We start from the raw sequence: 140,230 nt of genomic DNA on the forward strand, positions 1-140,230 counted from the left end.
TTGTGTTATCTTTGCCCTGCTGGGGCCCCTGAACATTAAACTGCCCTGCCAGGGAACAGGGGATGTTTCCTGGGATGTGTTATCTCCTGCAGAAATGTAAATAATCCCTTTCCAAGAAACAACTGCAGAGGTTCTGTTCAGCTTTTTTGTCCTCGGGCGCTTCTGCTGTGTTTTGCCATCTCAGCAGTGGCACCACTTCTGGGCTTGTCTCCTTTTCCTTGTTTTCCCCTTAAAAAAGATGATGGTTTGCAGTAAATACATTTCAAGTGAAGCTGAACCAGCAGCCATCCAAAAATGCTGTCAGAACCCCCATGTGAAGGTAAGGGAAAGCATCTCTCTTAACCTGGCACCTTTACCTGCCTCACTTCCTTTTTTTTAAAAAAAATAAAAATTGTGATCTAAGTCATGGGGAGCAGTGGGTGCAGCCATGGCTAAGCCAGGCTGCCCCATGACCTCAGAGGCTTCCAGAAGCCAAATAATCACAAATATATTTGCAAACCTTAAAGCAAACCAAGCCCCTTTGTGCAGTGCAGTTAAATCTGTTCCCAGGAAAACTGGAGGTGGCAGCCTGTCCTGTAAAACAGAAGGGATGCACTCACACAGCAGCACAAACTTCAGTTTGCTGCATTTTCCTGTTGAAAATGCCTGGATAACAATCCCAGACACAGGAAATTCCATGGGTTTTGCTCACTTCAGGCTAGAAAACAGCAAATGCCCCTCCTGCATTTCCTTATGGCTGGAGCTTGTTGGCACTGCTCTGTTTGTCACCTGCCTGCAGCGTGGCATAGATGGATGTTTAATTGCTCACACACCATGCCAGGAATAAAAACTTTGGATTTCATGCTCTGGGAAGCAGAGGGGGCTGTGTCAGTGCAGGCAGGGTCCTGTCCCCACCTGCCTTGTCCAAAACCATCTGTGCAGCCCAGGATGGAGCTGAGCATGGGCTGAGTTTATAGTGGCAATAAAGAGCAAGCCCTGAAGATGCTTTTGGAAACAAACTGTTTCAGCTGTGCTGACCTTGCACAGGGAGGGCAGCACAGCCCTGGGTGCCTCAAGGTCACCTGGAGTTCCCTGGTGGGTTTCTTTTTTTTTGTGATGCTTTCCCCATAGAAAACATGAAACTTTTGTATTTTCTGCCCTTGCCTCACCTCATGCAGGAAAAGGAATTCCAGAGATGTGCACAGTGTCACCTAGGGTGTCCTCACAGCCCCTCTGCTGGGATGGAGGACATGGAGTGGCCTGTCCTCAGTGCCCACAGCTGGAATTTCCAGCACAGAGAACCAGCTGGGACAAGGAGCTTGAGAGCTGCAAGAAGTATGGAATATCTTAAAGTATGGAATGTATTGAAATAGACATTTATTATTGGAGTGTACAAAAGCAACTGGGAATTTGAGCACAAGAAAGTGGAGAAAAAAGTTCTAGGGGAGGATGGCAGGGAAGGCTTGGAGGTGGAAATCTTGGGGAGGGGGAAGAGCAGGGCTCTGTCAGGGCTTCCCAAGATTGATCAGGGCATAAAGGAAATCTCAACAGATAAAAGAGCTCCAGAGTATAGAAATGAAGATGGAACTGGGAGGGAAAAGCAGCAGCAGCAGGCTGGAGGTAACCTAAATCCTGCCACACATTGAAAAAGTGCTTCACCCCATTCTTGTGGTGCTCAGGGCAGAGATCCAGAGCTGGAACTTCCTAAATAAGATCAAACCCAAAGATGGATTGTGCTCAGCTGTGTTTCATCCCAGGGAACAATCAGACTTAAAAGTCCAGCCTGGCCAGCTCTTCAATGGCTGACTCATCACTTCTTCAGTGAATTTCAGGATGAAGGATTCATGGAGAAAATAGAAATTCGGGTCATTTGCTGGAGAAGAAGATGGAAAAAGAAAATGAAGAGTAGAGACCACATCATCCAGGCCAAGGCACAAAATGAGCTGTAAGTAGGAACAGTTACAAAGTGCCTGAAAGGAAAGATAGAGTCTGTTACTGAGAGCAGGGGAAGGGAAGGGGAACTCTCAATGTTGCACCTGAAAATACATGAGCTGTGGAGGAAAGGCAGAGGGAAAAAAAAGAATTGATATAAATAGATAAAAAGATTGAGCAGCTGCCTCCCTACCATGTGCTCTCATTTTCTCCTGCTGCCAGAGAACACGGATGTTCCTTATTTATTTACTCCTAATTACTGAGATCCAGACTTCCCCTGATGAGATAAATGCAGCTCAGGACGCTGGTTTCCCCCTTCTCTTCCCTCAGGGTGTCTCCCCAGCATCTGCATCCAAACCCTGTGGAATTCCACCTCTCCATCCCCTGTCCCCTCTCCAAGGTGCCTGCCTGGCAGGAATTGATCCAGCTGCACAGGGCATGGCACATCCAGCAAAATCTGGACTGGGCCAGTGGGAAAGAGATGGAAAAGAAGGGGGCAGAACAGGGGGAGTGTGTGCTCAGAGGGCTGCTGGAGGTTGTTGGCACAGCTGACAAGGGCAGAGCAGTTCCAGCTGGTATTTATGAGGCTGCTCTTTCCATCCAGGGTGATGAACAATCCTCTTTTCCTGGCTGCTGCTGCAATTGCTCACCTTTACCCACCAAATAATACAACCCTGCTCTTTTCCCAGTTGTGTTTCTGCACAGCAAAGCCCCTTGGTATGTGTGCCAAAAGGCTCTGCAAGATGTGAATTGTGCAGATGGGACTCATCCAAAGTTCTGCTGTCTCCCTGAAATAACCTGTGTCACCACAGCTCTGCTCTCTGCTTTGCAGAACCTCCGTGGAGGAAAAACTACCAGGAAAGGAAAGGCATTCTGGAATGAGCTTTGCTTCTTGGTTTTTGGCACAAAAGCTTGTCCAGAATAGCTGAAACCCTGAGCAGAGGAGCCCAGTGGGACCTGAGCTCGCTGGGTTCAGAGAGGGGCAGAGCAGGGAGGTTTCTTTCCATCGCTGCCCTTGTTTAGCAAACACTTCTCCAGATCCAAGCAATCCTCTTATCAGGCAGGAGCACTTCTCTAAGCCCCCTCAATCATTCTTGGTGTCCAGAACAAGTTGTCAGCCAAAATACTCTCTGGGAATGGTGTTTGTTTTCCAAACACAGCTCTGCTTGGCGGCTGCAGCGTTTCCAGCGCCTGCACAGAGATAAAAGAGACATGGCTTGGCTCAGCAGCTCAGATCCCAAGGGAGGTGCCACCTGGGCCAGCTTTTCCTCTGCCCAGGGGTGCTGCCAGGTGGAGACAGCTCTGTGCCCAGGGGAGAAGCTCCAGGTGCTGAGGAAACACCCAGTTTGCAGCCACAGGTAAGATTTGGTGATGTGTGCAGGGCAGGGAATGGGATTTCTCCTCATCCCAGTTCGGTTCCAAACCACAGCCACTCTGGGTCTCCCCTCAGGGGTGTTTTTCTCTCTGTCTGTGGTTCAGTTGTCACAAAAAGGTGTTTTGGTGCAGCTGCATTTTGACTGAAAAAACTTGGAGTGGCTCTGGAAGGTGTCTCTGTAACTTAACCAGCCTGAAAAAGCGGGCTGGTTTCATTCTGCAGATGGGAGCCCCTGTTTGATGGAAGCCACTTATGCAATTTGAAACTATGTAATGTTGAAGGAAACATTAATTGGCAAATTATTTCTCTTACCCACATCTTGGTTCCTAAAATATCCCTTAGAATATCTTAACATTTCCAAAAGAAGGTTTTGCCTAAGTAGCAGTGTCTTGACAGCAAGTCAGAGTTCTTGAAGGAGTTTTAGTTTGAGTGAAATTCAGGGAAATGTCACTGAGATTCAGTGAAGTTCCTGTTTCAAAACAAGAGGGATGGGGAAGGAGTATGGGGGGGGCCTCTGTGTCTGTGCCCCTTATTTGGAGGTTGTGGTTAATCAGCTCCAGAAGTGACAACAAACGAATCAACCTTGGGAAAAAGCTTTTGTTGGATTTGTATGAGATAATTTCCCTTTATTTATTTATTTATTTATTTATTTATTTATTTATATATCTATCTATCTATTTATCTATCTTTTCTTTTTCATTTATTTATATTTTAATAATTAGGTTATTTATATTTATAATTTAATTTATTTAGTTGTTTATTTATATTTCAGTGATTAGTTTATATTTTATTGGTTAGTTAGTTAGTTAGTTCATGTATTTGTTTGTCTGTATTTCAGTAACTGGTTTATTTCTATTTATTGGTCGTTTACATATATTAGTAATTAGTTTATTTATTTATTTATTTATTTATTTATTTACTTATCTGCCCATGCCACGAGCCCTGGAGCTAATTAAAGCCCCCGTGCTCGTGCCTGCAGCCCCTCACTCCTGCGTGCTCTCCCTCCTTAGCCCCCCTGTGCCCATGGAGGACACGTCCAGCCAGGAGCCAGCACCCAGCAAAGCCCCCCTGGGCTCCCTCGGGCGGCAGGAGGCTCCTGCCACCTTCATCAGCCTGGAGGAGCAGGAGCCCCCAGGCTGCAGCAGCAGCAGGCGCTGATCCTGGAGAAGGCCAGAGCCGCCTGCAGGTGCAGCCCCGGGGCCCTGGGCCGGGCCCTGCGCCGGCTGTTCCCCGTGCTCGAGTGGCTGCCCCGGTACGAACCCCGCTCCCAGCTGCTCGGGGACGTGGTCTCGGGGCTCCTGGTGGGCGTGGTGGCCATCCCTCAGTCCATCTCCTACTCGCTGCTGGCCAACCAGGACCCCGTCTACGGCATCTACACCAACTTCTTCTGCAACATCATCTACGCGGCCACGGCCACGTCGCGCCACGCCAGCGTGGGCTCCTTCGGCGTGCTGTGCCTCATGGTGGGGCAGTCGGTGACACGCCACCTGCAGCTGGCAGGCTATGGGGACAGCAGTGCCGCCCTCGGGGACAACTCCAGCTCCCCCAGGAACGGGACAGAGCTCTGTGACAGGAGCTGCTACGCCATCACCGTGGCCCTTTCCTTGAGCTTCCTGGTGGGCCTTTACCAGGTACAAACGTTCACCCTGGCGCTGTTTCCTCCGAGGAATGTCTCTGAGTTGGAGATCTCTAAGTGTTGGGTCAGATTTAAGAGTCCTGAGAAAGGTTTCTAGGCCCTGACACCCTTGAATATTTATGAATGCAGTGATTTTTAAAGTGCAAATACAGCTGAATGGGGGCTGTTTTCCTCCATGGGATAACCTTGGATGTGTCTGAAACATCCTCAGCAAGAGAAGGATCTGTGAACCTCCTTCCCACCGCTTCAGTCCTGCAGCTGGGCAGCTCAGAGCAGGTTTGGGGCTGGCAAGGACCACCCTCAAGGACCCTGCTGTTCTCCCTGGCAGCGTCCCCACTGCCTAGGCTGAGCTGCCACAGCAATTCCAGGCTTTTCCACTGGGACAGCTGAAATTCAGGGCATCCCAAGTGAGTGCTACCCAGAGCTGCTCTGATGGGGCTGCTTGTGAGGAGGCAGCAGCAGGGACCTCGTAGGGGATTTTCTGTGTGGCATCCCCAGCCACAGAGAAGTGTTAAAGGTAGGTCTCTCTAGTTTTCCATACCCCAGATTAACTCCTGAAGGTAAATTCCTGCCATGGAATGCTCAGCACATCCCCAGACAGAGTAGCCAGAGCTGCTAAAGTGGCAGCAAAGTGACATAAGTTGCCAGCCACCCCTTCCAGCCCTTCTCACCCATGCTGAGGCTGTGGCTGCTTTGCTTTCCAGATCCTGCTGGGGGTTTTACAGATGGGCTTCGTGGCTGTCTACCTGTCAGAGCCCCTGCTGGGTGGCTTCGTGACAGGCTCCAGCCTCACCATCATCACCTCCCAGATGAAATATCTGCTGGGCCTGAAGATCCCCCGGCACGAGGGGGTGGGCTCCTTCATCCTCACCTGGGTGGACCTCTTCAGGCACATCCACAACACCAACATCTGCGACCTGCTCACCAGCCTGGTGGCCTTGGCCATCATAGTGCCCGTCAAGGAGCTCAACGAGCATTACAAGGAGAGGCTGAAGGCCCCGTTCCCCATCGAGCTGCTGGTGGTCATCGCAGCCACCCTCATCTCCCACTACTTTGACTTTGAGCAGCGCTACAAGGCCGCCGTGTGTGGGGACATCCCCACGGGCTTCAGGAAGCCCACTGTCCCAGACTTCAGCCTGTTTCCCAGCCTGGCACTGGATGCTCTGCCCATCGCCGTCATTGGCTTTGCCATGACCGTGTCCCTGGCAGAAATCTTTGGCAAGAAGCACGGCTACGCCGTCAGCGCCAACCAGGAGATGATCGCCATCGGCATGTGCAACCTCATCCCCTCCTTCTTCTACTGCTTCGCCAGCTCTGCTGCCCTCACCAAGACCCTGCTGAAGGAGTCCACGGGGAGCCAGACCCAGGTGTCCGGGCTGGTCACGTCCCTGGTGCTGCTGCTGGTGCTGCTGTGGATCTCCCCGCTCTTCTACTCACTGCAGACCTCCATCCTCGGCGTGGTCACCATCGTCAACCTGCGGGGCGGCCTCAGGAGGTTCAGGGACACGCCCAGGATGTGGCAGCTCAGCAAGCTGGACACGGCGGTGTGGTGGGCGACCATGCTGTGCTCCACGCTGGTCACCACGGAGATCGGGCTCCTGGTGGGCGTTTGCTTCGCCCTGCTCTGCATCATCTTCCGCACGCAGCGGCCGCGCGCCACGCTGCTGGGCAGGGTCAGCGACAGGGAGGTCTACGAGGACCAGGCCGCCTACAAACAGCTCAGCAGCATTGCCCACGTCAAAATCTTCCGCTTCGAGTGCTCCCTGTACTACGCCAACAAGGATTACTTCAAGGCTGTGCTGTACCAGAAAACCGGGCTCAACCCCGTGCTGCTGGCTGCCAGCCTGGGGAACCGGGCACGGCCAGAGCCAGGCAGCACCAGGGGCTGCTGGAGCACCGGCTGTGGCTGCCTGAGACAGGGCAGGAGCAGGGCTGAGAGCCCTCCAGGAGATGCCCGTCCCCCCTCCACGGACATGCACACCCTGATCCTGGACTGCGGGGCCATGCAGTTCATAGACACCGTGGGTCTCTCTGCGCTCAAGGAGACGCACCACGACTACAGGGAGGTCGGTGTGCAGGTGCTCCTGGCCAACTGCAACCCCTCCATCCGCCAGCGGCTGCGGGAGGGAGGCTGGGCCGGCCAGGCAGGCGGCGCTGGGGGCCAGCTGGCCTTCCACAGCATCCACGATGCCGTGCAGTTCGCTGAGCGCTGGCACCGGGGGGACAGCAGGGACAAGCAGGCTGCTCTCCCGGAGTCCGAGGAACAGAACTTCCAGGTGTCTCTGTAGCCCTGGGTGCGAGCAGAGGTTTCTAAAGGGGAACAGGTTCGGTGTTTGTGCTGTCAGAGCGAGCAGGAGGGGCTGGGATGCTCTGCCAGAGGGGCAGAAAGTGGGGGGAAGGGTTTGGGGAGGGCTGAGCCCGAAGGATGCTCGGGATGGGGCGGGGGTTCGGGAAGGGTTTGGGGAGGGCTGAGCCCGAAGGATGCTCGGGATGGGGCCGGGAATTCGGGAAGGGTTTGGGGAGGGCTGAGCTCGGCACGCGGGGCCGGAGCTGCGCCTGCCCCGCGTGGCCGCTGGAGGGCGCGAGTGAGCCACGAGCGGGGCCGGGACCGGCCGGGAATTCGGGAAGGAACCCCAGAAACTCATCCAGTGATCCCAACACATCCCTGCTGTGACAGGGACCCCAAAAACTCATCCCAACCCATCCTTGCTGTGACAGGGACCCCAAAACTCATCCCAACCCATCCCTGCTGTGACAGGGACCCCAAAACTCATCCCACTCCACCCCCTGCCATGACAGAACCATGAGCAGCATCCCATTCCCACCCCAAAAGAAATCCTGCTGGAGGGAGCTGTGGCTTGGAAGCCCAGAGATGGGAGACTGCTGTAAATAAAGTGTGTGGAAAAGGAATCCTGTGGCTGTGCTCAGGAAAACGCCTTTTTGTGCTTAAAAATCGATTTTAAATGGATTTTAAAATGATTTTAAATGGTGTGCCTGGCTGCTTGCAGTGCTGGGGCAAGGCTGTGCCAGGGGGGCTGAACTGACCAAAGGTCTCCTTGCAGGGAGGGATGGATGTTTGTGCTCCAGGTGCTCCAGGTGTGGGTGGGATGCAGCTCCCAGGAGCTCTTTCCAAGGATCATCTCAGGCCATCCCAGTGTGGGTTTAGATTGGTTAGTGAGAATTAGAATATTCAACACAGAAGATGATTTATTGTATTGTAACGGGAACTTCGCTCTCTTAGCTCTCACCTCTTATCTCTTAGCTCTTACCTTTTACTCTCTTACCCCTTTTACTCTCTTACGCTTTTGCTCTCTTACCCTCTCATCCTCTCTGCCCCTCTCTTCTCGGCCTCTCTGAGCGTCCTGGCGCTCGCAGGCCTGCACTGGCTGTGCAAACCCAAATCCCAGCAGGGCCCTGCACCAGGCCCTTTGCCATAAACCCCAAATCCCAGCAGGGCCCTGCACTTGGCCCTGCAAACTGGGGCTGCACCCAGGCTCTGTGCAATGAACCCCAAATCCCAGCAGGGCCCTGCACCCAGGCCCTGTGCAATGAACCCCAAATCCCAGCAGGGCCCTGCCCCAGGCCCTTGCATACCCAATCACCCAGGCCTGTGCAATGAACCCCAAATCCCAGCAGGGGCCCTGCACCCAGGCCCTGTGCAATGAAACCCAAAAAAACAACAGGGCCCTGCACCCAGGCCCTGCCCTTTGCAATAAACCCCAAATCCCAGCAGGGCCCTGCCCCAGGCCCTGTGCAATAAACCCCAAATCCCAGCAGGGCCCTGCCCCAGGCCCTGTGCAATGAACCCCAAATCCCAGCAGGGCCCTGCACTTGGCCCTGTGCAATAAACCCCAAATCCCAAAAGGCCCCTGCACCCAGGCCCTTTGCAATGAACCCCAAGTTCCTGGCCTGGCTGCAGAGATCTCTGCTCTCCGTCCGTCCCACCCGTGCTACCCCCATCAATCCTACAGTGGGGGCTCCTGCTGAGGACAGCAGCCCAAATCCCGCATGTCCCACTGGGGACTGGCCCCAGGAGCTGCCCCAGTGTCCCAGAGCCAGGGGCTGGGTCGCTGCTGGAGCTCCCCAGGCAGCTGAAGGCAAATGTTCCCCCTGGCGAGCAGCTCCCTTCTCCTGCTGCCCCTGCCCCCTGCCTGCCCGGCCTCTATAAATCCTCCAGCAGGGGCACCAGCAGAGGATTTGCTGCTGAGCCTTTGTCAGCCCCAGTGGGAGCTGACTGTGCAACTGGTAATTATGGCTCAGCAGCAGCTGGACAGGTTTAAATCCTTCTGATGCTTTGAAATGTTCCCTCTGGGGAGCTTTGAGGAGTAAAGGTTGTGGCTGGCGCTGATTGCTTCCCCTCTGGAGACGCTGATTGCTGCACCAGTGGCTGCTCTCCTCTCTCCCAGTGCCTGTTCCTGGAAAAAACAGCCCCGGGAATGGCAAGGAGTTGCTTCTGCAGCTCTCTAACTGCTCTGAAGCAATGAATGTGCTGCCAGCATGTGCTGATGTGCCCATGGGCACTTCCCCAGCAGGGAAAACTGAGCAGGAGAGGGCGAGCAGGGAGCTGCAGGTGGTGCTGGCTCTGGGTTTCCTGGGGTAAGAGCAAGGCTGGGGACATTAATGCATCCCTGGAGACACAGGAGCCAGCAGAGAGGGACCTGGGAGAGCTGAGGGACAGAGAAAGGGGAAGGACAGGATGAGAGGATCTGAGGAGGAAAATGACTCTGGGTAGAATTCCTGCAGTGGCTGAGGTCCCTGGGATCCCCCCCAGGGGCTGGGAAAGCTTCCTGTGATTTCTTTCCTGTGATTGCTGCTCTGCCCCTGAGCTGCCTCTGCCCTTTGCCCCTGCTTCACCCTGGCTGGAGAGGAGCTGCATGGAGCCCCTTTGTCCCACTTGGTGTCACTTTTCTGCCCTTCAGTCAGGGAGAGGAGGCAGATCAAGCCCCCCTGCTCCCTTTAGTGACAAATCCTGCAGTCCCCTGTCCCTGCAATGAAAGCCTCTGGCATTCCCAGGAGAGCCAGAAAAGGCTCAGAGAGGGCAGGGAGAAGGAAGAGGTAAATGGCAAGGCAGGAATGGAACTAAAACCCCTGAATCAGGAGAGGTGAGCTGAGAGCACCAGCATTAAACTGGACTCCAGTTCCAGCTGCACTGGAGCAGCTCTGGTCACCTGCTGCCCTTGCATTTATTAAAAATCCTGCAGTTTGGTTTCATGTTCCACAGCTTTAGGGTTTTCAGGTAGGTGCCTGAACTCCTGGGAGTCACACCAGTTCATGGAGATGGCTGTTGCACCTTTAAAATAAAAAAAAAGTGCATAACCCACATAGTTTAGAAAAGGAGCTACAGAAAAGGTGCTCTTTTGAGTTTAAAAGCTGAAAAAAGAGCACAACACGAAGAAAATGTCTCTTTTGTTTTCTTTCTTTGGTGGCTGGGGAGTGTTTCAGCAGGTACAATTGTGGTTTTATATAAAGATGAAATGTCTTGTAAAACACCTGCAGCAGCTGAGGCTCCCAGGCTGGCAGTGCAGAGCAGATCCCAGAGCTCACCAGAGCAGAGCAGAAACAAAAGTGCTGAACGCTGACATCTCAGAGCTGGTTCTATTCCAGACCATCCTCACCAAGGAATCTGTGTTTTCTACCTCACATTAACTTATTCTGTTTAAAGAAAAAAGGCATTTAATTGGATTATCAAGCTTCCAGCCAGTGCTTGGCCTTCTCTTGCAGATATTCCTGTGGATGTGGCAGCTGGCAGGGGGGGGTCCCTGCCACCCCTGCCATGCTGGGGACAGATGGCACAGGGATGGGCAGCTCTGCTCTATCCCATGAGGAAAAAGGAGGAAATGAGGAAACCCCAAGGGCAGGGTATGCTGGGGTTTTCCACAATCAGGACAGGACTGCTGGGGTTTGTTCCTGGAGCTTTACTGCAGCATCAGCCTCATCACACGGTTCAGACAATTGGAAGGTGGCAAAGCTCGGGTCCTGCCAGCAGCAGCCAAAGATTTCTTTGCTCCAGAGCATTTTAAAAACTTCCTGGCCAACAGCACATTGCTAAACTCACACATAATTATTTAGGCAATCACTAAAAGCACATCTACACCTGCTGCACACAAAGCTTGTCTGCTTTCTATTAACAATATACAACACACCATTATTCAGCTTTAAACCTTCCACTGTCTTGCTTGGCTTCTTTTTCTGCACTCTTAAGATCTATCTCAGCCAAGCCTAAAACTCAAACTATTGCTTCATGTCCTTGCTTGCTGTACCATTGCAACTTCTCCACTTTCACGCCTTGCAGCTGCAGCTAGCTCCAATTTCTCTGCCCTGTTTTTAAAGCCTCCTTTCCCAGCTTGCTGAAAGTCTTTTTGCCTTTGCTGTTTCCCACAGCAGGGCAGGTGAGGGCTCTTGGTGACCCGAGTGTCCCCTGCCACAGGATGGCCCCGTTGTGTCACTCTGCTGTCCCCGCCCTGGAGCTGTGGCTGGACGGCAACCAACCAATTATTTCTATTTTTTATATATTTTATATTTTCTATTTTTTATATATTTTTATATTTCCTCTTTTTCATCACCCCAGAAGCTGCATTAGTGCAGATAGCCGTGTGTGGCCCCAGCAGCTGCTGCTGGTGAGAGGTGATTTCCTCCTGCTGAGCCTCCCCACCCTGTGCCCAGCCCATCCCCGGTGCCCTTTCAGCTCAAAGCCCCTGCTGTGCCTCGGCAGCTGCAGAATGGCCTTCCCTCCAAGGCTTTGCCATGAATTTTGCCCAAACCAGGGTGGAAACTGCCGAAAGGAGATGTGAAAATGGCTGAGGTTAACCGTGGCACAAGAGGTGAGTTGAATTGGGGTGGGGAACTCCTGGTGTTTGTTTCCTGGAGGGGCAAATACTGAATTTCCTCCTGCATTTATTGGACCCAGGGCTGGTTGTGCAAATCCCAGCTGAGCCTTTGAGCCCCAGCCAGAGAAGCCCCCCAGAGAAGGGAAAAGCCCTGTGTCCATCTCAGCAAAGCCTGGCCTAAACCTGTGGGTAGCACAGCTCTGGCTTAGCTCCTGTGCTGCAGATCCCTGGATATCAGCCTGGAAACGTGAGGGGAACATGACGAAAAACCAAAAACCATCCTGGGAACAGGAGCCCTGGCAGGAGCTGAGCTCAGGACCCACTGCCCTGGGCACAGGTTGGTTTTACCTCTGGGGGCTGGCAGGGAGGGTTTGCAAACCCCCTGCAGGCTCCTCTCATCTCTTTGAACAGCTCTGAATAAAGAATTCTCCTTTTTCCGTTTATTTTTTTGATAGGGGTTTAATAATCAGAAATGATGTCGCCTCACCGAGCAGGTAAAGGATTTGGGAAGTTGGTTTTGCATGCACAGAAGCCCCAGACAGCACAGGCACTGCTGACAGCAGCCCAGGCAGCTCAGGGGACAAAGGCACAGCAGCAGGGAGGAGCAGAGGGTGCCCAGGGCCAGGGCTGGGCAGGGGGAAATCTCCCTGCAGGTTTATTTTGGTTTTGTGCTTAGTCTGAGTGGAATTGGCTCTGTGCTGCCATGGAAACAGCAGCAGGGCCCCAGCAGGGTTTGCAGCCATCTCCAGGGAGCAATCCTTGGGGAAAATCACCCCAAACCATCCCTGTGGTGCTGGGGGCCAGGGGAGCCGCGCTCAGACCGGGCAGGACCTTTGTCACACCAGGGAGGGGACACAGAAACAGCACCCACAGAGCTGGGAATGTCCTGCCTGGAGACAGGGCAGGATTTTGTCACACTCAGTGAGGGGACACAGAAACAGCACACACAGAAATGGAGAGGTCCTGTCAGGAGCAGAGCTGATGTTAAAAATCCCAGTGTGAACCCAAGGGGTGTGATAGCAGCAGGGAAGACACTCTGGGGGAGTCTGCAAGGGTTAACCTGACAGCAAACATCTCATTCAGCCCAGCAAAGAGCAGGAAAATTACTCGGTTTTAATCTACTTTGTGTCCAGAAATATTCCATTAAAGAGGGGGAAAATAAATTCAGGGGGGGCTCGTGGGCATCCTGAGAGCAGAGAAAGAGGTAAAATTAATCCTATCAATAATCCATGATGAATGATTCACTCAGCTCTCTTATTCACAGCCCCATCAGTTATCTGTATTCACAGGGAATTACACTCACATGGAATTACACACAGCCTCATCTGCATGGAAATGAGCAGCCCAGGAGGGCTCCACATCCCAGAACTCATCCCTGTGCTTGCCAGGGAAGGCAAGGAGCTCTGCAGGGCAGAAGGACAAACAGCCACCCACCCCTCAGCCCTGGGGGGTGGCAGGAGATGGATTTCTGCTTCCCTTTTCTTTTTCCTCCAAAACTTCCTTGCTGGAGCAGAGAACCAAGTGCAAATTGCTCATTAGAAATGGGATTTTGGGAAAAACCAGTTGAAATGATGGAAAGTTCTGTCGCACTTGTGTGGCCTAGAGAGAGAGACTGAGATGGGCCAGAGAGCTCTCCCAGGGGGAGACTCATCCTCACATTTCTGAGGGATTGTTCAGTGGTTTCCAGCCCATTACTGTAAATGTGGAATTTGTCTCCAGCTCTGACCCTCCAGGTGATGCTGACATGGTTGCCCCTTGCTTTGGTTCCACCTTTGGTCCTGAGATAACAAATTTCTCCAAGGGTTACTCTGAGAGGGTCTTCCAAAATAATTCTGTGCCCTTCCAATGACAGCTGAGCCAACAATGTCTGTGTTGTGAGCAGTGATAGTTACTGGTAAAAAGGACCCACACATTCTGCTTTAAAGCTAACATGTAACTATTTAACATTTGGCTGCCTTAGAGTGGGATTTAGGTTTGTGTCTGCAGGTAGAGCTGTAAATAACCCGTGGGGAGTGGATCAGAGTGCTCTGCAGGCAGGGAGGGCTCCTACCACAGATGGCAGAGTTGGATTATTTAAAAACCTGTCCGTTTGGGAACCACCAAGGTGACCTCCTTCTTCCTGACCCTTTCAGTTTTGTGCTGTCCCCCCCTGGGCTTGGCTGGGCACTTTCAGCAGGAGTCTGGGAATGTGGATCCCTGGCAATCCCCAGAGCTCTGGGTGTGAGTGATGTGAGGAGAGGAGGTGGTGACAGCAGAGAGACAGAATTCTGTGTAAGGACAAGCACCAACCCAGCTGATGCTGTAAATCAGCTGCAGAGCAGGATTCTTCTCCTGCCTCTCCTGTGATGTCCCTCAGAAAATCCAAATCCTGGGAAATCCCAGGAATTCAGCTGCTGCATCCCCACTTTCCAGCCCAGCTCTGGGTACCAATTGCTGCTGCATCCCAGCACTAGTGGGGGATCTCAGAGAGAGGGGGAAAGCTTGCATCTCAAAGGGAACAGAAGGAAAGTTCTTCCCCGGGGGAGTGGGAGGCGGCGTGATCCAGCCGTGGGTAAAACCCTCAGAAAATCAGTGTATTCCAGCTCCCTTTGGATAAAATCCCTCCCACGTGGGCAAAGGAGAGCAGGGCTGCTCAGAGGGGGCTCACCCCGAGCTGCTTTCTCTGTTTTTGTGGGTTCCTGTCCCTCTCTGCTCCTGGAGGGGCAGCAGGGAGGGATCCTGGGCAGGGATGGAGCTGCACCTGCAGCAGCAGCAGTGAATTCCTCTGCAGAGTGACTGTGATTCAGTCCCCATGAATCACTCAGCCACTCTCCCTCTCAACCAGATCTTGGGATTCATCATTGTTACAGCAGGAGGAAAAGGAGGAGGGGAACAAAAACAGGAAAAAAACCCCAAACTCCAGTGCTTTATCTCCCTCTCTGATACTTTCCAATTTTCCTGTTTAAAAATTTAATTCCATTTTTTTTTCAGGCATCCCATGCAGGTGGAATAAACTTTTGCCAGTCCTGGAGAGGAAGCTGCATTGAGGGGAGCTGGGATGGACCATGGGGACAGCACTGGGGCCGGCATTTGTTAAAAAACAAACATGCACAGGTTCAGAACAGCCAGGGGTGGAAGGGGCTTGGGCTCTGCCTTCTCCAGGCTCCAAATCCTCCCCCTGAGAGCTTTAACCCTGCCCAGAGCACTGCTGGCCCTCAGCCCACCCACGCATTGAGAGGAGAGCACAGAAACCCACCCAACCTCATCCTCCCCCTCCTGCAGACTCGGGGAGGGCTTGGCTCAGGGCTGCACACTCTGATTTTTCCCTTTTGTGCCATTTTTCCCCTTTAGGAGGTGCTGCTGGAGATCCTGGCTGGGAACACCTTGGGAGGCAGGTGAGGAGCTGCTCTGAGCACTCATCTCTTGCTAGGAAGAGCTACAATTGTTTTCTCCATGAAGAATTTATATGTAAATTCAGCATTAAAGCTAAAGGCTACGCTAGTGAATAGCTACCACTAGTGTCTACTGTTAGTAAATACTAATAATGTCCAGAAAGCTCACATCAGTACCATGGAGAAGAAAATGCAGGCAAACCAAAATCGTTTCAGGAACTCTTTAACAGCTCCACCCAGACCAGCTTCATTCACTTTGGTTTGGGTCCTCTGAGTCTGAGAAAATCCACTCTGTGACAAAGTGTTTCTCCATGGATGGATGGGGTTTACTTTTGTTAATGTTATTCTTTCCCTGAGTTTCTATAGTGATGGACAAACACATGCAGACTGGGTGCTGTTTGCCTCTCTGCCTGAAAACACCGCCAAATTTTTGAGAGATCCATTGAAAAATCTTTGCCAAAACCCCCCAGGTCTTAAAACCACGAGTCCTATCAAACAAGTTGATAATGTGTTTAATATCAATTTACTTTTTGGATGTATTTTGTGAGCAAGCAGCGGGGATTGCACTCCTGTGGGTGCTCTGGTTTCTCCTGCTTCCACACACAACGGAGATGTCCCTTTTCCAGGGACAAGGACCTCAGCTGTGGTAAAGGGCACGGAAATGCTCCAAACCAAATTACATCTGTGCCCCTGAGCGTGCTCTGCATCTCCCTGTGAACCCAGAGATCTCTGAGAGATCCCAGCCCTGCAGTGACTGTACAGCTGGAAAGCCCCAAGCCCCAAAGTGCAGCTCCAGAAGCAAAAGGTGAAGGTGAGCACACCTGGAGAAGGAGCTGCTCGGGTCCTGGGTTTACGCTGGGTTTATTTCAATGGGTATTTTAAAAGTTCAGCTGATGAGCTGCTTGTGGTGTCATGCTCTGCCAAGACCGAGCTTTGTTAAGGGTGTCAGGACCAGATTTCAGCTGCCAAAGCCTCAATAATGTCAGAGGAGCTGGACTGATGCTGCAACTGAAAAAGCCTTTGCAGCGGGCTTGGAAATACCGCAAATTTTGTGTTTGTTTTGAGAAATCCATTGAAAGATCTTTGCCAAAACCCCTCAGATCTTTAAAAAGCGGCTCCAATCCAGCAAGTTATAGTAAGATGGGCTTGCTACGCTTCCCTTCTGCACACAAGCAACCAAACCAAACCACCGATCCCTGAATCGCTCCGAAAGGGAGGGAGAAGCATCGGCGAGAATTCGCTGGATAAAGGGAGAGCTGCGCTGCCCACAGCGCCCGCACGGCTCCCGGGGCGAGCTCGGGGCTGGTCTCGGGGGGGGGACGGCCCCGGCTTTCCCCGGGCGGGGCGGGGACAGCGCCGGGCACCCCCGCGCTCCGTGCGGGGCGGGCCGGGGGAGGCGCTGCCCGCGGAGCCTCGGCGGGAGCGCACCCCGCACCCGCACCTGGGCGGGCAGGACAGACAGAATTGCCGGCAGGACAGACCGCACCCGCACCTGGGCGGGCAGCACAGACCGCATCCTCACCTGGGCGGGCAGGACAGACAGACCGCATCCCGGGCAGGACAGACCGCTTCCTCACCTGGGCGGGCAGGACAGACCGCACCTGCACCTGGGCGGGCAGGAGGCACCGCATCCGCAGCTGGGCAGCGCCGGCAGCCGCCCTGCCCCATCCCGCCAGCATGAGCGGCCGCACCGCGGGAGCCGCGCCGGGCACCGCGGGGCTCTGCCCCGGCCACGGTGAGCAGGGGCGGCGGAGGGAGCGGGCGGACGGGGCTCCGCTGGGGATGGGGCAAACCCGCTCCTGGGGCGGCTGCTCGCCGGCATCGCCCGGGAGCGCCCTTCGGCAGCGTGGGGGGGATGCGGGTGGGGATGCGGGTGCGGTGCTGGACAGCCCCGGGTGCGGTGCCCGGTATCCACCATGTGCGATGCCCGGTGTCCCACCCCGTGCACGGTGCCCGGTGTCCCGCGGGTTCGCGGCAGAGCCCCGGACGCTCGGAAGGAGCACAGGGAAGGAAGGCAGGCCGGCTGGCTGCTCCGGTCGCGGTCGCACAGGTGAAGGGGCAGCGAGCAGCACCCGGCGGCTCCGCTGGCATGACCGGCTCCGGTGCCCAGCGGAGCCCCGGGATGGGGAGCACTGAGGAACGGGACTGGGTGGGCACGGAGCCCCTGGCACGGGGGAAGTCACCGGGAGGGGAGGCTCGGCTCGGCGGGCTCTGCGCGAGTGGGAAACTTGGCTGAAGCGAGGTTGGGTGGCTGTGCCTGCAGGAGCTCAGGGCACGGGCAGGTTGTGGCGCTTGGGGACAGGGTCAGTGGTGGGGGAACGGCTGCACTCGAGGATCTCAGAGGGGTTTTCCAGCCTTAACAATTGTGCAGTTCTGTGGTGAAGAAGGTGTTTTCCAGCACTGGGCAGCTCTGTGCTGTGCCAGGGTCCAGAGTGCAAAGGCTCTGCTCGCACTGGGGCTCCCCCAAGCTCTGTGTCTGTTCCAAGCTCGTGTCACTGAGGTTGGAGCATTTCAGTGCTGCTGAAGCTTGCTCAGAATGACTCCAGGGTGAGGGAGGCTCGCAGGAGTCCTGCCCAAGCCCGGGTGCTTTGATTTGGGTGCTGGGAGTGCAGCCAGTGTGCGGCTCCCACTTGGGGACAGACAGAGCTGTGCCTGCCAGTGACAGAGCAGGGTCACTCCCTCCAGCCCTGGGGCATCTCCCCTGCTCCTAAACAAACTTCACCCTCGGAAACTTGATAGAAGGGTGAGAAATTAAAATATTATCCAGCTGCAAGTTTGTGCTGTTTGAGGGCACTGAGGAAGGAGCCAAGTCCTGGTGTGCCAGCTTCAGAGTCTGGAGTGTGCTTTGAGATGTGTGATGTCATTATGACTTCATTTCTCCTTAAACGCAAAATACTTTCCTTTGGGTGGGAATATTGCCCAGTGTTCCTTGAAGGAGGATGACTTTTCTCTGTCCTCTGTTACTGCAGTTGGCTGGTTTTGCTTGGCAAAGGCAGGGTGGCAATTTTAGGAGATTATTTGGATTTTGTCAGTGTAGCAGAGGGTGGTGGATGGCCTGGCTGAGGTCACCCTCTGGGGAAGGCACCCAGGGATGTGCAGCAGGTGTGCAGTGCCACTCCATGTGGGGAGAGCCCCAGGAAACAGGGAGCCAGGGATGGGAGCATTCCCAGCAGGAATGGGGACTGCTGTCATGGGCAGGGAGCAGCAGCACCTTCCTCTCCTCTGAGATCTTCTCTCTGCCTCTTCCCTTGCAGCCTGACCTTGGCTCTGTCAGTGCTGTCCAATAACGCCGTTAAAAAACAAACATGAGTCAGGCTGAGTTTGCTTAAATAATAACTCCTTCTACACCAAGGTGTGTTTGTCTCATTTCCTCAAGCAGGCTCTGACGTGACAGACAGAAATGGTTGAGTTTGCCCAGGACTTTGTAAACACCGATTTAAGAGTGCTCTGACTGAGCCTGTTGGCTCCTTCTAGGAAGTCTCCAAATTGTACATTCAGCTCCCCTGTGCCAGCTGTGCCCCTGCAAGTGCCAGCAGTGCCTCTCCTCCTCCTCCTCCTCATCCCCATCCTCTGGAGCCAGCTGGCAAGCCTCGAGTTTTCCCCTTTTCCAGGTATCCCAGGAAGCCCGAGGCAGGACAAAGAGCAAGGGACAGATGCCAGCCAGAACAGGCTGAGCCCTTGGGGCTGGAGATACCTGGAACCTGTGGAAGGAGTTCCCAGGTGAATTCGGGGGAGATGCAGCTGGAGGTGGGATGGAGGATGCAGGAGCCTGTGTTGGGAGTGGGGCTGAAGAGAAGCTGGGAATTGCCCAGGTCTCTCCTGCTTTCCACTCTCCTCTGCTCCTGCAGCCAAGGGAGGGACAAGGTGAGGGCCCCAGTGTCCTCTGTGGCTGCAGGAGCAGTGGGAGGGGGTGGCAGGAGAGCCAGGAGGGTGTGAGGAGGCAGCAGCTTGCCCTGCACGTCCCACAGTCACACTGCACGCTGTGGGGATACTCCCTGTGTGTGTTTGTGTTTGAAAGCAGAGCTGCTGTTTGAGGGAAAAGTAGGAGAGAGCATCCCCCAGCACCTGCTGCAGGATTGCCCCTGGGTGGGTTTGTTCACAGAGGCAAAATGGAAATAATCTGAGCCATTGCACTGAGGAGCCCCTCTGGCTTCAGCTGCCTGGGGATCCAAAGGGCTCAGGCTGGATCAGGTGGGCACAGCAGGAATTTCCCCATGGAACGGGAGCTCAGGCACTGGGACTGCCAAGGGAGGGTTGGATCCCCATCCCTGGAGGTGGCACCTGGATGTGACACTCAGTGCTCTGGGCTGGGGACAAGGTGGGGACAGGGCACAGCCTGGACTGGATGGGCTGGGAGGGTTTTTCCAAATGATTCTGGGATTCGGGACTGCAGTGAATGTTGGTGTAAATCCTGAGAGCCCTGTGGTTAAAATCTGGGGTGACAGTGCCAAGTTCTGGGGGTTAAAGGAAATCTCTCATGGAACACTACTAATTAATATCCACTTAGGGCTTCCCTGCCCATCTGCAGAGCAACACACTGATGAGTGTCAGGTTGGAGACTGTCCCCTCTTCTGACCTTGTCATTCCTGTCCCCCATTCCTTAGGGGGTCTCTGAAAAAACCTCTCTGAAAAGAGCAATACACCCAATTAAATGGTGCCAATGTTCCTTCCTGAGGAAGCAGAGTGTGAGGAACATCATTGTGGTGCACTTTATGGGAAAGGGGGAAAGTGCTTCGTGGCTTTTGCATTTCACCCCTTGCAGTTCTGTTTGCTGGCATTCCCTGCTGCACTGTTTGTGGGACTACCTTTATTATATTATAATTTGTCAGGGAGATGTTACCTTTGCCTCAGCTGGGGCAGAGGGTGGGAGAGGGATGATCCATGTGCTTGTTCCCTCAGCTAACACCAACCCAAGCCCAGGATTTGCAAAGCAGCTGCCTTTAATCTGCTCTCGTTGTGTAATTCCATTAGAATTATTTTTATTGGAGCCCATAATGTGATTCAGGGCCCCCTCAGCCCCGAGGAGTGGCTGCAGTGTGGGGCTGCAGGGAGAGACACGGCCAGCAGGGCCTGGGGGAAAGGAAATTACTCGGCGGGAACACAAATGGAGCTCGGGCAATTTGATGTGATTAGGGGAACAATTAGAGAAAATCGCTGGAGGTGCAGCGGCCCCAGGCTGAGGGGGAGATGCTGCTGGGGAGGCAGCTGCTCGCAGGGTCCTGCACGGGGAGATGAGGGGGAAAAGCCACTCTGAGCCCCTCCCTGTGGGTGGTGTTGGGTGTTTCTGCCCTGCCCCGGTGCAGCCTGGAGGGTTTGCTTATCCCCAGGTGGGTTTGCAGAGCCGTGCCTGGGTTTGGCTGGTGCAGCAGGGGCTGGAGCTGCTCCTGCACCGGGCTGAGCAGGGAGATCATTCTCCTTTGCTGGGTTCTGGGTCTGTTTCCCTGAGCTGAGGCAGCAGTTCAGAGCCCTGCCTTCAGTGAATCTCATGCCCAGATCTCCCCCCTGCCCTCATCCCCAAAGGTTCTCAGCCCCCAAACCACCTCTCCTCTCCTCTCTTTGTGCCCGCAGTGTCTGGCTGTGCCCACACCTGCCTGAGGCCCCCTCCTCTGTGCTTGGGAGTCCTCAAAAGCTCTCGAATTCCACATTAGCCCTGCCAGCAGCTGAGCAGCCACTCGCACCACCTTCCCCAGGGGCAGAAGGGTTAATCTGGCCCCATGAATCTCCTATTTTGTGGTGTACCCATGGAAAGCTCACACCACCTTCCCCAGGGGCAGAAGGGTTAATGTGGCCCCATGAATCCCCCATGAATCCCCCATTTTGGGTGTACCAGGGCTGCTGCACCATCAGGAAGGTCACAATTCAACCTTTCTCAGAGGTCTCCCTGAGAGGACTCGAGGGATGCAGCTGAAGCTCTGGATACAGCAAAGGAACTCTCCCTGCTCATCCCCCAGAAGTTGTTCTGAGGGGTCCTGCCTCTCCTGGGGCTCCTCAGCTCGACCAGGGGGTGCTGGGCTGGGCCCTGGCAGGGAAATGATGGTGAGGTGGGAGCCAGGCTGGTTCCACATGGAGCAGAAGAGCTTGAGGAGGATGTTTGGGGTGATGTGGCTCTTCATGACTGCTTTGACATCCCTGAAGCCAAGGCTGCTCCCATTAAAGCCGCTCTCAGAGCTCTGCCTGACAGAACTGCAGCTGATTTTAGATGAGCCAAGGCAGTGGAACGTGTTTCTTCTTCATGGGCCCTCCATGGGATTGTTACAAAAACATGTTTTCGCTACCAGGAAAAACTGCCAAGCAGAATTTTTATCATTCAGCAGAGAAGGGAAAAGGGAAATAAAATAGAAACCCAAACCCAGTCAACACTGTCCCCAGAAAAATAAGGGAAAGTTGCAGCAATGAATATAAATTAGGAATTAGAACATGTAGGTGTCTGATAAGGCAGGCTAAAGGAATCTGTGAAATAGTAATGAGCAGGGGGTTAAGGATGAAGGGAAAACATCTTCCATGAGCAGTAAGAACCACCAGAATGTTGTGTTCAGGAATTGCTCTGCTGGGTTCAAATGGTAGAACCAAAACAGGAGAGGACAGAGTTAGATTGAACCCCCCAAGAAACGAAATCTGCTGAGCTATCACCAAGCTCCAGGTGAGAGAAGGCACTGGGCAGGCAGGGGGCAGAAATGGGAATTTGAGAGCAGAACAGTCCTGTGGTAGAGGCAAACAGCACCCAGGAGCCTGGGCTGCTGTGGAAAATGAAGGGAATGGAGTTCCCTTTTCGTTCTGCTGTGGAAAATGAAGGGAATGGAGTTCCCCTCCCCTCCTGCTGTGGAAAATGAAGTTCCCTTTCCCTCCTCCTCCTCTCTGCCTCCATCCCCTCCCTGCCCTGGGCTCTGACTCCAGGCTGTGCTGCACATGGGCCCTCTGTGACAGGCACAGGAGGTTCAGCCCTGCAGCCCCCAGAATCTCTCACGGTGAGCCAGCCTGAGCAGCCCAGCCTGCTCTGAGCCCAGGGGCAGCAGGGAAGGGCAGAGCAAGCATCTCCTTGCTGGTCTGAGTTTAGGAGCCTCCCTGGTCAGCAGAAAATCACGGAGCTGATAAAAGCTAATTGCAAAGATGCCTTTTATGAGTGCCTCCTTTTCCATGGGCTCTGCTTGGCTGAGTTGTTTTATTGATCAGATCCCTTCTATTGCAGCTCAGGGAGGAAAACAAGCAGCCCTTCTGCACTCGTGTTTGCTTTTAATAAAATACAGCAAGCAGAACTTGCTGGGCGATGATTAAAACACAACCAGGGAATTGGGAGCTGGAGGAAGAAGGGATTTCCTTCAGCTCATTCAGCTTAGGATTTCCCTGCTCATGGAAGAGCCATTTACCAAGTAAATGCTAAAAGGCAGGAGAAATCTGGGTTGTTCACCTGTGGGGACAGTCTGGGATGAGGTCAGGGCAGTGTGAGCACAGATATCTGGAAGCTGGGAAATTGTGAGCTCAGAGAAGAAAAGCTGGAGCAGAGGAAGGGTTTCCAGCAGGCAGGAGATCCTGCTGCATGGAATTGTGTCAATGGGGAAGGGCTGTGAGCCCACCCCACTGTTTGTTATTAGCAATAATGCCAGGGGTGGCAGCAGATTAATTCTGGATTAACGTTCCTCTCTGGCTCATCCCTGTGTGTTTGCATCCCAAGGGCTCCCTGCCCTCCCTGACACAGGAGCTGAGAGCTCCTCTGGCTCTGCAGAGCTTCCCAGGCAATTCCTTCCTTCTGCACATCCCTCCTTTCAGCACTCATCCCTCACTGCTCTCTGGCTGCCCAGACATTTATTGTTCCAGCTTTTGTTTGTTTAAAAACAAACGCAAACAAAAAAAAAAAGAATCAGCAACGAGGGCCCAGATCAAGGATCCAAAAATAGGCAACCCAGGAGAGACTGGAAGCTCCAGTCTTGGCTCATGGGAACATTTCTGGGTGATGAGCACTTAACAAAACCCAGCTAAAAGGAGCAGGAAGAGCAGCACGGAGAAAGGTGAGAGGTGGCTGTGGGGTGGCCCCTGCAGCAGGAATTCCCCTGGGATTCCCCATCAGCCATGGAAACCTGCAGGAGGTCACTGTGCCATGGAGCTGTGGCATCAGATGTTTGCTGAAAGGAGGGATGTGCAGAAGGAAGGAATTGCCTGGGAAGCTCTGCAGAGCCAGAGGAGCTCTCAGCTCCTGTGTCAGGGAGGGCAGGGAGCCCTTGGGATGCAAACACACAGGGATGAGCAGGAGAGGAACGTTAATCCAGAATTAATCTGCTGCCACGCCTGGCATTATTGCTAATAACAAACAGTGGGGTGTGCTCACAGCCCTTCCCCATTGCCAGAATTCCATGCAGCAGGAATTCCTGCCTGCTGGAAATCTGGGGAGAAGTTTGCATCCCCCAGGTGCAGGTGTCCCATGTCAGGAGCTGGGAATTTGCTTTCTCTTAGCCTTGGCTGGGGCCAGCCTTATCCCCCCTGAGTGCCCTCAGCTGCTGAGAAAGCAGGAAGGTGGAGCAGTGCAAAATCCCTTCTCCCTCCTGGGGCTTTCTCTGGGGTCTGTGCTCATCCCTGGCTGTCTGCTGGGAAGGGTCTCACAAGGAAAGGATCTCACAAGGAAATCCATGGAGCTGCTGAGGATGAGCTGTGCCAAGGCAGGAGCCACTGAGGGCACGAGGAGAGCATGGAAAAGGCCAAGAGGACTGGGAAAAGCTGAGAGAATTTGGATTGTTCAGCCTGGAGAAGCTGTTCCAGGGTGGGCAGGCCCTGGCACAGCTGTGGCTGCCCCTGGATCCCTGGCAGTGCCCAAGGCCAGGCTGGACAGGGCTGGGAGCACCTGGGACAGTGGAAGATGTCCCTGCCATGGCAGGGGTGGCTCTGGGTGGGCTTTAGGTCCCTTCTAACCCAATCCTGTGATTCCATGATCAGTTAGGAAGGTGCTGCATGGACAAGGACCCGGGAGTCACACGCAGGGAAGAGGGAATCCCAAACCCCTCAGCTAATGCTGGAAAGGGCAAACCCAGCAGCAGTGCTCATCTGGAGGGTGGCATGTGGGAAGCAGGGAAGGAATCCTTCCCCCCACTGCTCTTCTGAGGTTTTCACTTTGGGAAAGGCACAGGAGGGCTCTGGGGGCTCTCAGGAATGAGCAGAGCTGGGGTAGAGGGCTCTGGCTCAGTGGCAGCACAGCCAGGGCTGTCCCTGGGGCTGCTGCAGCAGGGTCTGCAGCAAGAGGAATAAACAAGGGCAGGAAAAGAAGTCACAGCAATAAAACGCAGCAAGGAAGATTTAGGAGAGAGCCTAAAAAATTCCCTCCATGTGGCTCCCCTGAGAGCCTGCACAACGAGAATGTGGAATCTCCATCTCCAAATGTCAGGGTAAAGTATAGCTGGGTCTGCTGGAACTGCTCCTCAGGGTCCCTTCCAGGCCTCTTCCTCCATCTGATTCCGCTCTCCACGGCCTCAGAATCTGCTTTACAGCCTGGAAAGAAACACAGAGCTGAAACAAGTGCATGACAGATTTCCTTGGTGGTGAGTTGGTTTTTTAAGTGACAAATGGGAAATTCCTGTTGGAGAAGCCTGATTGCAGAGTAATGAGATTTTCTGTGAAAAAGCCAGGATCACACAGAAAAGCTGTTTGCTGGATCTGCTGCCTTGGTGCTGCTCTGAGCTTTTATTGGATCTGCAAAGTTGGTGCTGACACAAGATTTTGGTGCCGTTTTCTCTTCGGATGTTCTTCCTCCAGATCAAAAGCCTGATTAAATACAATAAACCAAAGGTGCAGATAACAGGGCAGGAGATTGTCAGCTCAGAGTTTCCTGCTTCCCTGTTCACAGCCCCTTCTTTTCTTGCTGGTTGTCCTGGCTGGCTTTGGAAGGCGTGACGTGAGCAGAGGCTCTCCCTCCCCCTTCCTGAGTGCACCAGGATGAACATCCCAGGATCTCCAGGTTTTCCAGCAGCTTCCATCCCTGTGAGGTGCAGGGACAAGGCCAGGCTTGGCACGGGACAGGGTTAATGTGGAGGGGCCAAGAATGGTGGGGAGGGTCTTCTACAGGAGCCTGGAGTGCCAGGACACAGGGAATGGCTGCAGCTGGCAGAGAGTGGGTTGGGATGGGATGCAGGGAGGAAATTCCTCCCTGGGAGGGTGCCCAGAGCAGCTGTGGCTGGCCCTGCATCCCTGGCAGTGCCCAGGGCCAGGCTGGATGGGTTTGGAGCACCCTGGGGCAGTGGAAGGTGTCCCTGCCATGGCAGGGGTGGAATAGATGAGTTTTGAGTCCTCCCAACCCAAACCATCCCAAGTTTCTGTGATTTGGGCTGGTCCTTTCCATGCCAGGCCCCTTCTCTCCCTGTGCTCAGCTGGCTCCAGTCCCAGGGCAGTGGGAGCCACTGGGGGAACTGGGGCTGCCCTGCTCGTGGCACTGGTGCTACTCCTTCCTCCAGAACAAATGCCAGGATAAATCACTTTGCACTCTCTGTCTCTGAGAGATGAGTTTATTTTTTATGTCACTAAGCAGGGTTTGTGAGCCCATCTCTATTTCTGTCGTGAGCAGCACAAGTGCGGAGTCAGGGGCTGGGTGCTCACCAGGCTGCTCATTGTGATGTCTCCACACTTTCCCCTCCTCCCTCACTCCCAGAGCAATTAACAGGAAATCCAGCTGCTGCCTGAATGGACACATTTCCAGCAATCTTCCTTAATTCTTTATTTACTGTAAAATGAGCGGGGCAGAAACTGCAACGTCAGTTCCTCTCCTGAGGCTGGGCCTGCTCCTGCTCCCATCCCAGCCTCTCCCTGCCCTCTCCCCATCCCAGTCTCTGAGCTGGGATGGAAAGCAGCGTGGGGAACACCTGACTGCTGCCCATGATCCCTGGAGGGAACAGCTTCCAGGGGATTGCTGTGACCAAAGCTGAGGGCTCAGTCAGTGCGGGGTGTCCCTCCCTGCCCTGACACTGAGTTGTGCTCACAGAGCTCAAACTTCACTTGTGCACCTTCCAGAGCAGGGCCTGATGGCATCTCCTGCCAGGCAAAGGGAAAATTCAGAGTGCTGTTGTGAATGAGGAAGGTTTGTAGCAGTGGGGAGGCAGCCAGGGGAGCAGAGATGGATGGAGAACATGAAGGGAACCCCTGTCCAACCTGTGCCTTCCTCCTCAAGCAGAGCCCTGAGAATGCTCCAGGGATCAATCAGGGCTGTGAGCACACACCAGACCCTGCCCTGCAGACGGGGGATCCCTGAGATCCCTCTGACATCTCCCTCTGCTGCTCTGCACAGGTCTGGGGACACCTGGGGCACCTTGCCCTGCTCTCAGCAAACAAAGGGAGATCTCAGAGCTGCTGAAAGGCTTCGGGGCAGCCCTGGACTAAGGAAGGGCTCAGGGGCTCTCCCAGGAATTCAGCCTGACCTCGGTCCCCTCTGGAGCAGGAGCAGGAGGAGGAGGAAAAGGAGGAGGAGAAGAAGGAAGGAGGAGGAAAAGGAGAAGAAAGAGAAGAAAGAAGAGGAGGAGGAAGAAGAAAAGAAGGAAAAGGAGAAGGAGGAGAGAGAAGATGGGCAGGAGGAAGAGAAGATGGATGAGGAGGAGGTGAAGGAAGAGAAGGAGAAGGAAAAGGAGAAGGAGGAGGAGGAGGAAAAGGAGAAGAAGGAAGAGGAAGAAGAGGAACAGGAGGAGAAGAAGGAGGAGGAAAGTGAGAAGAAGGAAGAGAAGGAAAAGGAGGAGGAGAAAAAGGAGAAGGATGAAGAGGAAAAGGAGGAGAAGGAAAAGGAGAAGGAAGAAGAGAAGGAGCAGGGGGAGGAAAAGGAGGAAAAGGAAGGAGAGGAGCAGGAGCAGAAGGGCTGCAGCAGACGGTGCAGAAATGAAACAGGTTTGGGGAGGTCAGTTCAAATGATGCCATCACATCTGGGATTTCCATGGACAGGGTGGGATGGATGCAGGGCAAGGTCCAAAATCCCAGTGGGCACAGATCAAGGAACTCATGGATTCTCCATCCAGGCCCTCCATCCCAGGGAGAATCTCACCCACAGCAGGCTGTGCAGTGACCTTGAGGAGCCCTGAGCTGTGCCAAATCCTACAAAAACGCTGTTGTGCATTCACTGGGATGTTAGCAAAGATCTCAGGGAGGTCAGGGGTGCAGGCAGGTTTGTTACAGAGGATCCAACCCTGATAAATCCACATTTAACAGCCACTGTGCCCTTGGCTGGCCCTTCCCAGCCTCTGCTGTAAACCTTGTGCTCAGCAGCCTTTTGAAATTATTATTTAGCCTTTATCACTGTTATTTTAGGTTGTATTGTGTCTGGAGGAGCTTCCAGAGGCAGCTGAGGATGGCGGGGTTTTTTCAAGGCAGGCAGCACCTCCTCTTGGGATAAAAATCAATGAATTGGTACCAGCAGTCCAAAATCCGAGCTCAATAATTATTAATATTAATAATGATAATTAATTTCATTAATTCCTAAGGTATTTACAGAGAGGGTCTGGCCACAGTGAGCTGGGTCTCTTGTGCTGGTAGAAATTATATTTAATTGTAGTAAAAGAAAGAGAATTAATTAATAGAATTAATGCAGTGGGAGAATCAGCTCTCTAGTTAAGGTGGGTGTTTGTTCCTCAAAGGAATAATTTCTTTAAAGGGCAAGTCAGGACCCACTAAAAAGTGCAGCACTGCTGGAGTCAGGGGATTTCAGGGTAAAACAAACTCAAAGCAGAAAAGTATGTGATGATAAATGTGTATGGGGGGGACCTTAAAAGACTGGGGAGAGCAAGAGTGAAAAATAGAAATTAAAAATAATCCAGAATTACAAATTTACTGTGAAGTGGCTTGGGAGGCTGCCAGACCATTCTGGGGACTGAGAGCCTCCCTGATTTCATTGCCAGCCCTGGGAAAAGCATCCAGGTAAAAGAAATGGCTCTCAAACAGCTTTTGCTTGAGAGCAAAATCTGTTTTTATTTCAATAGCAGTGACATCCTTTTGTCACATGCAGGCTCTTTTGTTCCCTTCAATGCTGCAGCTTTGGGTGGAAGGAGTCTGGCAGCCACACCTGGAACTTGTTTTCCAAAAATAACATTTACTTTTGGCTAATTTAATACTTTGCAACTTCTCAGGAGGAGTTTTTCATTTGCTTTCTGAGGGACTGTGTAAATATGAATAAAAGTCAGCTGTTTCACGAGCAGGGAAGAAAATAAAAGAGAAAAAAAGAAAAAGCTCCTTTGGCAAACACCCACATGGGAGTTTTTAAAGCAGCCTCAAACTGCATCTGTGGGCTGCAGCTCCTCCTCCACCCCTGAGTGTCCCTGTGCTCCAGAGAGGGAGAGCAAACAGGAATTCACCATTTTAAAGGCACTTTTTGGGGTTTTGGTTAAAAATTGCAGTGGTGCTGTGCTGTCCCCAGGCATCCCTGTGCTGCCAGGTGTGAGCCTGGAATCAGGGAGGGAATTCCAGAGGTAAGGTGGCAATTCCCTTCTGCGGCTCTTTCATGGAAAACTTGCCAAGTTTGGATTTTCTGTGGCGCAGTTTGGAGGCCCTGCAGTTGTTTGGGGCTGGGCACGCTCAGGCCCAGCTGATTCATGGTCAGGGTTTGGCACAAGCACTGAGACCAGGACAGGAAGGAGCTTCAGCAGGTGAAAGTAAAGGAATTTCGCTGAAAATGCCCCAAAGCACCTTGAATTAAGAGGATTTCCAACCTTCCTGGCCAGCAGCTCTTGCCCTGCCTCAGACCCCTGCCTCAAATGAATCCCCAAAGGAAAACCTTTCCTATCATATTTTCCACAGAGATTTCAAGCCTTTCTTAAGCTGCTTTACCTGGTTGTGACCAAACCTTTTTCTTGTTTAAAACCACAGAATTTCATGGATGCTGCCTGTGCCCTTTGCAGTCTCCCAGACCATGCCATCCATAAATCCCTGCAGTCTGAGCATGCTGCAGCCTCCAAAGTAATTTAGCACAGGAGGAACCCACCCTGAGTCCAGGTGAGCTCAAGAGTCAGGAAAATCTCACTCCTGAGAACTCTGCAGATGGCTCAGCACTGACCCTCATACTGGAGATTCTCAGATGCAGATGAATTTTAGATTAAGAACTACAAATCACAAACTCTGACAGCATTCAGATTCTTTTCTGTGCTAATTTGTGGGCCATTCATTGCAATTTTTTGGTTGCTGATGCTGCAGCTGTTTTTGCTCAGTTCCTAGGGACATAAAAGTCACAGACTGTTGATTCCTTTGTCCTATTGAATTATCTTAGGGACTAAGTCAGGTTTTGTTGCTAATCCTTGCCACTGTAAATTCAGAACTAATGCCCAATATTCAGGTAAAAATCTGTTGTTCCCAGGGGATTTCTGATCAATTTGTTTGCTGGAATATTCCTGGTGGCTGTAAGTGGCAGAAAGTCAGAGACTCTTTGTGGATGGGAATAAAAAGAAGAAAATTCCTCTCATGAGCAACGTGGGAACTGCAGGATGCTTTCAGGAGGATTTTTGGAAGTTTCTTTTTGATAATTTCAGAAGGAAGTGGAGTGGGGCAGCCAGTGCTGCTGGGGTGGGGAGGCTCTGGGTGAGGGAGCTTTGAGCAGTGCTGGCCAAGCAGAGCCAGGATTTGAAGGTTCCTGTCAGGAGGAACTTCCGAGGGGTTGAGGATGAGCTGGAGAGAGCCTGGGGAGGCTGGAGGGGCTGGGATCCTGCAGGCTGAGCAGGAAACAGGCTGGGAAGTAGGGAGGGACCTGCCAGAGACACTTTTTTCCCAAGGCAGATGTGGTGGGAGGAACCATCTGGTGTTTGATGGCGCTGGCTCGCTGCCCCAGGCACTGAGGGGATCCTCAGCACCTCCCTGTCCCACCTCAGCCCCTGTTTGCAGCTGCCAGGACCCAGCTGAGCTGGAGGTTTCTGATGGAGGCTGTGGCCGTTGTTAGCTCAGCTCTGTCCATCCCTCATTGTTAGAGAATCCCAAATCCCTGAGGCTGCAAAAGTCCCAGCTGTGCCCCATCCCCACCTCGTCCCCAGCCCTGAGCGCCACCTCCACCCGCCCAGCCCAGGAGATTTGTTGGAGTTCCACAGGAGAATTGGGGCAGAGAAGGACACCCAGGCCAGGAGAGCCTCCTGCTCCTGTTCCTGCTCCAGCTGCAGATCCACAGACTGGCTCTTGGCACTGGGCTCCAAAGCAGGAGCTGATTTCCTGCTGCTGCTTCACAGCCTACAAACCCAGCTTATGGCAGCAATAAAAACAAACCAGAGGCTTTTAACTGTGACACAACAAAGCTGTGGCTGTGCCTGAGCCCCAGATGGGGAATGACACGAGTCCAGCACAGCAACCTGGGCAGGACAGGGGCAGGAGCTGGGGCATGGGAAGGACAAGTTGTGCTCTGCTGATGCCTCCAGGGGCTGCCTGGAGCAGAGGCTGGGCAGAGCTACAGCAATAAATAGGTTTTTATGGAAAGCCCTTCACAGGACACACCTTGGGCAGTGCCAGAGCCCGGCCGTGGCTCCACCCCAGATGGATCCTGGCCACGAGTTCTCACACTTTGATAAGTTTGGGTCCATTTCCATCCTGGGGTTCAGTGTCCAGTTCCAGCTCCAGGGGATGCAGTCCCACCCTCCCAGGTTGCTCCCCTCCATTCCCTGCTGTTTGCACTTTTGGGGCTGAAGCTGCAGCAGTGTCCTTGGTTGTGGGGCTGGAAAAGGATTGTTCTGTGGGACTGAGCTGTGAGCAGAACTTGCTGACACTTTGTATGGAGTGCAGAGTTATAAACTAACACAGTACTGAGTCTGGAAAATAGGAAAGCTCAAACTGAAGGCATCATCCCCTGCAGCAGCAGCAGCCCCATGGCAAAGCTGAGGGATCCCCACATTTGCCAGCATTCCCGGTCTGCATGGACAGCAAACAAACCAGTTATTTGACACAGAAAGCACAGCTGGTGCCTTTCTGGGGCAGCAGTTTCCTCATCCTGGTGCTGGTGTGAGGGGGAGAAAAGCTGGAAGGTTTTTAGGAGAGAAAATGTAGGTTCTGAGGAGGTTTGGTGAGTTGTGAGCAAAGAGGGAGCACAGCACGGATCAGAGTCGGGTGGTGAGAAAGGATTCACCCCTCCCTCTTGCCCTCAGCTGTTCATTGACATCTCTTACTGTATTTTTGGTCTTCTGAGAGAGCCAGGCTGTCCATGGGATGTTTCTGGGCTGAGGTTTGAGCGCAGCTGAAGGCCGGGTTTGGATAGCAGAGCTGACAGCAATCGCTGAAGGTGAGAGCAGCGAGCTGGGAGAGCTCATAAGGCCCCTGTCACAGGCAATAACCCGCAGGTTTTACAGCTGCTCCCTCTCCCTCACACAAACACAGCCTGGCAGAGGCAGGGAGCTGCTGCAGGTGTCTCTGCTCCGGAACAAAGTCGCCCTTGAGAAGTTTACTGCTGTCAGTATTTGATCCAGGAGGACACGGCTGCCCGGCCGTGCCCTTTCCCGGGGAGCAGCCCTTGGACTCTGCTGCCTGCCGGGGCTATTTTGGTACTCAAGGATGAAATTTAAGCTCTGCCATTGACAGAGCAGTGTGAAGTGAGGCTGAGGAGGCTCAGAGGGCAGGGCTGGGGGCTGTCGGGCCAGGCTGGCACCCAGAAATGCTGTTTGCACACGAGCTGTGCCTGCCACTGTCACCCCAGTGCTGCCTGTGACTGGGGAACCCCTAAACTCAGCCAGGTTTGGGTGGGCAAGCCAGAGACTTTCCTTAAAGAGCTTTTGATGTATAAAGGCATTTCTTCTGGGCTCTGTATTTCAAGCTGGAGTCCATTTCATTTTTGGGGATGTGTCACGTCTCTGTTAATTTCTGTATTTAAGCAAAGTGCTCCATTTTGCCCTGCTGGAATGAGGCTGGATTAAATCTGCCCAGCAATCTGTCTCTGCTGGCAGCTGAGGGGCTCCCTATCAGCTCTGTCCTTCCTGGGGAGGGAAGAGACAGCAGAGACAGGGAAGGCAAGAGGTGCTGTGGGAGGGGGCAGAAATGGAGGGAAATAAAGCCATTTTTATCTGGGAGAGAACAAGGTGAATCACTTTGATATTTCCTGTTCCTCAAGTGTTGTCATGGGCAGGATATTCTCTTACAACACTTGGAGGGTTTTGGACTTCTCTGCAGTGATGAGCAAGAAATTGTCTTTGGATTGAGGTGACTCAATTCAAAAATAGCAGTTTAGTGTGGGCTGGGGAGATCTGGTCCAGTTAACCTCTGCTAACAACTTCTTTTTCTCTGATAATGATGGGGCTTTGAGGAAAATCACCACCCCAAAAGTGAAATGAGTGGGGAATCGAGCAACAGCTCTTTTTTTATTCAATCCCAGCTTCAATTTAGCAGCTGTTCACCACAGAAAGTGAGGAGCCTCTTGAAATCATGGATTTAATGGTAAATGTCAGAGTGGTTCTGCTGGCTTCGATCAGGAATCCCACACTGGATGGGAGCTAAATGACTCCCTGCACTTCCAAGAACTCCTCCATGAGCTGTGGGGAACAGCAATTTCCAGGGAAGGCTAAAGAGTTCCTAAACAGCTTCTGCTCTGTGTTACCCCATAAAAAACGTGTATCTGCCAGAAACCTGCACTGGAATCAGCCCTCATCCCTGCACACCACACTGTGCTCCAGAAAGCTGGCAAAGCATTATTATAAAGAGGATTTTTAATCTTACAAAGAGAAGAACAAAGTCACTCAGTGATAAGTTCCAGTTCTTCACAGAGAGCATGAGACGTGCCGAAACTGAATTTAATTTGGTTTTAATTTTAGTATTTTTAGTTTTTTATTATTTATTATTTAGTTTTAGGGGGGGTTCTTAGTTATTTTAGTATTGTTTTAGTTTATTTTTACATCCCCCTCCCTGCTCTGTGGTGCAGCAGAGAGTGTCACAAATTGCAATTTTGATCACTCAATTATGTCCAAAGGCATTGGCAGAAGGGGTTTTGGTAGGTTGTGGTAAAAGTGTGAATTAAAAAGGTTCAATGGCAAGGCTCACTCTGCTTCTTACTACAGGGAGTAGAAATACAAAGAACAGAGAGTTAAAATTGATGTAGAATGATTTGCAAATGATTTCCACAGTGACCAGAGACCCAAAAGGGTCAGGGAGACCTCCAGTGAGTTGTGAGGCTCAGAGGAGCCCTCTGCTCTCTGAACTCCTGATGGAATTTGGCTGCAGCTGGTTCCAGTCTGAGTCTCCTGTGCACAATTTGTGTCTGATGGAGTTGGCTGCATGGATTTAATCAGAATTGATTCAGGAACTGAGGGTCTGTGATGAATAACAGGGTGTCAGCCTTGCCTAAGGAGGAATCTCTCAGTCTCAGGTAAGGAATTTTTTTTGTATTTAAGGAAAAAAGTGTTTGGCTGGAAGTCAAACTGCACTCAATGGGAAAGGTGTGTGTGAGACTCCTCACTTGCTTTGCTCCTTGGTTAATGAGTCCTGGAAAAGCTACCAGCTGCTCTTCCTGTGCTCATTGTGGCATCAGTGCCCTGGCATGTGCTCCATGTCCCTGCTCCCCTGTGAGGCTTTCCTGGAGCAATTCCTGCCCCTGGAGCCATTCCCTGCCCATTGCTGGTTTGGTTCAGGATTTCCTGGAGCAATTCCTGCCTCTGGAGCCATTCCCTGCTGCTGCTTTGGTTCAGGGCTCAACCCCATCCCTGCCAGAGCAGGAGGGCCAGTGTGGGTCTGTCTGCAGGGAAATGGGTTTTGCAGGGTGCTCAGCCCACCTGGGACCGTGGTGTGTCACGGACATATTTTATGAAAAGTCCTTTTGCCAGGATCTTTTCTCCTGAGAAGCTCCAGCTTCTCCATGTTTTGCTGCTTTGGAATGTGATTTGGAGAATTGTTTTCCCAGTATGTGAATCTGTTTTTACTGGATGACCAATGCCAGCGCCTGTGTCGAGGCTGTGAGCAGTCACAAGATTTTATTACCATTCCATTCCTTTCCTTTGCAAGCCTTCTGATGTCTCCTTCCTCTTTTCTTTTAGTATAGTTTTAACCTATCATTTTCTTTTAATATAATATATATATCACAAAATAACAAATCAGCCTTCTGAAGCATGGATCAAGATTCTCATCTCTTCCCTGGTCCTGGGCCCCCTGTGAACTCCAGCCCAGTGGTGGAGCAGCTCCCCAGCCCAGCACTGCAGGGAATGGGGGTGGCAGCTCTGCAGTGACTCAACTCTGCTGTCAGCACTCAGCAGTGACAGAGAGGAGCTGATGGGCTCAGGGATGGAGAGTGGCAGCGGCTCAGTGAGCCGCTGCTGGCAGGGGACGCGGTGTGGCCATTGCTGCCATCTGGGGGGACATTTCCCCCTCCCCTGGGCAGGGCGGGTGAGGCTGTGGGGCTTTGTGGTCACCTGCTGGCCACCAGCCAACCTCCCATGGCTGTGACAGGTGAAATCTGTGTTAATGCCTTAAATCCAGGGACAGATCCATGCATTTATCCATGGATGGGCTTTATCCTTTTATCCATTTTATCCTTTTATCCATTTTATCCATTTTATCCATTCGCTGGGTTTTCCCAGCAATGAGGAGGAGGAGGAGGAGAAGGGGCAGATCCAGGCCAAGGGGACAGTGATGTATGGTGGTGTTCACAGGGGTCCCAGGATGAGGGAAGGGATGAGAATCTTGACTCCATGTTTCAGAAGGCTGATTTATTATTTTATGATATATATTATATTAAAAGAAAATTATGTATTAAAACTCTACTAAAAGAATAGAAGAAAGGATTTCATCAGAAGGCTTGAAAAGAAAGGAATGGAATGATAACAAAAGCTCCTGACTCTCAGAGGGTCCGAGCCAGCCAGACTGTGATTGGCCATTAATTAGAAACAATCAACATGAACCAACCAAATATGCACCTGTTGCATTCCACAGCAGCAGATAATCATTGTTTTTCTCTTCTTCTGAGGCTTCTCAGGAGAAAAAATCCTAGCAAAAGGATTTTTCATAAAATATGTCCGTGACAGTGGTGTGCCAGGTGAGCTGAGCTCCCCTGCATCCCCCAGTGCCACCAGTGCAGCCTTTCCATGCTGACTCCTGGATTGCCTTTGTTTTTTGGGTTTTTTTTTCCTGTTTGTGAAGATTTTCCCCCCCCATTTTAGAAATTGTTTTTTGGGGTTGGTTTGGCTTTGGTATATAGAAAGTTTCAGTTATTGTAGAAGTCTCCATGATAGCAAGATGGTACAGATATTGTGTAACACCAGAGCACACTAAAATTACAAATTTTCCAGAAGAATAAAGGAAGAAAGATGCCCCTTAACTGGAATTTTGACGTACAAAATCACTGAAAAGTTGTTCATCCGTTTTGCAGGAGAAATCAGAATTAATTTTATGCTGATATCTCACAGGGTGAAACCATACCAGGTATTTTGTCCTAGGGAAGAACTCCAGCGCAGGAGCCCAGGAGAGTGGATTTTTTGGCTTTTTCCTCCAAATTCAGGTTGGAGGTCAGGCCTTAGGGACTCAGAGGTGAACCTCTAGACCTCTCCCCCTTTTCTTTGCAAAACACAGCAGCAGTTTTGGAATCAGCAGAGTGCCCAAAGAACCACGAGCTGAAGCTTTAAGCTGCAAACAGGGGCCAGCCAAACTGTGCCTTTTTGGATAAAAATATCCTTTTGACTCCAGCAAATTTCCCTTGCAAAACGCTGTCTAATACACACATCCTGAATTACTCCTCTGGCAAGCACCAGCCAGGTCTGCAGAGTGGGGGGCTCATTTGCATTGCAAAGCTGCCATCAGTGTCTGGGAAGGCTGAGGCACTTCTATTCTGATTTTCCTTTGAAGCCAAGTAACCACAGTGGCATTATTTGCATCTGGGCTGGCATTGACAGGCTGTGGTGGTGCCTTTATCCCTGGCTCCCTAGAGACAGCACAAGGGGTAATCAACAGCCTCAAGTGCTCCGAAACTGAGCCTATTTTTTCCACTGGATTAGCAGCAGCAAATGCACAAGCACATTATTAAGATGGTGCATTCATTTCTTTGGAGTCAGGATGGAAATTTGATAGAGTTAAAAACCCCATTAATATTTACATCACTTAGTGGTGCTGGAAGTAAGTACATTTATTTTAACTCAAGCTGCAAAGCATTTAGTTCTTTGTAATTACAGCACTGCTATTAAGTATTCATAAGGCTGCACAATAGAGTGTCACAGGAAACCTGGTTTAATTTAGTGGTAAGTCAATGTTTTAGGTTTGTGTAAAAACAGAAACTAATTTACCAAGCCTTCTTGCTTGTGTTTTCCCACCTGGGCTTTGCAAACTTTCTTCAGCTTGGCTCTATTCACGCTCCTTTTTGTACCTTTGGAAGTTGGGAAGCTGCTGGGGGAGACTTGCAGGTGTGCAGGTGATTTGGGATGGGCAGAGCCAGGCTGGGGGAGAGCTGGAAAGCTGCCTGATGGAAAAAGAGCTGGAAGTGTTGGTCTGAGGCAGCTGAACATGGGCTGGTGGGTGCCAGGGGGCCAAAACACCGAGGGCCTGGATCCTGCAGTGGGTGTCTCCAACGGAGGAAATCTGCATTTATGGGAGATCCTGGAGCTAATCCTGTATTCCTCTCTCCCCTGCAGGATGAGGTCTCTCCTATGGACATTGAACTCCCAGCCACCTGAGCCTGCTGCCTGTGATGGAAGAGCTGGATGTGAATGTGAGGTAGGAGGAAGGACTCAGCTGCTGCAGCCTCTGAGCTGGGCTGGGCAGGGACCCTCAAATGCATCTGCAGGGATGCAGGGCAGCATTTCCTCCCTGCCTGCAGATAAAACTCTCTGCTCGTGCAGCAGGGCCTGGTTTGGGGTTTCCTGGAGCTCCTCTGAGGACGTGACATCACCCTGGTATTTGGAGAAGTGTCAAACGTGGCCTAGACATGTCAAGGATTTCTTTTCAGTAGAAAATGTTATGAATTTTGAAAAGGTTGCAATGTGATGTTGGAGAGACATTCCTGGAAATTTTTGACAGTTCAGTTTGGAACTTGCATTCATCACAGCTCGAGGGAGGTGGCAGACCTCATTTTCTCTAATTCCAGAGTAGAAAAATAAATGACCCACGAGTATTTCCTATTTCTATTTTATTGGATTTTTTAATTTCGTGTGGCTCAGAGATTGTTATTGGGTACATTTATTACAGGCAGTAGGTTAATGGGATCCTGTCAAGGGGTTTGAAATCAAAACCTCAATTTGGTTACAGCAATCCAGAGAGGCCAAGCTCTGCCTGGCTTGGGCTCTGACCAGTGTAAATCACAATTGTGCCATGTTTGGGGCTATGAAAACCTCCCCAGACTTTGGGTGAGGCTCCATCATCTCCCTACAGAGCATTCCCAGCTGCCAGGAATGAAGCAGAGCCTCTGGTGGTCTGACAGCCCCTCCTTATGTCATGGGAGTTAAATCTCATTCTCTTGTATTTTTGGAGCCCTTATCTACCCCAGTTCTGCATGGCATTTTTGCCCTGCATTTTTCTGCCTTTTTGTCCTGCCCTTTTCTTTCTGCTCCTTCTCCTCCTTTCACCCCCACCCACCATTTTTTTTCCACACCATTTTCCCCACTTTTTTCCTGCCATTTTTTCCCCACCTCGTTTTTCCTGCCTTCGTTTTCCTTCCTTTTCCCCCACATTTTTTTTTTCTTTAGCCTGCTTTTTTTCCTGCCTTTTTTCCCCTTCTTTTTCCCATCCTTTTCCCTCTGCCTTTTTCCCTGCCTTATTTTTCCCTCATCTTTCCCCCCCCCCTCACCTTTCTTCCCTTTTCTTTACCCGTTGCAACAATTTAGGAAATGGTATTTAACTGAGAATCTGAGCTTTGCTCAAAGCTGGCACCTGATTTTCCTGGGCTGGCTGAAGTTTCCCTTGGAAAATCTCCTTAATGCTGATAGGGGAAGATGTGTGCTAATGTCTTTACAAACAATTCCGGGGGTGTTAATTAACGGCTTTAAAATGGCTCTCGATGTCTCCAGCAGCCTCAAGGGCAAGGCTGTTACAGACCCAGACAAGTTTGACTCCTGAATTTTAGGGTCACAGATAAAGGATCAGCACAAAGCAGTGGGGAAGGAAGAGGGCTACAGGCAGCCAGGAGTTTGGGATAAAAGGAATTTTGAGATTCCCCAGTGGACTCCCTCCTTTTGTACCAATCAAGCTGCAGGACTCCTCTGTCTCCTTTATGGACTCTGGCTTTTGCCACACGTGGGAAATATTGACCCACAGTTGTGTTCCAGGCAGATTTGGGGATATTGTCCTGAATGCTTCACACTTGTAAAGGGTTCTTCTTTCCTCAGGTTCTTACAGTCTGGATAAACAGGTGGAAAAAAAAAATCCCCAGCACCTTTAATGCTGGCAAACAGCTTTTACAAACCCCCTTTAATTCTAGCTGCTGGTGAAGGCAGACTCCCTTTGCAAAGTCAACTTTAGAAAAACAAGGTATTATTTCAGTTTGCCACAGCAGTAATTGCTTTTTATTTTTAAGCTGAGCCCCCAAACCCGCTGAATTTTAGATTGATGTTAATTGCTTCCAAACTTGGCTTTATCAGCTTTACTTTTCTCACTTTGCTGCTGAAGGTGTTTTTGCGGCTTGAAAAGTGCAGAGCCCTCCAGCAGTTCTGTGTGCAGCTCATTAATCTTACCTTGACTTTGAGGAATGAGCAGCAAGGTGAGGGAACAAGGAATCACATCGGTTGGGTTGGTTGTGTTTGTTTGGAAGCAAAGGCAAAATCCCATTTTTTAACCCAAAGCCCTGGTACAGAGGCACGGGGAGCGCTGGTGCTGACAGCTCCATCCACACCCCTGGCAGGCAGTTGTGTGTCTGGGGAGTCCCAGATGCTGGAGTTTGCTGTGCTGGCTCCTTCTCCCTGTGGAGCTGGGATGGGTTTGGCTCCTGGTGCTGGGCACAGGCAGGGAGGGTCCTCAATCTCCTCTCCCCGTGCAAACCTGGGAGAAACAGGAGCAAGAGTCACGGAGGGAGAGACAGGGACCCAAAGCCCCATCCCTGGAGCTCCAGGATGTCCTAGAGGAGCTGGGGGTGCCCTCACCCCCTGCTCAGGACACTGCCAGCCACTCCCGAGGGGGACAAGAGCTGGGCTCAGCGGTTGCAACCAAACGGGCACCAAAATGGCCCAAAGTGCTGGAAATGGGAGGAGTTGAGGGAAGAGTTTGAGTGCTCTGGGTGCCCTGGCAGTGGGGATTCATGGAAAGCAAACAGCTGAGGTTGCAATAAGGTGTTTATTCTTGTGTACACAAGGTCTTTTCAAAACCTCTCCAGCTCCTACACTTGGAGTCATTAAATCATTGTTTATCTCAAGTCCTTTGATCACACTTGTGTTTAGGTGAGAAATAGCAGGCTATAAAATGTCATTTCACAGGCCTGGAGCTCTCTTCCTCCTTCCCTTTCCAAGGGAAGATCAACTCTAATCCTTCTGTGGTATCAGCAGCACCCACCCAGAGAGGGATTTGCTCCTGCATTTCTGCAGAGCTAAATGAACTGGTTGGGAAGATTTTCTGCCAAACGCTGTCTCCTCTACCTGATTCCCCAGGCTGGGAAAGGGGCTGGGGTACCAGGAGGGGCTGAGGGAGCTGGAAAAGGGCTGGGGAATTCCTGAATTCCTGAGGGGGCTGGGAAGGGGCTCAGCCTGGAGAAAAGGAGGCTCAGGGGGCCCTTGTGGCTCTGCACAGCTCCTGCCAGGAGGGGACAGGGACAGGAGGAGAGGGAACAGCCTCGGGCTGGGCTCAGGGTGGGCACAGCAGGAATTTCCCCATGGAAAGGGGGCTCAGGCACTGGAACTGCCCCGGGAGGGTTGGATCCCCATCCCTGGAGTGCCCAAGGAAGGGCTGGAGATGGCACTCGGTGCTTTGGGCTGGGGACAAGGTGGGGACAGGGCACAGCTGGGACTCAGTGCTCTGGGAGGGCTTTTCCAGCCCCAGTGATTCCATGAAATGCTGTAAGCAGCCAGCAGAAAGAGGCTGTGGGGTTTGCCAGGTTCGTCCTCTCTGTGCCTGGAGGTGCTGAGGCGGGTGGGCACAGCAGGGACACTTTGGGAGGAATGCACACAAACATCTGGGGCATCCCTCAACCTGCATCCACAGAGCATCCCCCACCTGCCAACGGCACCAGGGCAAGGCAGGAGGGCACAGGGAGCAAGGAATGGTAAAGAGGCTCAGTTTTGCATTTTGTGCTACCAGCCAAGCATTTCCAGTAGCCAAAATACCCATTGGAAAAGTAGGATTTTTTGGCTACTGGAAATGCTTGGCATTTGGGGGGAAAATTCTCTTTCCTAAATTGGGAAATTTGGGGAAAAATTCTCTTTTGGGGGGAAGTTTTCTTTCCTAAATGCTCCCTCCAACCCAGGCCCTGCTCCATGGGGGAGTCACAGCCTGGGTGTTTTTCATATTGTTCAACTCTTTTCTCAGTTTCTAGGGAAACACTTTAAAGCACTATATTTATGGGAACATCTTTCCAAACACCTCCGCCAACACTTAATTAATGGAGTTTTGGAGCCTGGCTCCAGCTCCTGCAAATTAACAGTGTGCTCTGCTGGCAGCTGTGCAAGGGAGACACACAGGCTCTGCAAATAGAGCAGGGGGTGCAGAGGGGCAGCTCCTGTTGGTGTTTGTGCCCAGCCCCACGGGGAGCTGAGGCTTCACCTGCTTTTATCAGAGCAGTCTGTGCACATGGAAATTCCCTGCGCTGAGAGCTGGCCCACAAAAAAGAACGTTGTGATGTCTTGCATCACATTTTTAGCATCAGCGTCTGTGCACAGAGGGGCAGTGAATAGAGATCTGGAAAAGGCTGTGGAAGGATGTGGAAACCACCCTAAAATCTGGGATATCCTGGGGCAGGCTGGGCTCCAGGGCTTGAAATGGGCTGGGCCTCATTGCCAGCTTTTGCCCAGGGCAGCTGCAGTGCCAGGGGCTTTCCACAGCACCTCCCTTGATTTCCAGGGCTGACCCTCAGCACTGGGCGGGCAGAATTCCACTTGTGCATTCCCAAGTTTGCATTGCCCTGTTTGCCAGGAGTGGCTGTTCCCAGGAGTCAGGGACCTCTGCAGATGGGCACCTTCCTGCTGGGAGCTCCTGCCCTGCTCAGCCCCAATTAATCACAATTAACAAACAATTCACAAACACTCCCAGGGCTTCCCAGGCTGGTCCTGCCTCCTGGGTGGCATCAGCTCCATGTGAGCTGAGCCTGCACTGCCCATCCCTCCTCAGAGCACCCCCACCTCCTCTCCTGTTTATCTGCAGTGAGAAATGTGGGGAGGGCTTTGTGGAGAGCGTTCAGGACATGCACTCAGCTGGCCATGGGGGAGGAGGTTTAACTAAAACAAAACCAAGGAATTGAAGTGCTCTGCTCTTGAGTCAAGGGCATTCCACGTCCTTGCTTAGAGAGGACACCTGTCTGGAGCCTCCACACCAGTGAGGCCATAAAAATGAGCTGGTGAACACCAGGGGCTGGGAGGTTTCTGGCTGCCACCACTGGAATTACCTTTAACAAACTTTGGGTTTTTTTAGTAAAGCTCAAAATGGGCTGGGAACTGTTTTTGTGTGGCTTGGAGTCACACAGGGGGTCAGGGAGGGTCTCAAATAAAATGTATTTTAGAAATCAATGTTTTATCCTCTCTGTGCCAAGTCTTCCATTAGCAGAGGTAACTGCAAGGAACTTTTTTGTTCCTCTGGAGGTTTGCAACTGGGAAACCCTCCAGGAAATATCAGAAGTTAGACAGCCAATAGCTGTATTTGTCTTTTGCTGTCCAAGGTGTAAACAGGCAGTGGGAAAAGGGCACAGCCTGGGTATTTTAATACCCAGCCTCGTGCCAGGACCCTTCCAAGGGTCTTGACTAAATGCCTCTCATCTAACAATATTTTCCTGACTGCAGATATTGTTTGGAAAAGCAGAGCGGGGCCTCCATGGTTTCTGATTTGAACATCTTGCAAGTCCCTGGCTTTGGGCAAGGGTGGGAAAAAAGGTTTGAGAAAGAGAAGTCAGAATGAGAATGACTGAGAACTGTCAGAGGGGGTTTTGATCAAGTGGTAACAAATCTCTGGGCACAGGGCAGGGCTTATTTTGGGGGAATTTTTACAGGAAAAGGTGTAATAAGGGCATTGAATGCTTTGAGCCCAGGAGCAGCAGCACAACTCCTCAAGAGCTGTGGGCTCTGTGCACCCCAGTTCTGCACCTGGGCATTGCAGGAGGCAATAATTCCCAAATCCTCAGTTCTGTGGGAAATCTGGGCACTCAGAGTATGTTTGGTGTGAGTCTAGACCTTTATTTTCCCACTCTGTGTCATGGATCTGCACCCAGTCCCTCCCAGTTTCTAAACTCCTGAGGTAAAGCTTGAGTGGTGCGGGTGTGAAGTGGTGATGTCTCTGTGAGGTAAAATCATTCTGTACAGTAGCCAAATAACAAACATTCTTGTGCAGAAATGCACTCTGGGCTCTGCCCTCAGCACTTGGAGAATATGGAAGGGAAATGAATGAGAATTATTGGGAATATGGGAAATGAATGAGAATTATTTTGAATATGGGAAATGAGGAGCTTCAGTCCATCAGCTCTCCTGAGCCCAGCTCTGTGCTGTTTGTTGTTTGTTGTTGAGCATTCAGCCTTGTGTGTGACAGGAGAGAGGCAAAGCCACCTAGAAAAGAGGGGATAATCACATTATGATTATGGAATATGCACCAAAGTCAGGATTGCTATTCTGCTTCTTTCATCCCCTCTGTTCCTCATGGAGCTGCTGTTGGCTTGGCAGAGGCCATGGGCTGGCTTTGGGGCAGCAATTCTAATTAGGAACTGATCAGGGCATTTCTGATTAAGCTTGTGTTTGATCTTTGGTTTTATTCAGCATTTACAAAGAGAAATGATTGTTACAACATCCCTGCCGGGCTGTGCAGTGTGTCTAACCCCTGCCTGAGTCAGAGGTTTGGGTTTTTTCTTTGTTGTGGGGTGTTTGGCACCTCCATTCAAACACTCTGGCTCTGCACAGAACCCCAGCACTCCCAGCAGGGCTGCTCCATCCCTCTGAGCATCCTGGTGCCTCCTCTGGGCAGCTCCAGCTCCTCCCTGGGCTGCACATCCCAAAGTGCTGTGAGAACACAAGGGCAATGTTCAGCACGTGAAGGGGACAGCTGCATTAAAGTCTGCAGACTTGCAAATATATTATAGGGAAAAAAAGATTAATCCAGGGTGCTGCAGAGCCCAGGTAGATGTGCCAGGGTGGGATTGGGTGGCACAGGGGCTCTCTGGAAGTTGTCAGAGGGTGCCAAACAAAGGATTAACAGCAGCTGCCTTTGCTCCATGTAAATACAGTGATCTTAATCTCCTGCTGATTTCAGAAGTTAATTTTAGCTTATATTCTAGGTGACAGTCTAATGGGTTTTGAGGGCTGTACTCACATGCATCAGCCCTGCAGTGCTATCTGCTCACGTGTGGGTGTAAATTATGTAACTGGGGATCTGCTGCCTGCCAAGGAGCAGAGCCAGGGCTTAGGCAGAGCCCAGAGCTCCCCAGGCCTGGCTTTATTTCCTCCCTCATTCCCCAATGCAAACTCCTGCCTCTGGCTCAGACCATGATAAATCAGCTCCTTGCCCTGGATGAGTGCTCCAGATCCAATTTCCACTGGGCAGAGGCAGAAGTTCTGCTGTGCCAGCTGGGACAGAGCAGGGAGCAGAGCTCAGGGGTTGCTGGGCTGGCACTGGGAGCTCCCTGAGCCTCACCTCAGTCCTGGGGGCAGGCTGGGCACCACAGTGGGGAAAATATCCCCAAAGCTTGGGAGAGACTCCCAAGAGGGACAGGGGATGGGGAAGGGTCTGGAGAGGCCATGGGGGAGCAGCTGAGGGCACTGGGATTGTGCAGCTGGAGAGGCTGAGGGGATGGGAGAGAGAGAGATGAGAGAGAGAGATAGAGAGGTAGAGATAGAGATAGAGGTAGAGATAGAGAGAGATAGATAGAGATAGAGAGAGAGATGAGATATAGAGATAGAGATAGAGATAGATAGAGATAGAGATAGAGATAGAGATAGAGATAGAGATAGAGATAGAGATAGAGATAGATAGAGATAGAGATAGATAGATAGAGAGATACAGAGAGATAGAGATGAGAGATAGAGATATATATAGAGAGAGATAGAGATATAGAGATAGATTGAGATAGAGAGAGAGAGAGATAGAGAGTTAGAGATAGATAGAGATGATAGAGATGGGAATAGGGGGCATTGTTTTAAACTAAGATAAAAGCAGGATTTAGATTAGATGTTAGGAAGAAATTCTTTACTCAGTTCTAGTGAAAGGTGGCCCTGCCATGGCTGGGACAGTGAAGCTAGATGCTCTTTAAGATCCCTTCCAAGCGAAACCTCTCTGTGGTTCTGTGATTCTGTGAAAATCCAGCAGCAGGACCCCTGAACCCTTCTCCAGGCAGAGCACCTGATATCACCACAGGCACTGCAAGGAGATGAACAGCCAGATCCAGGTTGGCATCTGTTTGTGTTTCAGGGTCTGCTCTGCTCTGGGACAGGAGCCAGGGAAGGGCTGGGGCTGGGCCAGGGCAGGGTCAGGCTGGATTTTGGGAAAGGTTCTGCCCCCAGAGGGTGCTGGGCACTGCCCAGGCTCCCCAGGGAATGGGACACTGCTCCAGAGATGCCCAGGGTGGGATTTGGGGCTGTGCAGGGCCAGGGGCTGGGCTGGGTGATCCCGTGGGTCCCTCCCAGCTCAGGATATTCCAGATTCAGTCCCGGAGGCTGAGGTGGGAGCAGGGCTGGAGGTCCCAGGGTCTCCCCAGGTCCCCCGTGTGTGGCAGCCCCAGCAGGTCCCTGTCCCCAAACTGGGGAGCGCTCCCAGCACGGATTGACTGCTCCAGCCCACACACAGCAATTTCTGAAACATTCAAACTGCCTGTCTTCTTTGCTTCATCCTGACAATTGGTTTTAATCAGTGTTATCAGCTGCTTAAAACACTTCATTCTCTGGAGCTCTGCAGCTTTCAGCCTCCGGGAGATTCATGGGGCAGGGCTGATGATATCAGGAGTTTTGTTTCAAACCAGCACAAAAGGAGAAAACCTCATCCCTTCCCTCCCACCCCACTGCCACAATTTATTTGATTTTTTTTTCCAAAAGAGCACTCAAATAAGCAAATCATATGACCGAGTTATTTTGATATATGGAGTGCTGTTTATTCCTGGCTTGTCAATACTTTAATTAATTTCAGCCTGTTTCTAAAACAGAAGTGAAGGACATAATTGACTGGGATCTGCTGGGAGCTGTCCTGCCATCTGCACGGGCTGAAGTGAAGCAGTGCAGCATTTAAAGGCATTAAAGGAAATTAAATGCTTCTGGATTAATGCTGACTTCTGATTAATATTTTAGAAAAGGATGTGGGAACAGCTGGAAAGGCAGAGATCAAATCATCACTTCCCTATTGTCATGTTTCTGTACTGAGCCACATTATCAGCTCTACTCATAAACAGCTTATCTTGATTTGTAGGTGCTTAAGACCTAATGATTTTTTTGTGCCTAGGAACAATCAGGGAAGCAGGAAAGGGGAGAGGCCAACGACAGTTTATTTGTGGTTATGAAACGCTACAGAGGGAAAAGCCCTGGCTGGAAATGATCAACGCAACCCTTTATTCCCCGCTCCCCAGGGAATGTTAAATCAAGAGAACTCTTTCTGAGGCTCCCAGTGCTGTGAGTTTTTAACCTCAGGGGTTTCCCCTCTGTGTGCACTGGGATGCAGGGAAGGTTCCTGCTCTGCCCCCATGGCTGATCCGTGCTCTTTAACTGCCGCAGAAAATATGCAAAAGCACTTGAGCTCATTTAGAAAAGTTGGGGTGTTTACAGGAAAGTGAAAATTGAGCTTGAAAGAGTAATTACCCTTCTTTTTACTTTCACATTAATGACTATGCAGAAGAGCTTTTTAAATATGTCCATATGTGGGTTTTAAGCATTCATTCCCCATCAGTATTTCACCTTTTTCCTTAAGTGATTTCTATATTCCTGCTAACCAGCAATCATTTTGCCTGAATCTCATTTCCTCATAATAGCAAACCCATCAATCTCTGCTTTATTAAAGAGGGAAGCAAGCTTGGGAGCCAGAGCACTCCGATTTGATAAAAGATGTTATGCAAACCATTGATTTCAATTTACAGCAATATCCACTTCTTCCATTATTAACAGCTTGGAATTACTCAGACTGAATAATTAACATGTATTCCTGATGATGGATTATTCCGAAGGCAGAAAGAGCCCAGATGAAATCCCTCCTGCACCCCAGTGAGGCACCTGCTGTTCCGTGTTCCCCAGGGGAGCAGTGGGAAATGGCGCAAGGGAAACGCTCCCAAAACTGATTTCGGAGTTAAAGTTCCTCTCCCAGATGTGCCACGGGGAGTTCCTGCCCTGCTGGGCTCTGCTCAGAGCCTGGTGGTCACCACTTCTGCCCAGGGATGCCACCACCCTCAGCACAGGGTGGGAGATGTGGATTTAAAACTCTCAAAGGTGAAAACCCCCCAGGCAATGTCTGGAGGGACGTGGCTCAGGGCTGTGCTCCTCTGGCGTTTCCAGAGCTTGTTTGGGTGAGTAAAACTCAACATTTCTGCGTGCCAGGAGTGTCTAATCTCTTCTAGGTTTTCTCCAAATCAGGAGAGCTCAGTGAGATAAAGTGTAAAAAGCCAGGGATGTTGTTGAGTACATAAAAGGTGACCCCAGGGCCAGTCAAGGTAAAACCCAATAACAGTTCCATTTTTCAATTACCTGAGCAATCTCCCAGCATTAATCCTGGGGGTCCAACACCAGCTCTGTAGGCTGAGAAGGAATTTCCCTGCTGAATTAGTGTCAAGTGTTGCTTTTAATGCCAGTTTATCTCCAGCCACAACTGATAACAGGAAAAACCCTTTCCCCGCCTGTAAATGTAAAGTCACACAAGCAGGTGAAGGTTTAGGATGGAGTTTATTCAGGATATATCATTAGAAACAGCTTTAGGAGAAAAATATCAAAATTTTGTAATAAAATCAGGTTTATGAGGAATTTATTGCATGCTGGGTGTTACCTTCTGAAAAAAAAACCAAAAAGAAAAACTTACTTTGATACAGAAAATTATTTGTAGAAATGCAGATTTAAAATATGGCTGACATTGTGTGGGGGGGTTTTGTGTTATTCTTTCTTTTTCTTTTCTTCCTCTGTTATCTGAAAGAGATTATTGATCTCAGAGAAGGGGAAAATTAGCGCTTGGAACCAAAAATTATTTCCTTCTCCTAACTCTGGAAAAATTACTAAGTAAAAAAAAAAAAGAAAAAAAAGGAGGTAAAAAAAGCCAGACTGTTTTGTGTTTTGTAGCACAGTGAAGAGAGAAAAAGGTAAATCATTATGTAGATTTCAAAACTGAAGATGTAAAATGCTTGTCTTGAGGAAAGTTTGAACCCATTAGTCCTTGTCACATCACATCAGGAACTGTGGTGACAAAGAGTGATGGGTTCAGAATGGAAAAGGAGAAATTGAGGTTACAGGTAAGAAAAAATCCTTCCCTGTGAGTGAGGGTGGGGAGGGGCTGGGATGGAATTCCCAGAGCAGCTGTGGCTGCCCCATCCCTGGAGTGTCCCAGGCCAGGCTGGACAGGGCTTGGAGCCACCTGGGACAGCAGAAGGTGTGGAATGAGATCAGTTTTAATGTCCTTTCCAACCCAAACCATTCTGTGATTTTACCATACTAAAACCTTGTGAAAAAAATGGAAAAAACTACAGGGAAAAAAACCCCCAAACAAGCCCAAAATGCTTCTGCATGGAAAACAACTGTTTGTGTGTAAAGAGAATGGAGATGTGAGGAAATGACATATGAATTGTGAAGAAATATTATGTACATTGTGAAGAAATTACATACATGACCTCCAAAACTCAAATCTGCACTATTGCACCATGGATCAGGAGTCAAACAAAACTAAAGAATTCCCAGAACATGTAAAAGAACTCAAAGGAAAATTTGAATATGTATAATCTTCATGAATATGCATCTGATGAGGGCAATAAAAAAGTATATAAGGAAAGTTGTTTTAAGTAACTGGTGTGCTCTGGGCAGTTTGCCAAGCACCCCAACTGTACTGTCCCTTTTATCCTTTATTAAACTTTGAAAAAATTACTTAAAATCACTTTTAAAGAGCGAGCCTTGTTTCTCACACCTTTGTCTCTGGTTTCCCCAGTTCCAGTGAGGGCTTCGGCATCGCGGAGAAGATCCTGCTGCTCTCCTTCATCTCCGCCGTCATCCTCATGGCCATCCTGGGCAACCTGCTGGTCATGGTGGCCGTGTGCCGGGACAGGCAGCTCAGGTGAGCCCCCCTGGACACAGCCCCTCCCGGCTGCTGCAGCACGAGCTGCTCTGTGGTTTTTTAAAGCATTAATCCAGGGATAAATAAGAAATCCAGCCCAGATCCATAAACCAGTCTGGCTGGCTGACAGAGGGTCCAAGCAGTAACAGCTCTCCTGAAATGTGGCTGGTTCAGAGTCTGGGGGGTGTTGTTACGCGGAGAGAGAGAAAAACTCTACAACTTTGCGAAAGTCGTAAAGCCCGGTATGTTTATTACAGCGCTGGACGCATGCAGGGATTGCTCTCCCTAAAAGGGCACGCGTACCTTTGTGAACTCCAGCCCTTCCTTTTATCCCCCTTTCAAATGCATATGCATACAATTTCACAATAGGCTCATCATACATACTAATTTTACGAATTTCTCAGTGACTTTTGCTGTTAGATTCTTCTTTATCAGAAGGAATTTCTTGTGTCCCTGCCCTGTTCCGCAGCGTCTCTGTCTCTCCTTTATCTCTCTTGTCTTTTACTGAAGCAGTTTTCCCTTTGGCCTTGGCATTACACAGAAAGGCACATTTCACCCCCTTTTTACTCTGGGGGTTTTGACTATGCCTCATTGTAGGGACCGGACCAATGGCTCTGTAGCACTGGGAGTGTTTGAATTGCCTGTAAAAGCTGTTCAGGAGCAATCAAACAGGCTGCTTGGCTGGGGAACAGCAGGGATCTGTCGTGGGTTGTGGGGGTGCTCACAGGGGTCCCAGGACGAGGGAAGAGATGAGAATCTTGACTCCATGTTTCAGAAGGCTGATTCATTATTTTATGATATATATTATATTAAAACTATACTAAAAGAATAGAAGAAAATATTTCATCAGAAGGCTTGAAAGAAAAATACTTGAATCAGAATGATAACAAAAGCTTGTGACTCTCAGAGTCCGAGCCAGCTAACTGTGAAAACCAGGCAAATCAGTGAAAAGCACATCTAAGCAGCAAATCCCAGGCTGGCCTCTGGCCCTTTTGCACCTCAGATTTCCCAATGAGCTCATCAGCAGCACACAGACCAAGGTCTGGTTGAGGCTGTGCAGCACCAGCACAACTTAGCAAATGTTGCCTATGATCTGAGGGGGTCACAGGCACAATTCTTGTCTCCAGGCTGCTGCTAACCCTGGGAATTGTCAGCCTAGCCTTAGGAGCAGAAACAGAGATTTAACAGCCTCTATTCATGTGCTGCGTGGGATTTTTAATGGATTTAATTCTATTTTATTGTTGTGATTTAAAAAGTACTCTTCAAGTTAAAATTACAGCTTCAGTCTAGATTATTCTCAGTGCTTTCTGGAAGGAATTTCTCCATTTACAAGTTAAAATAAAATCCCCTTCCTCCACCCCAGAGTCTCCAGTGCAAGCTGTGAGGCTGAGCCACATGCAGAGGCCTGTGAGCATCCATTTGCCTCCTCTGGGTGAGCAAAAAGATCTATTTAGGCCAGGAAAATGGTGGATATTCAGCTTTAAAAACCAGGAGCATGCCAGGGTGACCATAAAAAGTGAGGAGTTTGTTAGAGAGGAGCTTCTAGTGTGATGGAGCAGATTAAACCCAAATTCAAGCTGGAATCTCTGTCCATGTGTGGAGGCTGCTGCACTGAACCCACCCTAATTTTGTGATCTGCCTTGCAGGAAAATCAAGACCAACTATTTCATCGTGTCCCTGGCCTTCGCTGACCTGCTGGTGTCGGTGCTGGTGATGCCCTTTGGAGCCATGGAGCTGGTTCAGGACAACTGGATCTATGGGGAGATGTTCTGCCTGGTGAGGACCTCCCTGGACGTGCTGCTGACCACAGCATCCATCCTGCACCTCTGCTGCATCTCCCTGGACAGGTACGAGCTGCAGAGGGGCACTGCTGCAAGGCTCTGAGGGTTCTGGGCTATCCTGAGCTGCCAGAGGGCAAAGATGGACCTGCTGGAATGGCAGAGCAATAAATCCCTCCCAGGGGTTGATTTCAGAGAGAATCCTGCTAAAGGCAGAGAAATTTGGTATAGAATGAGATTTCTGGGGAGGGGCTGGGTTGTTCTGGGCACAGCTGTGCAGGCAGCACTGACCAGGTGTGGTTCTGTTCCTCCTTTGGAGTAAAAACACCTGGAATGTGTCCAGAGGTGGGAGCTGAGCTTTGTGCACAGAGGGTGTTCCAGCAAAGAGGTTCCTCTGCTCCCAGGATGAGGGAACCAGCCTCGAACTGCACCAGGGCAGGCTCAGGGTGGGCACAGCAGGAATTTCCCCATGGAAAGGGGGCTCAGGCACTGGAGCTGCCCAGGGAGGTTTGGAGAGCCCATCCCTGGAGGTGTCACCTGGATGTGACACTCAGTGCTCTTGGTGACAAGGTGGGGATTGGGCACAGGTCTTCTCCAGCCTGAATCTCCTGGGAGATCCTAAAAACTTTCCTTTCTTTCAAACTTTTCTTGCCACCTGAAAATAAAGCCCAAAGCCTCAATAATTTACGGTGAGCAATTCTGTTTGACTGCTGTCTGCAGATTTTTGGGTAAATGGCAGAACTTCCATAAAAGTTTTTCACAAGACAAACACTCAATATAAAACATTTTGGCTATTCTGGTAATATTTTTAGAGGTTGGGTTTTGGGGGGTTTTTTTTGAATTCTGTGTGGAGATTTCAATACCTTTAAAAACCCTGTTACTTACTATTGCTAACAGGGCCAAAATAACCATAATTATTCTTGTTATTGTGACAGCTGATATTTAAATATGTGACATTTCAGTACCTTGAGAGTCTGAGTGCAGCCAGACTTCAAAAAAAAAGTTGCTTAACCTCTGTATTGATGGGCAGCAGTGCTGTGGGGTGGGAGGCAGGGCAGCAGCACGGGCAGTTTTGTATCCAGAGAGAAGCTGACATCCAACAGCCACAGCTCCTGTCCTTATCTGCAAGTTTAGATGGCTGGAACACAAATGGGAAGCTCGTTATCTTCAAACCATTGACAAATTGCCACTCTGGGCCAATTACCAGGAAAGCAGATGTTGGGCACCGTGCTCTGGACACGACCTTGCTCTCTGAAATGCTGGAGTTTGATTCTCCAGGCTCTTAATTAAATAGAGAGGGTTGTGGAGAGAAGGGAAGATGGGATTTCAGCCCTGGATCTGCAGCAGGGGATGGGGAACCTCCTGTGTGGGGGCACAGAAAGGAGGTTCCCCCTTTCTCCTTGAGAACCCCCCATGTCCAGAGCTGCTGCTGCCTGTCCCCATCTGTCCCCAAGATCCTGGGACAGCCTGGGCTTGCAGTTGATGCTTTAGGGACAGCCCTTCACCTGAGCCCTTGGCATTAATCTGAATTTCTCTGACATTTTTTAGTTGGTTTGGGGTTGGTTTTTACCACAGCAAGGACTGATTGAGAACAGTGTGAAGGGGCCAGAATAGATGAGGAGAAGGGGGTGGATGACCCCAAAAGGGCAGAGCAGGTGGATGAATGAGAGGTTTCTGTGGAGGGAAGGATGACTCAGCCCAGCATCGATCCTCCCTGGGCTGCAGGGGCAGCACTGCTTCCTTCCCAGGACTTAATTCAATTTTTTCAGCTGTTTGCTCTTGTGTTCATTCAGAATTTATGGCAGTGTGCTGCTTCTAGTTGGTAGTTTTTCTGTGATCTATTTCTTGCCTTCTGTTTTAATTCAGGGCATGCAGGTGTGAGTTTTAAGGGTTTTTTTAAGAAAACTGGGTGGTTAATCTAATCCTAAAGACTCAGTATGAAAGTCGTTCCCTTCAGCATATTCACAAAGTGTTGCTTGAAAAGACTTTTATCTGATAAAGTCTTGTATCTATTTCCACTGCTGCCTCTGGAAAAGAAGGAAACAAACTCTGAGGCTTGAATTCTCAAAGGCATTGGAGAAAATCTGTAGAAATCACCGCATAATAAACTGATTTTACTGCTCAGACACAGGGAGAGAAGTACTGCAGACAGCCTCTGCCAGTCTCAGTGGGAAAAGGGATTTTCCAAGGTAGCAAAGGTATCTCAGGGCTCACTGAATCCAAAGTTTGCTGCCATTGCCTTAGGCTTTTTCATCATCTCTTTGATATTCTAATATATTAGAGAGATTTACCCTTGAAATATTTATTTATTGCATGTTTTATGCATACATGTCCATTCTTTGTGCCAGTGCAATAAAACATAATTGCACTGCAGATAAACAGACCCAGAAGCTCTGATGGAGCCTCCAAATACAGCGAACCTGTCAGGAGAGGCAATTTTCTCCTCCAATATTTGCAGTCCAATTTGCAATGCAATTACTTCTCAAAGTCTTTGGGGGCTGGAGAAAACAACAGAGAGACAAACAGGTCCCAGATGTCCGGGGTTTGGGGTTTGGATGCACATCTGGCACCTCTGGGTGCAGCTGGAGCGTCCTCTGCCTGCCTCCTGCCCCCTCCTGGCTGCCCCAGCCCGGGAAGGGCCCCCAGGGCTGTGTCCCTGTGGCTGCTCTGTTTGCTGGGGTGTTTCAGACCCCTGCACACCACAAACCAGCCCTGAGTGTGTCCTTTGATCCCAAACTGATCCTACACTCAGGCCCAGCCCAAAATCCCTGCTAAGCCGGGGCTGAAGCGCGGCAGATGCAGCCGGAGAGTGACAGCTGCTCCTTGTGCTGCTTGCAAACATTAATTACCGTTAATGGGCAGCAAATTAGCTCAGCCCCGTGGGAGAGGTGATGCTGTAAAGCCTCCCGAGCCCTGTGGTGACATCCTGTGACAGCAGCCCTGTCCCTGTGCCAGGGCACGGAGCGTGGCCCTGGGGACACGGTGGGCACTGCCCTGCTCCTGTGCTCCAGCCCAGCATTCCCTGCTTGTCCCCTTCCCGTGGATCACAGAGGGGCACGAGGGGCTGCCTGGTGCCCAAAGGATGCCCAGGCTGTGGCTGAGAGCACAGGGTGGTTGCCAGGCTGGGAGGAAGCTGCTGTGCCCCACAGAACATCCCTGCCTGCCCAGGGCCAGGGGGAGGTTGTTGGTGGGGAGAGTGATTAAACTTTGCCTAGCTGGCAGTAATTAATGGCTACAGTCTGATTAAGCGCCCCAAATTCCAGGTTGTAAATTGCTGTGCCTGTCTCACTGGATCTGACAGCTCAGGTGGGAGCACAGAGGCAGCGCAGGCAGGGACAGCTGGGCCTGTCCCCAAGGCAGGTGACACAGAGAGGTGACACAGCTGTGGAGCTGTCCCTGCCAGGCAGGACACCAGGCAGGGACTGCAGAACGCAGCTCTGAGGAAAATCCCAGAGCAGATGGCCACAGCACGGGCTGAGGGACGCTCTGCCCTTTATTCATCTCTGCAAACCCTCCAGAAATATTTCATTTATTTCACCCTCACACACCTCAGCCTCACAGGGACCATCAGGAGCCCCCTCTCTCTCCATTTGGCAACATACATTTGTTTGTGTTCCCTGCTAAATTTATCCAGCTCCAATTAACTGTTCTCTTTAGCATTTTTCTCAGTGTAATTATCTCAACACCAGCAGGCCGTTGTTTTTCTAATAAGAATTTAATTTTGTTAGATATAATCATTTTAGGACATTTTCTTTTTCTGGACCAACGATGCAGAACTTTGTTTTCTTTGGCACAATGAGAGCCCAAAGCTTATTTGCTCAGTGGGAAAAAGGAAAATAGAAAGAGCTGTTCTTTCCAAAAAATGTTAAAATCTGGTTATACAGAGGCCAGAACCTGAAATATCAGCAACAGCAGTGTTGGATTAATTTCCCAAAGGCGCAAATAAATTGAAATTGTGGCTCCTTAGGTTCATCACTTGGTCAGGGCTCAGCTGGAGACTCTGTCCCAGTCTGGATTCCCTGAGGAACAAGGACAAGGGCAGTGACTTCCCACTGACACTTGCACCCTCACTTTGGGAGAGAGCCAGTAGCACCCACAGTTTTCTCATCCTTTTGCCTTCTTTTTTCCAGTTTTTCCATCCTTTTGTCTTCTTTTTTCCAGTTTTCCTATCTTTTGGCGTCTTTTTTCTTAGATGATTTAAGGGGGGTGAAATATTACTCAGTGTGAGTGCTCAGTGAGTGTTCTGTGGCTCATCCTGGCCCCAGGATGATCCAGCATATGCTCTGTACATCATTTTCCATATGCACATGACACCAAATGCTTTGAAGTGTGGGCCACCCCCAGAGGCAGGCTGTTAATAAGGCTGGGGGTGGATTTGTCTGTCTGTGAGAGCTGAAGAGCTCCTTGCAGGGTGGTGCCTGCAGGCTCCCGGCTCCAAACTGCTCTGCAAACCAGGAGATGCTTTCATTTCCCTCCAGGGGCAGGGAATGATCTCCTGCAGCTCAGTAATTCCATTTCTGCCGTGCCCAGGGGCCAGGAAGGAAGGAGCAGTGCTGTGGCCAGAGCCTCAGTGGGGCTGAGGCAGGAGCTGAGCACTCCAGGGCAGCTTTGGCACAGCCAGGGGATGGAGGAGCTGTTTGGATAGATCAATAATTGCCTGCCATGGCCCACAGCCCATTGTGCTGCTGGCAGGCAGATCCAGGAGCTGCAGGAACTCTGGAACTGGCTCCCAGCTGGGACCTTCCAGTGCCTGGGGGAAGATGGAAGAAGAGTGCCAGGACAAGGGAATGGTTCCCATTGACAGAGGGCAGGGATAGATGGGATTTGGGAAGGAATTCCTGGCTGGGAGGACGTGAGGCCCTGGCTCAGGGTGCCCAGAGCAGCTGGGGCTGCCCCTGGATCCCTGGCAGCACCCAAGGCCAGGTTGGATGGGCTTGGATCTCCTGGGACAGTGGAAGGTGTCCCTGCCATGGCAGGGGTGGAAATCAATGATCTTTAAGGTCCCTTCCCAAGTCCCTTCCTGTAGTTCAAAGGATTCCTCACCTTCGCTGTGATTCTGTGACTTTTTCAGTGGCCAGAAGAGCCATAAGGCCAGAGAAATGATGGATTTCTTCTTTTCAGCCACCTGTGAAATATTAGCACCAGATTCATTCCTGTGGCAAATGTCTGATAAGGAAAAGGAGAAGTATTTTAATAACTTTTGCTTTATTGGAAGAGCTGCAGCTCTGGGAAGGGATTCCTGCGTTTCCCCTTCAGTGGAGAATGTCATTGCAGAGGAGAGGAGGTTTCACACCAGCTGCTCTGCTGGAGGGAACAGGGAAGTGAACATTTGCAAGGAACTTGACTGATAATAGAGAGAATTAATATTTAATTGGGCCTGGACATGGTATTAATCATGTGTATGTATTGCACTGTATGTTCATCCATCACGCTGCCACAGCAGCGCGTGACAGGCATTCCCTGGGAGCCCAGGAAAACAGCTCTGCTTGGAATGGAGCAGGAGTGCAGAGCAGGTCTTTATCCCAGCCTCTGACTGAGACTATTGACAACCTCACAGATATAATCACTTTTCTCCCAGTGAATAAATAGCTGCTAAAATGCTCAGGCCACCACATACATCAAACCAGCAGCTCCTGCACCAGCTGTGACTTCCAGGCCTTCTGGTGGCACCCACAGCTGTCTGATATCTGCTTCCCTGGATGGAAACCCTGCTGGGCTCCGAGGAGTGGGTGCTGTGCTCCTCTGCCTCCCTCCCCATCACACAGTTGTCACCCACACCCTGCTCAGGGCACTTTGTCACCCAAAACAGTGACAGCAGGAGCCCAGCTGGGCTGCCTGAGCACGGGGGAAGTTCTGGTAGCAGCCAAAGTGAAATAAAATAAAATCTTCTGACGTGAAAGTGGAGGAAAATTGCTGCTGAATCACTGGGAGGGAAGAAATATGAGAGCTTAAGGTGTCATTTTTACAGGCATAATTTTTACTCTAATGGCCTTTAATAGCAGGAACAATTCAGTGTAATTCTTTCAGCTGCAGCAGAGAGAGGAGCAGAGAAATGTGATCACTCAAACTGTTGGCAAGAATTGTTTTCCTGCTGCAGTTAATTATCAGTGTACAGTGGTTTTCTCTTCCTGTTTGCTTATCCAACTTGTCAAAGGCTGGCTGCTGGCTTGGCTGGTTTTATCCTTTCATTTATTTGATTTCTTCTTTTGCCCTTTCTGCAAAGAAATGGAGTCTCTGGTGCCTTGCCTTTGATGCCTTTGATGTCCAGCACTTCCAGTGGGTGACTTTGAGATAAGAAACAATGAAATAGTTTAAATTTATTTTTTAATATAGATCCTTTGTGTAGAGAGTCAGAGGAGCAGCTCTGAAGCTCCCTCTGCCCCAATAAACCTCCCCAAAATTCCTGTTGGAATTCCAAGGTCATTTCCTGGACAGGGATCAGCCCCAGGGGAGCTGGAGCTCCACCAGAGGAACATTTCACCCACAGCTCTGAAAGAGCAGCTCCTGGCAAATCCTATTTTTTGGAAGTGCAGCTTTCCAGAGGAACAGGCTGATTTTTCATGCACACAGGAAACCAGAGGAGAGCAGAGGAATTATCAAATTGCAGGAGTTGAATGCCTGTTTCAGCGTTTTTCCCCTGTGACATTTTGAATCTTGTTTCAAAGAGACTTTTAAGAAATGTTTTCTTTTGACACTTTGATATTATTTCAAGCCTCTGTGTGGAATATATCATCTGATTTTATCAAAATAAAGCAATTCGGTTGACTCCACATGACTTTAAAAAAAAAGAAGCCTTAGGAAAAAATGGAAATTCTTATATTTTTGTGCCTGTTTAGGACAAAGTTCTTGGTTCCCACTCAAATCTTGGTGAAATAAATGCACATCTCAAAGAGCAGCTCTTTAATACACACATGTGTTCTTGCTAATTTAATTCCTCTAATTCATGGTTCTGCTGCCCTCATAAAATTTTTTTACAGAGTGTGCTGAAATCCAAAAATCTAAAGAGCAAAAAATATTTTATTGGGAACATGAGACTGATTGTCAGGTCAGGACCAGTGAAAGTCTGCAACTGGATATTTGCTGATCTGGTCTTCTTAGGAATAAATAATAATTTCAGAGCCAGAGATTTCCAGTTTTAGGTTTGCTACCCCTTCCTGATGGAGAAATCCACCTGCAGGGAGTGGCACAGAGATTAAACAAACAGAAAATTTGATTTTTTTATCTCTTTGAGAAGATATTTTTAGGTCATAACGGTTTTAGGGGCAGGGACCTGTTGTACTTGGGATATTTGGAATGGATCAGGAGGAGGGAGGAGAGTTCAGGGCACATCCCTTTGATGGTTCAAAGACACCTTTGCCCTGTCCTTGGGAAGGGTAAAGCCCAGCTGGAAAAGAGGTGGATTCCTGGGAAATGGAAGAACACACCTCATTTCACTGCCAGTTTCACAGCTTTGGGAGAATTTGTTAATTTGTGCTAACAGCTTTTGCAGCCTTGTCAAAATAAATGTCCAGTGCAGGAAATTCAGCTCAGGCTGCCTGGAGGGAAGGGATGTTCCTTGGAGGGTGGGGACATCCTCAGTGCAGAGGGAGACCAGGGCTGAATATGGGATTTCTCCCTTGCCCTGCCACCTCAGACAGCCCACAGCATTTACCTGTGCCCCATTCTCCTTGGAAAGCAGAAAACTCTGCCTTTTCCTCACCAGCCACTGTAAAACCTGGGGAAATGTCCCAAGTTCCTGTGTGAGGGGCGCCATGGAAGCAGGATACAGACCCCTGCTTTCCCTCCGGTTTGAAAGGCAGCTGGAGAAAGGGCTTTACAGTTTCATTTTTAGAAGGCTTGGAAGTCTCTTCTGACTCTTTCTGTCCTGTTTTTGGGTTGTATACACGTAGGAATCTTCTAAGAGAGAAGCTTTATCAAATCAGGCCTTAGGTCTGTTACTTTTCTGAGTACAGCTAAGCAGTTAGCTAAGTTCCGTGTGAAAGAATCTTGAAAATGAAAGTCACTTAACACAAGTTCATCTTTTGAAGAAAACCAGTTTGCACCTTTAATAACAAAAGATCTGTCCCATGAGAATCCACGAAGAAAATACATAAACACCTGGGAACAGAAAAAGTCTTAACAGGTACACACAAATACCTCCTAACCATTGAACTGAGTGGCAGGAAAACACCCAGCCAATTGGGGTTAAACACAAAGTCTGCGAAAACTACAGAAAAATGAGTTATGGGAATAAAGAATTGGCTTTTCTGCATGAAGAACCTGCTTTCTGAGCCGTTTTTGCCCTGCAGGTACTATGCCATCTGCTGCCAGCCCCTGGTGTACAGGAACAAGATGACCCCGCTGCGCATCGCGCTGATGCTGGGGGGCTGCTGGGTGATCCCCACCTTCATCTCCTTCCTCCCCATCATGCAGGGCTGGAACAGCATTGGCATCATTGATCTGGTGAGTAGCCAAGCAGGGACACTGATCCAGTGTGCTGGGTGGGTGCTGGATGTTCCCTAAAAAGCAATTTTCAGGGAAAGGGGAGAAGAAGGAGAAACTTCTTGTTGAGAGTGCTGAGGGGCTGCTGAATTTCTGCAGGGGTCTTTAAGGGGGTGAGGTGGCTCTGTCGTAGAAGGACTGGGACAGGGACAGGGGTGGCCTGGGAGAGGATTTTAGCCACATTCACTTTCAGTTCAGTGAGGAGTCCTTGGAAAAGAGGCCCAGCCCGGCTGGCCCGTAACAACACCTCAGGGGTCCTTGGTCCCCTCAGCCTTTGCAGCTCTCAAATAAGAGGCAGGATTATTCTCTTGGTAGAATACACAAGAGCTTGTCGTGCCAGGACAAGGGAGGGGCTGCACACTGCAGAGGGCAGGGTTAGATGGGATAGTGGGAAAAAATCCTTCCCTGGGAGGTGGTGAGGCCCTGGCAGAGGTTGCCCAGGGAAGTGGTGGATGTGTCCAAGGATGGCTGGGTGGAGCTTGGAGCAACCTGGTCTAGTGGAAGGTGTCCCTGCCCATGACAGGGGGTGACACAAGAGGATTTTTAAGGTCCCTCCCTATTGGAGTTCTGGACGCTGAGAATTTTAGACTTTCTGGGCTGACAGACTCTGACTCCCAAGAGAGCACTACATTTGACCTGAGGCCGTAGAGAAAGCTTCCTGAATTGATTGATTGCACTGAGATAATGAGCATGTAGTTGACACCTCCCAACCCAACCCATTCTCTGACTCCCACTTCTCCCCTCCTTCCTTGCCTCACCCTCCCTTCCGCACCCCAGATCCAGCAAAGGCAGTTCAACAAGGCCTCCAACTCCACCTACTGCATCTTCATGGTGAACAAGCCCTACGCCATCACCTGCTCCGTGGTGGCCTTCTACATCCCCTTCCTGCTGATGGTGCTGGCCTACCACCGCATCTACGTGACGGCGCGGGCGCACGCGCGGCAGATCCGCCTGCTGCAGCGCGCGGGGAACCCGGCCGAGCCCCGCCAGGGCCCCCAGGAACCACGGCAGAGCCTTCAGGAGACACAGCAGGGCCCTCAGGAGACACATCAGGGCTCTCAGGAACCACGGCAGGGCCCTCAGGAACCACGGCAGGGCCCTCAGGAACCATGGCGGGGCCTTCACGAGCCATGGCAACACCCCCAGGAGCCACATCAGGGCCCTCAGGAGCCACGGCAGCACCCCCCTGACCAGCACAGCAGCCACCGCATGAAAACAGAGACCAAAGCTGCCAAGACCCTGTGCATCATCATGGGCTGCTTCTGCCTCTGCTGGGCCCCTTTCTTTGTCACCAACATCGTGGATCCCTTCATTAACTACACAGTGCCCGGCAAGATATGGACGGCCTTCCTGTGGCTGGGCTACATCAACTCGGGCTTGAACCCTTTCCTCTACGCCTTCCTCAACAAGGCTTTCAGACGTGCCTTCCTCATCATCCTCTGCTGCGGTGACGAGCGCTACCGAAGGCCTTCCATCCTGGGCCAGACCGTGCCCTGCTCCACCACCACCATCAACGGCTCCACGCACGTGCTGAGGTGAGTCTGCCTTCAGAGGCTGCCTAGAAGGCCACCTAGGCTACAGTGTGACAGGAATAGAGATTTGTTAAAAGCCCTTCACAGGACACACCTTGGGCAGTGCCAGAGCCCGGCCGTGGCTCCACCCCAGATGGATCCTGGCCACGAGTTCTCACACTTTCATAAGTTTGGGCCCATTTCCATCCTGGGGTTCCGTGTCCAGTTCCAGCCCCAGGTGATGCAGTCCCACCCTCCCAGGTTGCTCCCCTCCATTCCCTGCTGTTTGCACTTTTGGGGCTGAAGCTGCAGCGGTGTCCTTTGTTGTGGGGCTGGAAAAGGATTGTTCTGCGTCAGGAACAATCAGGAGAACTTGCTGACTTTATATGAAATTCAGAGTTCTGTATCAGTGCAGTACAGAGTCTGGAAAATATGAAAGCTCAAACTGAAGGCATCAGCCCAGGGCTGCCCAGAGCCTGCAGCCGCTAGCAAGAGGAGTTTGTACAGGATTGCTTTCATTTTGCAGTATCTTGGTGGTATCAGTGCTTAGAAAGGGAAGGGACAAAAGCAATCAGACAGCCTGGGTTTGTAGGGAGCAGGTGTGGGCAGTTCCTCCAGAGCTGTGCCCAGAAAGAGCTGGGAGAATGCAAAGTTGTGTGTGAATTTTGGCATCGTTTGGTCTGAAGGGAACAACGTGACCCTGTGGATGTTGCCTGCTGCATCTTCTTTAGCAAAGGGACCAAAAGTTTCTGCAAATGAGGAGGTTGTGGCAGTGGGGTTTTACAGCTGCTTTTTGTCCCCTGGCAGGGAAAGCAGTGGCAAGAGGGACAGACCTTGTGCTGAACTCAGCTATGACACAAGTTAGCACAATAATGAGCTGTAAATCGATGGGGATTTCTGGGTGTTGAGGGCTCTGTGCAACACCAGACTGAAAAAGCCAAAATCATCTGAAAAATGCTGTGCTCCCCTTGAAATGGAGTGTTTGCATTTCTTCTGTCACCAGTAAGTATTTATTCAACACAAACCAACAAACTCCTGCCTCCGTGAATCATTGAACTCTTGTACAGCACAAGTGGATGGGGAGCCAGGTCAGCATTGCTGGAATTCCTGGAGAAAACATGTTGTGAAATTTTGCCATAGCAAAGAAGACTTTGGGTGAAATGTATTTGAGCAATGATCAGAGCAGACAAACTCTGGAACATCTGGGTCAGGGAGGTCACTCTGCTGTGTTCCCATTTCCTCTCAGAAGTGCTCAGAGCACTGCATCGCTCTCTTCAGGGAAAGCTCTGGTGAGAGGTTTATTTACCACTCCTTTTCCACCACTGAGAGGTCTTCTCCAAATGTCAATAGGATTTCTCCAAGGGGAAAACACTTCCTGATTTTTCTCTTGAATGAGCCAAGAGAAACAAAGTGGAAAAAAGCAGAAATGAGCACCTGGGGGTGTTGGAACTGCAGTGAGCCCCCGTGCTCCCTGCTGCCACTGGAACAGGAGTGCAGCAGCTCAGGCTCCAGTTTTTAGAGGTTTAACAGCTCCATGGATCCAGTGGAATAAAAATAAATCCCTGGTGGTAGGAAAGTGGTCAGAACTGCTGTGGAGCAAAAGGATGAGTGATCACAGAATCCTGGAACCCCAGAATGGTTTGTGTGGGTGTTTGAATGGTTTGTGGTGGTTTTTTGAATGGTTTGTGATGTGTTTTGAATGGTCTGTGGTGGTTTTTGAATGGTTTGTGATGTGTGGCGCTCAGCCAGGGTTCCCGCACAGCACAGGTGTGCTGGGGGTGGAGCAGTGATCCCACCCCACCTGGGAGGGTGGGATTTCATTGAGGGTGGGATTTCATGGGCTGCAGCTGTGGCTCAGTTCAGGAAATGCAGAGGTCGTCCCTCAGAGCTGTTCCTGGTGCACCCAGCAGGTCTCTCAGGATCTGGGCTCACAGGTAAAATATCTCCTCCTGTTCTTTTTCCTTCCCTGAGCACTCAGGCAGGTGAAGAGACCACGGAGCTTCCCAAGGCAGAGCAGCACACTCAGTGCTGGGGGTTGGAAAGGGTTGAAATTTCTGGGAACTTTGATGATCCTGCAAGATGAGTCAGAGCTCTGAGAGGTTCTGTCTCCTTCAGGAGAGTTCATGGACCCCAGCTGGATGTTTTGGGCTTGCTCTGCCCTCCCCATGTTCCCCCTGTTTCACACTGGATTTGCACTGGGCATTTTTGGAGGCAAGTGTGGAGTTTTTGTGCTGGTGGCACCTGCAGAGCTTTGGAGTCTGTGTTGCCCCTTCTTCAGCAGTTCCTTTATTCATGGCACCATCAGGGAAGAGTTTTCCCCCTTGCCAAGGGGCTGATAAAGCACATTCCCACTAAATTCTTTTTTTGGAAATTCCTGAGCAAAAGCTTGAGAGATAGAGCAAATGATGAGCATTTAAAATGGTGAGTTCAGTGATATTTCATTTGTTTTGCCCAGGGCAGGGCAGCCAGAGGTTGCTCAAGATGTGTTTTCCACTCCAGAGGTTTCAGTTCAGGGATCAGCTCCCTGTGCCAGCAGAAGTGGCTCCAGACCAAGCCCAAGCTGAGGGGATCTGATTGCTGCCTGGAAATGCTAATGTTGTTGTTAAATAGTCAAGAGGTAATTTGATTTTCACCTAAATTTCATTAGCTGCCAACCTGGAAAAGAATTCTCTAAAAATATGGGGGATGATTAGACTCAGTAACAACTAAAAAAAGAGTTTTGTCATTTCTTGAAGGAGCTTTCTTAATTTTTTAATGAAGCTTTGCCAATATTTACAACCAAACTTATGTTCCAACTTGCCTGGCGTGGTTTCCCAGCTTGGCAGCAGTGCCAGCCTGCACAGTGCCATTCCCTGTGGCTGGGGCTGTCAGGGCACAGGGAGCTGTGACAATCAGAGGTCCCTCAGACAAATTTGGGCTGAGTTAGGGGAGATTTGGGATCTGCTGCAGGGAGGGTCCAGGGGCAGAGGAACCCTCAGGTGCAGGACTGGGTGTTCCACAAAGCCCAAGTCACCACCCTGTGTCAGAGGAGCCTCCTTCCCCCAAGCTCTGCTCCCCAAAGAGCAGGAACTGCTGAAGCCTTGTCCCAGCTCCAAAAATGCCTCCCCAGAGGGAGCAGAGGGCTTCTGATAAGAGAAAAGCTTCTTGTAATTGTGTTGAGTGAAATCAAGATATTTATCTTGTTTCCTACAAAGGAGAGAGGGATTAGAGGTTTACAATAGCACAGTTGCCTTCAATTTTCAAAAGATAATCTCTTTCAATGTGCCTGGATGTTGGAAAGAGAGATTACAGTGCAGTTAAACCCCTTTTTGTCCTTTGGCCCAATACGAGATTTGGGATCAGAAGTTCTGCATCAGTTTGTGTCTGGTGGGGAAGCCAAGGCTCTGCAGGGCACCTGGAGCTTTGGAAGGACTGAGATGTAACTCATCTTTGTCTGCTTTAATGGCATGATTTGTGCTTTGGGCAGTGAAGGTGTTGTGGTGGGGCAGGGTCTGCCTTGCAGCTGGAATTAGGGACCCATGGCCAGGGCAGAGCCCTCAGCCCCACATTCCCCACATTCCAACTGCATTTAGATAAACCACAGCCATCCCTCATAAAGCAGCACCTTTTGGATCCAACTCCCAGTCCTTTGCCAGTCTTTCCACTCACTCCAGAGGTCCAAAACAGCATTTAAAACTAATTTTGGTGCCTGAATAAACTCCATTATGGATAGAACTTTGCTCTCCGCCTACTCTCCTTCTGTTTCAACTGACCTTTGAATGTGTTAGGCTGGTTCTCTCCTCTCCAGAGATTAATTTGGTTTATCAGCAAAGTGTTTTCAGACAATGCAAATCAGCATGTGCAAAGAGCTCCACATGCCTTAGGGTTAGAAATTCTATGGAAACCTCAGCAATTATTGTCATGTTCTGTTCTTCCTCGGGGCAGCAGTATCTACAACTCAGAGCTAATTGTGTAAGTGCATTTTAATTTTAGGTTCACTTCTTTGTTCTTCTTTTCAATAATTCTCTTCCTTTCTGATTGCTAGAGGAGAATTTATTTAAGCACTGTATGCACCACCCCATTGTAAAGTCACAATGTGGAAAACTCCCTGTTGCTGTGTTCAAATTGCTTTTAAGGCTTTTGGAATGTCTGTGGGAGAGAAAACCTTGTTATTCCCAAGATGTCTTGGCCAGAAATTTGGTATTTCCAGGAAGGTGTCGAGGACTTTCAGCACATCTGATGTGATGTGACTGGTTTTTAACAATTTGCCATTTTTGGGATCCCTCCCATTGCCTGTGGTGCTCACCCACCTGTGAGCCCAGCCCCTGGACAGCTCCAAGCATCTTTCCACCTTCAACTTTCCATTTCAAACCAGGAAATTGGCATTTGAGGGTTTGGTTTGATTTATTTGGCATGGCAGAGGTGATCCTTGCCACCATCTGCTGTTCAGTGCATCTTGAGTGGGTGACCTGGCCTGGGAATTGATCCAGAGCCAGCCTTGCTTTGGGTTTGCCATCAGTAAAGCTGCACTTTTGCTATGGGAATGTGGGAATGACATCCTGCCCTGCAAATATTCCATCCCTATTAAATCCAGCTGCTTGGGGCTGCTCCTGCAGGAGCTGATGATTTCCAGTCCTCACTTCTGCATTAATCTGTTCTGTGGCTGTGGCAGACTATTCCAGGCACCCAGAAAAGAGTATTTGGAAATGCAGGTAACCAGATTTAGGAGGCACTTTGGGAACTCCCCAGGGTCTCCTACCCAGGCCTTCTGCTGGGCTGCCCTTAAATTGGATTGGAAGGCATAGCCACATCCCAGGCCCGGGTCTGAAATGAATTTTGCACAGTAATCCTTGGGACAGGCTTGGCTGTGTGCCCTTTCCTTGTTCTGGCTGGGAACGGGAGCCTTGCACGGTTCATCCACAATTCCTCCCTCCCTCTGCTGCTGTTTCCCCTCAGAGCAGCCAGAATTCCCATCTTGCTTCATTCAGCCTTCCCTGGCAGTGGTTTCAAAGTCAATCACATCCCGAGTGTGGATTGTGTCTGCCACTGTCACTGACAGCCCTTCAGAGATGCTCCTGAAGATCTGGCAGGAGGGTTGTTAATGAGCCTGTTAATTTGTGTCATTCCACGGAGCCATCAAAGCGCTTCAGGAACGGCGGAGCATGTGGCACTAAAGAGATTTTTGCTTTATCTCTGCAGTGTTTGTGTTATCATGGAATCCCTGAGGCTGGAAAAGCCCTCCAGGATCGAGTCCAAGCTGTGCCCCATCCCCAGCTTGTCCCCATCCCAGAGCACTGAGTGTCACCTCCAGGAATTCCTTGGGCACCTCCAGGGATGGGCTCTCCAAACCTCCCTGGGCACCCCCTTCCATTTTTTTTGTACTTTGCCCTGATATGATGTCACAGCCCAAAGATGTGATATCCACACAGGAGCCTTTTGCTGCTCTGAAATCCTTTCCTCTCTCAAAATGAAGTCTAACAATTCCTTTAACCTCCATGCTGTCCCAGCTCTGAGTCCTGGCAGTGCTTTTTCCACCACTGAAGTGAAGCCACTTCTGAAAAGCACATAAACAACAGTTTAAGTGCAATACACAGCAATATATTGTGGAGATTTATTTAATAATTGAAGGAAAAAATATGGATTTATCCCTTTGCAAAGCTACATGAAACAGAGCAGAGCCAAACAGGCAAACTCAAGAAAAAATCAAGACACTGGTCATGTCTCACATTAATGTTATCTATGAGTAACTTTATCACAGATTGATCTGTCAGTGCACAGGAGCAGTCCCACTTTCCACTGATATATTAAAGGCACATTAATGCATTCAGGGAGATTCATGCCCTGTGCTGCTTTTGTGACAGGCTTTTACAGCACCAGAGCTGGTGTTTATTAGCACTGAAAGCACTTCATAACACTTGGAGCCAGCTTTTGAGACAAGAACTGCACAAAGCAACCGCTCCACAGGCAGGGAAGCAATTAGGAGTGACACTGCCACAAGTGCTGCCAGGAGAGCCTCAGAGAGCTGGAGGGGGGGATGTTTTATCCTGCAGGAGTGTCCCACCCACCTCCCTGGCAGGGACGCAGCTCCTGGGCATCCCTGCAAATCCCTCCTTGGGTACAGCGCTGTCCAGTCTGCGGGAGTGAGGAGAAGCAGGCTCTGATCACTGCTCTGGGATAGGGACAGCACCCAGGGCAGGGCTGGGGCTGGGTCAGGATGGATTTTGGGAAAGGTTCTTCCCCAGAGGGTGCTGGGCACTGCCCAGGCTCCCCAGGGAATGGGACACTGCTCCAGAGATGCCCAGGGTGGGATTTTGGGGCTGTGCAGGGCCAGGGGCTGGGCTGGATGATCCTGTGGGAACTCAGGATATTCCATGGTTCTATTCTGTGAGAGAAACCCATAAAACAGCAGCTCACAGAACTCAGGGAAATGAATGATGCACTTCAGTGACAAACCAATTCCTCTGTTTTTGAAAGGATCTTTGTCCTTGATAAATTTTAAAAAAAGCCCATAAAATCCTTTAAAATAAGCTGCAAGCTAAATTAATTTCCTTAAAACCCTCTTTCCCCTTATGCTTGGCTTCATATGTGTTTGCCTGGGGAGATTTGGCTGTAAAATTTTGTCTGCTCACCTTGGAGTCCTTCTTGGCCCAAAACTCATAGTCGGGCACCCAGGCTGCTGGGCTGTCCTGGAGCCCCCTGCCCTCCTCTCCTCCCTCGTGGGCTCTCCCGTTTGCAGGCACAGCACACACAGAGCTCCCAGGCTGCTGTTTCAGACTCAGCCACACTCAGGGACAGTTCTACATTATCCTCTCATGGCATAAGGAAGGCTGTTTAACTCTGAGGAATTGTAGATGCCTGAAATTTGATTTCTTCCAGTCCAGGAGTGCTGTTTTATAGAGGAAATTTCTTTTCCATGTGCACCGTTTCAGGCTCCTGTTGGCTCAGGAGAAAAGTGCAGCATGAGGGAGAGGTTACAGCTGTTTTAGGAACCCCTGGAATTCCCTGCTGCGCTCCAGGGGATTGGTGAGAGACCAGCAGCCCACAGAAGGGGATTTTGAAGCTCGTCCTTGCAGGCAGGAATAGATCCAGCTTTGGGAAAGGTGAAGTGGTGACTGCTGTCCTCCTGCACTGCAGACTGAGTCAGGGAGCTCAGCCATTGCTCTCCCATCTGTACCTAAACCCCAGCCCAGCACTTCCAGCACATTGGAGCTGCCAAAAGACTCCAGGACCACCAGCCAGGGGTCTCCAGCAGCTCTGCACTGCCTCATAAATGAGATTTTTTAGCAGTGAGCATGGCTGGTAAAATCATGGGGACAAATGAAGTGGCCAAGTTACAACTCCCTGGACTTTGGTTTAAAGCCAGCTGTGGCTTCCTCCAGGGAGGATCCTCAGAGCAGAGGGATGGTTGGTGCTCAGGGAATGGTTGGGAGGAAGGCAGGACCCAGCTCCCAGATCCCTTCCAGAGCAATGCTGGAGAGATTTTGGACAACAGGCTCAGAGAATTCCTGCCTTAAACCCTGTGGGGAGATTTTCTTGAAAAGCAGGATGATTCCCAGAATGGTTTATGGAGAAAAGGACTCCAGCTGATGGCTCAGGTGGTTCTAAGTGAAAGTCAGGCTCCTTTCAGTGGGAGGTTTGGGGATGTAGCTCTGACTGATGCCATTGACTGCTCAGTGTTTGATGTGGGGCTGTTTCCCAATTAACCAGCTCTGTGTTTTTTCCTTTTTCCCCTTTAACTCCCTCACTGTGTCTGTCTTTGCTCCTTCCTGCACTAAAAGTGGCTGTTCCTCTGTCTCCAAGCTCCTCCTGCTCTTCTGCAGCAGACCAGCTCCTGTCTAGCCATGACCATGCTCTGTAAGTCCCTTCTTTTATTACTGCAGCTCTGTCTGTTCACTGTTTATTGCAACCCACTGTAAACCCTCCTTGATTTGTGGCTTGACACTTGTGGGGTGGAGGCAGCAGCCCCAGGGGAATGGGAATGTCTGGCAGGGCATTGGGAGAGGGCTTCTGGCTGCAGGGTAATGTGGATAACAGGGATTTTCTCTTTGGGATGGTTGTTCTCACTCCAAGGACGAGGCTGCAGCACTGCAGGGTCTCCTCAGCGGGCAGCACGCACAGAAAAGCAGGATACAGAGAGTGGGTTTGGATATTAGGGAAAATTCTTCCCTGGGAGGGTGGGGAGGCCCTGGATCCCTGGCAGTGTCCAAGACCTGTTTTAAGTTGGTTAAACCTGACAGCTCAGAGGCTTCCCCTTCCCTCAGAGGTTCCAGGAACACAGTCTGCGTTCCTGCCACCATGGGAATGCTCCAGGGCCAGGCACTTCCACACATGCAGCTCCAGCAGAGTGGGATAAGTGTGGAATTGGCTTCCTCCTCAAAATGGTTTTGGAACGAGGGCAGGGGAAAGGAGCAGGGCTCACCCCAGGACTGAGAAAGTCCTGGTGGTCGCAGGGACAGCCTCCCTGTGTGTGACAAGTCACAGGGACTGACAGGACACAGGGAATGCCCCTCTCCCTTCAGTGCCACACCCCCCAGCAGCTGCAGCATCCCCAGGCACCCATCCCTTCACCCAGCCCCAAATCCTGGGCACACTGCACAGCTCCCTCTGAACCTGCCGTTATCCCAACAGGTCTGGGGCAGGCAGGGGTTCCCTCTCCTTTTTCTCTTCAGTGCTTCTGTTCATTCCTCATTAGGCACACAGATTTCAGCAGCTCCTTTACAGCAGCAGAGCTCAGGGCAGTTTCTGTTCCCTCCATCTGGAAGTTTCCCCAGGGAGGTTCCCTGGGAGGGTTGGGCACACGGGGAGGCAGAGCTGAGCTCAGGCTGCAATCTGCTCCCTGGAGCTGCTCTGCAGAACACCCAGCACTGGGGGAGAGCTGCCACCACCCCTCCCAGGCCTGCAGGAAACAGAATCATGGAATGGTTTGGAAGGGACCTTAGGGCTCACCTCTTCCACCCCCTGCCATGGCACCTTCCACTCTCCCAGGTTATTCCCTGTCCAACCTGGCCTGGGACACTTCAGGATTCCTCCCATTTTGGGATCTAAGGCTTCACTGAGCACTCTAAGGTCTCCATTGCAGCTGGACCCAGCTGTTATTCCCTCAGTCCTTTGTGCCAGGTGTCTGTGAAATGTCCCCTGTGAGTGTTTCTGTCTGCTCTCACCCCTCTGGAAGCATCCCTGTGTCCACCCCTCTGTTGTGATCCATCTTCGCTGCAATTTTCCCAAAAAGCTGCACTGGAGAGAGGCTGCAGGTGTGCTCTGCTGGGTGTGCTGCTCTCTCTGCTCTCCAGGGGAGTTGTTGCCTCTGCCTGGAACAATCCAAGCTGCTGCCAAACCCTGTGACCCTTGGACATAGCACCTCTCCCCTGCTTCTGCTGGGCACAGAGAGGAAAATCTTGATTTTTCCATCATATCTATGCAAAGTAGTTACAAAACCTTTCCCATCTGGTCTGGTAGGATTTTACACTTCCCTGGTCAAAGTGACAAATGCCTCCCTCAAGATCAGGACAGCAGCAAAATATTCAGATTCAGGAAGCAACAAAATGCATTGGGAAAAGGTGCCCTGGGCAGCCTCTTCCATGCTCTGGGCCAATTTTCCCTGGTCTGGAGAGAGAACTGGGGTGAGAAAACTGCTTCTTGTTCTTCTGCTCCTCTCTTTGTCCTTGTTTATGTCCCCCAGTTGATTTTGTCACAGCTGTTATTGATGAGAGCCTCGGTGAGGCTGCACAAAAGTTACTGGAGATCATGCTGGGCTTTTTTGAGACTTAGAAGCACTGAGAGAGGAGTTGCCAGTGCCTGTTGTAGGAGCACAGCTGATTGAAACACCTCAGGCATCAGAAAAAGTGCTTTCAACTTGTAACTCAAACCTTTCCCCACAATGGTCCTTGGAGGCTGCAGGATGTGCCTGGAAGGAGAAGGAAAAGCTCCTTTTTGTCTTTTTTCCTACATCAACAACCCCTTGGTGTGGTAAGGATGATCCCTGCTGGGAGCTCTGCCTGTAGTGGTACAAGAGATGCCTTGGAAAGAGGCTTCAGCAGCAGAAACCAGGGGCAGCCCAACTTTCCAAAGCATGAATCCTTCAGTTTTGAGGAACAGAACTAATGGAAATACCCAGCCTGGAAGAGGCCTCCAGCTGGAAGGGCAGTGAGGATGATCAGTGCTTCACTGGCAGTGGCTCCAGGATGAACTGAGCTGGGTTTGGGGCCCTTTGCTGGGCAGGTGCAGCGGGTGCCCTGCCAGCTCCACGTGCTTTTCCCAGCACAAGGAGCTCCAGGGCTGGGCGGCAGCTCTGGCTTGGATCCAAAGGGAAGGAGAGAAAACTGCCATGGGGGAATGAGGAAAGAGAGGGAGGTTTTCCCTTTTATTCCAGTTAAACCCAAGGTAAAAGGGGAAACAGGCATGTGTGTGTGTGTGTGTGTGTGTGTGTGTGTGTGCTCTGTGTCCCAAGTGCAATTCCAACAGCAGACTGCAGCCAGCACCTCTGAAGGCTTCTCCAGACACCCTCACTGGGACCTTTTCCTCAAGATTTCAGGGATTTGAGCTGAAGCTGCTCCTCCATCCTCGTTCCTTCCCCCCGAGGAGCACGAGGAGGAGCAGGGGGATGGAGCCTCGCGTGGTGCCGATGGCAGCGCCATTTCCAGAGCTATCAACAGTGTCATTGTCATAGCTCTTGGAATGGTTCTGCCATAAGCACTGGACTGCCAGCTGCCGTGCTCGGGAGGGCCTGGCCCACCTGCAATCTCCCTCTGTTGGGATGGAGCCAGTTCCTGAAGGATGGATGGAAGTTGGCCCTCAGAACTTGAGAATCCAACCATCACCACGCTCTCCTGACCCACAAATCCCTGCAGAGATGGCTGATGCATCCACGCCTCCCTGCTTGGGCCAAGAAGAAGCAGAAAGTCCATGGAAATGTTGGGAGCAAACCAATCAGGCTCTGCTTGTCTGTTTTTGGGAAGAACTGTACTTCTACAGTGAGTTTGGGTGCTCAACTTGCTCATCCTAAGCAGGCCACCCTTGGAAGGTTGTTGTGGCACTCCTGTGGAACTCCTGTGCTGCCCTGCAGTTGTGTTCCTGAAGGAATCACAGCTAGAGAGAAGATCCTGTGACAAAATCATCAGGAGTGGAGCTGTCAAGCCGAGCAGGAGCATCAGGAGCCCCGGGGTCACAGGACAGTCCCTGCCTTGGCTGCCTTTGTCCTTGCTCCAAGAGTTTCCCTGCAGGGTTCTGTGTTTTGCCATCCCAGGTTCTTTTTGGCAGAGAAGAGGAGGAGGCCCAGCAGCTCCAGGCCTTGCTGGGCAAAGAAATCAGCGTGGATGTGCCAAGGTCCCAGGAGGTGCTGGGGAAGGGAATTCCCACCAAGCCCTGGCAAACAGGGGCATCATTCCCTGCTGGAATTCCCATTCCATGGCAGCTGATCCCCTCTGGGGGCTGGCTCAGGCTGTGGGTGTGCAGAGAAGGGACCAGGGCACAGGGGGCAAAGCTTTTGGAACAGGAACCAGCTGTAAACTTGACAAATCCCAAATCTCCCTGTCTGCCATGAGCCTGATTCCTGCTCCAGAAGATCCCACAGGGATGTGAGAGCCCCAGCAAGGGGAAACGTGTTTGTGGCTCAAGGTGTGCAGTACCAGGGGTGGATTCTGCTCACTGAAGAGTCCAGGCATTTGTGACCAACCCACAGTTTGCTTGGCCAACCCTCTGGAGACATTCTAAGAACTAATTAATTCTTTCAGCTTCTGGATTAAACTCTTGTGCAAAACATCCCATCAAACAGAGACCATTATATGGTGTGTTAGTGTAATTAAATAAAGAGAGAACTGAGCTCCAGAGATGCCCACAACACTTAATTAAGATTAATTAAGCAACATGAATTACAGTTGGAGAGGATGAAAGGGAGCAATTCAGAACTGGCTCAGCAAAGGGGTGGGATGCTGGGTTCATAAATTGTTTTTCAGAAGCCACGTTGATTCCAAGGGGTTGGGTTTAGCCCTGGAGCAGCCCCATTCTCCTGGCCAAACACAGGGATCCCTGGGCAGCTGGAGCAGTGAAAGTCTGGATTTCTGGAGGCTCCTTAGCACAGATAAAGCTCTGCCAAAATAAACACAAATTTCTTTCACTTCCTCTCTGAGGCAGCAGCGTGATTGTCATTCCTTAGAATCAGAGAATCCCAGAATGGGTTGGATTGAAAGGCACCTTAAACCTCATCCAGTTCCAACCCCAAAACACCTCCCACTGTCCCAGGCTGCTCCCACCCCCAATGTCCAACCTGCCCTTGGGCACCCTGTGCCAAGAATTCCCCCCAATCTCCAACCTAAACCTAAAATGGTTTGAAGCCATTTACTAAATTATTGGGCAAAGCACATCTTTGGTTGCCTCAACATAACACAAAGAATTGTGCTACAAAATTGGGTTTATTTTGTGAGACCCGTTATTGCTGTAGGAGAGCCCAAACTTTGGTCAGTTACACTGGAAACTTGATGGGTGAAAAGCAATTTTCTGTTCCATTTGCCACATGTATCACTGCTTTGCTCTTCCTCAGAAGGAGCAGACATAAATCTGAGCAGATTTTATTTACCAAAGCAGGGACTAGGGCAGAGATTTATGGACTGTGTCATCTCCTCTGAAGCAGAAAATGGACAGGCCCAGGGGCCACCATGGGATGGCACAACCTTCAGGAGTTTGAACTTATTTGTTTGCTCTGCACAGCAAATTTGATGGCAATGTATAAAGAAATTGAAGGGTAGGGTGTCACAGGTGGCTCAGACACTCAGATCTGCAGAAGGACCAGAAGAAAGCACAAAATATCAGAAATAACCTTGTGTAAGGAGCAGGGATATGGAAATAAAGGGTTTACACACACACACAGGTGTTTTGATGGCCTTGGTTGCCTCCTGCTGTTCGCAAAATCAATTCATTGATCAGTGGAACTCTTCATGTCATGTCCCAGTCTGCAGGGAATTTCTCTAAGGAATGATCTCCACAGGAGCTGCTGAGAGCTGGTTTTACTCTGAGCAAAAGAAAACCCCAAACCCATCAGAGAATAAATAAATATTTGCTTGTTTATGGTCCCTTGTTTTTTGGCTTCCCCTCATCCTCCCCACAAAATAAGTGTGTTTTATACTCAGATTTCTGCCCCTCCTTGCCCTGGACAGGGCACATTCAAATGCTGAGCTTGACATTTTTCTTTTGGGCACCTTCAGGAGATTTGAGGCTCTGCTCTTTAGGATGCTCAGAAGAAAAATAAAAGGTTTTCCTCAGGTCTTTGTTCCACAGAGGTTCAGAGGGTCCCCGAAATCCCAGAGGGAGCAGGGCCTGGCACCACCTGCACAGATCCTCACGGGAATAATTTGAATAAAACCCCAGGAGCAGCTCCTGGAGAGGCTGAGGTGGGATAACAGCAGCAGCACAGGAGGTTTGGGGACAGAGGGACAGAAGGTGGGGACTCAGCAGCCTCTGAATCACAGCAAGATGAGGCAGCAGCTCCTGTCCCCCTCCTGCAGAGGATCTGACCCTGCTGGGAGAGAGCTCTTGGCAGGGAAGGGGATGAGCCAGGGGAGCATCATCCTTCCTGAGAACAGGGGAAGGAACAGAGCCCAGGCAAGCTGTGCTCCTTGGCTGGGAACCTGCACAGCCTGAAACGGGAGAAACTGCCCAGGGAAGGAGGCTGGGAACTCATTGGGAGCCTGAAATCCCAGCCTGCACTCAAAACCAAGGCTGTGCAGGGAGGATCTGGAGATTTTATTCAAATTCAGCATCCACTGCCAATGTCCCCATCTGTGGTGTGACATTTAATCCTGATAAAAGGCTCACAGAGGATGAGGAGTGGGGAGCACAGCTCACAATTAATTAATATTGTTCACAATCTCAGGGATGGAACTGTACAAATTCACAGCCAGTGGGTTGTAAGGGAGAAAGTCCAAAGCCAGGAATGTGCTACTTTAATCACATCAGAGAATTATTAATTGGAAAATCTGGATACAGAAGGAAAGGGGAGAAGAAACTCCCACTGAACACAACACGGTGGAACCTGGTGTTTGCTCTCTCAGCAGGATGGGGACCTGAGGAAAGGCAGCCAAATAAACTTAAATTAAAGTTGTGATAAGATTGATACATAAGATTTACTGAGCTTAACCTACAACAGGTCCTAGCTGAGATGTTAAAGGCATCACAAGGTTATTTATTGTTAATTTTAAATTGGTTTTTTCTTATTAAATTTAACAGGTTTTAATTGACTGGTTTAATTTAACAGGTTTAATTGATTATTTAACTGGTATTTTGTTATTTAATTTTTATGTCATTACTCCATTACAAGAAAATAGAATTTTCAGCCCTTAAATGAAATACCTTAAGGTAGGCACAGCTTCCCAGCACCACCTTGGGGCTGTACAGAGTTCCCAGGACACAAAACTGTGGATTTGGCAGGACAAAAGGCAGGGAGGGCTGGGTGAGCCATTCCCTCGGGAGCAGAACTCTCCCCTCAGCCTGGAGGGTGGGAGGGAGACCCAGCTGCTCTGGGGGAGTTGGTGCCATTTGCTCCTGAGCAACCCAAAGCAGTGACAGGAACAATGTGCACATGGCAGCCTTTTGTTATCAAACACATGATGCTGGGCACAAAATCTGCTTTTGACACCTAAAAAAAAGCTCTGCTGTTCACACACAAAGCAGGGAAGGAGGGGGAATTGTTTGCCAGATTTCAACGAGCTGTAATTCCATTTTCCACTGGGTATTTCAGTAGAGAAAAGCCATCAATTCCCAGAGGGAGAGGGCTGGTAAATACTGAAAGGGAGGTTTGGATCCCCATCCCTGGAGGTGGCACTCAGAGCGCTGGGCTGGGGACAAGGTGGGGACAGGGCACAGCTGGGACTGGATGGGCTGGGAGGGCTTTTCCAGCCTGACATTCTGGGATTCTCCCACTGTGGCACATTTGAAACCTGACAAACTCCCCTGCACAGCTCCAGGTTTTGCCACTGTTTCACTCCACAGCTTTAACAAATGTAGGTTGTTTTTTTTTTTCCCAGCAGATAAAAGATGTAATTATGCCAGTGGTGAAACTTCCATTAAAAAAAATCTTTCTCTTCCATTTGAATATTATTAATTGATCCTGCTTGTGTTTCATTAATTGAAACACTTAAACCCAGCAGCTCCCATCTGGGGGTGGCTGGGAGCTGCTCCTAATGGGCTGCTCTGTGTCTGAGCACTTCCAAGTGCTCTCCTCATTATCAGATTGGGGCTCTTATGGCTGCAGCATTAATTATGGTGCAAAAACGAACTGGAGGCCAAAATCTGGAGCTAATTAGTGCCTATAATGGAGCGCCAAGCTTAACATTAACGAGAGAGAGATGGAAGTAGGGAGTTAATGGGAGAAAAAGGGGGGAAAGGGCTCCTCTTCCCCACATCCCCTGTGTGGCCTCTCCCATTTGTTTATTTGTTTACCCTGGTTTATAATTAGCAAATGCATTTCACTCACTGCAAACAAGGAGCTCCTCGTTGATTCTGAAATTTGCTTCATTTCTGTCCTTTGGTGCCCAAATTGCTGCTTCTGTTGTGGAAACATCAACTCCTGCAACATTAAAATGGCACAAATTTAAAGCAGAAGAGCTCAGCAGCTCTGGGCCATCCCCAGCTCGTGGTTTCTGTCTGGATCCCTTGGTTTCCATCCCCAATTCCTCCTTGTAATACCCAAATTCCAGGGTTTGCAGCTGAAGTTGAGCAAAACATCCTGCAGTGGAAAATAGGGAAGATGACAAACATTATCCAGGTGGACCAGCTGAAAGCAGAAGGAGAATGGGAAAAGGGAAAAATGATCAAATTCAGCAATTGCGGTGAGGGGGATTGGAAAGCACCACAGAGAAATTCATTAATAGAGCCTGGAATAAAGAGGATAAAAAAGGAAGATGGAAATGAGCACCTGCAGTCCCAGGGAAACAAAATTTGGGTGAAATTCAGCAGGAGAAAACCAAAAGGAAACCAGATGCTGAAGGGTTTGGACATTTCATTTCAAGATCCTATTTCAGGTTATTATTTGTCTGCACTTCTAAACATCCTGCCTGAAAAGGATTCACAGCTCCTGCAAACACAAAAATAAAGGGACAGAAGGGGGTTTTGCCAGAAAAAAGAGAGATGATGGAACAATGGGGAAAAAAGGAGAGACACAAATATATTGGGAGATGCTCTCTTTGTTTCCTGAGATTTGTCAGAGACAAAAAAAAATCCCCTCTTTATCCTTTCTTTTTTTTAATGTTCCTCTTATTGAAGAGAAGTAAGTATTGACTTACTTGAGAACTGCTAATTTTAAATCTGGATTTCTGCAGAAATCCTATAAAGTGCACTGGAAGCTGGGTGGTGTGGGCTGGAGACAGATGTTTTATAAAACCTCTGCCTGATATTTAGCAAAGAATGACAAGGGCTGAGTTCAGCTCCCAAGGTTGGAACAGCATTATTTGATTTAAAGATAATTAAGAGATTCAGCTGAACTGCTCAGGAGTGAGAAAATAAACACTTGTCATGAGACAGAGAGAGATTTGTGTTGAGATTTGACTACAAAGGACTCTAAAATCAACATTGCTGTCAGAGCCATGTAAATAATTCAGCAATCCCAACATTTTCCCAAGATCTGGGTTTTCACATTGGGCTGTAATGGGATAATTCAATTTATTCTTACCCTGCTCTAATGATTTTATGCTGGTGGCCAAGTGCAGAACTTCACTGCAGGGATGGGAGCAGGATAAATTCAGCCCAGAGGTTACAGAGTTACTGGGAAGCTTTTAATTTTCTGGAGTCTGTGAACCTGGGAATGCTGAGAGAGGGATAATTCTGCTCTCATTTGTGGAAGTTTCATATGCAGCTGCATTAAAAGCAAATGTTTTGTGAAATTCCGTTTAATTTGGCCCCTGTGGATTCCTTTTTTCAGCAGAAGAGGGAAATGGAGCAATGCATGTTGTTCCCAGTTCATTCTGACATTTGGTGCAGTTCAGATTTGAGGGTTTTGCTCTTTCAAAGTGGAAAAATATCACAGATTAAAATAGGGAATTCCAGAGATTCTTGGATTTTGTCTCACACTTTTCTCAGTTCTCTGTTTCCCAGCATCTCCCAGTTTTCCAAAAATACCAGAAGTCCCTTTCCAGGCAGACAGCAGGAGGGGACATTCCTGATGTCCTGGAGGACACGCTCCGATTTTGCTCCTGGCCCTCTGCAGCTCCACCTGTGGGATCTTTCCTGGTGCTTCCAGCCTGGGGAATTCCTGGTGCCACCCACACCCATCCTGCACTTCCAGGCCTTGGTTCCTGGGGCTTTGTGGCTGCCATAAAACACAGAAATTAAAAAAAAACCCAAAAACCTCTTTTCTACCCATTCCTGACACAGGAATGGGGCAGCGCAGAGCCAGCACAGGCTGGGATAAAGCACAAAAATCATCTGAAGCTGCACTCTTCCCCTCACTTTTAGAGTGGTTTATGAATTCTGTTGTTTTCTAATTCAGAATTTATAATTCTGGAAGTGAGCAGATGGTGCAAGGCTGATTTCAGGGATGTGTTCATTGAAATCACCTCTGCCAAGTGATTGTTCACCACAATCCCCACTGCAGAGCAATTATTTGTTCCTGCTCTTGGAAGTCCCTCTGGAAGCAGCAGAGCTTTGAGGAATGGACACGAGATGGAGGGTGAAGTTCCAGCAGTGGTGCTGCAAATATTCCAGAGGAAAATCACTTTGGGAGAGAAAGGAAAATGCAGGGGAAAGATAAATTGTGGAGCAACACAATTGTCAAATCTTGGAAAAGTTTCCATCCTTCATTCAGCTTGGAAGCTCAGTTCCATTTAAAATGTGGCTCCAGCCAACTTTTACCTCAAAACCTTTTCTACCCTCCACTGTTTTAGGTGGTGGAGGAGAAAAATTGTATAAAAATAAATTATTGAGAGCCGGATTCTGCTCAAGCCAAATGCAAATCCTCCCAGTTTGTCCCATTTTACATCATTTGATCTTGTTTTCCTCTGGTCCCAGCAAATCTTTCCTGGGTGCTCCTGCAAATAACAAAATGTTTGTGATGCAGTGAGAGCCATCAGCCCCTACTTGCCTTTTCCTTGGAGATCTGTTCCAGGTGGGATGGTGGCTGCTCCTGGGGGAGTTTCTGGTTGTAGATGAAGGAAGAAAAGTGTTTGGAAGTGTTTCATTTGGAGCTGGGCTTCAGCAACTGGAAAAGGAGGAAATGAAGACACAGGCAGTGAATGTTCACTCCCAAAATTGCCAATATCACAGTGGGGAGATCAGTCCCCCGATAAAAACAGAAAAGGGCATTGAACATCAATTGGAGTCTGCTCTTTTCTACCTTTTTCTTCTTTGTTTTATCTCACGAGGAGTTGAAGACTTGCTCCAGATCAGAAATGGGGAAAATATCTGAAAGTGGAAAAGTTTGGAGAATGAGAAAAGCAAACAAAGTGAACAGGAGCATTGCAGTGAATTTGATACCTGGATTTTCTCTTCTGTTCTTGCATTCTCTGGGGGTCTCTCAGTAACTATTTTGCATTTGTAATACAAAAATTACAAAGGGATTTGTGAATACAGCCAAAGTTGGGCTTTAGCACCTTTTTGTGTAGCTCAAGTCTAAACTTCCTGAGCCATTTGTGCACCCAGTGAGACCTGAGGTGCCCCACACCAAAATCCCCCCACCCATCCCAATTTCTGCAGCAAAATCTCATCTGTGCCTATTGTCCTTCCTTTTCTGAGCACAGGGAGAATGGATTTAGTGGCAAAAGCCCAAAGTTGGCAGCTCAGGTCCCTCCTGCACACAGGCCAGCTGCAGAACCTCCCCTGAGTGTCCAGGGACTGCCAGGACAGTCCAAAAGGGAAGGAATTCATAAAGAAATCAGCTGTAAAGTGGGAAGGGTTTATTGAACAAAGAGCAAAGGCAGCTGCGCACCCTGGTGGGTTTGGGAAGGTGGGAAATGCAGGAGTGCAGCCACAAACCCCTCAGCCAGCAGGGTTCAGCTGCGGCTGATGCCTGGCGTTAGCCTCTCTTCATAATTTTATTTATGACCAATGTGATCCAAACCCTCACAGTTCCTGTCCCTGAGAGCTCAGGGCTGGTCCCAGGGACGAGGACTGAGCAGGACCTCTGGGAAATGGTGTCTGGTTTTCATTCCAGCTGGGGAAACCAAACCCAGCCATTTCTGGGCTTTGCTTTCTAGTAATGTCCAGGGTGGTATGGGGAACAGCTCTGCAGGGAGCAGAAGTGGGAACAGTGCAGCCACTGCATCCTTTGGACTGTTCTCCCTGGGATTTGCCAAATTCCCAGGATGAGCTGGAGCTCCTTGTCCTGCAGAGCCCCAGAGCTCCCCCCGTGCCCAGAGCTGAGCCCAGCTGTGACTCCCTTGGGCTGGCAGCACAACTGTCCCCAAAGTGCCATCAGCACAATTCCAGGGCCGTGGGGAGGGTTTGCAGCAGGTCCCCCCTGCAGGGCAGGGCCTTCCCATTGGTGGGATTTATTGTTTCATAATTTATTTATTAGGGGGTGCACAAATCCCATCAAGGAGCTCATCAGGGCAGGAAAATAGCACAATTGCTGTAGATAATTTACTTAATGCATTTAACCCTTTTAATGTTTTTTTTTTCCCTGCACACATATTCCAGCTCCCTCAGATGTATTTTTTTCTCACACGTACCTGGCTGCTTTATCTTGAAGCCTTCAGCCCACACAGGGAGGGTTCCAGTGCTGCTTCATCCTTGCGTTGTAGGATAAATCCCTTGCTCAGGCACACCAGGTGTGTTCCTGCAGGGGAAGCAGCTGAATTTCAGGTGCAGATGAGAATTTCTCTCAAACTTGCTGCCCACAGGTACCAAGAGCTGAGAAATGAGGTGTATTTTCACAGAGAGATCAGTGAAAGCACAGGGAAAGAGAGAGAACAAAAACTTTTTGTGAGAACAAAAGCAGGGCTGTAAAATCCCAGCTTTTATCCAGCACTAAATCAGTGCTTTACAACTGGCAGGGGGCTCTGAACTTACATTTGAAGGGAAGGGCTGCAAGGTATGGAAAACCCCACAGAACACAAAGGCCTGGCAGCAGAGGACACCTTTAACAGACTCCTGGAGATGTTGGGGATATTTTAGGAATGATGTGCTGGTACCTGAGCAAGCCACGAGCTTCCTCCTGTCCTAGCAGTCCTCTTTCCCCACAGGGTAAACAGCTGGAAGTGTTGAACTCACTGCCAGAGGCTTCAGACAGACACTTTGTGCCACACGACATCCTGGGACACCTCAATGACTCCTCTTTAGCTTAATGAACCTCTAACAATCAGCACCACCTGCTCTTGCTGCTCTTGCTCCACTCTGGGACGGCCGCAGGACACGGAGGAAGGTTTGGATCCTTGGGTGTCCCAGTCCTTGTCCATCAGGATCCTTGGGTGTCCCAGTCCTTGTCCATTGGAATCCTCGGATACCCCAGTCCCTGTCTGTTTGGAATCTTGGATATCCCAGTTTCTGTCTGGATCCTTGGCTATCCCAGTCCCTGTCCATGGTGCTGAGCTGCCCCAGGTGTCAGGGCTCTCTCCGTGTCCTGTCTGTGACAGCCTTTGGCATTCCCGAGGTGTCCTGGCTGGATTGTGTCCCACAGAGTCCCTGTCTGACCTGGTCCCTCAGTCCCAGCTCTGTTCTCTCCCCGTGGCTGTCTCGTTGGAGTCTGTTCAGTGTGAGGTCAAAATGTCTCTGCTTTTCTCTGACATCCAGTCTGTGACTCGTTGGGAGCACATTTTTTAAATTCCTGATCCTTGTTTGAAGTGCTGGAGTTCCAAGGGGTGTTTGAGGGAAATACCTGCACATTCAGTGCCCTGGCCACACCGGGAGCCAGCATCCAGCTGGGAATTCCTGCAGGAGCATCCTCAGCCCACACAGTGCAGCTCACCTCAGACACCTGAAACCCAACAGCTTCTTGGTTTTCAGGGATTGCTTTGACTGCTCCACACTGAAGATTTCATTCCCAAAGCAGAGATTCACACTTTTTAATGTGGGATCTGGATATTTGGAACAATCACTCTCTTAAATACACTTTGGGGTTTGCTTGATCTCATTTTCCATCAGTTTGGCCTTGAGCTGGCACTGACCAAGGTTTGTGTTCCCCTGCCAGGTACAAGGTTTTACACAACGGGCACCACCAGGAACAAGAGAAGCTTCCCATCCACCCCGACCCCGAATCCCAAGAGTCCTGTTTCTAGTCCTGGCCCAGAAGAGGAGGAACAGAAAGGCCTTTTGGGATATCCCAAGGATTCACAGACAGCAGCACTTGAAAATCCATCCATCTGCATTGTCCTGGTGCCTCCTGCAGTGAATTCCCAGGAATGTCCAGCTGTGGGAGCTGGGTGGGAGCACGGGGAGAGTCAGGACTGCTGTCCCTGTCCCTGCAGGAGCAGTGGAGCTGTGCCAGAGCCCTGCTCCAGGAGTGAGGCATTCCTGGCAAAACCAGGACCAAAACAGCTCCAAACCAGCCCGTGCAGGGACTCCTGCTGCTCCTTTCCAGCTGTTCTTTTCCAGCTGCTGATTTCCTTTCCTCTCCAGCTGCCCCCTGCCCAGCTCACCCCATCCTGGAGGTCACAGCTGTGGGGTGGCACCGAGCTGCCCCATCCCTGCTGGCTCTGCCTGGAGCCTGGGCACTGCCAGGGGAGGAGCAGCCCCACGTTTTCTCCAGGAGAACAAGAGGAAATGTTTGCTGCCCTTTGGTTCCAGCCCCAGCTGCTGCTCCCTGACCCTGCAGGGCTCTGCAATGCCCTGGTGGTGTTTCCTGGCCAGGGAGGACCCCAGGGTGTGCAGGAGCTGAGTGGGAACAGCAGGGCCAGCCCAGAGCTGTCCCCATCCCTCCCCTGAGCAAACTTTGGGCGTTCTGAGGCAGCAGAAGCTTGGCCAGGAGCCAGAGCCAATGGATCACTAAGTGCCATCTTGGAAAACAAACCACCTAAACCCTTTTCTAGCTACATTTGGAAGAGAGACTTCTACTTACCTTTGCCACCTTTATTTTTCTATTTGTTGCTGGTCTCTTCCAGTCGAGGCAAGGAGTTTTCCAGAGTTTCCAGTCTCACATTTGCCAAGATCTCAGTCCTCAGCTGCTTCCTGCATGTCGGTGTTGCCACGTTCCTCGTGGGCTGCTTCCCCCTTTGCATGGAAAGGGTGGGCAAGGCTCTGAACTCCTCAAATTTGGGAAAAGGATTTTCATGCAGGATCAAGACCATGAGCCTCGACCCTTTTTAGGTGAAAATCTACCCCAAGATGCCACCCTGAGCCTAGAAAATACAATTGTACTTTGTCATATCGTGGAACCATGTACAGATATTTTTAATGTACAAAGAAAAGCTGACATTATTTATTATTTTTTATCAGGAACATGTGGTTTTTTCATTAAAAGCTTCTAGACCAAGGAGCTTAACATTCTATGTATTATTATTTAGTAATATTTCTGTTGCTATGTGACAGGTATTTACTGCAAACAGACAAATCCCGCTCAGAACAAACAAAAATGTTGCTCAGTAGGAGAAATGTTGTGCATGAGAAGAACAAGTGGCTTCCTGGCCAAGGTGTCTGACTTCTTTAAATACTTCCACAGCAAAGTCACTGATAAAGCTTCACACCCTTTTCCTGTAGGATTCAGGACACTGGGCAGAAACAGCCCCAGCTGGAATGCTGAGGTAGAAAATTGCTGGCTGCTGGAAAGACACAAATTATTGGTGTTTGTGGTGGAAGGTGCTCCTGGTTCATCTCTGGGACCTAGTTGGCAATGACCTGTTTTTACAGGGTTTTATTCCCAAAAAAATTCATTTAACTTTACTCTTGACACCAGAACTGTGGAGAGAAAAAAGCCATTATTGAAAGTTTGGAAAAAAAACATCCAGGGCTGCTTCAGTGCTGTGATCCTCCCCTCTGTGGAAGTGCCCACAGGTATTCTTGGGCTTTGGGCACACGAGGCGGCAGAACAGCTTGGCTTGGTTTCACCTCAAGTGTCAAATTTCTCAAGGAAATCCTGAAAAAAAGCTTTTCCCTGTCCCCATTTGAAGGGCATCACATCTTGGTGTGGAATTTCCTGGAGTGAGATGGAACCAGCAGCACAGGGAGGGCTTCTTTGGTTCTGCTTTGTCCTTCAGGCATTGTTTTCTCCTTTATTTTTATGTGCATTAGGAGAAGATCTCTTTTGAATTTAAAATAAACTCCCGGTTTCCCCAGGGGCAACATTCCCAAGGCTCTGTCAATGGGAGCAGTGGCTCACCAGCCAAAATGGTCAAAGGCTCTCACTGGGAAAAGGCTCCCCCCCTTCCAACTGAAATTCCAACCACCAAATGTCCCTGTCCTGGATGGACACCAGGACACCTCTGATCCCTCCCAGGGCTCAGCAAACCTGTCAGGACCCACCTGGCAGCTCCTGCTCGCTCAGCCAATAATCCCAGCACAGCTTCTGTGACCCAGCAGTGCCACTGTGCCACCAGCAGTGGAGAATTCCCCTGGAAAAGGAGGGGTCTCATGGAAAGCCCCACTCTGCATTCCCCTGGCTGCTCCTGTGGCCTCCCAGTTGAGCTTTGCCCATCGTGGCTGGTGGTGCCAGTCCTTGCCTGTGCTCAGTGTCTGTGCTGCGGTGGCTGTTCCTAAAAATAAAAACTCCTCTCTGGACTGGCAGTGAACTCCAGCTTGGGCTCATTTCTGGTGCTGCTGGCACTCCAGGCTGGGAGCAGGTGCCACCTCCCAGCTGCCCCTCAGGAGGCTCCAGGGGCTGGAGCAGGGAGGGGAATCTGCCCCTCTTTGCTTTTCCTACAGCTCCTGCCAGGAGGGGACAGCCCCAGGTCGGGCTGTGCTCCAGGAACAGGGACAGGAGCAGAGAGAACGGCCTCAGGCTGGGCCAGGGCAGGCTCAGGGTGGGCACAGCAGGAATTTCCCCATGGAAAGGGTGCTCAGGCACTGGAACTGCCCAGGGAGTTGTGCAGAGCCAGAAGGGCCCCCCTGAGCCTCCTTTTCTCCAGGCTGAGCCCCTTTCCAGCTCCCTCAGCCCTTCTGGGGCTCCAGACCCTTCCCAGCTCCTTTCCCTTCCCTGGGCACACTCCAGCCCCTGCAGGTCCCAGCTCCGGAGCCCCTGGAGGTCCCTCAGCAGGGCCAGGACAGGGGACAGTCCCTGCCCTGCTCCTGACTGTCCCCCTGCTCACAGGACTTTGTTCATTACCAATTGTGATTTATTTGCAGTGCATGAGCCCCCACCTTGTCCTGGCCCCTTACCTGGAGGATTCCCAGGTCCCTGTGGAGCTGCTGATGGGATCAGAGCCATCCAAAGGGATTCATGTGAGAAATGAAAGCCAAAGGTCCCCTGGATGTGGAGCAGTGGATCCCCTGCTCCAGAGACACTCTTTTGGCAAACTCTGCTCCTCCAGGGGTGTTGGTTCCACCAAAGGACACTTCAGGGAAGATGGACATTGAGAATGGGTCACTGAAAACCTGCAGAGCTGACAGGTAAATGATGCTCACCTTGTCTCTGACTCAAAATGGCTTTGATTTTACCTCATCTGCTCCTCCTGTCCCCTGCTGGCTCCAGAGCTCTGTGAACAATCAGCAATGCTGCATTAGCTACATAAATGCTGCTTTTGCATTTCCAAATACCCTCAGTTCAGGGATTACTGCAGATATCTTCAGCCTAAAGCTCATCTCACCCAAGATTGTGGCTTTAGGATGGAGTTCACTCGCAGCTGGCCCTGCTCAGCAAGAGGAGGGAGAATCAGAAGGTATTTAAGACTCTTCTTTGTGTCAGCCTGACTTAATAACGTGCCCAGAACCAAGCAATGGGGCCCAGATCGTGTCCAGCTCGTTCCCAGCACAGATGAAATGCAGGAGCAGCTCCAGCCAGGAGCTGCTTTAGGAGCAGGCAGCCCACACAGGCACTGAGTCATTCCCACCCAGCTCTGGGAGTGCTGAAGGCAAGGAGAGCATCTCCATTCTGTACCTGGCAGCTGGGAACCCTTCCCCAGTTTAGGATCCTCTTTTCCTCCCCATTTGAGCTCCTGAGCCACCTCTGAGCACTCCCAGGCCAAAAGGCAAGAAATCTGTAGAGAATTAATAACACAGACTCAATAAAAATATACCAAAGCTTTTAGTTCTTCCAGTTTTTGTATAAATTTTCCTGAATAAACCCCCAGTTTATCTCCTGCCAACACCCAGGGAGTGCTGAGGAGCTGAAGGGAGCCCCTCAGGGGATGGGCCCTGGCTTTGGCTGCTCTGTTGTCACATGCAGTGCACACAGGGCCAAGGTGTCCCTGTCCCACCCTGACAAGAGGTTAAGTTGGAATTGCTTAACTGTGAACTAGAAGTGGAAATCCTGGGCAAGGGGATCCTCACACCCTGAGCAGCCTGGAGAGAGAGCAGGGGCATCATTCCTGTCTGCATCAACCCCTTACAGCTTCTCAAACAAAACCACTTCCAAAATCCTTTCCTTTTTGAAGCCCAAGCACTGATTCTGCTCTCCTCCTCAAGGAGAGGGAAAAGCAGCCCTAGCACAGTGAGCACGAGGGGAGGCTGTGCCCCTGTGCTGTGCCCAAACACTCCTTGGCCTTTCCCTGTTTACCTTCTGTACTATTTAGATGACATTTCCAGGCACCTGAGCCTCTCCCAGCTGGGATCTCTGCATCCTCTTCCAGGAGCTGTGGGAAAAGCAGCACCAGAGTCACCTCAGGCTCTCTCCCTGTCAGTGGAACCACCAGCAGCAGCAGCTGCCTTTTCCAGCTGGACTGGACCTGAGGGGCTCAGTGCTCCTCAGGGACTGCAAGAGGAGCCCCCTCTGACTGCAAGAGTCCTTCTGACTGTGCTCCTGCACAGAGGGACAGAAACCCCACCAAGATTTCACCTCCCTAGTGGGGCTGAGTCAGGGCTGACCCAGGGAAGAAATTCCTGCTCCATGTTTTCCCCAAACCACACCCAGGGGGAAGCAGGGCACAGAGGTGGTGCAGTCACATTTCCTCCAGCATTTCCTTACCTTGCAGCTCAGTGCTGGCCAGGCTGCCTTTGGAGCTCCCTCTGGGACCCAGGAGCAAACATCCCTGGATTCAGGGGCTGTGCTGGACCCCAGCCTGTCCCCACAGAGCTGGAACTCCTGTGCTGCAAGGAGGAGCAGCATCACTGTCCCCTTACCTGAGGGACAGCAGCTGCTCCTCCTGCCACACACCAGGCACAAGGAGGAGCTGAAGCCTGGCACAGAAACATCGGAGCTGGGCAGAGCCAGGGAAGCCTCCCCTGCCGTGGTGATTAAATAGAAGTGCCCAAAACAGCCATGAAATGGAGAAAGGAGGAAGCTCAGAGCCAAAAGATCAAATCCCCAGAAGATCCCAGCTCCTCCCTCCCCCCAGCCCTCAGGAGATGGACACAGGGGATTTAGGCACTGCTGTAAAATGGGTGTCACATTTCAGAGGGCAAAATCACTGCAAGGTTCCATTGCTTCCAGAGATACTGAATATAAACAAACACTTTATTTGTGTAAATACTTCTGCAAAAGGCTGCAGTGAGGAGACACCAGCTGGAGACCGGTGCAGTACTCCAGAAACTCAGTAACATTTTCTGGACTAAAATGGTAAATCTGACATAATCAATGACTCAGAGGACTTGAAACACTTCTAGAAAGGGTCACAATTGTTTTGGCTGAATATCATTGAATACATTATCTATGGTTAATTAAATATAAGAGTTATAATAAACCATTGACTGTGATCCTGCATTAAAGCAAATTTAGTAACATTCACATTCTCTGGTGTTTAATGCTCCACCTCCAGTCAGCACAGAGCAGGGCTGAAGAAATGCTCCCATTAGGCACCATTCTCCCCCTCTTATCCCATGTATTTCTAATTCCACATTATCCCAAGAATTCCCACAGAGAGCCTGAGAAAACCAACACTGCCTTGGCTGTGTGGAGCAGCTTCACCCCAGTTTTACAGAGCTAAACATCACAGAAATCCCCATAACCACATTTACCCCAAATTCAGAAAATCACCATCAGGATGATGAGCAAAACGGGATAAAATGGTCTAAATTGTACAGCTTTTCCTCAGGAAGTGTCATTTTCTAGGCTGGTAACACCAGTTTTAAACCAGCATGGATGAGAGACCAGGCCAGAGCTGGGAACTGGCCTCAGCCCTGGGAGTGCCACACCAAAATGTGCATTTCACACCTCACTGGCAGCAAATCCCCACCAAACACCTGTGGGCACTGGGAGCACCTTTCAATACACAACACACACACATTTTGGGGCAAACAGCAGCAGTTTTTACTGACCAGTGGAAAATGTGCATTCAGGAGGGAGCAGAAGCCAGAGCTCCCTGGCTGTGTCACACACCCTGTGCTGCCACAGCCACCAGGCAGCTCCACATCCCCTGCTCTGCCTGCCTGGAGGGAGAGCTCAGCTTCCAGCCAGCCACAATGGGCACAGTTCTGTTCAGGAGGGTGGAACCAACAATCAGCAACTTGATTTCCATTGTACAGAGTCAAATACGCCAAGAAAATGAAATCTAACAGTACAAAATGCTTGAGAACATTCTGTTTCCAAGGTGCTAAACAAGGGGGCTTCCTTTCCCCCCAAAAATGGGTTGAATATCTCTAGAAACTACCACAGATCACCAAATTCTCTACTTTTTTTTTTTCCTGCTTCTGATCTTTGCAACAGCTGGAGAATATTCTGACCCTTCCAAAAATGCACACAAGACACCAAGATTGTGCTCGACAGGTTTACTCAGACTGGACTCTTAAATGCTTAAGAAAAAGGCACAGATTAAAAGAGACTCTGATGACTCTTTTGAACACAGCAAATGGAATTGTTCTTTATAAGGAAAAAAAATACTGCCATGATTGTATGGGTTGAAAAGTTCAAATCTTCTTTCCCTTTCCTAATTATTGGCCTTCATTAAAATGGAACTTAAATAATTGTATAAACATATGAAATAAAGTCTCAGTATTAGGAAGTTTTGTTTTTGTTTTTTTTGTTTCCTCTATGTACAACTCTTAGTATACAATTTGTACTTTCCACTTTACATTTAACTACATCCTCCTGGCCACAGGGAGAGCCGAGGGTGCCTCGGTGGGAAATGCTTTGCATTTGGGAAAAAAAAAATCCTGCTTTTTCTTGGCCAGCAGTGCCAGGGGGAGGGAGGGCAGCCTGGGGACACCCCTCAGATGTAGTCATCCTCCACGGGCTCCCCGTTGACGTCGCAGTAGTGGATGAAGATGGCCACGACCCTCTGGAACACGCCCCTCCTGACCTGGCGCAGCTCCGAGATCTCCTCGCCAATGGTCTCCATGCAGATGTCAGCTGAGAGCTGCCCCTTCCTCCTCGGGGCGTAGATGGTGGCTGGGCAGAGACAGCAAGGAAAAGGAGATGTTTCTCCCAAAAGTGTTCCCCAGCCAGGCTGGCTCTGCATTCAGACTCAAAGAGGAAAAGCCTCGCTTGACCAGCTGGGTTTAAGGGATGTTCTCTCCTGCCTTCCTCAGGGCTTCCCAGAGCTCCAGCCCCCATGTCCAAATGTTGGGAGTGGAATGAACCCCAGAGCACCAGAAAGCCTCTCCCTGAGTCCTCTCTGACATAATTCCAGGTTATCCATTACTTAAATGCTTTATGAACAACAGCAATTGTTATAAATTGCAAATAAAGCAGCAGGGCTCTCCTGAGTTTTCATGGCTTTAACTCCATGACTCTCTGACATGGTCTGACAGGAAATGGGTTTTCTGGCATGCTGTGGTCAGACCAATGGGTGTTCAGATATTAATACTGCACCTGGTTTTGGCCTCTGGGGCATTGGATACGCCTCTGAGAACACAGGGGTTAAAAGCAGAGCTCTCCCCTGGGAGCTTCCTCTAGGAGTCCAGACCTTCCCCTGCCCAGCTGCTGCCGGCTGGCCGGGCGGAGGGGAGAAGCCATGCGGCCCAGTGAGGTAGGGCCTTGGACAGAGAGGGGAGGTGAAGAGGCCCTTGCAGGATGGAAGGGTGGAAGAGTGAAAGAGCAGCGAGAGGTATTGGGCAGCCCCCCCACCCCGGGAGATGGGAGAGAGAAAGCCGGCGCTCGGCGCTTGGGACTGTGGCCTTGAAGTTGATATTGGCCTGTGGAGAACAGGGGGGAAGGGGGGGTGCAGCAGAGAAGGAGCCTGGCCCCGTGTAGGAGCTTTTAACCCTTTTTTTTGGACGATGAAGACCTTGCAGAGCATTGACCTTTTCTGGAGCAGAGATGGAGTGGATGATAAAGAGGAAATGGGCAAGTGATGAGAGTTTGAGCAGTGAGAGATGCTGGAAGAGCAGAGAAGAACCTTAGGTGGGAGAGATGAGGAGTGGCTTGTTGCTGGACTATTTTTGTACAGCCATGGACAGAACCATGCTTCCTTGTGATACAGAGACTGCATCCAGGGGGAAGCGCTGCCTCAGAGTCGGAAGGGTTCGGTTTTGGTGCCCCTCAGCCCCACAGGGCAAACAAATTTGGGGGGGACAGATGGTCCCAAAAAGGAGAGACTGTGCCCTTTCTGGAAGGAGACAAAGCACCCTTAAAGGACGACCCTAGAGGCAGCTCTGGTCTGTGTTCAGTGGTGACAACACTGGACATGAAAAGGAAGGGGTCACCATGGTGCAAGAAGGACTCCTCTCCTCTTGATGAACTGAGGATTGATTGAAGGTTTTGATGATGGACTGATGGGGAAATTTGGGAGATGTATTGTATTGGAAATGTGGTGGGGGGAGGAGGAAATGTTTCTGTGAAGTTTTTGTTTTCCTTGTGTGTGTTTCTTCTTATTTATAGCAGTGGTGTAGTTAATAAAGCTTTTCTTCCTCTATTTCTAAGTAGGAGCCTGCTTTGCTTATTCCTGGTCACATCTCACAGCAGGCACCAGGGAAAGTGTATTTTCATGGAGGCACTGGCATTGTGCCAGTGTCAAACCATGACACTCTTTAACATCCTGACTCTTAAATACTTATCAATTCTTTGGTAATTCAGACCTTATATTGAACTACAGGCATCAAGCCAAGCTAAAATAAAATTAAATTACATCAGTCCAAAATAAAAATTTAAAAAGAAATTAAAAAATAAAACCATGGAAAAGTATAGCCAAAAAAAAAATCTCTTCCTTGTCCTCTTGAGATTCCTAAACTGGAGCTGGGTAAGATTATCCAAACCAGGATCAATTAAAAATACTTCTAATGAAGGTATAGGTATTTTTAACCAGGATGTTCCTAATTAAGTAATGGAAGAACATTATTTTTCTCTGCTACCAAGCCAGGTTTTTAACTGAGCCCCAGGCCCTGCCTACCATCACATCTTAGCAGACAAGCTCCTCAATACAAAGAGCCACATCTGCAATAAATTCTAACCCACATCCTCGCCGTGCCAGAGTTTCCAGGTCCAGTTTTTAACTTTTATATCAAATTTCTGTGAGTTTTCTCACTTCTCTCCAGCCCACCTCAACAACAGATCTACCAAAGCCAGCCTAAGGAGCAGAAACTGAGAAGGAAAGGGAGGCACTGCCAAAGAAGCAAATCTGTGAAGAAGCAGAGCAGGTTACTCACTCCTCTCATCATCCTCAAAGTCGTATCTGGCGTAGCTGTTGGGCTCTGCTGTCCTCAGGGACCTCAGCCAGGGGAAGTCAGTGATCATGGAGTAAGGAGCACCATCCACAATGCCTGCAGAGGGACAGGTGAGGAGCCAAGAGGAAAACAGCACCCCTGCAGCACCAGCACCCCTCAAACTCTGATCAGCACAAAGCAGATCAGATCAAATCACTTATTCCCCCATGGAACTGTTTCCCCACTTCCTCACAAGGAACATTCTCCACACCTCTGGGGATGATGCAAAGCTCTTCTCTCAGCAAGAGGCTGAGCAGGAGCCCCCAGCTCCCCACAAACTCTCACCTTCCAGGGTGTAGATGTCCCTGCCCCAGGGGTACTTGGGGTATTTCTTCAGGTCCTCCTCAGTCCTGGTGGCCTCAGGGAAGAACTCGTATTTAATCAGCTCTCTGGGGAGAAGGAGAGAGAGAGAGGTCAGAGACAGGAAATGGGGAGGTGGCAGGGACAACAAGCAAAGGAGAAATCCTAATACCCAGCTTTCCCTTCAAGGAGCCTGAATCCATGGAAAAACTGCCCCAAGAGCCTCAGACCAGCTCAGCCTCCATCCCTTCCCTCTGGAGAGCAACCACAGCCAACAGGGACAGTTCAGAACTGCTGGATGAGATCCACTGACACAATTCCCTGCTGCTGAGAACTTTCAGGAGCTGATACTGACTGAACATCACCTTCCACAGAAACCCACTCCATTTCCTGAAGCAAACCACTCTTTTAAAAATTACTTGTTTTCAGCTTTGAAGACATCTCCCAACTATTCCAACAACTTCAATGTACAACTGAATTATTGCTGGATGAATGTGAGGTTATTGTTGGAGAATTTATAGGATTTTCCCTATGGGTTCACAGTCTGCTTTATATTAAATACATCTTGCCACTGGATTTACACTGCACCACCCAGACTTCAACCTTCAGTAGTAACCAAAGGGATTTTCTTTTTTAATTTGGGTGACAGAATAGAGCAAATGTGGAGCTGCAGCTGCTACAGGACACCTTGGCAGAGTCCCTGGAGGGCAAATGCTCCCTGGGGAGGGTCAAGGCTGCCTGGATGTGAGCAATACTCACTGGTTGATGCTGGCTATGGTGTCTCAGGGTTCTCTGGATGTGGGCAGTACTCACTGGTTGATGCTGGCTATGGTGTCTCAGGGTTCTCTGGATGTGGGCAGTACTCACTGGTTGATGCTGGCTATGGTGTCTCAGGGTTCTCTGGATGTGAGCAATACTCACTGGTTGATGCTGGCTATGGTGTCTCAGGGTTCTCTGGATGTGGGCAGTACTCACTGGTTGATGTTGGCTATGGTGTCTCAGGGTTCTCTGGATGTGGGCAGTACTCACTGGTTGATGTTGGCTATGGTGTCTCAGGGTTCTCTGGATGTGGGCAGTACTCACTGGTTGATGTTGGCTATGGTGTCCATCCAGCTCCTCACCCGCACCTTGTTGCGGACGTTGGGGGGGTTGCTGAACTCGTGGATGATGCAGATGTGGTAGGGGTAGGGGCCACTGAAGATTTTCTGCTCCAGAGTCAGCGTGTCCACCTGGGGACAAAGATTTGTGAGCACCACAAACACTGCCATGGGGCTGCAGAGTCAAGAGCAAACAGGTATTGACCAAATCCCCAGGAAATGCAGCAATAGCAGAGAATTTTAACAGCAAAATAAATACTGGACTGAGGGCAGTGAAACCTCCTCAGGGCAGCTTTGGCAATTTATCTTCTTGGGTACTGGAATTGGATGGGAAATGTCTAATTTCTGATATCTTTCCCAACTCCAATGTGTAAATAAACTCCATAAAATTACAGAATTATCTAAAACTATTTTTCTCTCTCAGAATTTTTGTTACAAGGAGGCAATCAGTGATTTGGGGTTTTATTCCCATCTAATATTTTTACCACTGTCCTTTAAGAGATGTGGTTTCAAAGCAAAGCTGATTTTATGGATTTTATGTACAATCAACCTTACCCTGTTGGCAAACCATGACAGGAAAGCAGGAGAGGAGCAGCATCACAGAGGGATAAAATCAAACTTTCCCAACCTTCCAGATCTTAAATGAAGCCCTCATAAATCCACACCAGATGATTTAAACAACTCCCTAAATGTCCCTGCTTCCAGCTCCTACACACCCTGGGGGAGGAGAGGGTGGCTCCCAGTCCCACCAGTGTCCTGCAACACAGAGCCTTCAGAACCCCAAACTCTGCTGTTCCTCAGTCTAACAGGACATGGGTCAAGGATTTCAGATCCCTGTGCCATGCTCTGCTCACACACAGTTACCAAGCGCAGCCAGGCTCTCACAGTCCGAGTTATTCAGTTTGAAATGAACTCAATGCATCTGTCCTAGGGTGACTTTATGATGCTGGTATCCCCAATCACCTGTTCTGTTTTTGCTGGATATGAAGCTCTGCACCTTTAAGAGTGCAGTTTACAATATCCTCTAATCCAATGAATACTGGAGATAGTGAATTTTAATATTTAATCTAGCAGAGTGTCTTCAAATCCAAGCAGCAGGTTCTGCAATAAAAGCCCTGCTGGGTTCAAACACCAAATTTCAGGGTTCTGTTGTTGTCCCATTCCCTGCCCCAGCTGCAGGGGTGTCCCAGGGAGGCCAGGCTGGCTCTGTACCTGCTGCATGGGACGAAGGTAGATGATCCTGTTCCTCTCTGGGGGCATCCTGAGGATCTGATCCAGCACCTGATCCATGTTCAGCTTCTTGCACTGGGCGTAGTCAAAGCGATTCACCACGGGGGCATTTTCCACCTTCAGGTGCTTCAGCACACGGCACCTGGTGGCTGGGAAAGGAAATAAAACACCTCAGGAGCCTCCTGTCAAAGGATTTCAAGGCTGGCAGGTGCAAAACAAGGCAAACAAGCAATAAAAGTTCCAAAAGATTACATAAGTATATCAGATATAGCCCAGCTCTTCATTTTCTCCATAGTATCATCAAACTTTTCTGCTGTGACCCTGCCAGAAGTGGCCTTTTAAAATGCCATGTCAAGTTTCATCTAATAACCTTTTCCTCCCTCTGTTTCCTTACACTGAAATGATCTGAGGACTGCCACAACTTCCAAAATCAGCTCAAACACGGAGGACTGGGAAGCCACACAATGGAAAATAAAATTGTTTCCTTTCTAGCAACACTGCTCATGTAATGAAAATTGCCTTCAAAATCAATGTATGCTCTAAGTATTCTGGAATAAAGAAATAATTCCTTTCTTTCTGCTAAGCAGACAGATCTGGTGTCAGAAGAAAAAGTCTTCATTTGGATGGTGCAGAAAACAATAAATGACCCAATCCAGGAGCAGTCACACCCCGGCATGTGAAACTAATGCAACCTAAGAGCCAGCACTGCAAACAGATTTTTATCATGTCAAGGAGCAAAAGTATCATCCTGTCAGCTGAAAAACCTAGGGGAGAATGAAGAAATGAGAGAAAAACAAGGTACTCAAACTCGTTTCATCAACTCCTAATTACTGTATTACCACTCTTCAATAAACATTTCATCTCCCTAATTGTCAGATCATTTCAGCTGTTGATTTTCAGATATTAATCTTTATTAAAGCTGTTATAGGAGCCATTCAGAGTGGGAAGCAGCAATATTTGGAGTTCTAATTCATCAGCAATGCAGCTGATGAATACAAAATGAGCAGTGGCCTGACTTGAATTCTTTCTGGAATTTCCAATCATGCCAGAGGGAGGAGGCAGCCCTGCCATGAACCACATACCATGGATGAACATCATTTTGGGGCAGTCTTTCAGCACCAAATCTGTTATTCCACAGTTGGTCAATGTGATTCCTACAAGGTTTTTGGATTTCAAAGTCAGTACCTGGGGCAAATGGAAAAAAAAGTATGAAAGGGTAAAAATGAAAGAACAATAAATTGAATTTTATGAGATACAGGAGGATATGAATTAATATAATACAGGTTCAGTTCCCAACAGGTGTTTATGGTGATGAAGCTGCAGGGGTGAAGGAAAAGCCCTTACCTGAACATGATCATCCTCAATCACAGGGTCACTGGTGCTGGTGGATTTGTCAGCTGTCCTTTTCCTCTTGGTGGTTTGCCTTGGCTTTGGCTTTGCTACTTCTGGAAACAAAAACATGGCAAAATCTTTCCTCTGCTCCATGTCAGGACAGCTGAGAACAGCCCATGACAACTTTTCCCACCCAGGTAAATCCAAACACCTGCCTGGCTTCAGAACCAGTTTCTGCTTGCTCAAACCCTACTGCCAGCTTGGTGCTCAGAATTATTAAATAAATAACTTTATAGGTGAAAACCCAGGAATGCTGAAGCTACACCACATTAAGATGTGGAGCCAGGAAAAGAAAAGATTCATGGTTAGGTTACACTTGAGTCTCTGCAGGAAACAGAACATCCTTGACAAATACAAGACCCAAAATAGCTTTAATGTTTAAATAGCAAAAATTATCTCAAACTTCTGGAAAATCTGTTCTTCGTAACTGTCACGAAATTTTTCCTAATACTGCAAAGGATGCCCAGGTATAAAATCCTTTAATGTTCCCAAGCTCCACCAGGGACCTCAAATTCTTGCTTGATTTGATAGATGAGTCTTTGAAAAAAAAATCACCACAAGCATTACTTCCAACAGAAAGAGGAAAAAATGTCCTAGAATTAATTTTCTGTCATTAACACAGCAAAATGAGAAATTATTTTACTAAAACTAAGCTGTCTTTATTAAAACATATAGCACGTGCACAAAGATCCCCAAATTAATTACTGGTCCTAAGGTAGAAACCAGACTTTTTAAATTTATTAGCAAGATCTCTTCTTGAAACCTGAGCTGCATCTACCTGCAGAACATCTGAGGTGATTTAGGTTTTGTTAACACGTGGGAGCATTAAATAAACTGGAAGAACATCCGGATATGAAGTGTTTGAATCATTCCATGTTAACAGAGGCAGGAATTTTTCCTCAATCTTCCCTACCTCCAGCACTCACAGTTGTGTAAGCAGCACATTTCATCTTTCAGTTTCATTTTACCTGCCAGACATTCCCAGCAAAGAATCCTGGATATATGAGGTTGTGCCACACTAAGATGATTATTTTGGAAACCAAGTATATTTGAAGAAACAGCAAGTTCCCCTCTCACATCTGTTGTTTTCTCCCTTCATTCCAGCCCTTCAGGGGTTTTATTTTATGTCAGGCGAACAAAACAATAATGTGAAGCATGAAGGTGTTTAACAAAAGGACAATTTTCAGTAAGTTTGATCACCCTGCCTTTAACACTTTGAAGCAGAACCCAATGCAGGTCCAAAAGCCTGGCTCAATTGTAATTATGACTTCATTAGTTGATAAAGCACCAGTTATAACCTTTGCCTTCTTGTTCAGATCTAAATGTAGCTGCTGCCTTTGCAGGGAGCGTTTTAATGGAGAGACAACTGTTTCAATGAATCACAGCCTCCACAGGCAGGCAGAGTACCAAAAAATTGCATTTGCTTTTCAATGGAGTAAAGCAAATACTGGTTAGAATGTATGAAGAACACAAAAAGAAAGAGCTGCATGGAGGAAAAAGTCAGTGGCACTTTCAGAGAAACCTGATGATGGCACCTCTGCTCCATCAAGCTCTGACCCCTTGAAACCACTCAGGTTTAAACCCCTGACTAACAAACTGCAGCTCAGAGCTCCTGGGGAGCTGCAGCTGCTCAGAGCTGTCTCAGGGCAGCACTGCATGCACTCAGCCCTTACTCTGGCTGTGAGTCCTACCTGGCTCTGACACCAGAGGCACGTGGGACAGCCTGCTCCTGGCCCTGGTCAGGGGTCTCCGTGGGTACTCCTCCTTGCAGTCCAGCTGCCAGCCCGGGGGCTGCGTGCTCTGCTCCTGGCTGCCAGCCCCACAGGCACTCCCACTAGTCCTGTCATGCCCAGGCTCTCCTGCAGCCCCACAGTCTGGCAGTGTCCTAAGTGCAAAGTCTGGCCCGTCCCTGCAGGCCCCACTGGTGGAGGGGCTCTCCCCATCCCACCCCCCGCTCGTCCTGCGCTGCTGTGCCCGGGAGCAGCAGCGGGAGCACACGGAGCTCTCCTCGGGCTCCCTCTCACTGCACCCATCCCTCCTGCAGGGAGAGCAGCCACCCTGCCTGCACTCCTCTCCAGCTGCTGGGCTGCTGCCAGCAGAGTGGCTCTGGGCTGCCTGGGCACAGTCAGGGCTGGGGGAAGCAGCACTGCAGGAGCTGGGTGTTGCCGTGGACGCCGGGGCGTTGCTGCAGCTGCTGTAGGAATCCTTGCTCTTGCTCCTCTCGGGCATGTCACTGGCTGCTTTCATGTCAGCTTTGATCTGCTCACTGGTCACCTGGCAGCCCTTCTCACAGCTGCTCTCCTCCACGGGGAACTGCTTGGCCTGGCCCCCGTGGCTGGTGCTGCATCTCTTCCGCAGGGGGGTCTTGCCTTTGCCGCTCACTGCAGGAGTGAAGGGAGGGAGAGCAGTGAGAAACCCCAACAAACCTGAGTGCTCCTCTGTGAAGGTACTGAAACACAGGGCAGCCCAGAGGCCAATGACAATAATCTCCCCAGAAATGGGAATTATTGGTATTTGTAGCTGTTGCTGCACCTTTGGAACATCTTGCAGCCATTTTTGGAGTGATGTGCTGGAGGGTTTGCCACACAAATCCACCAGATTGTCCAGAGCAGCTCACTGCTCACAGAGGCACTCAGAATCAAATACAGAATAGTTTGGGTTGGAAGGACCTTAAAGCTCCTCCAGTGCCCCCCCTGCCATGGCAGGGACACCTTCCACTGTCCCAGGTGCTCCCAGCCCCAGCTGGAGCGTCCAGCCTGGCCTTGGGCACTGCCAGGGATCCAGGGGCAGCCCCAGCTGCTCTGGGCACCCTGTGCCAGGGCCTCACACCCTCACCTGGAGGGATTTTTTCCTAATATCTAGTCTAGAGAGGCTTCTGTTTTCTTAAATACGAGGAATACATCTGAGAAATCAAACAGGAACAGACAGGACTGAAGTTCACATTTCAGCAGCTCAGCTCCCCCTCCTGGGTCTGGGCAGTGCTGCCAGCAGTAACAGCAGGCTCAGCTCACAGGTGAATAAAAACCCACACAAATCATAACGGAACTTAATCCCAGGATTACTGAGGTTGGAAAAACCCTCCCAGCCCATCCAGTCCCAGCTGTGCCCCATCCTCACCTTGTGCCCAGCTCAGAGCACTGAGCGCCACCTCCAGCCCTTCCCTGGACACCTGCCCCTGCCAAGGCCTGAGCACCCTCTCCAAGCAGGAATTCCTCCTGAATGTCTGCATGAATCCTCTCACCTCATTACAGTACCCAAGCCCCAAATCCCCAATATTGGCAATACAAAAGTTAATGTGAATTCTCTCCAAACACAGATTCTTTCCCCCTGAAACCAGAACTGACATCCACACTGTGGGCTCACAGGCCTGATAAATTCTGTCCATTGGGAATCCCCAAGAGGAGCTGCAGGTCTCTGATCAGCGCAGCACCACTCTGTGTTTCTGTACAAGACCTGTGACTGCAGCCCAAACATGTCCTTGCACCTTCACTCTACATTCCAAACCAAGCTGGAAATGAACCTGAACCACATGGAAAGACTGAAGCTTAAGCAGGAATGCTGCACACCTGAAGGTTCCCTGGTTTCCACTGGATCCCTGCTCTTCTCTTCCCCATCTGAGTAACTCTGTGCAATGCTGTTGGAGATGCAGGCTCTGGAAGTACCCATGATTTCCTCCTCATCCTCACTGTCTGAATCGTGGATGGTAATAGGAGCTGCTTTTACAGCAGGTTGAATTCCACTTGGTCCTAAGAAGGAGAATATCAGCATTTCATGTAAAAATTAACCAAGCATGGATAAAAGGGCTGAAAATCTTTTAGCACTGCTTGAAAAACTGCCACCCATTCTGTGGGCCCCTCACTAAAATCTAAATGGGAGAAGAGCAAAATACTGCATGTCAGCATTAAAGCATTCTGGTTTGGAAGGGGAGGAGTGTCACAATGGAGTGTTACTTCAGGCTGTTGGGATATTCAGTAGGAAATTATATTGTCCAGCTAAAAGTGGCAATAAAAGAATCAAGACTGCCTTGTGTCACTAATTAAATTAAATTAAATTAACACTGGGACAAGTTGTGTGGCTTGAGAAAAGGCAAAAACAACCCAAGTGCTGCAGTGAAAGAACTAAGGCCATGAACACCAATAGAGCAACAGACCAAGTTCATTGAGGCCTTCTGACTTTTATTATGCTGAGCACAAAAATCAGGTTTAAGGTCAAGGTATTTCCCTGCATATGCAAAGAAAGCTCTGGGCTGTAACAGAGAATAAATTCCTTCACAGAACTAAGCTGTGCTGACATCATTATTCAAAATCAGGCAACCCTGCTTAAGCAAAACATCCAAAACCAGACTTAGAGTGCTAAATGAATCCCTCAGGGAGATACCAAGAGGTGATTTCCTCCCAAACCCAGTTACCTGCTTGCTCCTCATCCACCTCCATGGGAACAACAGCCTGGCTGGGAGCTGGCAGCTCGTCCTGGCCCTGCCCAGCAGCCTCCCCTTCCTCCTGTGCCACCTCCTCCATCTCATTCAGGGCTGCAAAGGGCAACAGGAGGTCAGGAACAGGAAACAGAACAAACTGAGCCCTCAAACACCCACAGGAAATAAATAAAAACTGCCTTGATTCCTTTGGTGAGCCTCTGGGTTTCACGAATTATCTCACAGATTTGTTCTACATCTCTGTAGCCAAAGCCCAGCCCAACTTTTGGGGCTTAGCTCACTCAGATTAAAGCTCCACACCAGGAGCTGAAAGAGCAACAAGCTTTCAGCGCAGATTCCCATCTTCACCAGGAGCCTATGTGAGTGGGCCTGCAGATAAAATCCTACCCCAAAGCTCCCCAGGATTCCCCTCAGCAGCAAATGCCCCCAAAGCTCCCCAGGATTCCCCTCAGCAGCAAATGCCCCCAAAGCTCCCCAGGATTACCCTCAGCAGCAAATGCCCCCAAAGCTCCCCAGGATTACCCTCAGCCCCAATCTGCTGCTCCTCAGCGGGGCCCTCCTGGCGCAGCTCGTTCTCCTCGTTCTGCTCGTTGGGGTGCTGGTGGTTGTTGTGGTGCATGTTGGGGTTGTTGTTATTGTTCTGGTGGTTGTTGTTGTTGTCATTGTCATTGTTGGAGTTCTGATTGCTCACCAGGGCAGAGGAGACCCCAATTCCTGTGCCTGCACTTAGGCCCACACGAGCACAGCCCTGGAAACAAAGCGCAGAAATTCAGATTTGAGAAGATGGAGCTGTTATCTCAACATCCCCTAAAGGCAACAGGAAAACCACTCTGCTGCAACTGTCTAGGAAATTGTCACTGTTCAACTCCTAATAAAGGTAAAGACCTCAAAGCACTTCATTTTAATCTATTAATTGTGTTAATCTATTAATTTGCTGTGGGATGATGACAGGAATACAAACAGCAGATCAGAGCCTTCCCAACACACCAGGTACCATTAATGGCCAAAGGAAGCAGGTTTTACACTTTGCATTGCCTGCCAGCAGCTTACCAAGGATTTGTGTTACAGTGTGGGAGAGGACAACGTGAAGAAATAAAATTCCTAAGCCCTGAAAGCACTTCAAAAGGAAAATACTACCCCATTTCACCCAGCAAAAAATCATAAAAACCTCTTAGTATTGTAAAGAGAGGTCTAAGAGGAAAGAACAATACAAAAAACAGCAGCACAGTGAAATATCAGCAGAGACCTTGAGAGAATGAGCGAGTTTTAATTTTGATAGAATCAATGAGCTTTTTTTTCTGGTCACACATTCATTCCCTGCCACTGCTCCCATTTGTAGAAGCAGCACCACTCTCCCCAGCATTTCATGCTAAAAGCAACTGCAAACCAAAGTAATTTATTAACAATCTCTTCAATTAACAACAACTTTGAGGAGAACGCACAGCAGCTGGAGCACACTGGTGTGCCAATGCAATGGAAACAAGTAAAAACCCTGGCAGTGAGAAAAAGCCAAACCATTCCCTGGAATTTACCTTTGGAGGCTCTCTAAACATCTGGTCCAGAGAAATGAACTCCAAGCTTGGCAGTAACTCGATGAACTGACTGAAAGAGTCCAGCTTGATGGCATGGCACCTCACCAGGGTCAGGTCAACCAGGCGGGTCCACCTCGAGTGGTCTGGAACACAAGAGAGGCCTTTCCTGAGGGATTCCCACCTCACTCCTTGTTTATCACCCCCTTTTCAGATCTGAGAGCAGCATCCTCTGGATCTCCATCCTGCTCCCAGCACCACCATGGCCCCAAAGCAAGCATCATCTACTGTACTTACTAACAACAGAACAAGCAGTACTAGAGCAGAGAAATTCTGGTTTAGCACAGAAATTCATATAATAGCTCTGAAATTTCAAAGGTGTGCAATACCTGTGATCCAATTATTTGGGTTATGTAGATGTGGGCAGTTGTAAATGACCAGATACTTGATGAAAGAAAAAACTTCATTTACAGCTTTCATACCAATATCTGTAATAATTCCTGGGTTTTCAACCACATCAGCCAAGCCGTACCTCACCAAGTCCGTACTCGTCATTTTACCTATAAAAGAGAGGAGCAGACACAGCAGTAAATTTGTCTTTTATAGCAGGATTTTCTAACTCCTTACTGATCAGATAATTCCTTTAATAAAGCTCAGCTTTTCCAGTCTCAGGTAAGATGAAAACCAGATTGGCTGTATGAGATCAGCAGCCTCAACACATGCAACATTAATATTCTCATTAATCACTGAGAACATGATGGAAAACACAGCAATTTCTGTAATCCTTGTGTTTTTTATGGATATAAAAAGTGTCATACACTGTAGTAAAAACTCATCAACGTAGCCTAGGTGAAGAGTTTCAAACTGTGGGAATTCCAGTTCAGCCATCTTCAAAGCAGAAAAAACACCATCTTTGGTCAAGGAAGGCTGGATCCGCACTTCGTGCAACCTGCAGGGAATTCAGAATTGCTCCTATCAAAATTCAAGCCAAAACACAGAAAACACTCAAGAAGGTGCCCTGTTCTACTAGAACAGAGAATCTGGCAGGACTCAGAGGGTATTTGCAGTTATTTTAATCACAGAATACTCTTGTTATGCTAAGTTTTTTGTGTATTCCTTAAATTCTGATGGCTGTTCTGGCTCTTGGATATCATTTCTAAGACATTTATTTTGAAAAAGGGGAAGCCAAGAGAGATCTGAAGGGAGGTACCTTCGTGCAGCAGTTATGATGAGGTAGCCAAGATCCACTTCAAGTGCATTCTTGCAAGCTCCCAGAACTATAGTGTGCAAATTCCTAAAACCACCTGGCAAATAAAGAACAGCCTTCTTACACTTCAGCCTCACATCACAGCCCTCAGCCCCACACATTTTCACCAGTGTTGTCTTAACCTTTTTCAGCAAAACAAGAAAACAAATATTTTCACCCAACGCCTCCAATCCTGGTTCTGCTCATCAACAAATGTAGCTCATTAAGAGTTAATTGCAGTTAGAATATCACAATTCCACCCAATACAGAGCATGTTTAGCACTATGACCATAGTTCCAAACACTCAAAAAAGAACATGCTACAGACAAAAAGCCCCCAAAATTTGCTAAAGCTTTAATTAATTAATTATTTTTATTTAGCTATGAGGGAGTAGAAGTTTCCCACCAGATCTCCAACTGTCTTCTACCACGTGCTGGATAAGTCCTCCAAGAAATGGAACACGGACCAGCTCCAAGTGCTCCAGATTCCTGGCAGAAGCCAGGCCTGTCACCAGGGGAACATACTTCAGAGAGTTTGTGGGTCCTGCACACAACAAGGCCAGAAACACAGAGCAGATTGTTCACTTCTCCCTGAATTATCCCACGGAAGAACTAAAAACTAAACTAAAAAGAACACATCCACACAAATCCCTCTAGAGCAGGAAGTCAACAGAACCACACAGCACCAAGTAAGGGACAGGACAGGGAGAGATTTCTGTCCAACACCACAAATCAAACAAGGGCTGCTCTCAGAATGTGGAATTCCAAGACTTTAACAGAACCAGATTTCCTCCATGCTCTACCATCCCCTTCAGACAGAAGAATCCCTCTTACCAGCACAGTTCCTCATGACAAAAGCACGTAAGCTGATACAAAGGAAATCTTTAAAAGGCTGTGGTTTGGTGAGTCTCACCCACTTCAAATAAAGGTGCCTCAGCATTGGGATACAAGGAATCTCAGGGACATTCACCCCTAATAATACATAAACAAAACAAACAAACATTTTAAACAAGCTTTAAATTAATCCTCTGCATGACAAATTCCTGGCTTTCAAAAGGAAGCTTTTCTGTGCTTTGTGGCAAGTGAGAAAAGCTGTGAACCCTTGAAACACGAGTTCTTCACCTTGGTTTGTCAATAATGTTTCTTTAGAACTTGCCCTCTGCACCTGCTATCAAATATCCAACTAAGATCTCCAAGACGCCACAGCCCAAACTCCCTCTCCTCCAAAGAATTACAAATCTGCAGAGTTTCAAAGCCTTTAAATCCACCTGTGTTGAAGCCAACTACTTCACCACGACCACACTCACCTACTAAGTGCAAAGTCTGAATTTTAGCTCCTATAGGAATTTTCAGCTTGTTCTCAGGAGGAATTGGAAAAGCACCATTACGATTACGAAACTTCCCTAAAATGTGGACCTGGGGCATGTATGTCCAAATAGCTTCCACCAGCTCTAAATGAGAGGTCTCAACACCCTGGATAAAAGGAAGCAAAGCAAATGCTCTAACACCAGTTCAACAACAACATCCTCTTAACCATGTAAACTACAGAATGCAACGTTAGTTCACTTTTCATTTCTAGCAAGACTTGTCTGTTTAAAAGCAGAGGGATCAGAGCTTTAATTCCCTGCTGGGCTTAACAGCACCTGGGATTCCCAGTGGTGCAACTAAAAATAGTTGTGAGCAGCAAACAGGGTCACAATTAACTCCTCCCTGTGCAGCCAGGCCTAAACCAAAGCCCTGGAAGCACCAAGTCCCCGTCACAATTTTTAACAGTGCTGAAGGAGGCTCTCTCCCAAGTCCAGCCACTCACCAGCAAATTTGGACAGGCCTGCAAAGCCTCTAAAACTCCAGGAATGCTGAAAGCTTCATGGCCACGGACTCGGCGCCTTTCCAGATACCTGGGATGAAGACCATAAAGTTGTTCAATGTCTGGCATCTTCCTCAGCAGCGTTAGGAAGCTGGAATCAGTGAAACCTAAGACAACAACAACACATTTGGTATTGGTGCGGCAGCAGACACTCGGCTCTGAAGGGAAAGCCAAACACACTTCTCTCTTTGTGTGGCAGTACAAGTTCTGTGGTGTTGAAAAGATGCACTTGGTGAAGCAATAGCTTTTCTTTTACTTCCACATTCTAGAAATCACGACCTAAATACTCCACTGCCTTGAATTTTACAGGTTTGCTACAGGTTTCCTTCAGAGGAGCTGCATGGCTGCAGGGTTCACTGTGCTCTCTCCCTCCTCACATGAAGCTTTGTGGGTCTATTTTTCCTGGAATTCCATTTATCAACTCCATGGCTCAAAAAATCCCAGCTGGATCCCTTACTTCAGTTCACTATTCACCACAGCTCACATTTCTCACAGAAACAGGATGGTTCCTTAAAGCAAAGGCTTATTTCATTCTAGTGAAAGACAGCATATAAAAAGGATTTTAACTGGCCAAGTTACTTATATTTACACCAATTTTAGGTTAGGTCTAAACACCTGCTTAATACCAGCCATAGTCAATCTCAATTTGCAAATCCTCTCATTTTCAGAATTCCCTCATTTTAGCTGTGTCCCCCACCAAATCTCAGCAGTGCAATTTAAACCCAACAGAAATCCTGGTACTCACAGGGTTCACCCAGACTGACAAATTTATCTATTGATCTGCAGGTGACCTGAGGTGTGACATCAAAACTTATCCTTACATTGTTAAGTGCTGGCAGATGAGTTGCTCTCTCACTCCATTGTATTTTTTGCTGCCTGCATGCAAACAGCCTCTTCATGGCATAACCCCTGGATAAACTCCCTTCCAGCAACCAGACAAACACAGATTGTATTGACAGGTGCCTACAGAGCACTCCCAGTCACAGAATCACAGAATGAACTGGCTTGGAAAAGACCTTTGAGATCAAGTCCAACCTATGATCTAATACAGCAACGCCAAATTTGTATTTACACGCAGACAGAGACTTGGCAAGCCACTCCCCAGGGCAGCCAGGCAAAGGAAGGGGAGATCCAACCAAGTGCAGGGGTTTATTGAGCAGAGGGGAGAGGCAGGGAGCAGCTCACCTGTGGGCATGTACTCCCACCAACGCCCCGCACACAGATCCACCACCTTGACCACGCGCAGGTACAGCGTCACCGCCTCCTTCAGCTTCCGCGACAGGCACTCCATGCACATGATGTCCTGCAGGGGCAGGTACCTGGGGACAGCACAAACAGCCCTGCTGCAGCCTCCAGCTGGCCCAAACATGGCCTGTACCTGGGCACAGGTACCTGGGGACAGCACAAACAGCCCTGCTGCAGCCTCCAGCTGGCCCAAACACGGCCTGTACCTGGGGACAGGTACCTGGGGACAGCACAAACAGCCGCAACAGCCCCAGCTGGCGCCGTACCTGGGCACAGCGGGGACACCAACTGCTGCAGCACTGGGCGCAGCCTGCCTGCAGCACGGGGGGCATTGCCCAGAGTTCAGTCCGGAGTTCTGCTAAGCAGTGACTCAGCATTCCTGACACTGAGCGTGGAACAGTCACACAAATGGAGCATTAAATGCACAGATGACTTGGTTCTCTGGTATATCATAGAATCACAGAATGTTTGGGTTGGAAGGGACCTTAAAGCCCATCCAGTGCCACTCCTGTGACAGGCAGAGACATTGTTCCAGGTGGCTCCAGCCTGGCCTTGGGCACTGCCAGGGATCCAGGGGCAGCCCCAGCTGCTCTGGGCACCCTGTGCCAGGGCCTGTTCCCCCTCACAGGGAAGATTTTCTTCCTTAAATTAATGCAAACCAACCCAAACCCTGCTGACCCAGCCATTTCCATCAACAGGTTTGATTAAATTACTTTCCTTTTCTAGCACATACTGCAAGCTCAATTCCCAAATGTTTTGGAGAGCTGCTGTTTTCCAAGAACTTGTGGATGAGGAATTATGTTTTGGATAACAGGGCTGAGTGAACATTTGAGAGAAGGGCTTTGCTGCAGGGGAGGTCACATCCTCATCCCAGATCCCTTCTGCAGATGCAACAATTCCCAAACAATCACCTCAACTGTGCCCTACCCAAAGCGTATTTCTGCTCTAAAATCAGTATTTATAACAGAATTAAATCACTTATTTCTTTTTCATTCTAACATTCATGACACTCACAGGTATTAATTTTCAGTTTACAAATGAATTTTGGAGACTGAAAAAACCATTTGTCATCCCTTTTTATCCACCACTCTACTCGTGGTACACCCACTGTTTACTGCATCAGAAACAGGTGAAAAAATAAAGAACTCTACAATAAGAAGCCCTGAACTGATTTCTGCCAGGCTGCTCACCTAAAGATGTGGCAAAGCACTTCATGAGAGAGTTGGTTCATGTAATCTTTTGGCTCCTCAGCTTTGGTAGACTCTGCCCCTTCCCTGCTCACTGCTTTCACAGTTTTCCGCCGGGGCCCCATCTCTGCTGCGAGCTCTGCTGGGAGGAAACGGGCACAGAGTCATGAAATTCAGGCACCTGAAACACAGAGGGACACGGCACAGAGGGAGCAGCAGTGAAGCTGCAAAAAACAAGCTGTGGTTTGATTGGACACAAGGGCTCACACAAAACCTGAGCATTCTCAGACAAACCCTCCCAGCTGAGGGAGTGATGGAGAAATGTCAGCACAGGTTTAACCAGAGATCAGCTCTTTTCAGAGATCCCACTCTGAGATCAAGGCAGTCACAGGGAAGCTGCACAGGGATCACCAGCTCAGCACCAACTACAACATTCCAGTGCAAAATAAAAGTCCAAAGTCTGTCCAGAAGAAAAATTATTTATTCTTCTTTTTGGAAAAAATGGACTCCTGCTGATCGCTCTCCAAAAATGCCATTAAAAGCCCTCAAACCAGCTCCTCTTGGAGGTGAGAACAGCAAGTAAAATATTCAGGGTGCTGAGTTACAGATCAAAGGCACAGAAAGTCACTGGAAGCAGCGTGCAGGATCCTCTCTCTGCTCCTCCCTGAGCTGTGTCCTCCCCTCTGCAGCACTCCCAGGCTCTGGGGTTCCAATGCTTCATGTAAAAACACCCACAATTACCATGGCAGCAACAAATCAGCAACTAAAGAAAGATTAGCTCACTGCTAACAGAAAAATCACCTTCTACAAATGCTGAGAGATCCTTTCATGACTGTACCTGGCAAAGATTTATTTCATTCTAACACCAGAACAGGAATGAGGAGGGCAAAGCATCACCAGCTCAGGAACCTGTTAAACAGGTTGGATGCCAAAATTCAGTGGAGTGAGGAAAAACAACTGGTAAATAAAGGGCAGATTTTGGAAAAGCTTTCAGCAAGGCCTTGTTGCAGCCAAAACTTGAAATACTGACAGCACCACTGTGATCTAATTACTGCAAAACACGTGGTGCCACACATTTTGGGTGCATTTTAAGTTACTACCTTCATGTTGCTATTATTTAATTTTGAAGTGGGATATTCAAACTATAAATCCCCACTTGGATTTATTGTTTGACAGGATCTCTGCTCCTCTGGATTGGGGGAATTCTCCAGCCAGGAGTGAAGACCCTGTGCTTGTTGTTCTTTTTTGGGGTAGGCTGGAAGGGCTCAGTTTGGGGTGATCAACCTCATAAAGCCCAAAATTAACTATTTATAGACTGAATTCCGAGGAAAACATCAATCCCCAGTCACCTGGGCTAACTCACTTTGAACAGAAGATTGCAACACAACCTAAAACCTTCCAGGCTAGCACAGCCACGTGCTGGGAACAATCCAGCAGGAAAGAGAACAGCAGAAGCACTGGGGCAAAAAGCAAGAGAAATGAAAATATTAACAGGCAAAGCAGGAAAAATCCTGCAAGACTCAAGCACAACCCGCCCCTGCCATGAAGGGGGAGAAGAAGGATTTGTCTCCATGAGTCTGCAGTTTCTGCACAATTAAAGCTCCTCCTGGGGTTATTCTGAGCTAATGAGCACAGCTTTAACACCTCATTCTACATCAGCGAGCTGACCCCATTTAAACATAAAAGACAAATCTCCACGGCAGGAAGAGCTTTACATATCCAATAAATTAAACGGCATTTTGCGGCCCCCACCTCAATTTATTCCCGACAATGAGCGTCGCACGAAACAACAGCTCGACGCGCTCTGTTTTTGATGAATAAACACCCCACGGACCTTAAAAAGCTTAAAGAACCACGGGGAGACTCCGCAGCAGCGAGAAATGAGGAAAACCGCGGCGAGAGCAGCCAGGGCCGGCCGGGCAGCGCCGGCAGCGAGGGGCGCTCCCGGAGCGGGGGAAACGCCGGGACGCGGTGGTTTGTGCCGAGACGAGCCAAGGAAAACCGGGCTCCTCCATAGCCCCGGCACCGCCGATCACTCCCGGGGGCCCCCCGGGGCCCGTGACAGCGGGGCCGGCCCGAGCCCGCGGGGCCGGGAGGCGGCAGCGGCCTCCGGCTGCCCGCCCCGCCGCCCCGGGGGCCGAGCCGGCCGCGTCCCCGTCGCTGCCCCCTGGCGCTCGCTGCCCGCCCCTGGCGCTCGCTGCCCTCACCTGCCCTGGCTCCGCTCGCCGCCCTCGCCCCGGTTGTGGCCGCGGGGCAGCCCCGGCCCCGCTTCCTGCGCGGCCCCTTCCGCCAGCGCCGCCGCTTCCTGCGCGCCGCTTCCGCTTCCGGCCGCGCTAAGGGCCCGGCTGGAGGGGGCGGGGCGGCCCCGCCCGGGCCGCGCTGAGGGCGCTGAGGGCTCCGGGGCGGGCTCCGGGGGCTCTGAGGGCTCCGATCGGGGGCTCTGAGGGGAGGGCTCCGATCGGGGGCTCTGAGGCCCATCGGGGGCTCTGAAGGCTCCAATCGGAGGTTCTGAGGGCTCCGATCGGGGGCTCTGAAGGCCCGGGGGGCTCTGAGGGCTCCGATCGGGGGCTCTGAGGGCTATCGGGGGCTCTGAAGGCACCGGGGGCTCTGAGGGCACTGGGGGTTCTGAGGGACCCGGGGGCCGTGAGGGCTCCGATCGGGGGTTCTGAGGGACCGGCGAGGCGCGGAAGGCACGCAAAAAGCGACAAAAACACGAAAAAAAACCCGCTTCCGAAAGCCGCCATGTTTGCATGGCATCACGTGACTCGGGCGGCCGCCGCCATCTTGTACGGCATTCCGCGACGGCCGCGGCGCTGCCATGTTGTACGGCACCCCGTGAGGGCCAGGGCGCCGCCATCTTACACGGCACAACTGTACGGCAGTCGCGCTCCACGACAGTTTTACGGCAGTCGCGCTTTGCAGCAGTTTCGCGAGAGTCGCGCTTTACGGCACTTTTATGACAGCCGCGCATTACGACACCTCTTACGACAGTCACGATTTACGGCACCTTTTTACGACAGTCACACTTTACGGCACTTTTACGACAGTAGCTACTTACGACGCCTTTTACGACAGTCACACTTTACGGCCCATTTTACGATAGCCGCGCTTTACGACGCCTTTTACGACAGTCGCGCTTTACGACACCTTTTACGATGGTTGTTCTTTACGGCACCTTTTGCGACAGTCGCGCTTTACGGCACCTTTTATGACAGTCGCGCTTTACGGCACCTTTTATGACAGTTGTTCTTTACGGCCGATTTGTGACAGTCGCGCTTTACGGCGCGCCGTTTTACGACAGTTTTTTCATATTTATATTCACATTCCTACTTATAATGTATATTAATGTCTAATGTTTATTTATACATTTTTATTTATAAATAAATGCATATTCCATATTACATGTCTTCCTATTACTCTTAGATTTATATTTTTTTATACATATTTTTATATATTGATTATATATTTCTCTGTTAGGATTTTTACTTCTGTAACACTTATTTAAAATAAATCCCCTGCATCTACTCAAAACCAAAAAGAAACCTTTTAATTTCAACTGTATTTAAATTTTTTAAAAAATTATATTTTTCATATTTATATTTATATTTGTAATTTATATTGTCTTATACTGTTCTTTCTATTCCATATTACATCTCCTCATATGACATATATATTTATATTTATATTTAAATTCATACTTTAGTAATATATCTTTATATATTTATTATATATTTCTATATTTATATTTACATTCCTATATTATTATTTAAAATATTTGCATCTAACCAAATAAAAACCAAAGACAACCCTTTGATTTAAACCATATTTAAAATTTTAAAAATAATTTGATTTTTCATAATTCTATTCACATTTACATTTATAATTTTTATTTATTATATTTAAAGGTATTATATATATTAGAGAGAATACCTTTTAGTATAATAATAGATATATTATTTTTATATTATATATTTATTTTACTTACATTTATTAATATTAAGTATTTATAGATATAGGTATATATATTATATATTTGTATATTTGGATTTCTATTTTTAGATTATTTATTAAAACACCACCCTATAACCTAATAAAAACCAAAAAATCCTCAATTTATTTTAACTATATCTTAATATTTTTATATTTACAATCTATATTTATATATCTTTGTATTTATATAATAGACAATCATTTATCTATTATGGTACAATAATATACTATATATTATAGTTTTATGTATTTGTTTTCTATATTTATGTTTACCACTATAATTTTATATTTATTTTTAAATTTATATTTATTTCTATTTTAAACTATATATTAGACCATGTAAATTCATTAACCTCACACATCAGAACCACAAAAATACTGTACCTTTGTCAGCACCAGTACGCAGTACACGCTTATCCATCGCAGCATATCAAAACAAAACCTATTTCTATTACTAACAGAACAGAGATCCCACAACATTTAACCCCAATAAAAATTTAAATAAACCTAACTGTAAATAAATTTTAAATCCCACTAGAACTAGCCCAAAACCTCCATACATTCTAATCATTAACTTCCTCCTAAACCAATATCTCAAAACCCCAAAAAACTCAAATACACATTGAAAATGACATAACTGCTAATAAAAACAAACACCCATTAAAAATTAAATCAAACCAACTCACTAAACTCAAAACTTTACAACTGACCATAAACATTACTAAAAAAAGCCCCCAAAGCTCTACCTTTATGCTACCTCACAAATGATAACCAATAATCTATAAAAGTTATTTTAAAAATTAAAAAAAACTAATTAAAAACATAAAAATAAAAAAGATAAACTATTAAAATACAAAATATGTCACTACCTACCCAAATTAAAAAAAAACATTGCCTATAAAAACCCACCATATAAATGGCCCTGTCCCCAAAAATAAAACTAAAAAAAAAAAATTGAACCAGAAAGAAATCGGAACTTAGGAACACTAAAACCAGAACGTTCAAGAAGTTACACCATACCCCTTATCATACACCAACTACAAACAACATAAATCAATACAATCAATTCTTAAAAACCACCTTCAAACCACTACATTAAAAAACCTTTCAAAAATTAAAAACTGCATTTAACAAAAGCCATCTAATCAATTAACACCCCAAACTCCAGCAGCCGAGCTGGCCCTACCAAATCTGTATGTTTAGACATACGGTAAACAAAACCAAAATCCCAGTAATACCTATCAGAAGTCTATTAAAGAAACCTGTTGATATTAATCCTACCTCAAATACAAACCAACCCATCCAGAAAGACAGCTTCACTCAAAAAACAATTTACACAGAGTTAATAATACCAAGAAATAAAACAACACACCATATACCACAAATGAATTTAATAGTGAAGGAAAAAAAATCTTTTTTTTTTTCTTTTTTTAACTAACTTCTTTTATTAGCTAGAACAAAAGATTTTGCCAGGACTGTAGCAACAACTTCTTCTTCTCCTTCTCCATCTGAAATGTCCCTTCTCATTCCCAAATTCCTTACAACTTCTGAGTTTAAATCCAAGCAAAAAGCAAAATTCATGCACTTGTGCGTTCAGTGCTCCTGTCAGATTCTCTGTTTCCCTCCACATCTTCTTACGCTTTCAGTCTTCACGCTGTCCTGCCGTGATGAGTTGGACAGAAGAATTGGCACATGTTAAGAGAGGATTCCCCTCCTTCCCTCCCTCCCCAGAGCTGGTTTCCTTAGCGCATTTCAATCCATCCACACTCACCTACTAAGTGCAAAGTCTGAATTTTAGCTCCTATAGGAATTTTCAGCTTGTTCTCAGGAGGAATTGGAAAAGCACCATTACGATTACGAAACTTCCCTAAAATGTGGACCTGGGGCATGTATGTCCAAATAGCTTCCACCAGCTCTAAATGAGAGGTCTCAACACCCTGGATAAAAGGAAGCAAAGCAAATGCTCTAACACCAGTTCAACAACAACATCCTCTTAACCATGTAAACTACAGAATGCAACGTTAGTTCACTTTTCATTTCTAGCAAGACTTGTCTGTTTAAAAGCAGAGGGATCAGAGCTTTAATTCCCTGCTGGGCTTAACAGCACCTGGGATTCCCAGTGGTGCAACTAAAAATAGTTGTGAGCAGCAAACAGGGTCACAATTAACTCCTCCCTGTGCAGCCAGGCCTAAACCAAAGCCCTGGAAGCACCAAGTCCCCGTCACAATTTTTAACAGTGCTGAAGGACGTTCTCTCCCAAGTCTCTCCCTCAGGCTGTGCCCATCCCTGGGGAGCCTGGGCAGTGCCCAGCACCCTCTGGGAGAATCAGAACCTTTCCCAAAATCCAGCCTGAGCCTCCCCTGGCCCAGCCCCAGCCCTTCCCTGGGTCCTGTCCCTGTCCCAGAGATGGGAGCTGCCCCTCGGGAGGAGCTGCAGCCCCCAGGGAGTCTCCCCTCGGCCTCCTCCAGCTGCACAATCCCAGTGCCCTCAGCTGCTCTCCAGGGCCTCTCCAGACCCTTCCCCATCCTCATGCCCCTCCTTTGGAGCTCTCTGCAAGGTTTATAAGTGATTTTCCTTGGAGAGTCTCTACCCTGTCCCCACACATGTATTTGCAGCATTGTGCAGGTCTGCACTCAAGCCTTGTTTTAATGGCTCTGTTTGGGTGGATCCCAGCAGAAATCACAATTCCCTCAATGTTTTAAAGTCCTGTTTCATGCAAGCCCTGAGGGATTGGGTGACAAGGCTCGTTCATCAGCCAGCAGACTGCTGGTGAGTTATTTTTTGTGAATGACAGCGTGCAAAGACTCAGCTGCTGTTCCTCTGCAATCCCAGAGGAATCCACAACGCTCTGTGGCAGAGTAGGAATAACAAAATAAATTCTTGGCAATCCCTGTGGATTTTGGATGTGTCAACAGCATCGCTGAGGTTGGAAAAGGCCCCAGAAGTCACCAAGTCCAACCTGTGATAGCAACACAGCATCAAAAACAGCAGAACATCCAAAATATCAGCCCCAAAATTGGACAAGTGAGGGTTCCTGTGGGAAGAGCAGAGGGAATGAATGTTCTCCATCCGAGCTGATGGTAAATCATGGAATGGTTTGGGCTGGGAGGGACCTCAGAGCTCTCACCCACCCCTGCCATGGGCAGGGACCCTCCCACTGTCCCAGAGCTCCATCCTTGGGCACTCCTGATCACCAAAGGAGAGGTTAATTACACAATAATTAATTCTGCAGGGAGCAGAACATCAACATTCCAAAATTAAAGCTTTTAAGAGAGCATCTGAGCAGCCAAAGCCCTCAGGTGCACGAGCTCAGGTGAGAATGGTGCTGTGCTAACCCCAGCCAGCTTTATTCTGGCACTGGCTGTGCTTTTGCAGGGATCCCACTATCTGATCTCCAGATTTCATCACCTCTTGTTTTAGAATGAAATAAATGTTTTGTAAGACTTCAGGAAAACCTTTCCTTGTCTCTCTGCTGTAAACACATCAGCTGTAAAGACATAGCAGGTATTTAGGAACCCTTCCAGGGCAGAGTTCTGCACTCTAATCTTCCCTGAGTGCCAGATCTGTTCTGTTTCCTATTCCACACCAGTATTTTATTTTCTGTCCCACAGAAGCCGAGCTCAGCTCTCTCAGGCTCTGCTCATTTTCCCTTGCCCACATTTCCGTGGCTCTGCGCCATCCCACAGACCCGACTGGCCAGCCTGGCCAGCCTCTCCAGCATTTTCTCCAGGTGTCACTTGCAGCAATTTGCAGGTGATGTTCTGTGCTCTGGTATGTGGCAGGAGCTGCTGTGCCTCTGGCTCTGCCAGCTTTGGGCTGAGGGAAAGCTCCCCGGTGGGCAGAAGCCCCCAGGTGGGCGCCCCCAGGTGGGCAGGTCCTGCTCTCCTGCCCAGGAGTACATGTCAGGAATGATCAGACACGGACCGACTGCAGTGCCAGGGGAATGCAGGGGGTGCTTTACACCTCTGACTTGCAGCTCCTTGCATCACTCCTGGGGCTGCATGAGAGTTTTGGTGTCCTAGGTTTGGTGCACAAGCACAGCCCATTAAATATCCCAACAAACCTAAGCAGAGGGTGGAAATATCCATGAGGCTGGAAGGCAGCAAATATCCATAAATCAGGTTTTTCTGACATCATGAGGAAACCTCAGAGATTCACTTTGTTCTCTCAATCTGATCTTTGTTTTCTCATTTTTATCTTTTTCAGCCAAGGTGATCTGTTCTAGGAACTTCTTTACTGAAGCCTCTGAACTATTAGGAACTTTTATATTACCTTCCTCATTTTCATCCCTGCTGCCTAATTGCTGGGACCTGGTTTCCAGATAAACAGAATTCAGGATAGGGCTGGATTTGTTCTGTGTCCAGCTGCTCCAAAATTTTCCTCCAATAAGGTCAGTCATTTACAATTTTAATTCTGGGAAAATACATTCCCATGACCAAGTATTGAGTAAAAGACATAAATTACTTTAACAGTGAAGATAATCAGGATGTAAGAGCGGGACATAAATTTCTTTAGGTTCTGAAATTTGTCAAGTGAAAAGATTAATGAATATTCCCATTTAAATGACAGGATTTAACAGACTGCTACAGTCTTACATTTTACCATATTTGTCTCATTTAAAGCAAAAAAAAAGAGACTGGGGGGTAAATTCCAGCATATACAACTTTTGTATCCCAGCTTTGGATTTTTACCTCTGGACTCAGCCCCTGCTCCACTGCAGTTTTCTGTAATTTGGGAAATACTTGTTAGTCATGGATGCAATAAATTCTCTAGAAAGTTCACCATGGACAAAAAAAAAAGAGTGAAGGTTTATTTTAATAAACAAGCACACTGAGTAGCTGAACAACATACAGGAACCAGAATTGTACGGAGAGGGATGAAAAATAAGCACTTAAAACTCAGCTACAGAACTGGGAGAGAGTCAGAGCAGTGCCTGGGAAAGCTGAAAACCTTTAGGAAAAAAAAAAATATCTGCTGAAGTTTCTGGGTGAAGGAAAGAAAACATTTGATAAACGAGGTGGGAAGACTTGGGGCATCGTCAGAACTTCAGCCATGGAGACAAACACCCAAGGAAGGGCTGGTGTGAAGGCACAGGAGCAGTTGTGCTGTGAGGACAGCAGGGTCAGTCCCAGCTCTGGAGCTGGCTCTTCTCCCCGGGCTGGGCTTGGCAGGGCAGGATGAGGAAAGGCAGGAAAGGCAGGAAAGGCAGAGCAGAGCTGCGCTCAGCACAGCTCCCTCAGCACGCTCCTGCCTGCTTCATGTGCAGGGCCCCTCTGCTCCTCCTGCAAGGGAAAACACGGCATTGCACACAGAAAACTGCACCAAGAGCCTCTGCAACCCTCTGCTGACAGAGGAGACACCAGAAACATTCACAGCACACATCAGGGCACTCGTCTGTAAACGGCTTTCCTTGCAAAATCACACATTTTATCCCTAAACCCAAGACATTGCCAGAACCACTTCTGAATTTTTGCGTGACCTGCGTTGGGTGCAGGTGCTTTGTCAGGTCTCTGCTGCTTACTGGACTCTTTACTGTCCAAATTCAGTTTCTGCTGAAATAGGAAGCTGCTCACACAAATGTCAGGGTATTTTTTAGTGACTGAATCTTACAGCACCTGCAGTAAGTTCCTCACACAAATAGAAATAATTTTTTAGTGTTCAGCTTCACAGTGCCTGCTGCAAGTTGCTCACACAAGTATTTGGGTCATGTTTTGGTTGACTATTTCATGTTTCCTGCCAGAATAGGACATCGCTCACACAAATATCCAAGTAGTTTTTTAGTGTCCAACTTCATCATTCCTGCTGGAATAGGAAGTTCAGTCCTGAATATCTGGGTTATTTTTTAGTTGCCTATTTTACACTTCCTACCAGAATAGGAAGTTCTCACCCAAACATCACCATCATTTGTTCTTTAGATCAGCTGGACATTATCAGTGGGAGGAGCAATTATGGTGTAAAGGTAAAGCACAGGAGCAGAGAAGTACCAGCCCTAAAGAAACCCAGCAGTTTTATGGGGTGGAAATCCCAGCTGCTCAGCCCATGGCAGCTCAGTACTCACAGCACAGCCTTGCAGAAGGAGCATTTGTTGTTGTAGGTTTTGCCATCAGAGCCACAGTAGGGTTGGTAGAGCCTCTCACAGTAAATGGGCCTCCCACTCTCCAGCTTCTCGTACTCACTGCAGTCCACCTGCAATGAGGGCAGCTCTGAGTCTCACACCCTCTGACCATACGGGGAAAAAACTCACAAAAAAGGGCTTTATAACAGCATGGCTTAGGCCTGCTGCTGGGGCTGGGGGCAGCTCATCAATCTGCTTGTCCCCGTGAGAAAAATCATAAGAATGAAAAGTCACTCAGCACAACAATTTATTCTTGTGAGAAAAATAAGTTTGTGCCTGCAACACCAAGAAGTTGGTGCAATGAGAATCAGTGAGGAAGATGTGTAAACAATCCAAGAATAAAGAGGTTTGGTGGATGCACAAAATTCCATTTACTGACCAATGAACTGACAGTGTATTGTTATCCACTCAGGTTTAACACAGCGCCTTTAGAATTCCTATAAATATGAGATAACTGAGTAAAAATTGGCATTTTCTGCATGAAGAAACTGAGTCCCATCTGCTTTACAGCCACATCTCCTCCATGCACAGAAATCATAAATATATCCAGTTTTGGGGCACACTTTGGGGCAGCACAGCCAGGGAGGTGGCACCACCTCTATGGGCAGAGGCTAAGCCCCAAAAATGAAACATTTCTGCTCAGAGGTGAGAGTGGGGCTGCCTGTGACAGGGCCTGAGCAGGAACAACACAGCCCCAGAGGAGCAGAGTGTGGGGCTTTTTTTATTATCTGATCACGACAATCAGTAAATCCAGGTGGGATCAATTCACACCCAGCCCTTCCTTGGACACTTCCACCCCCTCCCTTCTTCCAGACATTAACCCAGAGTACTCAGAGAGAATGAAAATCTCCAGGTACCTGATTTAGGAGATAAAACTCATCAGAAAAGCCTTATAGGGTCATCATCAAATAATTAAAAAAAAACAATAAAAAATCTAGATTTCTCTGGCTTAAAATTTCTCCTTGCTCAATTTCTTGCCCAGAATGCCAAACAGGTATAAACATCTGGAAGTTGTCAGAACAACTCTGTGGAAACTCCATATCCCAAACTCAGGAACTTTCACTGAAACGTCACTAAATGGAAGCATTTAATTAAAGTTTAACATGCTTATTTTCTGTCCTCATGTTATTATATTATATTTTTTTACCTCATATTCTATATTTTTATCCGGAAAAAAGGAAATCACTCACCTCATTCTGTGTGGCAGCATCTGATGTGGAAACTGAATCACAAAAGAGAAAATGGAAACACACAGTTAATGAACACTCTGGTGCAAACCAGGATGATTTCACTCAGCAGCACTGAATCTTTTACCTCCTTAAATGTCAACACTGACAGAGCTGTGCAGTGTTTAGCGAGGCCCAGGTGTCAGAACCTATTGAACAAGTGGGGTTTGGTGCATTATTCACCTTAGAAACTTCTGTCACTGGTTGGAACAGCCTTTGCTGGAGGAGGGAATGGAGCCATTGTTCACCACAAAACCACTGACAGCCCAGCAGTCAATATTATATTTACTGTTCATCATGTTATTTTGTATTTAATGTCCAGGATTAACTGGTGGTTGAGCATGACTGGAGTTTAATCCTGAGTTTACCAAGAGCTGCATGTGGCTGTGAGCAAACCACAAATCCCTTCTATATCTGTGTTTCCTGTCAATAACAAGAATTAAATACAATATTGACTGTAAATACCAGTGATAATACAATTTGGCTCATAATCCCACGTTAGGAAGTGTTTCCCTTGTTTCAATGTTGATTTTGAGGCGGCTGGCTCCTATTTTTACCTCGTTCCTCTGGAGCAGAGCCCTGTCCTCAGGTGGGGCTTCAAGGAGCTCCTTCCAAACACTGCTAATTACACCTCCCACAAAGCAATCAGCTCCTTGGCGTGGCTCCACGCTGCTGACACATTTCTTACTTTCCTTAGGAATGTGTTTGCCCCTCTGCTGTCCCATAATCATCGTCCTGGGGCTTCCAGTGGTAACAGGGAGAGATTTCTGTGCAGAAGGAGCAGGAATCTGTTCTGGAGCAGAGCTCTAGCACTTTTTTTTAATTAAATTTGGATTTTTTTAATCTTTAGAGGTTAAACTTTCCAAATGTGTTCTGGAGCAGAGCTCTAACAATTGTCTTTTGGAATAAATTTGGCTTTTTTGATCGTCAAAGGTTAAACTTTCCACAAAAACTTCCTTTCATAAACCTGTTTACACCCTCACGTCAAATACAGTTGCTCAGCATAAAGAAAATGAGCAGAAATAAAGCTCCAGGTCAGGTTTCCGTCTCTGTCACCAGAGGCTGACTGAGATTTCATTATTCTGGAACTGGATTCGATTTATTCCACTTCCCCCAACCATTCGCATCTGATTTTTTCTCTGGTGAACTTTTAGGAGCCACTCTGCAAACGGAGTGAGTGCAATAAAGGTGTGGCTCAGAAAGTGCTGATTCATGAAGTTTTCAAGCAGACAAGATAAACCAGAAAGTTCAAGGAAGAGATTTCCTGGAATTCTAATGGAAGGAACATTTCTTTATTTCCCTGCAGTTAATGAAACACTGAATGAATTATTTCCACCACATTTCATTTAAACTGCTGTTTTTAATAAAAATTTGGGGGTTGAGACAAATTTCAAAGCAACCTCTTCAGAGCTACTCATAAGATTCTTTTGTTTCATTATTTTGCATTTAACATTTTCACTATTTTGCACCTTTAATGTTCATAAAGCTTTAAAACTTCTATACTACCTGCAGAGGTGTGGAGTCTTTCAGTCTTTTTAAATGCACTTATTTTTCTCTAAAAATACATTTTTACTGCAAGTTTTTAGCAAAAATAAAATTGCCAGGTAAAGGCTGAAGAAATTCCTCACAGATCCTTCTTTTTTAGAGCAACATGTCCCTCAAATCTCCCTGCAGCCTGGAAAAATAAGATTATAAAAACATGATTCCCAGCTGTTTTATGTGGCCTGAGCATCATCAGCTGTCCCCTGCTTGGTCAGTTTGGCAGGGCAGGACCTCACCAGCTCCCAGCTCCCTTCTCAGATGGAAATTTTAAAATAAACAGATAAAACCAGGTGGTTCTGAGGCATCACAGCTCTTTTCAGTCGCAGAACAGAGCTCTGAGCTACACCCAGCAAGGAGCAGCCTCCATACACACCAGCCCCAGCTGGTGTGTAATAAACTATTATGGTGCTAAATAATAGGATTTTAACCAGAAAATCCCATTTTCTCCCTCCCACCCAGTGCAGGAACCAGCTGAAGAAGAACCCCGAGGAGCCCAGGGAGTTACTCACATGCCAGGCACAGAGCTGCCACTGCCAGGAGCACCAGGGTGACCTTCATGGCTGTCCCCACGCCAGCCCAGCTGCCTGCAGTGTGACAGGGCTGTCAGTGTGGCCATGGCACCCTTTATAGCCAGGCCTGGTGATGAAATGCCCTGCAGGTGACTGGGGAAGGAGGTGCCCAGGGCAGGTCAGGAGGCTTGTCCTGGGCACGGGCAGGGCTGCGTGTCCCGGTGCTGATGGAGCAGGGATGGTCCTGCCTAAGCCCAGCCTAATTCAATTAACTGTTCCAGCCCCAGCAGCCAGGGCTGACTCAGGGCTGGCTCTGCTATTGCCATGGGGACTCACAGCTGAATGCAGTTCCCAGGGAAGAATAATCCTGGCTGGGTGTTTGCCAAAGCACTCATCCCAGAAGGGCTTAATTCTTATTCTTTCGGGTGTTTTGGAGCTGCTTCTGAGCTGTGGTTTCAGCTGAGCTGCTTGTGGCCATGCACTGAGCCCTTCAGCTGCTCTGGGAAATCTGTGTTCTGCTGGAAACCCTTCACACCCAGCCCAGAGCATCCCCAGGGCTCCTCTTCCTTTCAGATGTGCCCAGTTTGGGGTCAAAAGTGATGTTTTGGGAGAGAAACCCTTCACACCCAGCCCAGAGCATCTCCAGAGCTCCTGCCCAGCCTTGGACACGGGGGAGATTCCTCTGCTCCCATTTCCCTGTTTCCAGCACTACAGGAGGGATTCCTTATACAAACCCTGCATTTGTTGGTGGCTTAACCAAAAAGCAGCAATTTCTGTCTTTTATGGCAGAGTCCCCATGGGAAACTCAGGTCTGAGCCTTCATTTTCACAAATCCAGAGTAATGTGGAGTTTGGAGGTGACAGTTTGGTTTCAACCCCTCCTTCCAGAGCTGCCTTCTCATAAATGTGCAAAAATCTCAACAAGAAAAGTCCCTGCACACCACCTCAATCCCCAGTATTTCAGTGATTCCCTCGCTGCAGGGCAGCCCAGGCCTTTCTCCCTGTGCAGGATTGGGGCCAGGGGTGCTCATTCCAGTAAAAAAGGGCCTGAAAGCTCCTGCAGAAAAGATTTCAATAGGTCAAGTAAGCCTTGGGCCCCTCTAACTCATCCCAAGAGGGATATGAATAATTTTGTCTTTAAAGAATATAGGCAATCAATAAATGTTGAATTTCTCATCCCTTAACAGGACAAAAAACATAAATGCCATTAAATCCAAATTCCAGGATGGGTAAAAATCCAGTTGGAGCTGGAGGCCTGGAATTTTATTTTTTGAATGCCCTTCAGTGGCTTTGTTCTGAATTTTTTCTTTTTCCTTAATTTGGACATGTGTTCCTGCGGGGCTGAGAGGACAAAAGGCAGAGTGGGGTTTGCACTGAGCTTGGTCTGGATCCCCCTGCTTGGGGCTGTCGGTGACTTTGATTTCTGGGGAGCTTTTCTGGAGAAAATGCTGGCAAGGAGCATGCAGGAACTCGTGGGGAGGATTCAGGACACGTCTGTGGCTGATGGACAATTATGAGCAATTAGGAAACAGGAGCAGAACCCAAACTGTGCCGGAAGCTGCTCCTGCTCTGGAGGGTTTGGACCACACACAGCCCCCGGGGCTGTCCTGACACTAAAACTGCAGCCTGGCAGATCCTGACCCTGCAATGAGGAAAGGGCCCAGCCCAGTGCTCCCAGTGTCCCCTGGGATGCAGCCCCAGCATCCATCCCATGCCATGGATCCCATCCCATGCCATGCCATGCCCATGCCATCCCATCCCATCCCATCCCCATCCCATCCCATCCACCCCATCCCATCCCCATCCCATCCACCCCATCCCATGGATCCCATCCCACCCCATCCCATGGATCCCATCCAATCCCATGGATCCCATCCCATCCCATCCCATCCCATCCCATCCCATCCCATCCCATCCCATCCCATCCCATCCCATCCCGCTCAGGGAATACAAATCCTGCCCAGTTCATGGAGGGAGATTTTCCAGCACTTGAATTTCAGTCCATAATTCCCCAGGTGTCCCTGGCGAGGCTGGAGCTGCTGCCCTGGGACAGTTCTGGGCTCCCTGGCAGGGAAGGGCACTGAAATGCTGGAGCAGAGCCTGTGGGGGAGCACCAGGTGCTGAGGGGATGAAACACAGAGGAAAACTTGGGAGAAGGGGTTGGCTCCCTTGGGAGAAGGAGGAAACAGAGGGAACGGGAGCCAGAGCCCTCCTGGAGCTGCAGAGTGAAAGGAAGAGGGGACAGAGCAAATTGCAGGGAGAGAAATTCCAATTAGATGGGAGCAAAACAAATTTCACAACCGTGAGAGGAGTCAACCATGGAGGCAGGTTACCCACAGAGATCACAGAGATTGTGAAAATGGGTCTGTCCTAAAGGGGCCACAGAGGGCGTGGGCAGCCAGGTGACCTCGTGGGCCATCCCAGTGGAACTGGGTCTGGCATTCCCACTGGAGAATGTCAAGTGTTGACGGCATTTTCAGGGACCTTGTGGTGTCTTTGCCCTCATAAATTAATGTTTGACAAAGCAAATGTGGGCAATGAAGTACACCATGGAAAAAAAGGTCATTGCAAAACAAATGTTGGGATGTGTATAGGAACAGCTTCTTCCCAAAGCTGGGTGAGTAAGGACTAATTGCTGAACTCATTCTGAAATTTAGGATAAATATGGTAAATGAATTGTTTATATTGAAGAATTGTGAGTGCAATTTTGCCCTCATCAGCAAACCTGTGAATACCTGTAAGTTAATTGTGGAAGTCCTGTAATTTTCTACCTTTGCCATTATATCTTGGTTTTTTCCCAAATTCTTATCCCTCCAAGTTGATCTTTTGAAGAAGAAAAAGCAATTCCGTGGTGTTGCATGTGGTAAAATATTAGTGTGCATTTTTTCTGAGGGTAAGAAAATTTTCCCAATTATTATTTATTCCAAATTTGAGATTGCTTTTAGCTTTGGAGGCCTGGTTGGAGCACCACTGGGATGCCAAAAATGCTGCCACAGCAGGTCATGAGTTAAGTGCATGGCAGGATGTTCCCTGGCTGCATTCCAGAGGAGGAACCTGCTCCCACCCAACCGTGGAGAGCCTCCCATGCAGGGCATCCACAGAGATGACGAACAGCACGTGGAAAAGGTGAAAAAACCACTTTGTCACGGGAGGGAGGGTCCAGCCAGGGCTGCTGCAGTCACGGGGGCCCTCCCCTCCCTGGTATCCCTGGTGTTTTCATCCCCAGCCCCAGCCAGGGTGGGTGGCTCAGGGTTGTCCGCCCAGGTGCAATTAAAGCATCAGATTTTGAAGTCTTGCTCAATGCAGGGTTTGAGAACCAAGGGCTGCCTTTGTTCAGGCTGTGCCACAGCCTTTGGGTGTTTGCCTGGGAAAGGAGATGATGCCTTCAGTTTGAGCTTTCATATTTTCCACACTCTGCACTGCATTAGTGTGTGACTCTGCACTCCATAGAAAGTGTCAGCAAGTTCTGCTCACAGCTCAGCCCCACAGAACAATCCTTTTCCAGCCCCACAACCAAGGACACCGCTGCAGCTTCAGCCCCAAAAGTGCAAACAGCAGGGAATGGAGGGGAGCAACCTGGGAGGGTGGGGCTGCATCACCTGGGGCTGGAACTGGACACTGAACCCCAGGATGGAAATGGACCCAAACTTATCAAGGTGTGAGAACTCGTGGCCAGGATCCATCTGGGGTGGAGCCACGGCCGGGCTCTGGCACTGCCCAAGGTGTGTCCTGTGAAGGGCTTTTCATAAAAACCTATTTATTGCTGTAACTCTGCCCTGCCTCTGCTCCAGGCAGCCTCTGAAGGCATCTGAGAGTTCCCTGTTTTCCACCCCTGTGGGAGATCAGAGCCTTCCTTTTGATTCCTGTGTCAGACTGATGCCTCAGGTTTGGCTTTTGTATTTTTCAGGTTCTGTGCTGCTTTAGTGTGTGGGTCTGAGCTTCACATTATGGGATGCTGAGCTCTCTGCACAGAGCAGGGAGACAAAACAATTCCTGCTCCAGCTGGGCACCAAGGACAAATGATCCAAATCTCAGGCCCAAGAGCACAAACAACGTGGGCTGAAGAGAGAAAAACAAGGATGGGACTTGATAACCTAAAGCTGTAATTGGACAATTAACCCAAATATGCAAATGGAGCAGAACTGATCAGTGAGAGACCCTGTGCTGGGTCATGCATTTTGGGACCATTTTGGGTCATCTTGGTCTGGCTGGGCTCTTGTGCTGCCCAAGGTGGATCCATTTGAGGCCTTTTAATAAATCTCTGCTCTATTCTTTAACTCTGTCTGGTCTCTGTCCTAGGTCAGCCTTCACAAGGCATGAAGCCCATTGGTGTTCTGAGCTGATTCTTCACAAAAACAAAGCATTAATGGCTTAACACATCCACGGAATGGGCTTTGAAAAGGACTGTTCTGAAATCAGTCCTTAATTTGAAAAGGACTGATCTGAAATCGCCTCAAGATGCAATTTCCAGGTGTTTGGACTTTGCCCTTCTGTCACACCAAAGTCAATCAAAGTGACATTTCAAGAAAGGTCTCAAGGTGTTTTCATGGCTCAGAGCAGGGCTGGAGGATGTGCACTGGTTTTCCCTTTATTAAAAAGAAAATGTTTCTAAAAGAGAAGCTACAACTTATGAAGAAGAGGGGTGGGAGGAAGATCAGCATGGAGAAGGGGTGGATATGAAGCATTTGAAGCTGAAATCTGCGTTCTCCCCCTGAACCCCTCATTAAACATCAGCTTTTCCCCCCTTTTGCTCTCAGCAAGTGCCTGCTTGCCCAGCTCAGGGGCTGAAGCTCCTGGAGAACAGCAAATTCCTACCATGACCAATTAGTGCCTCATTAAGGACACCGAGTCTTTATCTGGCAGCATTCCTCGAGCCGAGCAGCACCCACAGAAAGGCCTGGGGGGAATTAGTCAGGCTCTGTTCAGAGCAGATTTCGGCAGGTGTGGTACCCAGCCCAAAACCAGGGGTTGAGTGATGGGGATGAATGGAAAGCTGGAGGAGCTGCCCCTTCCCAGGGAACGGTGGGGCCTGGGAAAAGGAGCAGGGAAAAAAGCAGAAAAATCTGGGTTTTACACAGTCAATGACTCTCCTCTGTCAGGAATAAATAAGATCGGATTTTGCAATCTAAAGGGGGTTTTTTGGGCGGGGGGTGGAATTTTGTACATTGTGCAGCCTGAGTCTGTGCACTTGACATTTCCAGAGGTTTCCAGATTATTTACAGAGCAAAAGGAGAGGAAAGAAAGAAGAGAAGCCCAGGGGCTGACTGACACATCAATTATTATGTTCTTGGATGGATGGAGCATGTTAGAATGCGATCTCCTGTGCGTGGAGCCACCACAGTGAATATTTTTTTTGCTTTTATCCAATCTAGGCAGAGATGGGAGCCTGACAATTCCCAGAGGAGACATTCCCAGGCACTTGGATCCAGGGAAGGCCCAGGGAATGGATAACTGGGGATCAAAGCCAATGTATGCCCCAGGGAGCAGCCACCTGCCAGTGAGCTGATTCCTGCAGAGAGAGGGGCAGCTCCAGGCTGAGCTTTGTTATTTTCCTGAATAAACTCAGCCAGTGCCTTCCCCCTGAAGCCTCTCTCATTTTCTGGCCTTGTGACACAGAAAGGCACATTCTGAAAGGCAAAGATCAATTTAGGCTTTGTCAGGATACAAAATTTAGCTGAATATTCCAAGAATGGAGACTGGGCTGGGCCCAAGCTCAGGAGAGGTTTCAGGGATTGGTTTAAAGGGTGCCCAGGATTAAACCCTGAGGGTCAGGAGGGTTCTGTGACCTCAGAGCCCTCAAATGTGGGGCAGGTGGGTTCAGTTCAGAGCTGGAGAGCACAAAGAAGCCCAGAGCTCTCCCCTCCTGCAGGCAGGGCTCAGCAGTCCTGGGGCACACCCTGCTCCCTTGGCTGGGCCATCCTCTGCACTTTTACAGGCTGGGAGTTTGGTGTTATTAATTAGTAATAATTCATTTGCCCTGCAGACACTGAGACAGAAATACTGTCTGATCCTCTGGTACAAAAGTGAATACTGACACAAACCATTCTTAAAAGACCACAAATAAACCAAATTTTCTTGTTTTCAGGTGTATTTATTATTAGCTCCTTTGTAAACAAGCATATAAGTTGCCTTTATAGCCAAAATAAGACATGTAAACTTAATATTAATAAATACCAACAGGACTTGTAAATAAATTATCAGCAGTTTTCTGAAATATCAGATACTTCACACATTTCAGTGTTTAAATACCTTAAATTACCACCCATGGCTAAGACTGGGAAAAGGAAGCACGGTTGGAATGAAAGACTTTCATGTCAGTGATTCTGTACCAGAGGTTAAGGCCTGAATCCTCAAAGATACTTCAGAGAATTTTGCCCTCCTGGAAGTCGGGGCTCAGTGTTTTGACAAAGGATCCATCCCTGGCAGTGCCCAGGGCCAGGCTGGAGCTCTGAGCACCCTGGGACCATGGGAGGTGTCCCTGCCCATGTAGGGCTGGGACAGATGACCTTCAAGGTCCTCCCAGCCCAAACAATTCCAGGATTCCATGAAAAACACAAAAGCTTCAGCTCCTGCTGCTGCTCCCTCCCAGAGCTGGGCCCTGGCTGTGCCAGGAGGAGCTTCCCTGAGGTTCTGGGAACACACCAACACAGGGTGGGGCACACTGGCAACGTGGGCTACAAAAATCTCTGCTCTAAAAATCTGATTTCATGGCATTATTAACATTCACACACACTCTGGGGGATTTCATACCCTGGGGCGCTGCTCCAGCTGCCCTGGGGGTTCCTGACTCTGTGCCCTGTGCTGCTCCTGTGGGATTCCACAGCTGGAGATGCCCTGGGCACAGCTGGATCAAATTCCACAGCAGGAGATGCCCCGGGCACAGCTGGATCAAATTCCACAGCTGGAGATGCCCTGGGCACAGCTGGATCATGGAGAGAGCCCAGCAATGGGAGCAGGGGAGGCTGTTTGGGAGGTGAGAAATGCAGCTCCTGGCTCCCAGTGCTCCAGCTCCATGGATCCCTCATGGAGAGCTCCCCAGCTGGGCATCAGCAGCTGTGGGCACAGAGAGCTGACACAGGACAGCAGGAAACATCCCCAGGGCTCTGCAATCCCTGCAATTCCTTCTCTAGCCCAATGTCCTGGAGGGTGAGGGTGGCCTGGCCACCCCACACCCAGCTGCTGAGGCAGCCAAGGCTTTCTGTGCTTGTCCCACAGAAATAAATACAAATAAATATTAAATAAACAAAGAATTAAACAATTAAATAATGGAAGATTCAAACAGTTCTTTCAGGAAGTGACTTTCCAAATAAGTTAACACATGCAGTGGTTTGAACAGCAACTGCCATCCACTGGCCTTGCAAAGCCAGTAAATAAATAATAAACAAATAAATAAATATTAAATACTAAATAAATACTAAATAAATAAATAGCATATAAATAAATAAATATGAAATAAATAAAGGCCCAATAATAATAAAAGGACATACAATAATAGCTGCCAGCAACATGTCAAAATCACGTTCATGAAACATGATGGATGCTAAAAGTGTAACTTGAATCTGGGGGATTTAGGAGCTGCCAAAATCAGGACCACATTCAACTGTTACAAAAAAAAAATGTTATGGCTTCTTAAGAATCTCAAATGGAAATTTCTCTTCTAATTGTGCTTCTGTTCTTGTGCTAATTCATTCTTTGCTTTCTCTAGGAGCACTGTGCCACCCTCCTTACAGGTCATCTGTGAAATAACATCAGAAATTTCATTTCCATGTGGATTTACATCAGAACCCTCTGGTTCTGCCCAGCCCAGCCCGGCTGGCTCCTTACCTGCAGAGCGAGGACCAGGAGCTCCAGGAGCTGAGGTAGCAGCAGTCCCTGGCCTGCACGCGCACCTCAGCCGGCCCCGGGGGCAGCTGCACCCACTGCTCCTCTGTGTCATGCACCTGGGGACAGGACAGCTCCTTCAGGGGGACAGGACCCCCACAGGGCACCAGGAAGGGTCACTGAGCCCCCACCAGAGCCTGGGGTCCCAAAGGTCCCAAAGTCCTGGGGCTTGGGAGAACCTGAGCTCAGCAGAAAGAGCTGGAAAGCTCAGGTATCACTGAGGGTGTCCCAAAGCGACCCAAACCCACTGAGGAAGTGTCTCAATGAGATCCAAACCCTCTGAGGGTGCAAATGACCTAAATCCACTGAGCCTGGTGTCCTAAATGGCCCAAAGCCACTGAGCTGGATGTTCTGAATGACCCAAAGCCACTGAGGGGGGTGTCCCAAAGAGAACCAAACCCACTGAGGGTGTAAATGACCCAAACCCACTGAAGGGGATGTTCTAAATGACCCAAACCCCCTGAGCTTGGTGTTGTAAATGACTCAAACCCCAAACCTAACACTCATTAAACGAAGGCGTGGTTTGTTAATCTGGGTTTTTCTCTTTTTCCTCCTTCTCCTAGAGCAGGAGCCCTGAGATCCAGAGCACCCCCAGCCCCTCCCGAAGGCGTGCAGGAATTTTCACCTGCAGGAGCCGCGACCGAGCCCGGGGGAACGGCCCCATCTGCTGGACGGGCTGGATCCATCCCCAGCGGGAAACGTCCCCTGGTGCCTTTGGATTCCCCCGGAAAACCGGGATAACAACCCGGGATAACCCGGGATAACCATTCCTGCTGCCTGCCCTGCAGTGCTGGACCCAGGAAGGGCAGCACTGGGGCACTGCCAGCTGCCCCGTGGGCAAGAGGCTTTCCCTTTTTTATGGAAAATTAAGCACATTCCCAGGCTCAATCTGGATAAGATCCTTCTTTTTTTGGCCTGGAGGATTGCAGAGGGCTCTGCTGGTCACACAGGAAAATCTTCAGCACCCGCTGACCATGAATGCATTTAGGAAAAGCTCTGTTTCTGTGGGATGCTGCCTCCAGGACAGGCCATTGTGTGTCCGAGGCAATTTGGGCACACATTGGAGATTTAACCCTGAGACAGTTAATTAATCCCATTAATTAACTGGGAATCAGGGGGCAAAGACCAGACTCTCCATAGAAATGCCTCCAGATGAGTCACTGAGCTCTGATTTCCAATTCACCTATAAAGTCTGAGCTGCCCAGGAATGAACAACACAGGAGGAAATTTGTGTCACAGATCCTGGAATTCTGGGTTTGGAAATTGGGATTTTCCCTCATGAGGCCCTGCACAGCCTCCTAATGAATTAGTAAACACAACCATGCAATGCTGGACAGGATTTTCTGTCCTCAGCTGCCTCGGGGATCTTCCTGCTCATGGACCTGGGAAAGGCTTTTTCTGCCAGGATAGAATTTGCCACTTTTGGGGCTCAGCACCATTTTTTAAATTTTTAATTTTAGTGCATTATTCTTGCATACAAAAATTATTTCTACTATTCAGGCAAGAAAACTGTGTCTCAGATGTTGTGTTTCTACCTGGTATCTGTGTCTCCTTGTGCTTTTAACTTTGACCTTGAAAGTCAAAGGGAAGTAGGAGTTTGGGGTGCTCCAGGTCCTGGGGTATGTCCAGGTCACTGTTCCATTGGTGGCCACGTGCTGGCACTGGGGGGGGTCAGGCTTTACTGCAAGAGAAAACACAGAGGGAATTAATTCATGTTCACAGCTGAATGTTGGTGTGTTAGTGGTGAGAATTTTATGGGAATTGATCTTTGGGAGCCTCGGGGTTAAGAGAGGAGTAGCCCTCAGGTGTAATGGCTGCCTTGGGTGCTTTTTATGGAAAATTAGGCACATTCCTAGGCTCAGTCTGGATAAGATCTTTCTTTTTTTGGCCTGGAGGGTTGCAGAGGGCTCTGTTGGTCACACAGGAATATCTTCAGCACCTGCTGACCATTACTGCATTTAGGAAAAGCTCTGTTTCTGTGGGATGCTGCCTCATTTTCCTGTGCCCTGTGGCCACAATCAGAGCCCTGTCATTCCTGTGCCTGTCTGTGAACCTGCCCTGGCTGCCCATCTGGGGATGGCTGAGGAGGGAAACATCCATGGCCTGAGCAGCTCTCAGAGAGGAGCCTGCTGGATTCTTCTCTGCCTTGGCCCTTCCCAACCACATCCATCCTTTGGGGACACTCGGGGACCTGTGGGTGTTGGGGTACTGGAGGTCACAAGCCAGGAAGATGCTGCTGCTTCACTTCCTCATCCTTTTCTGTCCTGGCATCCCCTGTTCCTGTAACTGGGGCCTGGTGGACATTTACAGAGCACGGGGCAGGGATTCCCAGGCTGGGCCGAGCCCTGACTCCCACTGGCAGCAGCAAAACAAGGCTCAGAATCAGCCCCCACTGCTGGATACTCACTGATGTCCCTGATGAAGAAGCTGGCGGTGTAGTTCTCATATAACACCTCATCAATGGCCTCCAGGAGGATGTCAATGGGCTGGTGCTCCTCAGCAAAGGGACAGAAGTTCTCCTTGTGGCACTGGGCTGTGTAGGTGGTCAGGGCCCCCTCGGTGACAGCCACGGGGCTGCTGCAGGACACATTTCCCTGGGGGCTGCAACAGAGCAGGGACAGGCTCAGGGAATGCTGATTGTCCGGGCAATGGGCTGCCACAACAGCAGCACTGGTGAGGAAATGGTTTGGTTTGCCTGAAGTTTGTCTGCTGCAGAAAAGGGTCAGTGGGAGCTGCCACACTCCCAGTGCTGTGGGATGGATTAATGTCAATTCTCAGCCTCAGCTCACCCCTGCCTCAGCAGCAGGAATTAATATTTAAACCTAAACCAGGATCTCCCAATCCCACCATCATGGCAAGCTCCAGTTTCCTCCTTTGTCCCTTTGCCCTCTCCCAAACCCTGCTGAAGGAATGAGGGCTGAGAAGTCTCCACTGGAGAACAAACACCAAAAGCTCCAAAGCACCACCTGAGGCTGGCCCTGGTTTTGCTGTCAGCCAGCTGCCCCCCTTGGCAGCTGTTTCTCCTCTAGCAGGCTGGGGTGACCTTTGCTGGAGCGCTCCATGCCTTGGAGAGCCCCCGGGGCAGAGGGAGGCAGGAAATCCCCCCAGGGTTCCCAGCACAGGTTTCTGCAGGGTTCCTCAGCCCAGCCTGGCCGGGGCCATGTGCTCTGCAGTGGGGGCAGCCTCCCACCCTGCCCTGGGAGCTGTGGTTCTTTCTGCCTTGCCTCCACTTCCTCTCTGCCCTCCACTGACCGTTTTGCTATTGCTTAAGTTACCCAGGGGCTACTCCAGCCCACTTGGACTTATTCCTTTTTCAAGGTTTTAATAATTTCTGAGTGACTTCCGTGCCCTTTTTAAGTTAACTTTGTCCCAGTAATGACTCAAAACATTTTGGGGACGTTCAGACTTGGAAAAGAGATTTCCCCCCATCTGCATGCCCCAACAGCCTGAAATCCTACACAGGATAACACCAAAGGCTGCCCTGTGAAGGGAAGTACAAGCTCTTACCCTTCCAGGCTTCTGATGGTGAACTTCACATTTGGATTATTTTCTGTCATCCAGGAACATGTGAAAATTCCAGAGTAGTTCTTTGCCTCACACTTCAGAAATGTCCTGGGCTCTAGACAGAGAAAGAAACCAGGAGTTATTAACTCTTGTTTGCCAAAATGGCCAAGGCAGAGAGAAACAATTCCTGAATTCACAGATTCCCTGGCAGCACCACGAGGGACCCAAATACGAGACTCAGGTGAGTGAGGCTCATGCAGAAAATGCAAAACACCCCAGGCTTGTCTCCTGAATGGAGAGGCCCAAATGGCAGCACTTCAAACCCGGGCCAGGCCCTGGTTCTGCCAAATCCCAGAATCCTGGAATCTCCTGAGCTGGAAGAGACCCACAAGGATCATGGAGTCCAACTGCCCAGCCCCAAAATCCCACCCTGGGATCCCTGGAGCGCTGTCCAAACCCTCCTGGAGCTCTGGCAGCCTCAGGCTGTGCCCATCCCTGGGGAGCCTGGGCAGTGCCAGCAGCCTCTGGGGGAAGAACCTTTCCCAAAATCCAGCCTGAGCCTCTCCTGGCCCAGCCCCAGCCCTTCCCTGGGTCCTGTCACGCAGCTCTGATTTTCCAAACCAGGAATTCCTCCCATCCCTCCACCCTATCAGCCTGGAGAATCCCACATAAATCCCATGGCCCCCGTTCCTGTGCTGCACTGCCCAGAGCCGCAGGAGGGATGATTTTCTGCCCCTGCCAGCACAGCTTTGCAGAGAACACCTTTGCAAGGACATTCCCAGAGCCTGCAGCAAGCTGAGCAGCACAACCCCAGCCCTGGGGGCCGTACCCTGGAAGGTTTTGAGGATGTCCCTGAGGATGCTCCCGCCGGGGCCGATCCTGGCGATGAGCAGCAGGCTGGAGCTCAGCACCCTGAGGCTCTCCTCGCTCACACAGCTGTAGTTGCCGGCGTCCGGGAGCTCCTTCACTGCCACCCTCAGGGTCTTCCCTCTCTGTTTCCCCTCCTGGAAAGGGCTGGAGTCCTTTCTCCAGAGCACGGCCTCCTCAGGGCTGTCACAGCTCAGCTCCACCGTGGTGGCCGGGGCCTCGGCGTCCCACTGCGAGTCGATGACAAACACTGGGAAGGGCAGAGGGGACGTCAGGAGCTGCTCACACGGACCAGGCTGAGCCCTTCCTGCAGCCCTGCCTGCAGTGAGCTCCCCCAGGGAGGCTTTTCCACAAAGGAGAAACGCTGAGAAACCTGTCCAATATGGGATCCCAGCTGGCAGGAAACGCTCAGCTCTGGCAAGTTCAGGAGTCTCCCAAACCCCCTCTGGACACGGGCAAAGGGAATCTTCAAACTCAAAGTTTGCTCTCAATGCTGACAAACAGATTTGCTGCTTTCAGCATCCAGTCCCTCCCAGGAACCTCCAGGATAAATATTCTCTTTAATGTGAAGATAAGTAATTGAAAGAGAGGACAATCAGAATTTAGCCCAATTCTCTGATAAATTATTCAAAATAATTGTTTATTACCTACCCTATATTTTCACAAATGGATTTACATTTGTGAAAATGTAGGGTAGGTAATAAACAATTATTTTGTTTATTTATATTTTATATATTTGTATTATATTATTTATTTCTATCTTTACCAGAGAAGCTGATAAACTATTTCTAGGTTTTAAGTTTTACTCAGAAATATATAAATATATTTTCTTTTCCACAATTAATTCTTCCCTTGTTTTTTTTAGGGCTGTTCCCTTAGTCACAGTTTTTGCATCCAGGATGTGTGACTGAGACTTTGAACACGAGGAGAAGGAATAGGAAATAAAACAGTTGCTAATGCAAATGTTGCAAATACGCTGTTGGAAGACATTTTAGGACTTTTACATATTTTTCCATGAACTCCAATTAATTATGGTCAAAGAAATAAACATATGTCCTTGGCCTAACTGGAGTTAACAAATCCTGTGCTAGTGGCCACAATTATAATTCCAAAGTTTTAGGTCTGACTAAGGAGAAATGTTCTTACCATTTTCCTGCAGTTTCCACTGGGCACTTTCCAGTAGGGCAGCAAAGCAAAACAGGGACAGTAAGGCACAGAGGAGGTGAGACATCTGTAGGGGAGAAAAACCAATTATTAAACTTCACTGAGGTTGGGTGAGTGTGCTCCAAAGTCAGGCTGGGGCTGGGCAGGGTGACAAGGACACAAAATGAGTCCCACTGAGTTGAGGAACATCATCCCATTCTGAGAACTCTGGGATCCCTTAAAAATGGAATCTCAGGTTTGTGCTGGAGCTGGAGCCATGATTTTGATCCGCTTGGGATTCTCATCCCAAGGCAGTTTAGAGAAGGAATCACTCAGAGTTGTGTGAGTGGCTCTGGGCTGGTCCTCATCAAATGTTCCTCATGCAGGAAAAGCTCTGCTTGGTCCAGTGAGACCAATTCCATGGAAAAGGCATGGATGAAGGATCAGGGGCTGCCCAGGCAGGTTTGGATCCCCACCCCTGGAGGTGGCACCTGGAGGTGGCACTGGGACAGGCAGGGATGGGCAGAGCCTGGGCTGGTGATCCCAAAGCTCTTTCCCAGCCCCAGTGATTCCATGATTCCCCATGGCCAGGGCACTGCCCTGAAGGATCAATGGCATCACCTTCCATCCACCCAAAGCGCAGTTTGGCTCAGCTCATCAGCCGTTCCACCAAAGCAAAGGGTTGAGGATGACCCCAAGGAGCTGCTGAAGGTTCTGCTGGGTTCTGTCTCCATCTCTGAACAGGGGACAGCAGGGCCAGTGCCCAGTGCAGAGCTGGTTCCAGCTCCAGTTCTGCTCCTGGTTCTGGAATCCACCTGAGCTCTCAGCCTGAGCTTGTGAACAATTCCAGGCAAAATTCCTCCTGGGTTCAGTGCCCAGCTCTGTCTGCAGGAAGGGCTGGGAGTGGAGATCATTGCTGCTCTATGTCCAATATATAAATGGATATTTCTCCTGAATTTGTCCCAAATACCACCAGAACTCTCCACAAAACACCAAATGCCCTTGCCAAATATTGTCATAACTACTGGGTGCATAAAAACTTCAATAAGTTATTTAGATGCACTTTCAGACATTTTCAAACTGAGAGTAAACCAAATTAACAGAATTAAAATCTCTTCAAGAAAGAGATGGTGAATATCATTTTCAAAGCCTATTCTAACTGCAGTGGGAGGCTGAACTCAGGTGAAAAACACAAAATGAAGTGGTTTGAGTGGGTTTTTTTCCTCCCAAACCACTCTTTTTGCAATGAAAGAGGAGTAGCCCTCCTGATTCCTTGAGAGCAGAGTGTGTTCCTAAACACATCAGTTCCTAGTGTAGCTCCTGCTGTTCTGAGCATCCTAAATCCTGGTCACAAATCATCCAGTGCCCTTTGGATGTGTACCCAGCTCTTAATGGGACCAGGAGCTACAATAAAGTGTCTGGAGAGTGTCCAGGAGAGGCAGCAGCTCCTGTTGTGCTCAGAGAGGGGCACAAGGCTCAGGGAAAAGCCAGTTATCATTGGACAGAAATTACAGAATAATTTAGGTTTGGAAAAGAGCTCTGAAATATATCATATCCTATTAGCAGTGCTAATAACTTCTTCATTACACTCTTAGATTTCAGGCAGGATTAGCTGGAATTTCCAACAGAAAGATTCATTTGGCAACTTTCTGAAAATTGCTGGTTTCTGTCAGAACCATGAAATTCGTCACCATACTTCATAAACCTGAAACTGAACATCAAAACAGCAGCTCAGACTGGGGAAGAGAAGTGGGACTTGTGCCTTTTCTTCCATTCATCACAACTAAAACATCCAAAACAGAAAAGTTTCTCCTCTTTGAGGGAGAAGCTGCATTGTTCAAGTTGTTGATAAAAACAGTCAACAATGTGCATGGCAATGATTCACATTGTAGATGTGGGAGAGGATCCCTCCCCCATCGCAACATTTTATTGAAAAATTAATCAGAAATAAGCTCAGATTCTGAACAACACCAGTGAGTGCCTGAGCACTTCAGAAATGAGAATATTCCAGCTCCAAATGTTCAGGGAATCACAGAGTCATGGAACAGTTTGGGTTGGAAGGACCTCAAATCCCACCCAGAGCCACCCCTGCCATGGCAGGGACACTTCCCACCATCCCAGGCTGCTCCAGCCCCAGTGTCCAGCCTGGCCTTGGGCACTGCCAGGGATGCAGGGGCAGCCCCAGCTGCTCTGGCAATTCCAGCCCAGCCAGGAATTCCTAATTCCCAATCTCCCATCCATGCCTGCCCTCTGGCAGTGGGAGCCATTCCCTGTGTCCTGTCCCTCCATCCCTTATCCCCAGTCCCTCTCCAGCTCTCCTGGAGCCCCTTCAAGCCCTGAGCTCTCCCTGGATCCTTCTCCTCTCCAGGTGAGCCGCCCCAGCTCTCCCAGCCTGGCTCCAGCCCTGGAGCAGCTCTGGGGCTCCTCTGGCCTCTCTCCAGCAGCTCCAGGTCCTGCTGATGTTGGAGACCCAGAGCAGGAGGCTCTGAAGGTGGGGTCTCACCTGAGCACATGGACAGAGTGTCCTTGGTGTCCCCTCTGGAGCTCAGGGGCTGGGGCTGAGCCCAAGTTCCTTCACTGAGAATCTCCAAAGGGTTCCTGTCAGGAAGGAACCTCTGGACCTCACCTGGGCCAGCCCCAGCTCAAGCAGGAGCCAATGGGACAGAACAGCCATGTAAAGGAGTTTGGCAGCACTCCCAGCCCAGAAACACCAACCCTGGTCAATAAAAGGATTATTATTGCCTGGTGACACAGGATACAGCCCCAGCAGAATTTACAGGCGCACATCACGTGCTAAACTTTATCAGGACATAAACACTGCCCTGAGGAAAACATCCCCAAGACTATTTCAATCCACTCTCAGTTAAATAATGCTAAATTTGCATTAGAACAAAGAAGAAATGACTTCTCACCATTGCCTGGGGAGCCTCTGGCTGGAGCTGCAGCTGGAGCTTGGCTCTGAGATGTGGAGGAAACAAAGTTCCGGTCCCAAAGTCTGCAGAGGAAAGGGGAGTTTATAAACCCTCCTGTCACCGCAATACCACAGGATTGCAACACGCAGCTGCAGTTCCTACTTCACATGGGGCCACTGCCACAGCAAAAAAATATATTTGGGACTCCCAGGTAAACTTCGAGGAGGAAATGAAATTATGAGATTGTAGAGCAACCTTTAGTGGTTTGCCAGAGTCATTTGCTTTCCTTGCTGGGTTTCTGTGTCTCATTCTGTTTCTTCACCACAGAGGAAGAGTGAGGAGATAATAAACTCCCAAATGTCTGATGGGAAACACAGAATGGAGACAGAAAGAGAAAGTTCAATAAATTAAACCCTTTCTACCTGATAAGCATGAGATAATTACATGACCTCTAATCCCAGCTCCCACATCAATCAGCAGGAAAGGGAATATTAATTTTTAATTGCTGGTTTCGAGTTGTGTTTGTTCTATGAATTGAGACTTAAGTCAACCAAAAAATAAACAATTAGTTCTATCTTAGAGATACCTGACGTTTGCACATTATTTTGCTGCAGATTTTAAATATAATCTGAACCTGGTGTTCCTTTTAGACCTCAGGCATAAGAGCCCTGTGCTCCACATGGCCTTTGAAAATGAGGAAAGGCTGTGTGGATTTTTCTTTTATTGTTTGTGAAGTAATTGAAAACAATTCTTATTATTTGCCAGGCAAACACTGCTTATAAAAGAAAAAAAAAATAAAGGTTTGAAACTCAATCTGACACACTCACTTTAGGAATTAATGGAGAGACACAACTCGATTCCAGGGGCTTTCAGGGGCAGGAGTCCCACACTGCAGGGATTGTAGTGCCAGAATCCTGTTCCTTTGCTATAGAATCCCAGAATGGTTTGGGTTGGAAGCGTCCTTAAAAATCATCTATTCCAGCCCTGCCATGGCAGGGACCCCTCCCACTGTCCCAGGTGCTCCCAGCCCTGTCCAGCCTGGCCTTGGGCACTGCCAGGGATGCAGGGGCAGCCCCAGCTGCTCTGGGAGATGTGTGCCAGAGTCTCCCAGGAACAATTCCCAATATCCCATCCATCCCTGGCCTCTGGCACTGGGAGCCATGCCCCTGTCCTGTCCCTCCAGGTGGGGCCAGGAGAGAAACGTGGCTTGAATGGGGTCACACCCACCTTTGGGGCTGAGCTCTGACTCCTTCCCACGGCCCAGGACTCAACCCCAGGCCCTGCATTCCCAGGTGGCCCTGATGACTCCCTGCCCATCCCAGAGTGCCCAGCCTGCTCCTCAAACACGGGAATTCCCTGGGCCAGAGCTGCTGGCAGAGCTGGGCACGGGCGGAGCACAGGGGCTGAGGGGAGGAGAAAAGTGCTCCCTTCCCACCCCAAATGCTGAGCAACCCCAAATCTGCTCCCTTCCCTTCCCAAATGCTGAGCAACCCCAAATCTGCTCCCTTCCCACCCCAAATGCTGAGCAACCCCAAATCTGCTCCCTTCCCACCCCAAATGCTGAGCAACCCCAAATCTGCTCCCTTCCCACCCCAAATGCTGAGCAACCCCAAATCTGCTCCCTTCCCTTCCCAAATGCTGAGCAACCCCAAATCTGCTCTCTTCCCATCCCAAATGCTGGATGTGGCTCAGAGGGGGCCATGGGGCCATTCCTGACACAGAACTGAGCAGCAGCCCCTGACTGCTCCCCTGAGCTCTGTGTCAGTGCCAGAATGGACAGGATGGAGCTCTGGGCACTCCCAAAGCATTCCAGGTGACAGAGGTGTCCCCTCTTATCCTTGTCCCTGCCTTTGAGGGCAGCTCAGAGGAGGCTGTGCTGGGCACCTGCTTCTCCTCATCCCCAGAGCCCATTGTGGAGGAGCAGGAGCAGCTCAGGGGGCAGGGACCCCTCCCCTGCTGCAGCAAACCCAGCCTGGGCACAAGGGAGAGAGCACCCAGGCTGAGCCCAGGCTGGGCACAGATTTGTTCCCATTTAAGACAATTTGCAATATCCAAAATCCCTTTTGGGTTTCCAGCAAGCCAGCAGTGCCAGGCAGTCAGTGAGGTCAGTCCCAGATACAAATAAGGGCAGCAGTGAATTTATGGGCACATTTCCTGCTCACCATCCCTTTTCTGCCTCCATGGCTGCACGTCTCTGCAGTCACAGTGACTAATGCAGAGCTCAACAAAGCTCTTCAAGCGCCTGCTCACTGCTGAAACATGGACAAATACAAATAAACACCTAATAATTCATACAAACAAATGCACATTTTCAGTGTGGGTCTGCATCAAGCCTTCCTAATTCCCTTGGCTCAGCTCTGATCCCAGGACACATGGAGTGACCTGGTGCCCAAACTTTATGCCAAGAATCCCAAAAACCAGCCCTGGAGCACAGACACCTCTGGGTGAACTCCCATGATGGGATGGTTTCCTGTGATCCACCAGAGGAATTTTTAAATATTAAAACACAGAGATTGTGAAAAGCTCTTTCGATGACAGCCTGGTTTTCCACTATGAGCTCATTGATGCTGAAGGGGAAATTTGGAGGGGAGCAGCTTCTCCCCATCTCCTTGCTCTGCTTCCCCTCTGACACTGACAGAGAATGTGCAAACTCTGTCTGTGCTTTAGTTAATGCCGAAGAAAAACTCCTTTTTGGCAGAAAAGGCTCATTTGAAAACAGGTTTCCTTTCTTAGCATTTTTGCTTTGTGGAATGACAAAGAAATCACCCCAATCTAGGAAAAAACCCTGTGTAACTTAGGGAAAATGAATAATTATAAAAAGTTTATAATCTGTATGATTCCTCTATTTGGAATCCGTTTTCCATGGATGTCCATTGGCAGATTAATGCCAGAGATCAATTTTTATTCCCAGGATTTTTAATGAAGTAGCACTGAGAAGGGAACACTGTTCTTTATCTGTAATCTATATATTATTCTGTAATTCTTAATCTATAATTCAGTCATTTATGTGAATTCAACAGGAAATACTGTGTTATATTAGTGCACCTATGAATTTTCCTAAAAAATTCCCATTAAGCCACTCCATGGAATCACTGAACCAAGTGAGAAGAACCAATTGAGAAAAATACAAAATACAGGGGAAAAATATATAAACTTCTACCGAGAAGCTTTATAGGCCAGTGATGAATTTGGTTTTGGTAGCACTGGAGCAGCTGGCCAGGATGGGGATGTTGGGAATCTCCCCCTCCTGGGGTGGAGGGGACAGGAAGATGGGCAGGAGCACCACTGAGCTCTGCCCTAACCAAGCCCAGGCTGATGTAGCTCCCAAATTCCAGGTGGGAGCTGTGCCCAGCCCAGGATGGCACCTGGGATCCATGGAGCAGGGGCTGGTGCCCCCTGAGAGAAAGGAAAAGGGGATTTCACCTCCTGGTGCTGCGCCAGGAGCTCACAGCGTGTAACCCCCAGAGCTTTGGGTGTCTCTGCACAAACCCCTGGGCTTGGAGACAGCCCCAGAGGGATAAAAGGAGCAGCAAGAGCCAGAAGTGCCTTGCACAAGGAATTTTAAAGAAAGGCAAAGCAAGGTGTGACATTTCTAAAGGGGTTTAAGAGCCAAATCTCATTTTCTACAGTAAATGACTCTGCAGAGTCAATGGGATTTGGGCGCTTAATTCCATGAGATGCTTTTGCAAATCTTTACAGGTGCTCAGGAATGTGGGGCAGGGATCCAAGAGGAATTGGTATTTCTGACAGATTTATTGCAGAATTAGAGTTATCAATCCTCTCTGGCTCAGGATCCTCCCAGGGCATGCACAGGGAGATGGTTCAGTGCTGCTGCCAAGTGCAGATCCCTGCTCCTCTGGTACCAGCCCACTGCTGCCACCACAAACCCGGCGCTGGGATTAACCCCACACTGGGATCAACCTGACTTGGTATAAACCTCACACTGTGATCAGCTTCACACCGGGATTAACCTGACACCAAAATCAATCTGACATTGATCTAAACCTGACACTGAGATCAATCTCACACTGAAATCAACCTCACGCTGAGCTCAGTCTGACATTGATATAAACCTGACATTGATAAAAACTTGACATTGATATAAACCTGACATTGATATAAACTTGATATTGATATAAAGCTGACATTGATATAAACCTGACACTGAGATCAACCTCACACTGAGCTCAATCTGACATTGATAAAAACCTGACATTGATCAAAACCTGCCACTGACACTGATATAAACCTGCCACTGAGATCAGTCTGGCAGCACCCATGTGGAGGAGCCAGCTGCAAGCTGGGCTCTTCTCTCGAGCTGCACTCATTTCTTGGGGATGTTGTAACTCTGAACTCCACCACCAGC

At 49.2% G+C, this 140,230-nt stretch overlaps 5 protein-coding genes across 9 annotated transcripts; 2 read left to right on the forward strand and 3 right to left on the reverse strand.

The window, feature by feature from the left end:
* The first annotated feature begins 294 nt into the window (after positions 1-294).
* LOC115908862 (sulfate transporter-like) lies at positions 295-7,210 on the forward strand. The gene is given in 8 exon segments (XM_030957722.1): positions 295-319; positions 1,027-1,199; positions 1,201-1,257; positions 1,259-1,278; positions 1,280-1,331; positions 4,316-4,432; positions 4,435-4,917; positions 5,627-7,210. Coding segments are annotated over 8 exon segments (2,511 nt in total).
* A 202-nt stretch (positions 7,211-7,412) lies between these two features.
* Positions 7,413-81,394, forward strand: HTR4 (5-hydroxytryptamine receptor 4). The gene is made up of 6 exons (XM_030957723.1): positions 7,413-7,435; positions 48,199-48,324; positions 49,971-50,171; positions 58,391-58,544; positions 59,361-60,118; positions 81,180-81,394. The coding sequence occupies exons 1-6, from the start codon at positions 7,413-7,415 to the stop codon at positions 81,265-81,267; spliced, it is 1,350 nt and encodes a 449-aa protein (XP_030813583.1). The 3' UTR covers positions 81,268-81,394.
* A 6,372-nt stretch (positions 81,395-87,766) lies between these two features.
* FBXO38 (F-box protein 38) lies at positions 87,767-108,470 on the reverse strand. Of its 5 annotated transcripts, none has more exons than XM_030957544.1 (22): positions 108,384-108,470; positions 106,180-106,315; positions 104,930-105,063; positions 103,688-103,851; positions 103,185-103,350; positions 102,712-102,849; positions 102,284-102,382; positions 101,843-101,936; positions 101,451-101,581; positions 101,022-101,192; positions 100,636-100,778; positions 99,626-99,851; positions 99,080-99,199; positions 98,238-98,417; positions 96,363-97,052; positions 94,624-94,724; positions 94,362-94,464; positions 93,262-93,428; positions 92,036-92,181; positions 90,938-91,041; positions 90,596-90,709; positions 87,767-88,400 (listed from the first exon to the last, which is right to left on the reverse strand). In XM_030957544.1, exons 2-22 carry the CDS (start codon positions 106,299-106,301, stop codon positions 88,222-88,224), a joined length of 3,492 nt encoding a protein of 1,163 aa, XP_030813404.1. In that variant the 5' UTR covers positions 106,302-106,315; positions 108,384-108,470; the 3' UTR covers positions 87,767-88,221. The 5 variants fall into 5 exon arrangements, with proteins under 5 accessions (XP_030813404.1, XP_030813399.1, XP_030813400.1 ...); XM_030957539.1 differs by having other exon boundaries at positions 102,284-102,421; XM_030957540.1 differs by having other exon boundaries at positions 102,284-102,421; positions 106,180-106,318; positions 108,384-108,454.
* Positions 108,471-115,314: 6,844 nt separating this feature from the next.
* LOC115908811 (ovomucoid-like) lies at positions 115,315-119,607 on the reverse strand. The gene is made up of 4 exons (XM_030957672.1): positions 119,559-119,607; positions 117,472-117,503; positions 116,225-116,352; positions 115,315-115,448 (listed from the first exon to the last, which is right to left on the reverse strand). Exons 1-4 carry the CDS (start codon positions 119,605-119,607, stop codon positions 115,403-115,405), a joined length of 255 nt encoding a protein of 84 aa, XP_030813532.1. The 3' UTR covers positions 115,315-115,402.
* Positions 119,608-127,377: 7,770 nt separating this feature from the next.
* On the reverse strand, positions 127,378-133,040 carry IL12B (interleukin 12B). The gene is made up of 6 exons (XM_030957620.1): positions 132,956-133,040; positions 131,772-132,059; positions 130,946-131,057; positions 129,846-130,039; positions 128,974-129,119; positions 127,378-127,497 (listed from the first exon to the last, which is right to left on the reverse strand). The coding sequence occupies exons 1-6, from the start codon at positions 133,038-133,040 to the stop codon at positions 127,378-127,380; spliced, it is 945 nt and encodes a 314-aa protein (XP_030813480.1).
* Between the last annotated feature and the right edge of the window lie 7,190 nt (positions 133,041-140,230).

Source organism: Camarhynchus parvulus, chromosome 13 (genome assembly GCF_901933205.1).
Source record: "Camarhynchus parvulus chromosome 13, STF_HiC, whole genome shotgun sequence".
NCBI classification, from domain to species: Eukaryota; Metazoa; Chordata; class Aves; order Passeriformes; family Thraupidae; genus Camarhynchus; species Camarhynchus parvulus.

What these genes read in the sequence shown, in the direction of transcription:
- HTR4 (XM_030957723.1), top strand. Translation starts at nt 7,413, where the DNA reads ATGGGGCCGGGAATTCGGGAAGG. An exon ending in GGGCCGGGAATTCGGGAAGG is followed by an intron (nt 7,436 to 48,198) that starts GTTTGGGGAGGG and finishes TGGTTTCCCCAG; the next exon opens with TTCCAGTGAGGGCTTCGGCA. An exon ending in GGCTCCACGCACGTGCTGAG is followed by an intron (nt 60,119 to 81,179) that starts GTGAGTCTGCCT and finishes TTCCCCTGCCAG; the next exon opens with GTACAAGGTTTTACACAACG.
- FBXO38 (XM_030957539.1), bottom strand. Translation starts at nt 106,301, where the DNA reads ATGGGGCCCCGGCGGAAAACTGTGAAAGCAGTGAGCAGGGAAGGGGCA. An exon ending in GTGGGAGTACATGCCCACAG is followed by an intron (nt 103,852 to 104,929) that starts GTGAGCTGCTCC and finishes TTGTTGTCTTAG; the next exon opens with GTTTCACTGATTCCAGCTTC. An exon ending in CAAAATGATGTTCATCCATG is followed by an intron (nt 93,429 to 94,361) that starts GTATGTGGTTCA and finishes TTCCTTTCCCAG; the next exon opens with CCACCAGGTGCCGTGTGCTG.
- LOC115908811 (XM_030957672.1), bottom strand. Translation starts at nt 119,607, where the DNA reads ATGAAGGTCACCCTGGTGCTCCTGGCAGTGGCAGCTCTGTGCCTGGCA. An exon ending in GGCAGCTCTGTGCCTGGCAT is followed by an intron (nt 117,504 to 119,558) that starts GTGAGTAACTCC and finishes TTTGTGATTCAG; the next exon opens with TTTCCACATCAGATGCTGCC. An exon ending in TCCTTCTGCAAGGCTGTGCT is followed by an intron (nt 115,449 to 116,224) that starts GTGAGTACTGAG and finishes TTTCCCTTGCAG; the next exon opens with GAGGAGCAGAGGGGCCCTGC.
- IL12B (XM_030957620.1), bottom strand. Translation starts at nt 133,040, where the DNA reads ATGTCTCACCTCCTCTGTGCCTTACTGTCCCTGTTTTGCTTTGCTGCC. An exon ending in GTGGAAACTGCAGGAAAATG is followed by an intron (nt 132,060 to 132,955) that starts GTAAGAACATTT and finishes TGCCCTTCCCAG; the next exon opens with TGTTTGTCATCGACTCGCAG. An exon ending in CATCCTCAAAACCTTCCAGG is followed by an intron (nt 131,058 to 131,771) that starts GTACGGCCCCCA and finishes TTCTCTGTCTAG; the next exon opens with AGCCCAGGACATTTCTGAAG.